Here is a 144179-nt window from a genome sequence, read left to right on the forward strand (position 1 = left end):
CTGCTGCCGGCGCCTCCCCGCCCCCCCGCGGGCTGGCAGGGAGATGAGGAGCGCGCTTTCGGGGAAGCGACGGTGCTTTGGGGAAGCGACGAGAAGCCATGGGCGCGAGGGGGCCGACTTTCAAAGCAACCTTTGCCGGCCTCCCGTGGGAGGGTGCCAATAGCGGTGGCGGTGGCGGGGGGGGCAATAGCGGGGGGGGGCGAACCCCCTCGCGGCACACCTGACCATGTCTCGCGGCACACTAGTGTGCCGCGGCACACCGGTTGAAAAACACTGGCCTAGATACACCAAGAGTAGAGCAAGTATTTAGACTTAAATAGAACAGAGGAATCGGTTGTTTAGTCAATATACTGTAATGACAAGATAGACTTTCCGTATTGTTGGCAATAATTGACAATAGCCTACACTTGCCACCATTAAGTTATTTACTGCAGTTGTTAAGTTAGAAACATGGTTGTTAGGTGAATGGGACTTCTTCCTTATTGACTTTGCTTGATTGCATATTTATGACATAAATATGAATTGGCTGCCAAGCATCTGAATTTTGGTTATGTGACTCTGGGGATGCTGTAATGATCCTACGTGTAAACAATGCTCATAAGTTATTTTTTTTTTAGTAACTGTCACTAAATGAAATATTGTAAGTCGAGGGTACCCATATGCAGGAGGTCCCTGTTTGGGATCTTCCATAATTTAGTATTGGGGGGGTGGGGAGAAGGAGAGTTCCTTGATGAAAATGATTTCATCCTTCAAGAAATTTCTATTTGCTGCATGCAATAAAATGTACCCATAGATAGACAAATGAATGCCCGTAGTCATTAATGTGCCACAGATATTATCTCCGGCTCTAACAAGCCTCACTTCCCAGATGATCGGCTTCTAGACAAATTCATTTTTAATGGGATGCTGCAGAGGAAAGCCCCAGCCTCAACAATTATTTTTATTTCATGTGGCACAACAGATAACAATTCACAGGAAGAACATACACAACGTCTATGGAGAGTCTCAGTCATCCAGGGTCATGGTTGTCCCAAAGGTGCTTTTCTCAAAAGCCAACTGGAGTTTATTTTTCGAAATGTCTTCAAGGAAAAACAAAGTCCATTTGCCTTTTGAAAAAAACACCTTTGGGACAACATGCAAAACGTGTCTCAAAATATAAAACACCAAAGCGGTGAATTGTTTTAAGAACACAACAGATGAATAAAATTATGCATAAAATTAAATTATTCATGAGCAAATACTAGAGCGACTATGGCTGGCTAGCTAGATGTAGATCTATCAATAACAATCATTTATAAGAAAGATGTTGAGTATCATAGACATAAAGTTAGTGAGTGGTTGTTGCCTGTGACTTTGGGGTGAAAAGCAGCTATTCCACACCCTCTTCACAGGACAAAAGAGAAACCACAGAGTTTAGCTGGAGGAGAAGAGAGAACTAGTTGGCCTCATGGTAAATCTGTGGTTATGCCTGGCTGCCCCATTGTGGTCACCATATTGTTAACATAGGATCTGAGAATCCAGCTCAAGCAGGCAATTATGTAAAACGCTCAGCAGCATTCTTCATTGTTCCGGAGCAAAATGTAGTCCAAAAGCCACCACCTTAATATTAATTGAACAGACAGTAAGCTCTCCCTTAGGATCTTTGGACAATGGACAAAATGTGTAAAACATGCTGTGAAGAATTACAAAATGAGGGGAGAATTTGGCAGCTGTAATGTGGCTGTTATGGAGGGCTTGAGCCAGGCACCAAATATTTATCAGAAAGCAAAATATTGAAGACTCTTCCTTATAACTACCAAGGTTGTAGGTCCTGGATGAGTGAGTCCCGATAAAGATGAGCCCAGCCATACACTGTTTCTTGATGGTCAAATAGCACACTGCCAAATGTTATAGATTTCTACCATCCTTGGCAGATGGACCACCCTTCCTAGTGAACCTTTAGCTGTGAGGTCTTGGAGGAACTTTTGGAAATAGTGAGAACGTTAAAGCTGGACATTTTTTCTTTGTACTTTTTGAACTCATCAGATCGAATTAAAATTGATAACAACTGGGAAAGGGGAAACCCCCCAAATGACTGGACTTCAATTCCCATCAACATCAGCTCTGCAACCGACGACAAAGCATTGCAGAAGTTCTACAGTCCAAAATGTCTTACGAGCTCCAAGTGGTCTCATGTGTAAGATACGAGGTGCAGTTCATGTGTAGATTAGCAACTGCAGAAACTAGGATCTTCAGGATTTAAGGATGAGGATGATCCCAACTCCACCCCCAGCTTTGCTTGTTAAAGCTCCGTGACGACGAACCTATGGCATGTGTGCCCCAGGTGGCATGTGGAGCTATAGTGGAGGGCATGTAAGATGTTGCCCTATATCAGCTCCAGGGCGCATGTGTGCACTGGTCAGCTGATTTTTGGTCTCTTTTTTGCCCATTTTTGCTCTCTCCAGGCTCCAGGGAAGCCTCCTGAAGCCTGGGGAGAGCAAAAACAGCTCAACGACCCAACTGGAAGTTCATTTCCGAACTTCTGTTTGGTCTGTTTGACTGTCTTTCACTATCCCCTCGTTTCAGGAGGCTTCCCTGGAGCCTGGGGAGAGCGAAAATGGCCCAATGAACTTCCGGTTGGGCTGTTGGACCATTTTTGCTCTCCCCAAGCTTCAGAGGTCCTTGGTGAGACCTGGGCACAGGCGTGGGGTGCAGCAGGGTGTGTGCATGAGGGTTGTTGCGCATATGAGTGGGGGAGAACATGGATGTGGGTATGCACGTACGGACTAGCGTGCATGTACACACCCTTTTGGCATGTGAACCAAGAAAGGTTTGTGTCACTATTATAGCCCTTTATGTGTGAAATGTTATAGAAACATAGAAACATAGAAGATTGATGGCAGAAAAAGACCTCATGGTCCATCTACTCTGCCCTTCTACTATACTATGAATTGATTCATTCTCCAAATATTGCCCCAAAGAGTCCTTGTTGTCATGGATATAGCCAACATGAAGATGTTTCTGTCAAGGGTTAAGACTTTTCCTACCATAGGTACAGTAATGGGCGGCCAAAATTTTTACTGCCACACCGTGGGTGTGGTTTACTTTGTGGGTGTGGCTTAATGGTCACGTGACTGGGTAGGAGTGGCTTGCTGGCCATTTGACCAGGTGGGAGTGGCTTGAACGATCATCATCATTCAAGTGCACTGTTAAATCCTCAACTTACAACATTACCAATGTTGATCGCTGGGGTGATAATTTGCTTCGCGTTTCCCACGCTCTCCTTCCTGGGTCACCTTCCCCCCCCCCCCCCGGCTAGGATAACGGGTGCTGCCAGAAGCATAAATGCTGCCACCGTCGCTTCCACCCACGCCTTCTGCTTGCACCTCAGGCGGGAGGTAGCTGTGTGAGGCTGGAGGGGAGCTGGGCAGGAGAGAGGGAAGCTTGTCTGAGGCCAGGAAGGAGGAAAGAGGAAAAAAGCAAGGAGCACAGACGCAGCAGCAGCGGGGGGGGGGGAAGAGAACTGAGCTAAGACCAGTAATCCAGGAAGTGACAGCTGCCAATAAGCTGGAGCTGCTCATGCAGCTTCATTTCCGCCAGTGGAACTGCGTTCCACCCCCGTCCTGGCTGCTGCCCACCCCTGCATAGGTATTACAGTAATATTCTATTGCTTGAGGAAAGTGATGAAGCAATTTTCTGACTCCTCCAAGTGTGAAAGCCTACACAGCTTGGCTCTGATGTCCTAAGAGCTGTTAATCTTGAGGTTTGGCAGGGACTATCAGAAGATCTGAAGACATGGGGTAAGGCAAGGGCTAACCCTGGAGTGCTCATTCAGTTAAAATGGTGGGTTTTCCAAAACAATTTCCTGTGTCATAGAGAGTCATAGCTATGCAGATAGCGCTGGTACCAGATGAATAGCTCTGGGATATACCTGGCAAGTGTCCTATCATGGTTTGCCCTTGGCAATCTCCACCTTTATTACTGCCACTCCTCAACGGATATGACTTTTACACATACCCCTGGGGGTGAACAGCAAGCCTCTACATGCATGGCAGGGAAAAATGCAGTTCAGGCAACATTCCCAAATTTGAAATGATTGGAATAATTTCCTCAGTCTATAAAGAAGCAACAGGATTATAGAAGATACTAGCAGGGACACAAGAAAGACTGATTTAAAAAGCTGTATGACTATTTATTGGCTATTAAATTGGAAGATGAACAAGTGAAGGAGACAATGATAGCATGGGCAAAAGACTTTGATGATGCAATAGAATCAGATGAATAGTTGAGCAGTACTTGTGGGATAGGAATGATAAATTAACAATGTCAACTGCATCCAAGGAAAAAATGTATAAGATGCTTTATAGATGGCACCTGGCACTGACGAGGCTGGCAAAGATGTGTTGCAGTTTAGCATGAATGTTAGAATAGGATTATATCATATTATATATATCTGGACCTCTAGCATAAAAATGCTCTGCTTACCCTGATTCTATTATAGCCAGGATAGGACGGTACTAACCTACCTAGTCTGTATTACTGGTGAATTACAACAGGGAAACCACTGACCATAAAAGGGCTCAATAAACATCTCACTGATAAACAAGTTTACATCACTCCAGACAGGACGTTATACGATCAAAGGGGGAGATTTACATTGCCTGAAGCAAACACAGGAAGAGAGGGTGATTAAGGAGATTGGTTGTGATAAGGAAGAAGGCTTCAGAGAAATTAGGTGTGAGAAACATTTGCTCAAAGGAAAAGTTTCTAGGAAATTGGTTTGTGGGAAAGGAAGGACTCAAAGATATGTCATGTTTGAAGTTATGTTATTGGATGTATATGTATCACTTGACATGTACGTGTAATTATCCCATTTTGCTCATGCTCCCAAATAAAAAGAAGTACACAACTCTATACTGTGTCACTTCACCCAGAGAGAATATGTGTCCAAGTCTTTCTAGGATTCACGTTCGTGAGTGTTCCCACATGGCTGGGTTGCTCTTAGTCCCTTTGAAGACATTGTCTTCATCAGGGACTTTGACAGCATCCACAAAGATGTTTAATGATAACTTAGCTAAATGTTGGAAATGTCACCAGATAACCAGATAACCATATGTGATGGACATGTATAGAAGCAAAAAAAAAAAAAATTGACAAAAATACAAATCTGGTTGTAAAAGATGACAAAGCAGCACATTGATTTAAAACCAGAAACATTTTTGTTGGAGATTGTAAAGGAAGTACATATTTAATTATACATTTATTAACTGCAGCTAGAATTGTATTTGCACAAAACTGCTGATGAGATTGTGATTAGGAAAATATTAGAATGTGAAGAAATCAACAGATTAAGGTTTGCTATAAAGGAGAAAGAACAAACTGAATATTACATGACATGCGAGCTATTTTATGGATGGTTGGAGGATAAAAATACAATGAGAAATAAATGGAGATCAGTGAAATAAAGAATATATATTAAGATAGAAGTAAACAATATGATGATTATTAACAATATGATTGTTAATATTATTATATTTATGGTAATATAATATTATATTTTCAGTAGAAGATATGTTAAGAGGGAGAAATGAATAGAGTTATAACATTGATTATTATTGTTGTAAGTTTAGAGATCATTATCTTTTTTTTTTTAAAAATGGTTTTTGCACAAACATAACACAATACAAACAACATACAACGGTGCTCTGTGCATGTGTTCCCATCACCCGACTAAACATACATTCCCCACCACCAATTGGGGGGGGTCAAATATTTACAAGTACAGTATATATTCTGTTATTTCCTCAGCTCTGATTTGCATTTATTTACAATTCAAAGAGTGATTGGAGTTTATTTTTCACCTTTTCATCGCAAATTTTACTTAACATATAATCTTTCACCTTGTCCCATCGTTCCATTAGTTTCTCCAGTTTGTTTTCATTAAAGTTGTTTAATCTTAGTTCCATAATTTCAAAGTGAATGTGATCCACCATGTACCAGTACCAATTCTGTAATGTCCATTTTGTAGCCTCTTTCCACCCAAATACCACTACTGCTTGAGCACTTTCCAGTGCTGCAGTTTTTATTTCTTTAAAATCTCTCAATTCTCTTTGTTTAACTAATACCGCTATTTCTTTTGTAATTATCCACTTAATGTTTAACATCTTATTTATTTCATTCTGCACTTCCTTCCATCTATTATCCATGTAACGAATATTGTAAATTTTGGCTGTAATAGCACAGAGATATTTGTACCCAAAAGACACACTGTTTAATGGAAGATGATATGTTCAAGTTTAAAAAAAACTTATTAAAAAAATAATAATTTCCTCAGGGCTTTACTTTTCTCCAACTCAAAAAAAATCCATCAGATTTATTGGAATGCAATGCTGAAGTTTCTGCAAATAGCAGAAGCTGCATAATATGTAGAGTGGTATCTTGGTATTCAACAGTTTTGAAACTCATCGCATTTGGCACTCAATTCATTTTGATGCAAAATAGTTGTCCCGGTACCCGTTGTTCGTTTGGTATTCAATGCACAAACCAGAACTTGTTGATGTTGGCTATTTTGTGACTCACTAATTCCATATCAGAAAAAAAGTTTGGTATCATCATTTTTGGTACTCATTGCGCTTCCAGGAACCAATTAACCATGAAAAGCAAGGTATCCCTGTCTATGCAACAATCATCATTAAAAATATTCTATATTTTAAGTGTCATTTGATTGCTTTATTGCTTGTGTTCCATCCTGAGATCTATTGACACAGGAGCAGTTATAAATATTTAATTATTAAGAATTGATAAACCTTACATTTAATGAAAACTATTCTTTTTAGTTTTTATTTTATTAGGCTATTTAAAGAGAGAGGAACATACACAGCACATATTAAATCTTCCAATATCATTCTTTTCATTTCAGGAATTGCAAAAAAGCATCCCCAAACTACATTATTTTTGTACGAGTTGATCTTTAAATGATCTTTTTCTCTTTATACAAGCAGTGCATTATGAAAGCGATAACTCCGGGTTTTGGCAGCCTCTGATTAATACCATTCACAGCCAAGAACATTTCCCATTTTCCAAAATGCTGCATTTCCAAAGCCGTTCTGGAATTGGATGGCCTAGAAATTTGATGAAATAAACAAACGGGGACAGAGTGACAGAAAGCTTGAGGCTTGCAGATGTTCTAAAAATGATGTCCAGCCAACACACTTTGGGTTAAAGCAAAGCCCCAAAGCCATTCTTCTGTTCCATCTCGGGCTCCAAAAAACTTGCTCCAACTTTCAGTATGCCACCCCTGAAGTAGATGCCTTCCATTCTGGTGCATGGCAATATTGTTCCCTATGTTTAATGTTTGTATAGTGTTGTAGTTGGCTCTGACCCAGCTCCTGCCCCAGGGAATGGGGAGGTGGATGCAGGGGAAAATTCAACATGTCACAGGCCTGTGTTATTACCGACAGAATCAGTTCAGAGTTTAGTTTCCTCGGATGAAGAAGAAGGTGGGAGTGACTCGGCAGAGGAGGGTTTGGCACACAGCCCAGGCAGTCACTCTCCCTTATCTTCCATTGATTCAGATGATGACATTTTGGACCCACGCAAGCGCAGAATTATACATAAAAGAGACCAAATAAGAATATATTACAGGAAATAAGGGTGGCCACCTGTGTTTGGGTGGGGCTCCAGTAATTAGGGCTGCTGCTATAAATAGCAGCATGTGGGTTTGGCCGTTGTGGAAGAATATCTCATCAGAGTTCGTCAGGAATCTTGTGTTGCCGGACTTTGTTGCTTTTTCACGCCTTTGAAACCAAAGCAGAGCAACGTGTGTGTGTGTGTATGTGTGTGTGTGTGTGTCTCACTTCCTTGGAAGAAGAAGGGGTGTGAAGTGTCCTCACAGCTGCTAGCTAAGTACTTAATGACTGCTTAAGGGAAATTGTACAGACTACCCGGTTGTTTTGGGAAGAGTGCTCTTTGCAATACAAAAAGAGTGCTTTGTTTCTTTTGAATTTTGTGATAAATGACATTGTTTTGAATTTTCAAACGTGTGTGTGTGTGTGTGTCTGAAATTTGTACCCTTGAATTTTCGGGAGGCTCCTATCAGAGAGCCCGGCAGAACATATAGCTTTTCACTTCAAAGCACAGTATTGTTTAGGTTGCACATAGCTAATTTCCCCCGCACTTATCAGCTGACATCTATTCCTCTGCTCATTAATTTTTAGTTTTGTGATAAGGAGCAAGAGACAATTTTTTTCTATGAGGAAACCCTGAGGAGACATTAGACATGACACATTGATGTGATACAGGCACTTACCTGTATCTTTGGCCCAGCAACTATTTCAAGGGACTGCAGTGGTAAGCTATACATTTTCTCAGCCAATTGACTTTATGCAAGCTTATTTATTGTTGTTGTTGTTGTTGTTGTTGTTGTTGTTATTATTATTATTATTATTATTATTATTATTATTATTATTATTATTATTATTATTGCAAGCTTTGGCTGAGCAGGACCAGATTGCTCTGATTTGGCTGCTGGCTCACAAACTGTTTTTTTTAAAATATATAATTTTTATTTAAAATAAATCTGAGGTAAAAGATAAACATGAAATAATATAAATGAGATTACAGAAAAGAAGGAAGAGTAGAGTGAAGCGAGAAAGTAAGAAATGTAGGAAATAAAAACAAATAAAAAAGAGAAAAGATCTATAAAGAAATGACTCCAGTGATGGATTGCTACTGGTTTGCACTGGTTTGGCGAACCGGCAGTGGTGGCAGCAGGAGGCTCCACCCACTCACCCAGACGTCATCAAAAACACTCTGCGTGTGCGCAGAAGCACACGTGCCCAAGTGCTCCCATTCCCAAACTGGTAGCAAAAATAAGTGGAACCCACTACTGAATGACTCCCAATGTCCTTTACAGCAGTTACAAACTGACTTATCTTCTTGTGTACCTCACTAAAGTTACGTCATGACTCTCTTCTTTCTATAATCAGCCCATTTTAATCAGCAAATCCATAAATCATCAGTTTGCTGTTTTCCATTTTCAGCAAAAGTCCATAAGAGGTTTCCGGTCTTTAATAAAATGGCTTATCTTATCCTTAATCAAACAGATCAATTTTGCCATTTCCACACATTCCATCATCTTTGCAATGTATTCATCCATTGTGGCTGTTTCAGTATTTTTTCCATCTTTGTGCCACAAACTTCATTGGTTAGAAACATAGAAGCATAGAAGTTTGACGGCAGAAAAAGACCTCTTGATCCATCTAGTCTGCCCTTATACTATTTCCTGTATTTTATCTTAGGATGGATCTATGTTTATCCCAGGCATGTTTAAATTCAGTTACTGTGAATTTACCAACCACGTCTGCTGGAAGTTTGTTCCAAGGATCTACTACTCTTTCAGTAAAATAATATTTTCTCATGTTGCTTTTGATCTTTCCCCCAACTAACTTCAGATTGTGTCCCCTTGTTCTTGTGTTCACTTTCCTATTAAAAACACTTCCCTCCTGAACCTTATTTAACCCTTTAACATATTTAAATGTTTCGATCATGTCCCCCCTTTTCCTTCTGTCCTCCAGACTATACAGATTGAGTTCATGAAGTCTTTCCTGATACGTTTTATGCTTAAGACCTTCCACCATTCTTGTAGCCCGTCTTTGGACCCATTCAATTTTGTCAATATCTTTTTGTAGGTGAGGTCTCCAGAACTGGACACAGTATTCCAAATGTGGTCTCACCAGCGCTCTATATAGCTGGATCACAATCTCCCTCTTCCTGCTTGTTATACCTCTAGCTATGCAGCCAGTTGTGAAGGTAATCTTGGAGTTCAGCTGGATATTTTTCTTAAGGCTTAAGCCTGTTTCCTCCAGTCCAATCCCAAAAAATTATTCTGGTCATTTCTCTTTCCTGACTGTTGCAGTTTAAGTAAAACTCACATACTTGTAACTTCTTGGAGACAGGCCTAACTGCAGCACTTTGAGTGATTTTTATGGGCATCTCCTTGTTAATTCTTAATCAGTCACTCACGCCCTTAGCACCTTGAGGTTCGATTACTGCAATGTTTTCTACATAGGGTTGCCTTTGAAGAGTGTCCGAAGACTACAAATTGTGCAAAATGCAGCCACACGAGCTATAGTGGGGCTACCAAGATCTGCCCACATTTCAACATCACTCTGTGAGCTGCATTGACTGCCAATTGGTCTCTGGGTGCAATTCAAAGTGCTGGTTATGACCTACAAAGCCCTACATGGATGAGATAACCTTCGGTACCGTCTTCTGCCTCGTGTGCCTCAGCGGCTGGTTAGATCCCGCAGAGTCGGCCTTCTCTGGGTCCTGTCGGCCAGACAATGTTGACTGGTGGGTCCTAGGGGAAGAGCCTTCTCTGTGGCGGCCCCGGCCCTCTAGAACAAACTCCCTCTGGAGATACATACCGTCCCCTCCCTCCTGGTCTTTCGTAAAGCTTTGAAGACTCACCTCTGCCAGTGGGCATGATGGCCGTGAGTGGTAAGATTGTCTCCGGCCGTTATTATGAATGATTTAATTCAGTTAATGTGTATGTCTGTATATGGAGGCTTTTTTCAACATTTTTAGTAATTTTGTGTAATTCTTTTAAAAATAATTTAGATTTTTTAATACATATTTTTGCGTATAATGTTGTACACTGGCCAGAGTTGTCTCGAGAAGGGTGGCATAGAAATCAAATAAATAGATAGATAGATAGATAGATAGATAGATAAAGATAGATAGATAGATAGATAGATAGATAGATAGATAGATAGATAGATTAGATAGATAGATAGATAGATAGATTAGATAGATAGATAGATAGATAGATAGATGATAGATAGAGATAGATAGATAGATAGATAAATAGATAGATAGATAAATAGATAGATAGATTAGATAGACAGATGGAGATAGATAGATAGATAGATAGAGATAGATAGATAGATAGATAGATAGATAGATAGATTAGATAGGTAGGTAGGTAGGTAGGTAGATATTTCTATGAAAACAGGGGCACTGCCTGGGAAGAATGGGTTTGCTAATTTAATTTGGAGCAGGTGATGGAAAGACCGTTCTCCTTGTTTTGATCTTCACTGCAGAATAAAAGCTTGGCTAAATGTCAGTCAGAAGGCAGTTACTGTATTCAGGCAGCAGAACAAGTTAAGGCCTTAAAGGTAAAAAAGCAAACAAACCTCAAGGAAGGCTTGTAGAATACAGGCAACCATTCAGAACTGCAGGGACTTTCCTAGGAATGAGAAAAATCTGGTTTCTGAATTTGCTTCACAGAGCAGAAGTTTGACCTAGATTAGGGGTATCAAACTCAAGGCCCATGGGCTGGATTCAGGCCATGAGGTGTTTCGATCTGATCTGTGGGGTTGCCCTGGAAACAGGGAAGGATCGGCCCATGGTGCTTCTGCCAGCTCGATGGCACTCATGCCAATTCAACGGTGCTCAGACCCCTCCCGAACTCTGGTTTTGGCCGCGACGGCATTCTGCAGCACTCTGCTAATGAAAATGGCTTGCCCTACTGAGCTCCATTTCACTGGCAGAGCATTGCAGGAGGCTACCACAGTCAAAAATGGAGCCTGGGAGAGGTGTCCCTGACACGAGTGATGTCATGTAGCCACGCCCACCCCAGCCACACCCACCCACTCCCTGAGGTCAAACAGGACCCTGATGAGGGCTCAATGAAATCGAGTTTGACACCCCCCCCCCTTGGCCTAGATGGTGAGAACTGACCCTGTTGACTCTATGGCAGTGTTTCCCAACCATGACAACTTGAAGATATTTGGATTTCAACTCCCAGAATTCCCCAGCCAGCGAATGCTGGCTGGAGAATTCTGGGACGAAGTCCAGATATCTTCAAGTTGCCAAGGTTGGGAAACACTGCTCTATGATACAAGTATTTGACCACTTGCATTGAAAGGATTTAAAAAAAAAAAGAACCTAAAAGAATAAAGAAAAATTGGAAGGTAGCAGGATAGTTTCCATTCATTCTGAAGGCCATTAAGCATTATTGGAAAACATCAAACATTTGTTCTTTCAAATTGCGATGAGCAGAACAAAAGCTAAATTTCTTATTTGGATGGAATTTGAAAGCAGGACACCTATTCTAGCAGTGGGATCAATCAACAGGAGAGATTTCTTTTAAATGAAATTACAAGCATTTAACAAATTCATCCTCCATTCAGAAAGAAACTCTAGCTCATTTGTTGCCATGCCTGAGGTAAAGTCTCTATGGAGCTTCTATCATGTTTTTATTGTTATGGCTCTTTAGTCAGGCTATTCCATTTTGTTTCATGCTTTTAACAATGTTGTAGGCTGTACAGAGTTTATTGGAGTGGTGGCTGTAATAAATGTAAGGCGTTTTTTTAAAAAAAATCTCGATTTTGATTGTGCTGTCACTATTTTCATCGTAGGAAAATAATGTCTCTTATTTCTTTCTCCTACCTCTGCAAAAAATAAATTATATGCTGTTGAGAGAAAGTTTGCTATGTGGCAAATATTTGATAGTGATGGACATTAATTCCATTTATATCACAAAAGTAAATGCCTATTGTTCTAATCACTGGATTTCTTATATTGCTTGTATTCTCAAGTATTCCTATTCTTGAGCAATTTAAATTTTTCATGGGATTCATTTTGCATCTTTTGTGACCTCCTGTGCATAGGTAGTCAGCCATAATTTCAGTGAATTTCTAGCATTTGTATTGCATTTTACATCATTTACATAGATGGTTAGATTAATTAACTTTAATTGTTTCCTGTGACAGCCCAATGGAAAATAAGGAGGAGGGAAGCGTTCTGTTTAAAACTGCACATGTCTCAGCAGGTGGCAGTAGCTGTCTGTCTGGGTTGGAAGCTAAGCATAGTCAGCCCTGGTTGATATTTATATGGGGAACACCAGGGAATCCCAGGACTCTAGGCTAAAGTGAAACATTCCTAGAAGAAACTAATGGCAAATCACTTCCACAATACAGTGATCCCCCGATTATCGCGAGGGTTCCGTTCCAAGACCCCTCGCGATAATTGATATTTCGGGATGTAGTGGTGCGGAAGTAAAAACTCCATCTGCGCATGCGTGCCCCTTTTTCCATGGCCGCACATGCGCAGATGGTGGAGTTTGCGTGTGGGCGGCGGGGAAGACCCTTCGGCCGCCCAACAGCTGATCTGCTCCACAGCGCGGCAGCAGCGAGGAGCCGAAGATGGGGTTTCCCCGTTGCCCAGGCAATGGGGAAACCCCATCTTCGGCTCCTCGCTGCTGCTGCGCTGCGGAGCAGATCAGCTGTTGGGCGGCCGAAGGAACCTTCCCTGGGTCTTCCCGCCGCCCAGGCAAAGGGGAAACCCCAAGATCGCTTGCCGCTTGCCCGTCACCCGCTCGCCCGGCCGCTCGCTTGCCGCTTGCCCGTTTGCCCGCCCGCCCGCCCGGCTGCTCGCTTGCCGCTTGCCCGTTCGCCCGCCTGGCCGCTCGCTTGCCGCTTGCCCGTCACCCGCTCGCCCGGCCGCTCGCTTGCCGCTTGCCCGTTCGCCCGCCCGCCCGCCCAGCTGCTCGCTTGCCACTTGCCCGTTCGCCCGCCCGCCCGGCTGCTCGCTTGCCACTTGCCCGTCACCCGCTCGCCCGGCCGCTCGCTTGCCGCTTGCCCGTCACCCGCTTGCCCGGCCGCTCGCTTGCCACTTGCCCGTTCGCCCGCCCGCCCGCCCGGCTGCTCGCTTGCCGCTTGCCCGTTCGCCCACCCGCCCAGCTGCTCGCTTGCCGCTTGCCGCTTGCCCGTTTGCCCGCCCGCCCGGCTGCTCGCTTGCCGCTCGAGAGCAAGAGGGGGAGAGATAGAGAAAGAGAGAGAAGGAAAGAAAGAGATGAGAGAGGGAGGAAGAGAGTGTGAGAGAGGAAGAAGCAAGATAGACAAAGAGAGAGAGAAAGAAAGATGAGAAAGGAAGGGAGTGACGTCATCGGGTGGAAAAATCACGATATAGCGATTCGCAATGATCGGGATCGCGAAACTCGGGGGATCACTGTAGTATAAAACTACGCGAGTAACAAATGTGGACCTATTCCTCAGTTTCCCAGGAACTGACCTCCGCTTGGAGATGGATTTACTCTTACCTGTCTTAACAAGGAAGATAGACAACAAACTTGCAATTCCTTTACAAAAAAGGGGAGGAAACAGTAGGGTATCAATTCACGAAGGGCATTCTATTCCAAGCATTGGAGCCGTTGGGCTGTTGTGTTGAAGCCTTCATTATGAGTTTCCTTGGCATTTTTCTGCTTTGCTGTTCCGAGTTTTTCAGATGAACGCGTTGCGTTGCAAAGCTCAGAAATCCTTTCTCCCCAAATATATGTACGTGTCCCTGATTGACCTGAGTGATATAACTTAGTAAGCCTTCCATTGTGATGGTTTTTATTCTTCAGGGGGAGCAGAAAGTAATTCAAAACTGGGAAGGAAAATGTTCAGGAAGGAGAGTTTGATTACGTTATTATTGGGGTTGGTGGTCACGTAGTCAGCTATCTAGATCGGTGTTGGCATTTTTTTTTATCTAGCCATTGAGTCATCCGCAAGGACCTGGGATAAGCAGATATTATTAAAGGTATAATTGCAGGATATGAACTGTTCCAAGTAAGGGCAGCTTTTGCAACTGAGAGCATTTTGCCAATGCTGATGACGTTAAAGCATCTTCTTTCCACTATGTACTCAAAATGGACAGTGAATAATCTCTCTCTCTCTTTCTCTCTCCCTCTCTCTCCCTCTCATCTCCTCCCACTTATGACTCATTGACCCTATCACCCATCTCCCCACACTTATGAATGTATGACCGTAACTTGTATCCTTACGATTTATATTAATATTTATTTATTTATTTATTTATTTTTATTTATTAGATTTGTATGCCGCCCCTCTCCGAAGACTCGGGGCGGCTAACAACAATATAAAAAGACAATGTAAACAAATCTAATATTAAAAACAATTTTAAAAAACCCAATTTAAAGAACCAATCATACATACAAGCATACCATGTATAAATTCTATAAGCCTAGGGGGAAGGGAAATTTCAATTCCCCCATGCCTGATGACAGAGGTGGGTTTTAAGGAGCTTGCGAAAGGCAAGGAGGGTGGGGGCAACTCTGATATCTGGGGGGGAGCTGGTTCCAGAGGGTCGGGGCCGCCACAGAGAAGGCTCTTCTCCTGGGTCCCGCCAAACGACATTGCTTAGTTGACGGGACCCAGAGAAGGCCAACTCTGTGGGACCTAACCGGTTGCTGGGATTCGTGTGGCAGAAGGCGGTCCCAGAGATATTCTGGTCCGATGCCATGAAGGGCTTTATAGGTCATAACCAACACTTTGAATTGTGACCGGAAATTGATCGGCAACCAAGGCAAACTGCGGAATGTTGGTGTAACATGGGCATATTTAGGGAAGCCCATGATTGCTCTCGCAGCTGCATTCTGCACGATCTGAAGTTTCCGAACATTTTTCAAAGGTAGCCCCATGTAGAGAGCATTACAGTAGTCGAACCTCGAGGTGATATTATTTCTTGATTGCTTATTTGTACCCTATGACAATCATTAAGTGTTTGTACATCATGATTCTTGACTAATGCATCTTTTCTTTTATGTACACTGAGAGCATATGCACCAAAGACAAATTCCTTGTGTGTCCAATCACACTTGGCCAATAAAGAATTCTATCTATGTTTATTTTTATTATTTACTAATTGTTTGTTATTTAATGGTGTTTGCTGAAAATTATAGTTTATCAGGTTTCTGTTTCATAAACAAGCCTTCAAGCTTGCACACTCTAGAATGATGTTCCTCTGATATTTCATTTTTTTTGGCACAATTCTTGAGTTCTGGGAAATGTAGAAAAGGGACTTTAGGGCCAGATATATCTGCGTGAGTTACCATCTGCTATTCCTAGAAAAAAGATTCTTGGCCACAGAACTACTTTTGCCAATGTTTATCCTTACTGCTGCAACTCACTTTATTATTCAGTATAGGTGATCTTCAACTTACAACAGTTCATTTAGTGACCATTCAAAGATACAACCTCACTTAAAAAGTGATTTAGGACTTTTTACACCCTTATGACCATTGTAGCATCCCCATGGTCACATGATCAAAATTTGGACACGCGGCAACCTGATTCATATTTATGACATTCACATTGTCTCTGGATCGTGTGCTCACCTTTATGACCTTCTAACAAGCAAAGTCAGTGGGGAAGCCAAATTCACCTAACAACTGCAGTGATTCCTGTTATGATGGGTGTAGACATCAAAGACTCGCAGTCTTGCAGGTAAGTAGGACATTTAATGGTAACTTATCACGTAATGCAATAATCCTAACAGAAGGTGAACTGAGGCAAATTGCCTGACGGCTGGCTTTTTATACCCAGCTGTCAAAACAAACAACCAATCATAAATGCCACTCTTCCTGTGTGAACACGGACCCCCTAGTGGCCATCTGACACACTACAATTCCCTGGCAGGAAAGGTCATAAAATGGGGCAAAATTCATTTAACAAATTTCTCACTTAGCAACAGAAATTTGGAGCTCAATTATGGTTGTAAATCAAGGACTATCTGTAGACTGTTTGAAGGAGGAAGGAGAAACAATTAGACTATACATTTCAAACTTTACGGAAAATGCACCCTTAGGGTTTGTGTGTGTATGTGTGTATTTGAGTGTGTGAACTTCTACTTTTAAAGTTAGTTTTGGCAGCTTCAGTTGACTTTAGAGTCTAGAGAAAAGCTCTTCATTTAATTTGAATCTACTCAACCTTCTGCCAACTTCTATGCCTATGTCAAATTGTGGACACAGATCAATGAAAAATTATTTTTTCACGTTGAATCTTTTCACTTCAAATAGCACGAATGGTAGCTTCCATCTCTTTACACACTCTCATCTCTACTATGAACGTGGATATTGAGAAAACCACTCTCTTTTGAACCAATGGGTGTAATTGACTTGAATGAGACATGCTGTCTGCCCCAACAGTATTTTTTCAAGAGACAACTGGACTTCCTTTGTTTTTGCTTGAAGACATTTCACTTCTCATCCAAGAAGGTTCTCCAATTCATGCAAACTCTTCACCATAACACCCAGGGGCGGGCTACTGGCCAGACCAGGGGGTGGGGGGACCCAGTGGGGTAGTGAAAATGGAGCCAATTTGCACTGAAAGATGTTGAAAGAAAATGCAGGGTGTCCTGCATAAGCTACGCCCACAGTGTGGTAGTAAAGATTTTGGTAGCCCTTCACTGATCACACCTCTTCTTGGGCGTTTATCAGCAACGGGGGTGAGTGAATTATAGCTACCCAATCTGATGTTTCATTAACGTCACGTTTTTGCCAGAAGTGATAAATACCATTTTCTTCATCTTATTTTCCTATCAGGACCTTTATCAGATGCCAATCCACACAGCAGGAATGGTGCTTTACTGCCAATCTCTTTAGTCTTTCTCTAAGTGAATGGCTGCTTCTCATTGTAAACACCAGCGGGTAATACGCATCGAGATAAATCTATTTCCCAAAAGAATTTTGTGTAAACGAAGTCCAACTAAATCACTGGAACATCTCGATTTGTTTGTGTATGGGTATTAATTACATGATGTCATTCCCCTTTTAAGAAACTGATATAAGTATGAGTCATGGAGTAAATTTGCCAAGATATGCTACTTGCCGGTATTAAAAGATGCTTTAAGATACACGCGTCAGAACATGTGCGATGTTTAGTCACGTAGCCAAAAAACAGATGTGGAAACAATGCAGTTGGAGTATTGTGAAATGTGCACCTCTGCTAATATATACACATGCACGGAGCCTTTGACTATTGTTGGAGAACATTGCATATTTTTCCTCATGATAGCAATGCCATTTAGACTTATATACTGCTTCACAGTGCTTTGACAGCCCTCTCTAAGTGATTTACAGAGAGTAAACATGTTGCCCCCAACAATCCGGGTCCTCATTTTACTGACCTTGGAAGGATGGAAGGCTGAGTCAACCTTGACCCTACTAAGATTCGATCTGCCAAATTGCTGGCAGACGGGAAACAGCAGAAGTTGTTTGCAGTACTGCACTCTAACCACTGCACCACTGAGGCTCTTATTGGGGAGGTAATTACTCATTGTTTGATGGGTCCCAGTGGAAGCTTTCTAATTACTGAATTTGTATTATATATTGTTTTCTGTTACTGTTGTGAGCCGCCCCGAGTCTGCGGAGAGGGGCGGCATACAAATTTAATAAATAAATAAATAAAATAAATAAGAGCCTTCTCTGTGGTGGCCCCGACCCTCTGGAACCAGCTCCCCTCTGAGATTAGAACTGCCCCCACCCTCCTTGCCTTTCGTAAACTCCTTAAAACCCACCTCTGTCGTCAGGCATGGGGGAATTGATATAACTTCCCCAGGCCTATGTTGTTTATGTATGGTATGTTGTGTGCATGTTTTTTTAAATTATGGGTTTTTAGTTTTAATTATTAGATTTGTATTCTACATTGTTTTTTCTATTACTGTTGTAAGCTGCCCCGAATCTACGGAGAGGGGTGGCATACACATTTAATGAATAAATAAAATAAATAAATAAATTTTTGTTTTCAAAGCAATTACTCATTTTTGTTTTCAATTATCAGCATATATGGGGGAGAGCAATGTCCCCTAAAATATAAATAGATAAATTGCATTTTGTTAAGTTTATCGATTAGATTTATAGAATAGAAACAATGTCATATTTCACATTAGTAGTCCTAAATGTACTTTCTGTGAAGTGAACTAACTTTCAAGCAAGTGCATTTAGGATTATGAAGGACTGTCCAGCAAATGATACTTACATCATTCTATCTACTGTATAATTTATACCACCAATTGGAAGTATGCATACACAGTAAGGTATCCAGGACCTGATCCATATCGTCTAGAAACCATTACACCTCTATGTCAAAATGCAACGCCTGCCCAGATATGTTCATAACTCTCCAACACTCCGCGGTATGCATTGGCTGCCAATTGGTTTCTGGACTCAATTCAAAATGTTGGTTATGATCTATAAAGCCCTACATGGCATCAGGCCAGAATACCTGCGGGACCGCCTTCTGCCGCATGAATCCCAACGACCGGTCAGGTCCCACAGAGTTGGCCTTCTCCAGGTCCCATCAACTAGACAATGTCATTTGGCGGGGTTTAGGGGAAGAGCCTTCTCTGTGGTGGCCCCGGCCCTCTGGAATCAGCTTCCCCTGGAGATTCATACTGCCCCTACCCTCCTCGCCTTCTGTAAGAGTCTTAAGACTCAGTTATGCCACCAGGCTTGGGACCACTAGATTCTTACCCCCTGGCCAATGAATGTGCTGAGAGAAAGTGGATTGAATGAAAGGACTGTTTTTATGATTTTGGGGTTTTAGATCTTAAATTTAATTAATTGGATTAAGATGTTTCATATTGTTTTATTATACGTTGTAAGCCACCCCAAGTCCTCAGAGAGAGGGGCGGCATAAAAGTCCAATAAGTAAGTAAGTAAGTAAGTAAGTAAGTAAGTAAGTAAGTAAGTAAGTAAGTAAGTAAGTAAAGTAGAAGACCAGAGGACTTAGAAAGGTGTAATGCTTCAAAGAAAGAAGCCACAACACATTTACACAGCTGGGTTGCATACTTTTGCGTCCACTGCTTTCAATACACTCCACTTTTCAGGTAGAAATTCCTCTGTTTATTGCAATTAATCTGTTCAGTAATTCCCAGGAATGCTAAAAATCATGAGGTGAATGGATTCAAAGAACAGCTGGCATCAATAGGAAAATTCCAGGATCAACTGCATGGAGGCTCTTATCTGAATGCAATTAATCACAATTGATACCTAGAAAACCCTGCACAATGCCAGCATTTAAAGCGTTAAAGCATTACAATCTGAACGATTAATGATGCATCTTTCCACTCAATTATCATACCCAGTGGGATAATCGTTCATGGAGAAATATTTGAATTTTGTTCAGAAGCTTGGCAGTCTCTCTTCCTATAAAATAAGCTGGAGTTTCAGCACCATGGACAGAGTCATAAATAATATACAAAAAAATTTTTTTTAACCAAACGTAAATAAATGTAGAAATCTCTCATATTTTTATATATACCCTGAATTCAATTTGTCATTTTTTATCAAGGGTTTAATGATAGTATCATTAAAAATTCATATTTGAGGCAGGGGGTATTGGGGGTATTTAAACTCACATTCTGGCCTTAGAAATTAAAAGGTGTGCAAAATGCCATAGTCCCATGAGACTATATATATAAAAAACCCCACTCAAAAATCCACATAACTTCCAGCATTGGGGGAAAACATGGATGTTTGCCTGAATCATAATAAGAGCTGGGGTGGCACAGCAGGTAGAGTGCTGTACTACAGGCCACTGAAGCTGACTGTAGATATGTAGGTCAGCGGTTTATATCTAATCACCGGCTCAAGGTTGACTCAGCCTTCCATCCTTCCAAGGTGGGTAAAATGAGGACCCAGATTGTGGGGGCAATAGCCTAGCTCTGTTAAAAAGTGCTATTGCTAACATGTTATAAGCCGTCCTGAGTCTAAGGAGAAGGGCAGCATAAAAATTGAATAAATAAATACATACATACATACATACATACATACATACATACATACATAAATTCATCTGAATGTTATGAAGTAGGCAAAATAATAGACAATTCAGGGAGCTATGCCCAACTACCTGTGCATAAAAGCGATATAATAATAATAATAATAATAATAATAATAATAATAATAGTAACAACAATAAAAATAGTAATAATAACAACAACAACAATAATAATAATAGCAACAATAATAACAGCAACAACAAACAACAACAACAAAATAATAATAATAATAATAATAATAATAATAATAATAATAATTTATTATTTGTATGCCGCCCCTCTCCGAGGACCCACTCATCTCTTAGAAGCAGTATCCTATGGCTTCTCCTTTCAAAATATTGAAAACCAATGAAGCTCAAATCAGGTAGCTGGTTTGTAGAGAAGAGAAAAGCCAGGTTGGGTCTTTCCTCCCCTTCTACTTGGACGTTCCTTTCCTTCGAACACTGTTTCCCCATTTCCAAGTTGTTGAATATTGACCCTTTGAATGGAGTGAAAGTTCTCATCCGCCTCTACTGCCTACCCCTCTTCTCTCCACCCAACCCTCCTTGGCATCTTTCAGTCATGCGCACAAGATGGGAGCCCTTTTGTCCAAGGATGTTCCTTCTAAAGCAGTGCTTCTCAACCTGGGGGCCGGGACACCTTTGGGGGTCGAACGACCGTTTCACAGGGGTTGCCTAAGACTATGGGGAAAAGACACATTTCCCATGGTGTTAGGAACTAAACCTTCTATTCTGGCACCTTGGGACATATTTTTACAATCTGACCAATCAGGCGTTTACATGGGGGTGTCCCTCTGACCTTCCTGCCAATCAGCTTAAAGCTCTGTTGGGCGAGTTGGAGCTAGACTTATTGTTGGGGGTCACCACAACATGAGGAATTGTATTAAGGGGTCGCGGCATTAGAAAGGTTGAGAACCACTGTTCTAAAGGAAAATATTTGTAACTCAGAGTTGAAATGAAGGGTGCTTGGTTGTTTTCTTGGATAATGAAACACCTGCAAGAAAACAACCAAACTCAGAGATCACCAACGATACTTCTTCACACAGTACTTGGTTGTTGTTTTTTAAATTTTCTCCAGCCCTTGTTACATCTTCTATCATGGCATTCGTTGTGCAAGAAGAGCAGCATCCAAACTGATCAGTTTCAAAGAAAGTTTTCCAATTATTGTAAATGAGGAGGAAGTTCAGGAACCCTTTAACAGAGATATAAAATGCCAGCAACAAGAAGGTCCTGCAGTGAAGTCACAGCTATAATGTTGTCTCATTGACCTGGTTTCTCAGGGCAGCAAGCTGAGGGTGACACACAGTGGAGGGAATAGAGATTATGGTTTTGAACTAGAACTGAGTATTTGAATTTTGCTCAGAAGCTTGGTACAGTAGTTTCTTTCTTCCTATAAAATAAGCTGGAGTTTCAGCACCATGGACAGAGTCATAAATATGGGGATGAGGAAACTGGGAAGAGAGGATGCTATTTTTAAGCTGTCTGGAAGAAAAGTGGAGGTACTGGTGCTTCTTTATGGTCTGGACTAGAAACCTAATCCAGGGAGTGTTTAACTAGCAGAAAATGGATGAAGATCAAACTATGATTGGACAATCATAGCCAGCAATGTATACTTAATTACAATTAATAGGGAAGTATAGAGAACGTTGGATGGTGTAGAAACACGAAGGTGGATTTGAGAAGACCCTATTGGGAGTTCTTCCACCATCCACCTTCCATGTTGCTGGGATCGTATCTCGCGGTCAAGTGGAGGTGATGCCTTCATTCCTCTACTGTAACAGAGCATGGTGACCTGGCAATAGCAGAGCTGCTTTCGTCTCAATATTGGAATTGGCACAGATTGGTTAGAGGGGTTTCCAGGAGTGGCATTAATAATAATCCCACTGGAGACTGAGCCCAAGGGAACACTTTTTAAAATCATTGTGCAATTTAAAATTGGTGTTGCTTTTGGGGCGGATTCCCATTCAAACTGCTCCTGGTGCACTATGCGCACAGTTTCACTTCTGCATGCACGCCTCCATGTGATTTTGCTTCTGCACATGCACAGGAAGCAAAATCCCATGACGGGATGCACACATGGGTGAGATTTCGGCAATTTTTTTGCTTCCGCGCATGCGCAGAAGCAAAAAATTGCCGAAATCTCTCTCTCTTGTGCGTGCGTCTCGTGCCATTTTGTTTCCTGTGCATGTGCAGAAGCAAAAACATGCTGGGATGAGCGCACACACATGCAGGACAACAGAACCTGCATGCACAGTGCAACCTTTGTTACCAGTGCACCATCTTTATCCATACTAGTAGCAACCCAATACTGGTTGCTATGTATCATAGTGTTGAATGTGAGGCTAGCTCTATATTTTTAATAAAGCATCCATTCTCTGGAAACGTCTGCCTGAGGCTATACAGCAGGGGTGTCAAACTCAAGGCCCATGGGGTTGCTGTGGAAACGGCAAAGGATTGGCCTGAAGTGCCTCTGCCAGGGAAACAGAGCTCGGGAGGGCCGTGTGAGGCCGCCCCAAGCTTTATTTTGGCACACAGAGTGCTCGGGTCACCATAGGTGCCCCTGACACAAATGACGTTTAGCTGGCCATGCCCACCTTCCCCCTGAGGTCAAACACAACCCTGATGTGTCCCTCAATGAAAGAGTTTGACACCCCTGCTCTATAGCTCTTCAACGAACAGCCATCTGCATTTGTCACCAAACAATGGAATACAATTCCAGAGCATCTTGTCGATTTTGTGAAAAAGTTGATTAATAAGCATTGGATGGCCAAGCATTAAGGTGAATGGTTACCCATGCTGCAATCGATAGTCATCTTTGGACAAGATGGGCGGCACATAAATTTAATAAATAAATACATATATTTGGCCTACATTGACTCATCCAGTTTAGACGATACAGTACAATCTTAGGAGGAAAAAAATTGCTAGTGAGAATAATAACCACTCATTTCCACTTTGCAGAGATTTGTATTGGTGGCAATGGTGTTGTGACTGTTATTTCTTTATTTCTGGCTCACCATTCATTTTGCTCACTTCCCCTGCTGTGGATCTTATCACTGTAAAACTTCATTTTCTTCTAATAGACACTGCTATGCAGATATTTATAAGGATTATATTAATTACTTGAACTGCTATATAATTAAGTGAAACTGAAAATTAAACATTCAAAATAGCTGCTAATTTTGCCAGGCATAACTATTTAAATGATTGTTGAAAAGTCCGCTAAGATTTAAATTGAGTTAATATATATTTTCAGAGGACTGGAAAAGAACTGATGTAGTTTCCATCTTCAAAAAGAAGGGGGGGAATAGATCTAGGAAACTACAGACCTATCATTCTGACCTCAATACCAAGGGAGATTCTGGAAAAGCATCAATCAATCAATCAATGAACACCTAGAAGCAAACGAAGGAATAACCAAAAGCCAACATGGGTTTGTTAAAAACAGATCAAGTCAGACTAATCTTATTGCATTCCTTGACAAAGTGACAAAATTAGTGGATGAAAGGAATGCTGTCAATATAATTTACTTGGACTTCAGTAAGGCATTTGATAAAGTAGGCCATAACCTACTACTAGATAAAAGTAGAAAAATGTGAATTAGACAGCAATACCACCAAATGGATTCAAAACTGGCTGACCAACTGCATTCAACATGTAGTGCTCAATGGAACTTCATCTACATGGAGGGAAGTATTTATTTTATTTTATTTTATTTATTTATTTATTTACTTTTTATTTATTTATTTATTTATTTATTATTAGATTTGTATGCCGCCCCTCTCCACAGTATGCAGTGGAATACTCCAAGGCTCTGTTTTAGACCCAGCACTCTTCAACATTGATGATGATCAATGACTTGGACAGGGGGATAGATGGGGAACATCAAATTTGCAGATGACACCAAACTGGCAGGAATAACTAACACTCCAGAAGATAGGTTCAAGATACAGCAGGATCTTGACAGACATGAACATTGGGCGCTATTTAACAAAATGAAATTCAATGGTGAAAAAGTAAGGTTCTACATTTAGGCAAGAAAAACAAAATGCACAGCTATAGTATATGTGGTACCTTGCTCAACAGTAGAAACTATGAGAGGGATCTTGGAATCCTAGTAGACAACCATTTAAATATGAGCCAGCAGTGTGCAGCATCTGCCAAAAAAGCCAACACAGTTCCAGGCTGCATTAACAGAGGGATACAATCAAAATCGCGTGAAGTGTTAATGCCACTTTATAATGCCTTGGTAAGGCCACATTTGGAATATTGCATTCAGTTTTGATTGCCATGATGTAAAAAACATGTTGAGACTCTAGAAAGAGTGCAGAGAAGAGTAACAGAGATCATTAGGGGACTGGAAGCTAAAATATATAAAGAACAGTTGCAGGAACTGGGTATGTCTAGTTTAATGAAAAGAAGGACTAGGGGAGACATGATAGCAGGGTTCCAATATTTCAGGGGCTGCTACAAAGAAGAGGGAGTCAAACTATTCTCCAAAGCACCTGAGGGTAGAGCAAGAAGCAATGGGTGGAAATTAAACAAGGAGATAAGTAACTTAGAACTAAGGAGAAAGTTAGAACAATTACTCAGTGGAACAGCTTGCCTCCAGAAATTGTGAATGCTCCAAGACTGGAAATTTTAAAGAAAATGTTGGATAACCATTTGTCTCAAGCAGTGTAGGGTTTCCTGCAGGAGTGACATCCAGCAGGTTCTGACAGGTTATGGAGCACCAATAGTGCTCCATAACCAGCTCACATTAGAAAAACCATCTCTCAGCTGTGGCGAGGGGGACGTTTGCCCAGGTTCGCCTGGTGCACCAGTTGCGGCCCTATCTGGACCGGGACTCATTGCTCACAGTCACTCATGCCCTCATCACCTCGAGGTTCGACTACTGTAATGCTCTCTACATGGGGCTACCTTTGAAAAGTGTTCGGAAACTTCAGATTGTGCAGAATGCAGCTGCGAGAGCAGTCATGGGCTTACCTAGGTATGCCCATGTTTCACCATCACTCCGCAGTCTGCATTGGCTGCCGATCAATTTCCGGTCACAATTCAAAGTGTTGGTTATGACCTTTAAAGCCCTTCATGGCATCGGACCAGAATATCTCCGAGACCGCCTCCTGCCGCACGAATCCCAGCGACCGATTAGGTCCCACAGAGTGGGCCTTCTCCGGGTCCCGTCAACTAAACAATGTCGGTTGGCGGGCCCCAGGGGAAGAGCCTTCTCTGTGGCGGCACCGACTCTCTGGAACCAACTCCCCCCAGAGATTAGAACTGCCCCTACTCTTCCTGCCTTCCGTAAACTCCTTAAAACCCACCTTTGCCGTCAGGCATGGGGGAATTGAAACATCTCCCCCTGGGCATGTTTAATTTATACATGGTATGCTTGTGTGTGTGTCTGTTAGTATATGGGTTTTTTTAAATCTTTAAATATTTTAAACTTATTCGGATTATTTATGATTTGTTTTACTCTGTTGTGAGCCGCCCCGAGTCTTCGGAGAGGGGCGGCATACAAATCTAAATAATAAATAATAAATAAATAAATAAATTTTGAGAAGCTCCGAGAACCAGCAAATACCACCTCTGGTTGCCCCCCTGAGTGGGGTGGTAATGGAGATTTTGCAATATCCGTCCCCTGGAGTAGGGAGGGAATGGAGATTTTGCAGTATTCTTCACCTGCCACGCCCACCAAGTCACACCCATGTCCACCAAGCCACACCCACAGAACCAGTAGTAAAAAAAATTGGCTTTCATCACTGGTTTCCTGCCCAAGCAGGGGGTTGGACTAGAAGACCTCCAAGGTCCCTTCCAACTGTAATTCTATTCTATTCTATACATTTATAACCATATCATCTGCATTAAACACTAATATAGTTTAGTGGTTAACCTGCTGTACTAGCAGCAAGGAGACCCAGATTCCAGTCCTTCCATAGGCTGATTCCGGGCCAGTTATTCCTCCTTAGCCTGGACTAGAAAGCTGAAAGGTATCTATTTATCAGTCCAAACCGAGGCAGGTAAGATTATGATCATGCTTCATTGCCTTCAATGAAGAGGCCTTTAGCAGTGAAGTGGATTGATTTGGGTTGATTGTGTATATATCTATAAATCCTACCTATATATCAACAAAATCTTGTGATTTCTATAAACCTTACTGTAGTTTTTCCTGTAGTTTTTCACATGACGCACCTTCCGTTATAATTCTCTTGCCTAAAATTCAACTATACAATTTGGTCTGATTTGCCTTCCAACATTTCTTACATCATATCTCTAGCTTTAGAAGATGAAAAGTATAAGTACTCCATTATGAATTTGATGATACCGTTTTAAAAGACAATGTGTTTGGGGAATGTCTCTTGGCCATCCAGATCCTGCCTTTTAGGCAACCAGGCCAATTACAAATCCTTGCTTTGAATATCCATGTTATATCCATCTATAAGCAGAGGACCAGGAAAGTCATCTTTAAAAAAAATCAAACTAAAGATGTCTAGATGGTCACTTTCAGGACTGAATCCTGAAACCATAAAACAGAAACGTCCTTTTGGGGAAGAATTTGGTGGGGAAAAACTTCCAACTATGGAAATACAGTGATACCTCTACCTAAGAATGCCTCTACTTATGAACTTTTCTAGATAAGAACCAGGTGTTCAAGATTTTTTTTTGCCTCTTCTCAAGAACCATTTTCCACTTACAAACCCGAGCCTCTGAAACTGTAACTGGAAAAGGCAGGGAGAAACCTCCATGGGGCCTCGCTAGGAATCTCCTGGGGGAAAACAGGGCCAGAAAAGGTGGGGAGAAGTCTCTGTGGGGCCTCTCTAGGAATCTCCTGGGAGGAAACAGGGCTGGAAAAGGCAGGGAGAAGCCTCCATGGGGCCTCTCTAGGAATCTCCTGGGAGGAAATAGGGCCTCCACCCTCCCCGTGGTTTCCCCAATCGCACGCATTATTTGCTTTTACATTGATTCCTATGGGAAAAATTGCTTCTTCTTACACATTTGTCTTCTTAACAACCTGGTCACGGAATGAATTAAGTTCATAAGTAGGAGTACCACTGAATGCCTGAAAGTCTCAAAATGTCGTAATGTTTCTTTTAAATTTAGAAAAACAACATAATTGTAATATGTTCAGCTAAGGCAAGGAGATACCAATGATGCTTAATGTCGCCATCCTCTGCTTATTTACCAGAGGAAATTGCCACTGAACTTAAAGTAACACTTATTTCCAAATCCACAAGCATAGGATCGAACTATAGTCGAGGTCAAGTTCTTAAATGCAAGAAATGATTGCGATAATTGTCACATTGAGCAATTCTATAAATATCCACTCAGAAACAAACCCCATTCAGTAGCTTAGTCCTAAACAAGACTTAAGCTCTCTCTTCTCAAAACAGACCCAAAGGCCGAACATGGTGAGGTTTCCACCAGGTGGGGGTTGCCAGTCCCACTGTTCCCGGTGCGTTGTGTGTGCACATTTGTGTTTCCGGCATGTGTGCGGGATGCGTGCGCAACAGATTTTGGCGATTTATTTTGCTTCCACGCATGCGCAGAACCAAAAAATTATTCGAAATCTCGCATGCACATACATTCCCTTGTGAGATTTTGCTTCCTATGCATGCGCAGAAGTAAAATGCTGCCCCGAGTCTACGGAGAGGGGTGGCATACAAATCTAATAAATAAAATAAATAAAATAAAATAAAATAAAAAAATAAATAAGTAAATTAAATAAGTAAATTAAATAAATAAATAAATAAATAAATAAATAAATAATCTCGCTTGGTGGATAAGCAACTAAATATGAGCCAGCAATATGCAGCAGCGGCTAAAAACGCCAACAGTCCTAAGCTGTATCAACAGGGGGATACACTCCAAGACCTGGGAGGTATTAATACCACTCTATAACGCCCTGGCAGACCACATCTGGAGGACTGCATTCAGTTCTGGTCACCACACTTCAAAAGAGACATAGAAACTCTGGAGAAGGTGCAGAAAAGAACCACCAAAATGATTAGGGGACTAGAAACCACGACTTATGAAGAGAGATTGCTGGAACTGGGCATGGATAGCCTAGAGCAGTGATTTCCAACCTTTTTTGAGCTGTGGCACATTTTTACATATACAAAATCATGGGGCACATTGAGCGGGGGGGGCGGGCTAAAAAAAGTTTGGACAAAAAAATTATCTCTCTCTTCCTCCCTTTCACTCTATTTCTCTCCCTCTTTCTCTCTTTCTTCCTTCCTCTCTCTCTCCATCCCTTTCTTTCTCTCTTCCTTCCTCCCTCTCTTTTTTGCTTTCTATCTCTCCCTCCTTCCCTGCCTTTCTTTCTCTCTCTCTTTTTTTCTCTCTCGTTTTCTTTCTCTCTCTCTCTCTCTTGCTTTCTTTCTCTCTCTCTTTCTCTCTCTTGCTGAGCTTCGCGGCACACCTGACCATGTCTCGCGGCACACTGGTTGAAAAACACTGGCCTAGAGAAAAGAAGGGCTGGGGGGGGACAGGATAGCAGTCTACAGGTACTTGAGGGGTTGCCACAGAGAGGAGGGGGTCACACTGTTTTCCAGGGCACCAGAGGGCCAGACGAGGAACAACGGTTGGAAACTGACCAAGGAGAGATTCAACCTAGAAATAAGGAAGAACTTCCTGACTGTCACAGCAATCAACCAGTAGAACGGCCTGCCAGTGGAGGTTATGAAGTCCCCAACTTTGGACATTTTCAAGAGGAGATTGGACAGTCATTTGGCTGGGGTGCTGTAGGATTTCCTGCTTAAGCAGGGGGTTGGATTTGATGACCTTCAAGGTCCCTTTCAGCTCTTATAAATAAATAATGTGCGCGCAGCTCAATTTTTTGCTACCAGTGTAGCATCCTTATCTGTACCGGTAACAACCCGCTATGGTTTCTACCCACCTTCTTGCCTGACTCCCCCCAAGTCAGTAATGGGCTGCTGCCCCCATGGGGGGGGGGGAGATGCAGTGGGGGTAGTAGGTTTATGCACTATTTATTGAATACTTAATAGTGTTTTTATTGTCCTTCCTTCTCTAGGACCTTAGTATCATCCTTAATTACTTTTAAAATAGGAAAAAATTAAATAGTATGTTTTTACCCATAAACACTTAAATCATTTTAATCATAGAATTGAACTTTTATAGTAATTAAAGAAAATTGAGCTACTTGCCTAATCTATTATCACTGAACCTTGTGGGTTTGGTGCAAAACCTTAAAATGTTACTGTGCTCCTCAACAATGTCTTACATTGTATTGCTATTGCTGTGAGCCGCCCCGAGTCTGCGGAGAGGGGCGGCATACAAATCTGATTAAAATAAATAAATAAATAAAATAAAATAAATAAAACAATGCTGTCTTTCATCTGTCCTTTTTTGTGGCTATTCAAATAATGTGATTTAATCAACTGAAAAAGAGTCCAAGCAACTACTGTATTTGAAAACTTATCTTGGTCGGTAAGCCACTCCCACCCAGTCACATGATCTTTAAGCCCCACCCTGTCACATGATTGTCAAGCCACTCCTACCCAGTCACATGACCACCAAGCCACACCCACAAAATAAGCCACGCCCACAGTGTGGCAGTAAAACCTTTGACAGCCCATCACCGCCCCATGTGTATATTTCCCCTTCTCCTTCCTACATGTCCCACCTCTCTGGAATAGAACTTTAAAAAGGAAAGTGCACAATGCAAATGGAAGACACCTATTTGTATATAACAATCCTTTATCCTTCCATAATTGGAGAGAAAGGGCAGGGAGGGAAGGGAGAACAGGAGAAACAGACTTTCATGCAGTAAATCAAAGATGAAACGTGCAGCAACCTTATTGCAAGATGCCATTTTGCTTTAAGAAACATGTTTATTGCACCATTTTTCAAATTTTTTTTTTTTCAGGAGGGGATGGTCAAAGTTCGGAGCCTCTCTGGTTGGCATCTCCTGGTCAGAGAGAAAGAGAGCAACAGGATGAGGGTGGCAAGGCGTGGTTCTTCTGGCAGGTTTTCCTTTGAGAGATGAGGTAAAAATGTTTCCAAATTTCTGGATGGGTTGGCGCCAAGACTTGTCCAGAAAGGGACCCAGCAAAGGGCCATTTAAAAAATAATAATAATAATTAATAATAATAATTAAATAAAATAAATTAAGAGCCCACCCAACTTCCAAAGAGTTTAATCATAACAAGAGAAGCCAGGGAGGTGGCGTCAGGAGGGCTGGGCCAGGGTGGGGACGGTTGAGTTGTCTCTCCTTTCATCACAGGCCTGGATGGAAAGGAAAATAATTCACATTGATGGGAGGTCAGGAAGAGGAAACCACATTGAGGCGCTCCTCCCTTACAAGGAAGGCTTGGGGGGGGGGGTCTGCGGCAACGCCACAGAGCCGGGTGCCTTCTCCGTCATCAGACAGCATTCAATGTGTGGCCAACCCCGTAGGGGCCCAGAACGGAGCCTGTGTGTGGAAGCAAGGGCCTCGGTGTCTTCCTTCCGTCGGATCTCTAGAGCCTCTCCCTCTTGACAAAAGCTCCCCTAAGTGGTTTTCATTATACGGTCGTCACCCTCATGACCACTTCGCGGCCGGAACCGGAGCCCCCGCGATGTTCATTAGGCCGCAGGTGGCTGAGAATGTGCAGAATTGTATAACCACAGTGATGGTTCAAAATAGTCCTAACCCGCTGGCCCCGCTGGGAGGTCCTCTCACTCCCTGAGGAGGGATTCGTCCGTGAATTCCGGCCCCCTGGCTTTGTGCTCCCACCGAGGGGTTCCCCCAGGTCCTTGGCTTTGTCGTAATTCAGCACCTTCCACTGCTGGTTCACTGCCTGCCAGCGCTTGAATATTCGATACACCGAGGAGCCTTCGTGAGTGATCAGGCCTGTGGAAAGAGACAAGGGACAACAGTGATTCTTGCACAGACAAAGGGGTGAAGGAAAGGTGGGCTTGAACCAATACACTTAGATTAGAGAGCATTGCCTTATTTGCAAAAAAACTCAGTAGCTAGCAAAAAAATAGTTACGGACTATTTCATCTAACAGCTTAAAAGGTTGGGCCAAGTACAGGAAGTGGGTGGCTTCGGCTACATCATTACTTCTCAGGCTATCTATTCCACAGAATTATTGTAAAGATTAAATCAAGGATGTGCATTGCCTTCCATCCTTGAGGAAAGGGAAGGTAAAAATGCATCAATCAATCAATCAATCAATCAATCAATCACCCATTTTGACATTCAGTCAGTTGCCATACAGAATAAATAATTTCCCTAAATACTTTAGCCCATCTTCTTAGTTCCTGCAGGTCACCTCACATCCTTTCTGGATTCACACACTGTACAAGCCATGATTGACTGGGTTCACACCACCTAGAAACTAACAACTTACTCTCTAACAAACAATTTGGTTTCAGAAAAAAAATATCCATTAACCTGCAACTCCTACACCGCAAAAACATATGGACTTCACAACTCAATCAAGGTAAATTAATAGATGTAATTTACATAGACTTTTGTAAAGCTTTTGATTCAGTAGTACATGACAAACTACTTCGAAAACTAAAATCTTATGGCATCTCTGGTCCCCTTCATGATTGGAGAACAGACAACAAATGGTTAAAATAGGGAGTGCCCTATCAAATCCTGCACTTGTCATCAGTGGTGTTCCTCAAGGCAGCATTCTAAGACCAACACTATTCATTCTTTACATAAACAATCTTTGTGATCATATTATAAGTAACTGCATTCTCTTTGCTGGTGATTTTAAACTATTCAAAATCACTGACAATACTTTTACCCTTCAAAAAGACCTAGACCATGTATCACAATGGTATGATAACTGGTAACTTCAAATCTCAACCAATAAATGCTCTGTCTTACACACTGGCAAAAAGAATCAGAACACAAAATACAAACTTGGAGGATACAACATAGTTCCCTCTAAGCTGAGCAGTGAGCAATCGCTCACTTAAAAATCATCATCAACTCAGAGTTTTCCAAACCTGCCCAGAAGCCGAGAGAGAAAGAGTGAGAAGGAAGGAGAGAGAGAGGAAGAGAGGAAGAGAGGAAGAGAGAGAAACAGATAGAAAAAAGAGAAGAAGAAAAAGAGAAAGAAAAAGAATGGGAGTAAGGAAGAGAGAAAGAAAATCAAAATCTAGTTTGAAACTAGGTCAACTATTTAAGTGGCATTTTGATATTGATAGAGTTGCCCTATTATGAGCTCACTGTTATAGACACACAGTACGGTATTTTATTTTGAAATTCTCTGAGGCAAAACAGGGTGGGTTTTTTATTTGTTTGTTTGTTTGTTTGTTTATTATTTCTGTGCTGCCCAGTCCCGAAGGGACTGCCACTCAGACACTATACTTTTCGGCCCACCCCCCCAAAAAATTAGAGGGAACACTGGGATACAACCTTGTAGATGACCCTCACTCTGTTAAGGACCTTGGTGTATTCATATCTAATGACCTAAGTGCCAGGGCTCATTGTAACAACATTGCCAAAAAGGCACTAAGAGTTGTTAACCTAATCTTGCATAGCTTCTTCTCTGGCAATATTAACCACAGCATACAAAACATTTGCCAGACCAATCCTCGAATACAGCTCGCCCATCTGGAACCTGCACTGCATATCAGACATTAATACAACTGAGAGAGTCCAGAAATATTTCACAAGAAGAGTCCTTCACTCTTCTGATTGCAACAAAATAATTCACAACAGAATATCAGACTTGAAATTTTGGGCCTAGAAAACCTAGAGCTATGTCGCCTTCGATCTGATCTAAATGTAGTTCATAAAATCATCTACCACAATGTCCTACCAGTCAATGAATACTTCAGTTTCAACCGCAACAACACATGCGCACACAATAGATTCAAACTCAATGTAAACTGCTTGAAACTTGACTGCAGAAAATACGACTTCAGCAACAGAGAGATCAATACATGGAATGAACTACCTGACTTTGTGGTTTCTTCCCCAAACCCCAAAAACTTTAACCTTAGACTGTCTACAGTTGACCTCACCCCATTCCTAAGAAGTCTGTAAGGGGCGTGTATAAGCCCACCATCGTGCTTACCATCCCTGTCCGACTGTCCAAATGTACCTATACCTACTTTGCTTTTGTTTATATTTATATCATACCTATTACCTTGTACACGTTTGGACAAACAAACAAACAGGAATATTTGCTAAGCTATCCTTCCCCCTTATTCCTTCGCTTTATTTCCAACTGAATCTGCACCAAAATGTAAAACATATTCCATCCCCACCCCCACTGCCATTGTTCCATTTTTCTGAACTTTACACTAAGCTCTTCAGTGTAGGAAATCACACACACACACACAATTCCTGTATAGTGCTGGGCACATTGTGACACTACCTAATTGGATGAAAGAATAAATGAAATAAAGCTCTGGGACAACAGGCTGATATGTTGAATGCACTTGGACAGTCTTTCTTTTTATTTCCACCTCCAACTTTACTGAAATTCATCACTCTGCCACAAAACACCCATATCTCTCTGATCATTTATCTTCTGCTATGTACTTGTGTACATTCAATTTTCACAGAGGAACAAAGCTCTGTTTCAGGATATGAGAGATCTAAAGATTTTCATACCTTCAGAAGCCAAGAAAAATGATACAGAATTTTTTTTTTTGGAAAAAAAAATTCAAGTATTTTCCTTCGGTATTCTCTGCAGATTTAAAATCCCCATGTTATTTTTTGAATATAAATTACATTATGCATGATTTGGTATGCCTTTAAATCCAAATCTCTGGCTAGTTTAAGAATATAAGGACCATTAATTTTAAAACGTGTATTATGTTTAACTTTCACCACAAAACATCTAATAAATAAGAATTCTTGTACTATTTACATAGGCCAGAAAAAATAATAACAAAAAGGTTTGAGGAACCTTAAAGATCAGATGCTGGATTGGAAGGTTGGGAAAAAATGCAGAAAGCAATTGAAAACTACTTCTGAAGTTTGCATGAATGATGTCTGTTTAAGTCACCTGATGTATTCAATTTTATTTTTTTTAACATATGAAAACATATTTATGATCACATATATGCTTTTCTGGATTACAATCCATCTAAAGAACTACAGGGAGAACTACAGGGAGTTCTTGCTTAGTGACTGCCTCACGCACTGACCTGTCAAAGTTACAACAGTGATGAAGAACTAACTTTGCAACTAATCCAAGCAAAGGAGAGCTGAAATAAAAGCTGTAAAATTGTGATGATTCATTTAGTGATCACTTTGAATAATGATCAAGTTGCTGTCTCCCAACTGTGGGCACTAAACAAGGACTACCTGAATATGGACAAGGCACCAGCATCGAAGGACTACAACAAGTGCTTCATTGTTGTTTTTGCAGAAGGCTAAGTTGGCTTCTCGTCTAAAATATATATTCTCGTAGCTACAATATGGTGTGTGGAATTCAGTATTCCAAACGTTCAGTAACAAAGTATGCAAAGTTTTCGATTTGCCATGAAAAGAAGAGGGGAGGGGAAGATGGAGGAAGGCTGTTTTCCTAACTGAAAATGAATTCCACAAAAAAATTTTTTACTGATTGTGTCTGAGGCTACCGGTGTCGGTGTGGGGTCACAACCCACCAACATGATTAATTGGAGGATATGATTTATGACATGGTCAATGAGAAGGGAGGAAACAGGGTTATGACAACGATATGCAGCCGGGGTGAACTTAGTTCTGGGTGCACCGGAGTATTGCTGAGATGTCGCTTTTAATATATCTCTGTATTTCTTTTGGACTTTGGCTCACGGCTCAGGAAATGGGGGGGTCGTGCGGGCACATGGGGGAACATTGAATTGTGGGTTTGGGCACATGCATTTGTGTGATAGCACTTGCTTACACACTTTGGGTACCCGAGGAAAAAAAAGGTTCGCCATCACTGTCCTAGGGTGTAAACTCTTCCAAGCAAAGCTGCCTTTTCCAACTGACTGATGATTTTTGCCAATGCTGGTGGTGTTTAAGTGGTGCTCCAGATGTTTTGGGATTGCACCTGAGGGTGCCTATCACTATTGGCACTATCTTTGCCACTTTTTGCCACAGCAGCTCTGCTTCTATTTGCTGGTCCTTGTATTTTGTGATGTTCTCGTTTTCTCTTCTATTTTGCCGTCTCCAGGTACTACCATGACCACTAGCCAGATTTTTTAAATCTTTCTTATGAACAGTTGTTCAGGCTGGGGATGTTACGTTGCAGTTGTTTGTCTGTTGGAAATCTAAAGTGCCAGAACATTTTAGCATCTTCGTTTTATATTACTTTATCTATTTTGTGATCCCACCAGTTCTTGCTTGCGGGTTATTATTAAGAGTGCCTATGAAATTCAATTAAAGCTTTGTTTAAGTTTGGTTTTATATTAAGGGTTTTTAGTTGTTTTATTATTGGATTGTCACATGCTGTTTTTATCATTGTTGTTAGCCGCCCCGAGTCTACGGAGAGGGGCGGCATACAAATCCAATAAATTATTATTATTATTATTATTATTATTATTATTATTATTATTAATTAGATTTGTATGCCGCCCCTCTCCGTAGACTCAGGGTGGCTCACAACAATAATAAAACAATGTATAACAAATCTAATAATTAAAAGTCACTAAAAAAACCCTTATTAAAAAACAAAACATACAAACAAACATACCATGCATAAAATGTATAGGCCCGGGGGAGGTGTCTCAGTTCCCCCATGCCTGGCAGCAGAGGTGGGTTTTAAGGAGTTTACGAAAGACAAGGAGGGTGGTGGCAATTCTAATCTCTGGAGGGAGCTGGTTCCAGAGGGTCGGGGCCGCCACAGAGAAGGCTCTTCCCCTGGGTCCCGCCAGACGACATTGTTTAGTCGATGGGACCTGGAGAAGGCCAACTCTGTGGGACCTAACCGGTCACTGGGATTTGTGCGGCAGAAGGCGGTCTCTGAGATATCCTGGCCCGATGCCATGAAGGGCTTTATAGGTCATAACCAATACTTAATTAAGGTTTCCCCCCCGGAAACTTCACAAAGTATATATATTTTCATTTCTTTTAGCAACTTGACCTTCTCTGCTATATTTTAGCAGGGACAAGAAGCAGAGTTCCTTCCACCTTTAAAATCTGCTCTTCTGTGGAGACAGGGCTGCTGCTTCTGGCTCCGCTCTGTCCCGCTGACCTCTACCACAGCGAATGCGCAGGCACTCAAGGGAAAAAATGATAGTGAATTCTTGCTTTTCTCTGGTGAAAACTGCAGCACAAGCTGAAGCATCCTGCAACGATTGCATGTCCTTACCATAAAATTTTAATGATTCTGGGTAAACAAAGTCTTCTGGTTGCCTAGTCTTAAACGTAACTTGTGGGCAGGAAAAGAGTGGGATATATATTTTATTCATCATTCTAAAAGAAAATATTCATAAGTGGTATGAGAACTGTTGTTCCATTCCCTCCCCCCCCCAGAAACAAATTCAAATTAACTTTCTCCCCGGTGGATCGTTTTTTAGAGGTATGGGGGGAGGTCTCCATTTTGGTAAAAAAAGATTTAAATCTCTTCCTCAACTTCAAAAATTGAGTTTGTCAGAAATAAGTTTCTCTTGAAGTAATATTATAATGCAAGAAAATGGTTCTGTAACCATAGGAAAGGCTGATGTAAGCCATAATCAGCATGTAATCATGGGTTTATTAACTGTGCTGCAACTTGATTGACTGTAATCTATTTAAAAGGAATAACACCTTTGCATGGGTGTGGTTAGTGGTTAATGGTTTGTGGTTAGTGATTAATGGTTAGCGATTAATGGTTAGTGTTTTGTGGGTGGTTGCAATGATTGATGTAATAGAAGTTGTATGATAGTATTGTGGGTGATTTGTTATAGTGGCAAAATGTAAAGGTGATAGTTTATTTAGAGAAAACTTTTGCTAAGAAGACAAGTAAAGTATATTTTTACAAGGAAGCCCACTGCAGTGTTAGAAACATAGAACCATAGAAGAATGATGGCAGAAAAAGACCTCATGGTCCATCTAGTCTACCCTTATACTATTTCCTGTATTTTATCTTACAATGGATATATGTTTATCCCAGGCATGTTTAAATTCAGTTACTGTGGATTTACCAGTGTTTTTCATTGAAGACTTCAATTAAGTATAGTTGTGAACTGTGGGTTACTCTCTCAACAGAGTTGGCCTTCAGCAAGTTACTACAGGTAGTCCTTGACGTACAACAGTTCATTTAGTGACCATTTAAATTTGCAACGGTACTGAAAAAATGTGACTGATGACCGTTTTTCATAGTTTCAACCTTTGCAGCACCCTCATAGTCACATGGCCAAAATTCAGAGGGTTGACAACTGACTCATATTTATGATGGTTGCAGTGTCATGTGATCTCCTTGTGCAACCTTCTGACAAGCAAACTCAATGGGGAAGCCAGATTCGCTTAACGTGTTCCTAACTTATCAACTGCTGTGATTCACTTAAAACTGTGGCAAGAAAAGTGGTAAAATGGTGAAAAAAAAATCACTGAACAAATGTCTCACTTAACAACATAAACTTTAGACTCAATTGTGGTTGTAAGTCAAGGACTACCTGTACTTTACACAGCCTTAGGAGGTTCAGTCTGGATATAAAAATAGAATTTTTGAAACAGTGCATACTTCTTAATAAAGAATAGGAAGAAACTGAGCATAAAAGCCTCATCCAAGTATTTTCTTCAGATAGATAAATCATGGGGCAAATTTACATGCAGAACCAGGCTGGCAAGGATTCTCTGCTTAAACTCAGGTTATATTTTAATGGTGGTGATTTCCAAAGTATCATTGAGCTTTTATTGTATCAGCCATATCTACATGGAATGGAAATTTAGTAGGCTGTCATCCTTTGTGGATCTCATTGGAAACGTTCTGATTTATTTCCATTAAGGCCTTGGCAATTACTTGGGTCAATGTATAGTAAAACGGACCTTTCAATTCGGAGACTGAAAAGAGCCGGAGATGTTTGGGCCCTGTTGGGTTGTAGACTGGATTGCTGACATTGAAGCTCATGAATATTTAATTTTATGGAAGAGATCATTGACTTGTATCGTATTTTATTTTGAGTTGGCATCTTTTTGGAACAATATGTTAATGTACGTCAGTCAATTTATGGGGAAATCATTTAATGTTAAAGACGATAATGTCAATATTGGATTATGTTTCAAAATGTGACTGACTTTGAGCAGCTTTGGCTACATTGGGCATGTGGAATTAAGAATATTATTTTAAGAAATTGGAAAATAATATTAACACTATTGCCAGTGTCTTTGTCATTGTTGTTGTTATTATTATTATTTCAGACATTACGGATAATTATCCATTATTTTTCCTACTAATTAAAAATGACATAATATCTTTTTCTTTGACACTGATGTCCTCATATTTATAATAATAGATTCCTATTTTCTTTTAAATTTGAAAACTAATACAGGTAATGGTTCATTTAGTGATTGCTCGAAGTTACAACAGAACTGAAAACAGTGACTTATTTATGTCCATTTTCACATTTACAGCTATTGCGGCCTCCCCATGATCACATGATCAAAATTAAGACACTCATCAACCGACTTATTATATTTATAACTATTGCAGTGCCCTGAGGTGATATAATCAGCTTTTGCAACCTTCTGATAAGCAAAGGCAATGGGAAAGCCAGACTCACTTAATAACCATGAGTGGGGAAATATACCGTAAGTTTATTGGATTTATATGCCGCCCCTCTCCAAGGACTCTGGGCAGCTTGCAACATATAATATAACCAAAAGAACATTCCTTTCTGTGAGAGTCAAGGTCATTTGCCCTGCACCTGGAAGGGTGTGACTGGGAGGCATCTTCAGTTGGCATGGTGCATTGTTTGGACCATGTGATGGACAAGTAGGTACTGGGACAGGGACTTAAACTTTCTTTTAGGTGTGGAAGACCTGGAAGCTTTCAGATTCAGGTTTTCCCAGATGTGTCAATATGACATCTCTAATAAAACGGAACTTTGAGGAAACTGAGGTATGCCCATGTTACAACAACACTCCGCAGTCTGCATTGGTTGCCGATTAGTTTCCGGTCACATTTCAAAGTGTTGGTTATGACCTATAAAGCCCTTCATGGCATCGGACCACAATATCTCCGGGACCGCCTTCTGCCGCATGAATCCCAGCGACCGGTTAGGTCCCACAGAGTTGGCCTTCTCTGGGTCCCGTCGACTAAACAATGTTGTTTGGCGGGACCCAGGGGAAGAGCCTTCTCTGTGGCAACCCCGACCCTCTGGAACCAGCTCCCCCCGGAGATCAGAACTGCCCCCACCCTCCTTGCTTTTTGTAAAGTTCTTAAGACCCATCTCTGCTGTCAGGCTTGGGAGAACTGAGACATCTCCCCCGGGCCTATACAGTTTATACATGATATGTTTGTGTGTATGTTTGCTTTTAATAATGGGGTTTTCAGTGTTTTTTAAATTATTAGATTTGTTCTTACATTGTCTTTGTTATTGTTGTGAGCCGCCCCGAGTCTACGGAGAGGGGCGGCATACAAATCTAATAAATAATAATAATAATAAACTCAAGCTGTGGAGTTTTCTTTCGTTGGGGGTATTACTTGGAACCCTGACAGTTACTTAGCTTAACAACTGCAGCAATTCACTTAGCAAATGGGGTAAAACTCACTTAGCAAATGTCTCACATCCACTTGTGCATATTCATTTCTGTGCATGCTAAGAAGGTGGTTTCAGCCCGAAACATAGCTGAGGAGCTGCTCAACTGTGCTTCGGACAAAGAAATAAAGGACGGTATTAACCCAGGGGCAGGCGGGAGGGCATTTTTCAAAGCAGAGGACGAGGGGAAGTCATCCAAGCACTGAAAAAAAAATCACCAAAAATTCAGGAAAAAAAAGAGATGGCGGTGCAACATGGACTGGCACAGACCGAACTGGATCCATGATGCGATCTTCACATCATCAGCAGATCACTATCAGTTTCAGAAATCTGGTCCAACCCGACATATACTTATGTAATACAATCCTTTTATTTGTTACTAGTCCTAATGATTGTGAAGAGATAACTATTCTGTTACAAAATCTTTGCTTTGCAAAACTGCCACCAAGTCTTAGATCAGGGGTTGGAATATATGGCCCTTTTGTGACTTGTGGACTTCAACTCCCTGACCTCCTGAGGTTAGCAAGGGAATTCTGGGAGTTGAAGTCCACAAGTCATAAAAAAGCCATTGTTCCCCACCCCTGCCTTAGATAAACCCACCCAGTCTATGGTTATTAGCACAAATTATTGGGGAAAAATAATGAACATTTACAGTTTTCAGTTAGAAATCTCTATTTTACATGCATAGGGAATTGACATAAAATTAATTCTTCAAGTTGAAATATTGATGGGAAACGCAAGTTTTGTGAACTTTTCTAATTTGTCATTAAGACAGCATAAAGATTTTGTTTCTGTAGACTATTTAAGAATAAACAAAACTATCACTCAACTCTCTCTATATAAATAAATGGGGTAATGAGAATGTTTAATCAGAATTTTTCCAAGAACCATTCACTAGATGAGATGTCAAAATAGGGTTTGTATCATTTCAACAAGTGAAATTGATTTATGTTTGTGTGATCAGAGTTATCTGTGTTTTTTTAATTAAAAAAAAAAGAATTTTGTGAAAGAAATTCTCCTCTCGGTCTATTCACAAACTCCTAGCACACCAATCGAATATAAGTATGTACCAAAGAGGCAACAACCAATAGCAATCACTTGAGCACCTTGCTGCCGTCTCCCAAGATGGATCATTGCCATGGAATACAGGTAATTCAGTCAAAATAAAAGGGAAACAGAAAAGTCATTCATTCATTTCTCTGTGACAGCAGCTGGCTCCTGCCCACAAGAGCCTGCCTGTTATCCTGCCCATCTCAACAGAGCTCATCCATCAGTGCCATAGACCTGGCTCTTTAGTGAATGTCACCAGCTTCCAATTTAAAACAGGTTTCTTTCCAATCGAGGGTGTGTGGTGCTAAAATCCAATCATCTGATGAGAAACCCACCAGCAACTACAGCACAGGGTACAACGAGGACAAATGACTAAGGCTGAATATGCTTCAAAAATGATTCAGACTTAAGGGCAAAAAAGGAAGCACCTTTTCTGGCACTCATTCAAGCACTAGGGTCATTAAAAAATATCCTTTTAAAGAATCTACCCTGCAAATTAATACAATTCTTAAAGCATTGTCAATTAATGCAATTAAATCATATTTGTAATCCACAATAAATACTTTTAGAAGTCACTGCTGTTTATGGAAATATCTCGGGAAGGTATTTTTTTTCAATAGAAATCAATGACTCTTGTGTGAAGGTATATATTGCAAATGTTATTCAATTGAATGATAATTTAAATAATTAAAAGATTTGGGCTGGATTATGACAATGTCATTTGGCGATGATAAAGAAGGTCCTCTATTTAATAGATCTCCGTTTAGAAAATTTTGGATGCAAAATACCAAATTTCTTTCATGTGGATCCACTTGTCTAAATTCTTATTTGGATGTAATGGACACTTTGCTTTAATAGATACTCCTTTTACCCTGTTAGGTTATTAAATTGAGGTTTACTGTAATAGTATAGTAATAATAATGTGGCAAGACTCATCAAGATTTTTTTTTAAAATCCTGATGTACCACGTTTATTTCTTTAGGTTTAGAGACCCAAAAGGGAGAAGTTATTCCATTTCATCTATGGAATAATAATGATAATGATTATTTAATCTTCAATTTAATTATTGTTACTATTACCTGCACAATTGATTTGGCATTTTTGTCTGCCTACTGAGTCTTCCCAAGGACCTGGAATGTGCAGATGTTGTTTTATACTGTTAAAGGTATTGTCGTAGGGCGGTGATAGTGAACCTATGGCAAGCATGCCCCAGAGGGCACGCAGAACCATATTTGAACTGTTGCCCTAGCTCAGCTCCAGTGTGGATGTGAGTACCAGCCAGCTGATTTTTGGCTTGTGCAGTGGCTCTGGGAGGGTGTTTTCACCTCTGGGCCTACTGGAAGTCAGGAAATAGGGGGGGGGGGGTGTCATGCAGCACATGGGGGAATATTGAATTGTGGGTTTGGGCACATGCATGTGTGTGATAGCACTTGCTTGCACTTTGGGTACCCGAGGAAAAAAAAGGTTCGCCATCACTGTCCTAGGGTGTAAACTCTTCCAAGCAAAGCTGCCTTTTCCAACTGACTGATGATTTTTGCCAATGCTGGTGGTGTTTAAGTGGTGTTCCAGATGTTTTGGGATTGCACCCGAGGGTGCCTATCACTATTGGCACTATCTTTGCCTCTTTTTTGCCACAGCAGCTCTGCTTCTATTGGCTGGTCCTAGTATTTTGTGATGTTCTCATTTTCTCTTCTATTTTGCTGTCTCCAGGTACTACCATGACCACTAGCCAGATTTTTTAAATCTTTCTTATTAACAATTGTTCAGGCTGGGGATGTTACATTGCAGGTGTTTGTCTGTTGGAAATCTAAAGTGCCAGAGCACTTTAGCGTCTTCGTTTTATATTACTTTATCTATTTTGTGATCCCACCAGTTCTTGCTTGCGGGTTACTATTAAGAGTTCCTATGAAATTCAATTAAATCTCTGTTTAATATGTAAGAAGCCCATTAAATATACTGCAGAACCATGTATTTGAAGAAATATGTCTTCTCTTCTCTATGACTATCTAGCATGACCCTGTGATATTGTATAGTCACATGACCATTCAGGAACCATAATTCCCAGTTCCTTCCCAGCCCATATAGTATTGGATAACATAGAAACATAGAAGTCTGATGGCAGAAAAAGACCTCATGGTCCATCTAGTCTGCCCTTATACTATTTTCTGTATTTTATCTTAGGATGGATATATGTTTATCCCAGGCATTTTTAAATTCAGTTACTGTGGATTTAGCTACCATGTCTGCTGGAGGTTTGTTCCAAGGATCTACTACTCTTTCAGTAAAATAATATTTTCTCATGTTGCTTTTGATCTTTCCTTAACACCTCTAACTGACCATTACATGGTGTCCAAGGGAATGTTGAGGTTGTTTTTTGCTATCATCCAATAGTGGTCTGGATTCCTACAGTCCTGAACTCTTCACCCAGTCCATGTGGTCTTGAAAATTTCAAGCTGCTACCCTCCAATATAATGCTATCCATTTTGTCTGCTGGAAAGTACCGGCATGGGAATTATAGCTTTTCAATCTGCTAGGGATTTCAAGGGAGGAATTGGATTACTTATGCTGCTTATGATGGGTTATTTGGCACATAAAGGTAAAGCAGAAGTGAGGGGGAAGATGGAACCAGAAGGTTGTCCCATGGATGAGAGTGGGTAGCAGAGAAGGGCGGGGTGATTTGTAAACTAAACAATGATGACATGCCAGCCTAGATGACAGGCGGTCCAGGGATGGGATGTGTGTTCAGCTCTGAAGGCCTCAACAGAAATATTTTGCAAATTTTAGGGCTGTGACTAAACGGCGTGATGGAGTGTCATGCAGTTAATATTAGGAAAATGCATGTGTCACCAGAAGAAATGCTTCTGATGCGCAACGTCACAATGCAAACCGGTGGGGAAGGTAGGTGGAACCCACCCCTGGTCTATACCCTTAAGACCATTCCTGAAAGACACTCAAGGAAACCTCAGGATTTCATTAATGACCACGATACACATCTGCTGAAATCTACCCTGGCACTTCTTTGCTTTAAGTTTCATAGGTGTTGTGATTCAGCCTGAGGCTCCTCAGGGACCGGCTGGATCTCTGCCGGATCCATGCCCAGAGGAGGAGGACAGTGAACAGGAGGGGGAGGACCAGGCAGACGGGGGAGAGGAACCTCAGGAAGAGGAGGAGGGAGAGCAGCCTGAGACCCCTGGGGGGGGGGCTCTCCCCAGCTAGTAGCCTGGATTCATTGGATGAAGACGCACAGGCTATAATAGACATGAGGCAGAGACGTGCAGCTCAAAGACGGGGCCAATTAGAAAGGTATTTCCATCCCTGAATTGGCAACAGCTGGGTTTGGGTGTGGTTCTCCTCAGCAGGGTTGAAAAGGCAGGCCCGCCCTTACAGTCTTGTGAAGAGTTATCAATTGGGAGTCCTGTGACCTTGCTTCGATTCTCGGCGTCTCTGATCTTGGCTTGTGGCCTAGAAGTCTGGAAGACTTGGGGGAGGCGTGGGTTTTATCATCTCCAGCGTTGTTTTTGCCAGCAAGAATCCTGTTTTATTGCCTGGCCTTCGTGAAACCTCTGTGAAGCTTCATAGTGTTCCTGTCTGTAAGAACAGTTTTTGTTACCTGTGTTTGCTTTCCAGTATATAAACTGCCTTTGCTTTTTACCAGTGTGTCTGGCTACTCTTTTTGGTTGGTGTTGGCGTCTGGGGGGACCCAGACAGAACCAGAGAAACATGAGAAATTGCCTCCTCTGTTTGTAAGAAGGGGAACATGGTCATTTTTCAAGCGACAGGAGATGGCTTGGGAAAAGGGAGTTCTCACCTATGCAGACGATATCCATGAAGCCGTACATCCCATAGCAGATCTGGAAGAGCAGGTCCTGCCGCTGCCACTTGGCCGAGGGACTGAGTGACGACCAAATCAGCCAGGAGATGCTGGCAATGAGGAAGAGGGAACCCAGGATGATGGCTGCAATTTGCACCTTTTCAATCACCGTCAGGGAAATTGCCTGCCACTGTAAAGGAGGAAACAAGCCAAAAGGGTTAGTCTTGGGTGGTGATTCTTGTGGAGTTGATGGGCATTCCTACCCAACAGGACCCATAGGTCCAAATGTGAAGATTGCCCCTTCATCACTGAAGTGGTGGAGATGATGATGATAGAAACATAGAAGACTGACGGCAGAAAAAGACCTCATGGTCCATCTAGTCTGCCCTTATACTATTTCCTGTATTTTATCTTACGATGGATCTATGTTTATCCCAGGCATGTTTAAATTCAGTTACTGTGGATTTATCTACCACGTCTGCTGGAAGTTTGTTCCAAGGATCTACTACTCTTTCAGTGAAATAATATTTTCTCATGTTGCTTTTGATCTTTCCCCCAACTAACTTCAGATTGTGTCCCCTTGTTCTTGTGTTCACTTTCCTATTGAAAACACTTCCCTCCTGGACCTTATTTAGCCCTTTAACATATTTAAATGTTTCGATCATGTCCCCCCTTTTCCTTCTGTCCTCCAGACTATACAGATTGAGTTCATTAAGTCTTTCCTGATACGTTTTATACTTAAGACCTTCCACCATTCTTGTAGCCCGTCTTTGGACCCGTTCAATTTTGTCAATATCTTTTTATAGGTGAGGTCTCCAGAACTGAACACAGTATTCCAAATGTGGTCTCACCAGCATTCTATATAGTGGGATCATAATCTCCCTCTTCCTGCTTGTTATACCTCTAGCTATGCAGCCAAGCATCCTACTTGCTTTCCCTACCGCCTGACTGCACTGTTCACCCATTTTGAGACTGTCAGAAATCATGATGATGATGATGATGATAATAATAATGATAACAATAACAACAACTACAACCGAATTCTGAAGCATAACACACCAGACATCTTGATTGTGGAGAAAAAGAAAGTATGGATCATCGACATCGCAATCCCAGGAGACAGCAGAATTGAGGAGAAGCAGCTAGAGAAATTAGTGAAATACGAAGATCTAAAAATCGAGCTGCAACGACTCTGGCATAAGCCAGTGAAAGTGGTCCCAGTGGTACTTGGCACACTGGGCACAGTGCCAAAGGATCTCAGCGGACATTTGAAAACCATCGGAATTGACAAAAATCTCCATCTGTCAATTGCAAAAGGCCGCTTTACTGGGATCGGCAAACATAATTCGCCGCTACATCACGCAGTCCTAGGTGCTTGGGAAGCGCCCGACTGGTGATGAAATATGAAATCCAACATAGTGATCTCGTTTGCTCTGTTGTACTGACATAATAATAATATACTTTATTGTCACCGTATGTATATACAAGGTATACCCATGCAACCTGTCACCAATTGGATTAGCTTAGTAAAACTAATGTTACTGTCTCTCCTATCCTAACTGCAAGTTCAATTCACGTTTCTTCTCTCTGTAGTAAGGTGGGAGAGCCAGAGATTGCTGAAGCCACCATTCCAGCATCCACCACTGGGACTAACAAAGACATTCGGCCACATCTTGAGAGTCACCAATTCTTTATCCTTCCCTGAAATAACCCAACCCCTCTCTGTCAAGTTAAAAAGCATTAATTCTAGTATTGGGGGGTGGCTTCTTTGCCTAAAAGGGAGTGCGTACAATTGATACAGAAGTCACACGAGTTTCATTCTTATCCATCCCTAAGGATAAGTTTGGATCATCCAATCACTTGGGAGGTTAGTCTGTGTCCGTGAGATGTTGTGGCTTTTGTCATTAGGGGTGGGGGGGAGGGGTATGACACAATTAGGTTGAAGTGTCGTGGATCTGGATTTGCACATATTGTTTGTTTACTTTTTCATGTTCCGGTAGGTGTTCAGAATCACTGTGGTGAGCTGGGCAGCCATACAAAATACCTACATAAATCAATACATCATATTTGCAAGGTAAGTTGTCGCTTGGTCTCCTCTAGTCTACTTTCGGTGCTAGAACCCACTGAAAACGCCTATATCCATGATGGCAAACCTCTGCGGGCATGTGCACCAGCCAGGTGGAAACAGAAATCGACCTGAAGACAGCCCCCAAAATAGGCAGGGAAACAGCCTGAAAAATGGCCAAAAACAGGGATACGCAGAATGGCCAGCTGGTCTTTGGGTTTTTGGTTCTCTGGCACAGGTGAAAACCAGCTGGCCATTGTTCATGCACATGCTGGAAACCCCAAAGACCAGCTGGCAAGATTCTTGGCGATCTATGAAATCTACAAAAACATATAATGTATGTATGTATGTATGTATGTATGTATGTATGTATGTATGTATGTATCTTTGTCCTCCTCCTCCTTTCACACATGCACACACACACACACACACAAATGCACATTTTATTTATTTTATTTTATTTATTTATTTATTTTGTCCAATACATAATACACATTGAAGAGAAAGATATGTAATAATATAAGTAAAGAAAATAATAGAAGAAACAATATAAAAGTATAGGTGAACATATTTGTTAGTACAGGGTACGATTGTTAGGGATTGCCATTGTAAACTGCATATTGTACACTGTACCAAACTTGTTCTTAAAGGGTTAATGTGCACTCAAAGAGTTAACTTGTACTTGAAGAGTTAATATTCAAGGCTCTTTCATCACTTCCTCATTGAAGCTATAAAAGCTCATTATTTTGCTCGGTCACTTCCTTTTACTTTACTTTTGCCTGAGACGGGGGAGTTGTATTAGCTTCGTGCTTTATCTATATTGTGTTTAAGCTTCGTGCTTGTATAAGCTTTGTGCTTTTATCTATATTGCATTTTGCTTTGTGCTCTAATCTTGTAATTGGTCAGTGCGTATTATTCTGTATTTGCTTTGTGCTTATTCTGGATTGTTTATATTTTGTTTATATGTAAATAATACTTATTTAACTAAGTCTGTGTCTTGGCTTTATCACACATCCACGCTCTGTTAAAATTCTCTGCTTGGTATTGTCGAAGGTTTCATAGCATAGCTAACCGAGACAAGCCAACAATATATAAACTTTTACAGTTCCTTCCATGAAGAAAGAGCAAGTTAGGGAGAGAGGAAGAGGCTTCCCTCTGAACAGCTTGTTCCCTGGAGTTAAGGACAAGGATTGACGTTGCCAAGCAAACTGCCCGCCTGTGCATGACTCAGGATCAATTCATTTCTTTTGTCATTGGCAGAGTCACCACAACGCAACTTTCTCACCCGTCGCTTGGTACAGTTTTCCCTCTCCGTTCACCCCTTACATGGAGCAGGAACTGACCAGGCGAGAGGCTACAAAGAGAAGAGAACCGAGCACTCAAAGTTGAAGGAGACGCTTACGCTCCATCATGAGAAAAAATATATAAAATGAAAAAAATAAAGAGGTTACGTATGAGACTTTTCCAGCCTAAATGTTGCCTGCCAAATTATGTTGCACTTGCGGAAGAGAACAAGGGAATGCGGGCAGATATATCTAGATCTGCCAAGATCTCTTCCAGTGTGACACTCCTGGTGGAGGTCACCCAACTGCCTCTGCTGATATATATGGAGTGAATGATAGGTTCAAAGCACAACCGGCTCCCTCTGGGCAGTTCCTTCAGCAGAATTTGGGGCTGCTAAGGCAAGCGTACGGGTGGAGGGACAAAAAAGACAAGAGGGGAGATGGGCATCCAAGAACAGAGACATTCCTGGGGAACCTCCTCACCTACCCCATATCTCAGAGGGGGATAGATGGCGCAATAACTGAATGCGATGGTAACACATGTCTCTCCTTATCTCATTTATCTTTTCTTCCTTTCAAATATGTTCACCTATACTTTTATATCGTTTCTTCTATTATTTTCTTTACTTATGTTATTACATATCTTTCTCTTCAATGTGTATTATGTATTGGACAAAATAAATAAATAAAATAAAATAAATAAAATGTGCATGTGTTTGTGTATGTGTGTGTGTGTGTGTGTGTGCATGTGTGAAAGGAGGAGGAGGACAAAGATTATGTAAACAACATGGGCCAGAGGCACCCTGTGTACCATCCTCTGCTCACGACTTCTCTGTTTCCCCTTAAGTCCACTGTTCCTAAAGCTCAGTCGCCAGGCAAGGCTTACCTGCAATGGATTCTTTGTGCTAATGGCTAAGACCTGGTACTTGAAGTAGCACAGCTCACAGCTCCAGGAGCCCCTCTCACTGATCCAGCGAATCAAGCAAGGCTGGTGGGTGCAGCGGACGGAACCATCACAGCGACAGGGGCTGAGCAGCTCCCCCTGCAAGAAAAGAGAGTTGGAAGAATCACATTAAAGCAGGGAATCCTTTACTGTTTACAGCAGAGGGACAGACTCTATGGTCCCTGGCTGGCCTCCTAAGTCCCAGCATCCCCAATAATGATCCAGGCTAGCTGGGGATGATCTGGTGATGCCCAATACCCATCTGCAAAATGATAGTTCCCTATTCCTAACCTATACCCTATCCTTCTATATCCTGGATATCACATCACATCATGGTTAAAGCCTTGTTGGTGCAATGGTTAGAGTACAGTACTGCAAGCTGCTTCTGCTGACTGTAGTTCACCAGTTCAAATCTCAACAGGCTCAAGGTTGACTCAGCCTTCCTTCCTTTGGAGGCGGGTAAAATGAGGACCCAGATTGTTGGGGGCAATAGGCTGACTCTGTAAACCTCTTAGAAAGTGCTGTGAAGCAGTATATAAGTCTAAGTGCTATTGCTATCATATTATTTATTTATTTATTTATTTATTTATTGGATTTGTATGCCGCCCCTCTCCGAGGACTTGGGCAGCTCACAACATATCAAAACAATAAACAATATACACATCTAAAAAATCCAATTAATATAGCTAAAAAACTTTAAAGACTCTAATAACATTTAAAATCATTCATTCCCATTCACATAGCAAGACATACTATACTATAATATTATATATGATAGAGTGTTCCCTCGATTTTCGCGGGGGATGCGTTCTGAGACCGCCCGCGAAAGTCGAATTTCCGCGAAGTAGAGATGCACAAGTAATTACACTATTTTTGGTTATGAACAGTATCACAAGCCTTCCCTTAACACTTTAAACCCCTAAATTGCAATTCCCCATTCCCTTAGCAACCATTTAGATTATTACTCACCATGTTTATTTATTAAAGTTTATTAAAAAAATATTTATTAAAGGCAGATGAAAGTTTGGCGATGACATATGACATCATCAGGTGGGAAAAACCACGGTATAGGGAAAAAACCTGTGAAGAATTTTTTAATTAATATTTTTGAAAAACCGTGGTATAGACTTTTCGCTGAGTTCAGACCCGCGAAAATTGAGGGAACACTGTATTTATTTATTTATTTATTTATTTATTATTTAGATCTGTATGCCGCCCCTCTCCGCAGACTCGGGGCGGCTCACAGCAAAATACAACAAATCATGACAAATCCAAATAAATTTAAAACATTGAAAAAGATTTAAAAAGAACCCCATTTACTAACATACACACACACACAAACATACCATGCATAAATTAGACATGCCCGGGGGAGGTGTTTCAATTCCCCCATGCCTGACGACAAAGGTGGGTTTTAAGGAGTTTACGGAAGGCGGGGAGAGTAGGGGCAGTTCTAATCTCTGGGGGGAGTTGGTTCCAGAGAGTCGGGGCCACCACAGAGAAGGCTCTTCCCCTGGGGCCCGCCAACCGACATTGTTTAGTTGACGGGACCCAGAGAAGGCCCACTCTGTGGGACCTAATCGGTCGCTAGGATTCGTGCGGCAGAAGGCGGTCTCGGAGATATTCTGGTCCAGTGCCATGAAGGGCTTTAAAGGTCATAACCAACACTTTGAATTGTGACCGGAAATTGATTGGCAGCCAATGCAGACTGCGGAGTGATGGTGAAACATGGGCATACCTAGGTAAGCCCATGACTGCTCTCGCAGCTGCATTCTGCACAATCTGAAGTTTCCGAACACTTTTCATATCATATTTGTGATACATTTTTAAATGTTCAATTGATTGTGTTTTATGTTTAATGAATAAAAGGGACAACAACAACAACAACAACCATGCCACAAAGAAGAGGAGGTCAACTTATTTCCATAAAAATTTCTAGGGTAACCAATAATGGATAGAAACTAATCAAGGATAGGAGCAACTTGTAATTAAGGAGAAATTTCCCAACGGTGAGAACAATTGACCAGTGGAACAAGCTTGCCTTTAGAAGTTGTGGGTGCTTCATCACTGGAGGCTTTTAAGAAGAGACTAGACAGCCACCTGTCTGAAATGTTATATGAGCAAGGGGTTTGACTAGAAGACTTCCAAGGTCGCTTCCAGCTCTATTCTGATTGATTGATCTCCCATCATGCCAAGAACACCCAGTCTGAGCAAACAATCCCCTCAAAGCCAACTCGGAGGATTCTGGGTAATAAGGCCCATCTCCAGGCTGGCTGTCCATTAGCCCTGTTTCATTATTTTTAAAAATGGCTTGTTAGTTCCACCTGCCTAATGTGCTGCTAGGCAAACCAGAAGAGCAATTAGCATCAATATTTCAGACCCGCTTGCAGGAAGTATTAATGATGTGTTATGGATAGGAGCCTCAGAAAGGAAATTGCTGCGGGTTCCTGTCAAATGGGGGACAGGCAGCGGAGGGGTCAGCAAGAGTTCTCTCACATCCTGTTTCAGATACGACTGAACATCTTATGAATCCCATTACCCTGAGCATAGCAACAAAGGGGAGAGCGGGTGCAAAAGACCAGAAGACACTACTGACTGGGGTCACCTGTTTCCAAAGCAAAAATCAGGCAAATGCACACTCCCACACCCACACCCTTATTTACTTAAGATGCTGGGCTTTTTTACTTTGAAATAAAGTACAAGTGCCCTAGAGTGCCTTCCGTCCCCTGTACTATTGCTCTCCTATATCTCCTATACCTTTCTTCTATTCCTATATCTCTTCTTCTATTCTTTCATTGATATGTTCTATTACTATACCTTCTTTTCTATTATTTCTTAGATATATTTTACTATGAGTATCTCCTCCATAACCTTCATCATATATTTTACTATGTGTATATAGATATACAGTGTTCCCTCGATTTTCGCGGAGGATGCGTTCTGAGACCGCCCGCAAAAGTCGAATTTCCGCGAAGTAGAGATGCGGAAGTAAATACACCATTTTTGGCTATGGACAGTATCACAAGCCTTTCCTTAACACTTTAAACCCCTAAATTACCATTTCCCTTTCCCTTAACAACAATTTACTCACGATTATTACTGGTATTCACCATTGAATAAGACACTTAGTAATCCTGATATTTATAAACATAATTATTTATTAACAATAATTTTTTTTGTTATTTATTTGCAAAAATTATTAGTTTGGTGATGATGTATGACATCATTGGGTGGGAAAAACCGTGGTATAGAAAAAAACCTGTGAAGTATTTTTTAATTAATATTTTTTGAAAAACCATGGTATAGGCGATTTGCGAAGTTTGAACCCGCGAAAATCGAGGGAACACTGTATACCCACTAAAACCCTCATTGTGTATTGGACAAAATAGATAGATAGATAGATAGATAGATAGATAGATAGATAGATAGATAGATAGATAGATAGATAGATAGATAGAAAGAAAGAACGAACGAAAGAAAGAAAGAAAGAAAGAAGGAAGGAAGGAAGGAAGGAACTAATGGACTGCATTCTGTGCCAGCATCCTGCTGAAAAAATCTCCCAATGTATGAATATAAAAAGAGAGACCACAGCAGTTAAAGGACTTCAGAATTTAAGGAGACCGATGCAGGAGTGACAGATTTTATTGGGGATGGCTTCACAGATAGGCCTTTGGGTGCCGCACCAATGATCACACGCATACGCACAGTTTATGGATGTTGTCCACCATAATAGCAGATAACAGAAATGAAGCGGAAGAATTATAATTTAAATTAGAATCACGTTTTATGGGACATACTATGAAGGGAGAAAAAGATCCCCTCACCCTTTCAGAGCTACAAACTATTGCCAAGAAAAGCATCAATGAATTACTACATCCCTCTATGGGATTGGTTTCTGGTTTCTGGTGTGCTTTAGATGAATAGAATAGAATGGGATGGGATGGGATGGGATGGAATAGAACAGAATAGAATAGAATTCTTTATTGGCTAAGTGTCATTGGACACATGAGGAATTTGTCTTGGTGCATATGTTCTCAGTGTACGTAAAAGAAAGGTTCATCAAGAATTATAAGGTACAACACTTAATGATAGCCCGGGTACAAAGCAATCAAATCCTATTAAGAACCAGTCAATATAAATTGGTAAAGTTACAAGCCACAAAGTTACACTCATAGTCATTGTTAGGGGGAGATCGGTGATGGGAATGATGAGAAGATTAATAGTAGTACAGCCTTAGTAAATAGTTTGACAGTATTGAGGAATTATTTGTTTAGCAGAGTGATAGCGTTCAAGAAAAAAATGTTCTTGTTGTTCTGATGTGCAGTGCTCTATAGCAGTAATGGCGAACCTATGGCATGGGTGCCACAGGTGGCACATGGAGCCATATTTGCTGGCACGTGAGCTGTTGTCCTAGCTCAGCTCCAATGTGCATTTGTGTGTCGGCCAGCTGATTTTTGGCTTGCACAGAGGCTCTGGGGAGTGTTTTTGGCTTCCAGAGAGCCTCCAGGGGATGGGGGAGGTTATTTTAACACACACACCCCAAGCTCCAGGAAAGCCTTTGGAGTCTGGGGAGGACGAAGCATGAGCCTACTGGGTCCACCAGAAGTTGGGAAACAGACCATTTCTGGCCTCAAGAGGGCCTCCGGGGCGTGGGGCAAGCTGTTTTCACCAACCCCAGACATTGAATTATGGGTGTGGCCACTCGCACATGTGCAATGGCACATGTGTGTGCTCTTTTAGCACCCAAGGTAAAAAAGATTCGGCATCACTGCTCTATAGAGTCGGTTTGAGGGTAGGAATTGAAGCAATTTGTGTCCATGGTTTGTGTCCATAGGAAGATGAAGGACAGGATAAAGGGTAAAGGGGAACAAGATATGGAAAGAGAAGTGGGGGGTGTATATTTCATTTGTCAACAGGGTGAGGAGTTAAAAGCTTCATGTCAAAAGAGCAATTTCTTTTTCAGGCACCCGGTACAAGTCATAGCACAGGTGAAGTCTAATTGGTTCCTAGGTAGAATAGGCGTTGATTGCTTACCTGAACGCCTCTTCTCGTACGGTGAGCGGGTACAGCAGTCACATGGGTTGCTCATGTCCAATCCGGTGGAACTGAGCCTAGTGTTAAAAAAGCTTGCTGGATCCGCCCCTTCCCCAGAATTCGCGAATCCATAGACTAGGCTCAGCTGTGAAGCTCTGTAGTGTTCAACTCTCATTGTTAGAGGAAGAAGGTTATAGGAAGGTAAAGAAGACACATACAAGGGCGGGAAGTGACTGCTGTACCCGCTCACCGTACGAGAAGAGGCGTTCAGGTAAGCAATCAACGCCTATTCTCCGTACTGAAGGAGCGGGTCCAGCAGTCACATGGGACATACCCAATAGATGGTCCCTAGGGTGGGGTTAGATTGCTATCGTGAGAGATAACAGATTGGAGTACCCTTCTGCCGAAGGCAGCGTCCGCTGAAGCGTAAGAGTCAATCTTGTAGTGCCTGATGAAGGAATTTGGCGAGGCCCAAGTGGCTGCTTTGCAGACCTCCTCCAACGGGGCTTGAGTCGCCCAAGCGGCCGAGGTGGCTGCGCTCCTGGTGGAATGCGCTGTGATGTTCCTTGGAACTGAAAGGGAGGCCGACTCGTAGGCCTTAGATATAGTCCCTCTGATCCAACGGCCTATTACTGTTGAAGACACTTTGGCACCCATGACTCTGGGGTGATAGGCTATAAAAAGTGCTTCTGACCTCCGAAAGGGTCCTGTGCGTTGGATATAGATTCTCAGCGCTCTAATGAGATCCAGGGTGTGCCATCTAATTGCCAAGGGATGGTCTCGTTGGAGGCAGAAGGAAGGTAGGACAATATCCTGAGTTCTGTGGAACATGGAACTGACCTTGGGTAAGAAGGTGGGGTCCAGTCGCAAGACTACCTTGTCCTGATAAAATTGACAGAGGTCCTGCCTGATTGAGAGGGCAGCCAGCTCCGAAATGCGTCGGGCAGAGGTAATAGCCACCAGGAATGCTACTTTAAAGGATAGGTACCTGAGGGACGCCGATTTTAGGGGTTCGTATGGTGCCTGCGTGAGGGAGTGGAGAACCCGTGGCAAATCCCAGGATGGATACCTGTGGACCTTGGAAGGTCTGAGGTTGGCTATGCCCTTGAGGAATTCCTGAACTTCTGGAAAGGAACGGAGAGGCTGTCTGCGGGGCCCCGCTAGGACAGAGGAAATGGCCGCCAGATGACGCCGGAGGGTGCTGGTGGAAAGTCCCTGATGGAAACCTTGCATAAGGAAGGAAATGATTCTGTGTATGGGAATGCACAGGGGAGAGAGGCCTTCCTGTAGACACCACTGGTGAAACTTGGACCACGTATGGTCGTAGATTCGATTGGTCGAACCCCTTCTGGCCTTTAAAATGACCTCCACTGTATCGGGGTCGTGGCCACGCAGTTCTAAGTCTCTCCTGATAACAGCCAGGCGGTGAGGTGGAACCACTCCGGGTCTGGATGGAATGAGGCCCCCTGCCGCAGCATATCCCCCGAAACGGGGAGTCGCCAAGGGTCCTGCACGGACAACTGTTGGAGATCCGCGAACCAGGGCCGGCGGGGCCAATGAGGGGCGATTAGGATTACTCGGGCCCTCTCGGTGAGGACCTTGTGAATCACGTCCGGGAGAATTGGAATTGGAGGGAATGCGTAAAGTAGGCCTGGAGGCCATGGGCTCCGGAGGGCATTGATTGCTTCCGCTCCCGGGGATGGAAATCTGGAAAAAAAGCGGGGGAGCTGGGCGTTCGCATTGGTCGCGAAGAGATCCAGAACTGGTAGGCCGAATCTGAGGCTGATTTGATGGAACAGGTCTTGATGGAGATTCCACTCTCCTGGGTCTATCGTAGCTCGAGATAGCCAATCCGCCTGGACGTTGAGGCTCCCCGAGATGTGATCGGCTAGGAGCGACCGAAGATGTTTTTCCGCCCAAAGGCCCAACTTGAGGGCCTCCCTCATGAGGGCCTTGGATCTCGTGCCCCCCTGTCTGCAGATATGGCTTTTTGTGGCAATGTTGTCGGTGAGAATGAGAACGTGCCGGTTGGGAATGCGAGGAAAGAAATGCTTCAGAGCCAGGGATACGGCTCTTAACTCTAGCCAATTGATTGGCTTGGAAGCTTCCTCCGGGGACCACGTGCCCTGGGCTATCATCCCCTGGGCGTGGGCGCCCCATCCCGATAGACTGGCATCTGTGGTGATGACAAATTGATCCGGGCACCTGAACGGGGATCCTTTGTCCATGGCCGGAGACTTCCACCACTTGAATGATCTGCGAACAATTGGTGGGATGACAATGCGACGCCTTGAGTTGCTGTGCCCCGATCTCTGAAAAGGTAATAGGAGCCACTGTAGTTCCCTAGCATGAAGGCGAGCCCAGGGAATGATGCCTATACATGACACCATCTTCCCCAAAAGGGAAGACAGGGTTACTATGGAAACTGAAGGTTGAGATAAAATGCCAGAAATTAACTCCCCTATACTGATTTTTCTCTCAGGAGAGAGAAAGACCTGGGAGGATTCTGAATTAATAACGGATCCCAGGTGTAAAATGGATGTGGAAGGTTGGAGATGACTTTTGTCAAAGTTGATGGAAAATCCATGGTCCTGAAGAACTGACATGGTGACAGAAAGGTCTGTTTTCACTTTCTCTAGGGAGTTCCCATGAACCAAAATATCATCAAGATAACATAAAATGTGAATGGGAGACGCCCGGATATAGGCCGCCAGGGACCCCAAGAGCTTTGTAAAGACCCGAGGGGCCGAGGAAAGGCCAAATGGCATCGCCCTATACTGGAAATGCCTGCCCTGAAAGGAGAAACGTAAAAATTTTCTGTGGCATTTGGCTATAGGAATATGGAGGTAGGCCTCGGTGAGGTCTAAAGAGACCATGAAATCTCCCGGGTGGATGGCGGCCAAAATGGATGATAAGGAGTGCATCTTAAACTTTCTATATTTGATGAATAGGTTCAGCTTCTTTAAATCCAAAATAGCTCTCCAACCTCCGGAGGATTTTGGAACCATAAATAGGATGGAATAAAAACCTAGACCCTTCTGACCGGGGGGGACCGGTTGAATGGCTCTGATGGACAATAAGTGGGAAATGGCCTCCTCCATACGGTTACAATCTGAGGAGGACCTGGGAGAAGGGCAGGAAATAAAACGTTTCGGGGGGGGAGAGGTAAATTCTAAAAGAAGGCCTGTTTGAACAGTGTCAATGACCCAGGGGTCCTTGGAGGTGAGACGCCAATTAGAGGCGAAATGGGCTAGGCGACCACCTATGGGAATCAAGGAAACACTACCATCTAGGTTTTTTTGAAGCCCTGTTAGAGGACGCTCCCCTTTGGAAGCGAAAACCTCTGCCCCTGGAGTTCCTACCTTGGGAACGAAAGCGGGGGGAATACTGACCTGGAGATCTCTGATAGGAAGCCGCTTGATCTTGCTGACGCCCTGGGCGACGAAAGGACTGCGTTTTGGTAGCCTTTTTGGTGGTTGGGCCCAATACTTTCTTCTTGTCCGTGGTTTCCGTGAGGAGTGGATCCAGAAGATCCCCGAAAAGCAGGTCGCGCTTTAAGGGTCCCAGAGATAACTGCCACTTCTGACGTACTCCTGCTTGCCAAGGGCGAAGCCATAGGAGTCTTCTTGCCGTTGTAGAAGCTGCAATAGACTTAGCAGAAAATCTAGTAGATTGTAAAGTGGCATCAGCCACGTACTGAGCAGCTGCAAAGACCTTGTTGAAGTCTTGTTGACCTCTCAAGTCATCGGGAGGAATATGCTGTTGAAGTTGGCGAAGCCACAGAAGCATGGCTCTGGAGAAAAAGGAAGCTGCTGCAGAACTTTTAATGGCCCAGGAATCTGCGGTGAATCCTCTTTTGAGCATCTGTTCAATCCGCTTGTCCTCTGGGCGGAGAACCTCCTCTGCTTCGCCTGGCACGGCAGCCGCCGAGTGAAGGATCTTGATAGGTTCATCCGGTTTAGGAAAAGATAGGAGCTCCTCATAGGAAGAGGAAAGTTTGTACAACTTTTTGTCCTTGGTTGTGGGATTAAGCCCAGAGGCTGGGAAATCCCACTGCTTAAGTAAGGCATCTTTAAACAATTTAGGCATAGGAATTACCTCGTTATCCTCCTGTTCCTCTGTGAAGTAAGGTAAGTTCTCCTCCGGGGGATCAGTGGATGTGGAGGCCTGTTTCTCCTGGGCCGCCAATCCCGTAGAAATTCTAGCTTTGAGGAGGAGAGATTTGAACAATTGAGAGGGAAAAATAGTAATTGGAGAAGGAACCTTTATTTGGGATTCCTCATCATCTGAGAGACCTTGAAAGGGATCCTCATCCTCTTCCATATCCTCATATTCGTCCTGAGAGGAATCTGATTCATCCTGAATAGGAGCTCTAACCATTGGGGAAGAACCCAAGGGGCGGGAGGAACGAGGAGGTGGAGGAGGTAAGGAGGGCACATTGATGGTAGAGAGTTTAGCATCAATGGCCTTGGATAACACAGAAAAAATAGATTGAAATTCAGGAGGTAAACTGGAAATATCAGCAGGAATGGCAGAGGAATCCCTGAAAGCCTGGGAGGATCCTGGCTGGGGGGAATCTTCAATAATATCTGGTTCCTCTGGACCTAATCCCCATAGGTTAGGTTGGGGTCTGTCTAGGTTTGGCTCATCCAGAGATAACACAGTGACCCCAGAAGAAGGCAAATTAGGAGCCTCTGGGGGGTCATGACTACTGAGTACTTGGGCCTGTACTTTCAAACGCTTTGCTGATTTGTCATGAAGTTTTTGTAGGGCTTGGTCCCTTCTCTTCTCAGCCCTGGTGACTTTGGTCAAGGGGCGGGCCCCTGAAGAAGAGGAGGTCGAGGCCTGGGGGATACTGGTAATCTCATCGCCTGTAGGCCTGGCCTCTCTGGGACCTTGCGTGGTGCCTCTCTTGGGAAAAGTAGCCATAGTCTGACAATTAACAGAAGACAAGGCTGAGCCAAATAAACTGGATAATTAGGGAGAAGAATTTCAAAGACTTCCCAAGAGGAAAGGATCCTGCTCCGAGGCCTCGGAGCTGCTGAGACTTGAGGACAATCTGGGCAAACCCAGAGTTCGTGTCCCCAAATACAGCGTGGCCAGCCTCCCTAAACTTTAATTAAAGTAACCAAGGCACTCTGGTTGGAGGCTTAGCCGGTGGAGAATTAAGCCTGAGCGTCCCAAAGCCCACTCCGGGATCCAAGCGGTGGACTGAGGCCTACGCGGCTGGCAGAAGGCCAACACGAGAGGCCTAAATTTAAAAAGGGCGCGAAGGCCTTCGCGCCGAAAAATCGCTCCGTAAAAGAATTCTTAAAGGGGAAGCGATCGACTAAGTCCAGGAGACTAGAAACAAGCGTCTCACTCCGCAGGAGGAATTTCTTAAGCCCTTTAACAACAATACTATAATAAATCAATGAAGCAATACTTGCACCAAGACCTCCAGGCCAAAGGATTAAAGGAATCCACAAGCGGCAGCGGGGATCGTAAACGGCAAAACAGCCGGGGGAAAACGAAACCGCAACTTCTCCCAAGGAAAAAAGCCGAGCCACACACGGCTGGCGCTATTAGTGCAAGTAAACAAATAAGGATAAACAATTCTTACTACTTTTGAAGTGAAAGATCGAAGGGAAGGTGTTAGAATGTTGAACGAGCTATCACAATACAACCGCAGGATATGCGAACTGAGCGAATTCTGGGGAAGGGGCGGATCCAGCAAGCTTTTTTAACACTAGGCTCAGTTCCACCGGATTGGACATGAGCAACCCATGTGACTGCTGGACCCGCTCCTTCAGTACGGAGAATATGAATTCCATATGCAATCATTACACTCCTAACGGTACAAGATTGTAGTTCTACAACTTGCCTACACTAAGAATTAACTCTGGCTTCTCATGAGGCACACAATGGCATGATGCTAAATCTATGAGAAGCCTCAGAGGTCTTGGCTTTGAATGGACCTTCAATGAAGCACCCCTTTCAATCATCTTTATTATGGTCACACATCAGCACAAAAGTTAAACATTAAAATAAATTCATTCTCTAAAAATTAGTGGAAATTAGTAGAAAATAACAAAGTGAAGTAGCAATGATCTTCGGTTCTTTAGTTGGCTTTTCCCCCTTATCTCATTGTCACAGCATTTCATTTTGCTACTGCACGAGTGGTGGCTGGATTTGAATTCTAAAGGAGTTGGTTCACGTAGAAATTGTCTGATCTCCCTAGAAATGTCTGTAATAGGAGGCAGAAGATATGTTGATCTGATGCCCCTGTAGTATTTGAAATATAGTCGGTTACGTGAGATATCTTCCTCACTGCCACATGTATATATTTGCTCAGTTATTGGGGGTTTTAAGCATCCCCCCTGAAGCCATTCTGCCATCAAAGTGGCACCCTTTGTACACTGAAACATCTGTTTGATTAACCAAGGTCTGGAGTTGGCAACTCTTGAAAGCAGTATGGCTGTACACAGTCTTAGTATGCCTATAGTCATGCATTAGATATTTTAAATATTAGATTTGTTGTACATTGTTTTTATTGTTGCTGTGAGCTGCCCCGAGTCTACGGAGAGGGGCAGCATACAAATCTAATAAATAAAATAAAATAAAATAAAATAAAATAAAATAATAAAATAAATAAATAAATAAAACTAAACAATGTCGTCTTGCGGGATCCAGGGGAAGAGCCTTCTCTGTGGCGGCCCCGACCCTCTGGAACCAGCTCCCCCCAGAGATCAGAGTTGCCCCCACCCTCCTTGCCTTTTGTAAGCTCCTTAAAACCCACCTCTGTCGTCAGGCTTGGGGGAACTGAACTACCCTTTTCCCCCTAGGCCTATACAATTTATGCATGGTATGTTTGTGTGTATGTTTGGTTTTAAATAAGGGTTTTTAAATTATTTTAAACATTAGATTTGTTATATGCTGTTTACCTCTCCCCGCCCCGAGTCTACGGAGAGGGGCGGCATACAAATCCAATAAATAAATAAATAAAATAAATAAATAAATAAATAAATAAATGAACGAACGAACAAACAAACAAATAAAAAATAAACAAAAACAAATAAACAAATAAACAAAAACAAATAAACAAAAAACAAACAAATAAATGCTTCTAGCCTAGGTTCTGGAGGCCTCAAGATCACTTCCTTTTGTTCACTTATGAAGGATGGTGGCCACTGGTGGCTATTAGAAAAATGGTTAAATATTATCTGCATTTTATTTTATCCTATTTTTTTAATTGGACTTATATGCCGCCCCTCTCCGTGGACTTGGGGCGGCTTACAACATTTTCAAAACTTCTCAGTACTAGTGGCTGCAAAACATGAGCAGCAGAATCCTGCTGTTGCAGTTTGTAGTGTCTGGTTAGGACAAGACTAGATTAGATGAGTCTCCAGTTTGGTTCACACACAACATTGTTTTTTTCTCTTTCTTATTTCTCCTTGTATATTAAAAACAATCAGGTGTGGTCCCATTTTCTGTATGCCTTGATTACTATCCCATTTTTTATCTGGCAGCTCAAAATGGGATCTACAGGCCTTTGTTCTCCAAGTTTATTCCCACAGCAATCACTCTGTGAAATGCGTTGATTGGAGAGAGAGAGAACCTGGCTCCAAGCTGCTACATCAGCTTCTACAGCTGACAGAATAGGCGTTGATTGCTTACCTGAACGCCTCTTCTCGTACGGTGAGCGGGTACAGCAGTCACATGGGGTTGCTCATGTCCAATCCGGTGGAACTGAGCCTAGTATTAAAAAAGCTTGCCGGATCCGCCCCTTCCCCAGAATTCGCGAATCCATAGACTAGGCTCAGTTGTGAAGCTCTGTAGTGTTCAACTCTCATTGTTAGAGGAAGAAAGAGATAGAAAGGTAAAGAAGACACATACAAGGGCGGGAAGTGACTGCTGTACCCGCTCACCGTACGAGAAGAGGCGTTCAGGTAAGCAATCAACGCCTATTCTCCGTACTGAAGGAGCGGGTCCAGCAGTCACATGGGACATACCCAATAGATGGTCCCTAGGGTGGGATTAGCTTGCTATCGTGTGAGATAACGGATTGGAGTACCCTTCTGCCGAAGGCAGCGTCCGCTGAAGCGTAAGAATCAATTTTGTAGTGCCTGATGAAGGAATTTGGCGAGGCCCAAGTGGCTGCTTTGCAGACCTCCTCCAACGGGGCTTGAGTCGCCCAAGCGGCCGAGGTGGCTGCGCTCCTGGTGGAATGCGCAGTGATGTTCCTTGGAACTGAGAGGGAGGCCGACTCATAGGCCTTAGATATAGTCCCTCTGATCCAACGGCCTATTACTGTTGAAGACACTTTGGCCCCCATGACTCTGGGATGATAGGCTACAAAAAGTGCTTCTGACCTCCGAAAGGGTCCTGTGCGTTGGATATATATTCTCAGCGCTCTGGTGAGATCCAGGGTGTGCCATCTAATTGCCAAGGGATGGTCTCGTTGGAGGCAGAAGGAAGGTAGGACAATATCCTGAGATCTGTGGAACATGGAACTGACCTTGGGTAAGAAGGTGGGGTCCAGTCGCAAGACTACCTTGTCCTGATGGAATTGGCAAAGGTCCTGCCTGATTGAGAGGGCAGCCAGCTCCGAAATGCGTCGGGCAGAGGTAATAGCCACCAGGAAAGCTACTTTAAAGGATAGGTACCTGAGGGACGCCGATTTTAGGGGTTCGTATGGTGCCTGCGTGAGGGAGTGGAGAACCCGTGGCAAATCCCAGGATGGATACCTGTGGACCTTGGAAGGTCTGAGGTTGGCTATGCCCTTGAGGAATTCCTGAACTTCAGGGAAGGATCGGAGAGGCTGTCTGCGGGGGCCCCCTAGGACAGATGAAATGGCTGCCAGATGACGCCGGAGGGTGCTGGTGGAGAGTCCTTTATGGAAACCTTGCATAAGGAAGGAAATAATTCTGTGTATGGGGATGCACAGAGGGGAGAGACCTTCCTGAAGACACCACTGGTGAAACTTGGACCACGTGTGGTCGTAGATTCGATTGGTCGAGCCCCTTCTGGCCTTTAGAATGACCTCCACTGAATCAGGGTCATGCCCACGCAGCTCTAAATCTCTCCTGATAACAGCCAGGCGGTGAGGTGGAACCACTCCGGGTCTGGATGGAAAGAGGCCCCCTGCCGCAGCATATCCCCCGAAACGGGGAGTCGCCAAGGGTCCTGGACGGACAGCTGTTGGAGATCTGCGAACCAGGGCCGGCGGGGCCAATGAGGGGCGATTAAGATTACTCGGGCCCTCTCGGTGAGGACCTTGTGAATCACGTCCGGGAGGATTGGAATTGGAGGAAATGCATAGAGTAGGCCTGGAGGCCATGGACTCCGGAGGGCATTGATCACTTCCGCTCCCGGGGATGGAAATCTGGAATAGAAGCGAGGGAGTTGGGCGTTCGCATTGGTCGCGAAGAGATCCAGGACTGGTCGGCCGAATCTGAGGGTGATTTGATGGAACAGGTCTTGATGGAGGTTCCACTCTCCTGGGTCTATCGTTGCTCGGGATAGCCAATCCGCCTGGATGTTGAGACTCCCCGAGATGTGATCGGCTAGGAGCGACTGGAGATGTTTTTCCGCCCAAAGGCCCAGCTTGAGGGCCTCCCTCATGAGAGCCTTGGATCTCGTGCCCCCTTGCCTGCAGATATGGCTTTTTGTGGCAATGTTGTCGGTGAGAATGAGAACGTGCCGGTTGGGGATGCGAGGAGAGAAATGCTTCAGAGCCAGGGAGACGGCTCTTAACTCTAGCCAATTTATTGGCCTGGAAGCTTCCTCCGGGGACCACGTGCCCTGGGCTATCATCCCCTGGGCGTGGGCGCCCCATCCCGATAGACTGGCATCTGTGGTGATGACAAATTGATCCGGGCACCTGAACGGGGATCCTCTGTCCATGGCCGGAGACTTCCACCACTTGAAGGATCTGCGAACACTCAGTGGGATGACAATGCGTCGATTTGAGTTGCTGTGCCCCGATCTCTGAAAAGGCAACAGAAGCCACTGGAGTTCCCTAGCATGAAGGCGAGCCCAGGGAATGATGCCTATGCATGACACCATCTTCCCCAAAAGAGAAGATAGAGTAACTATGGATACTGAAGGATTAGATAAAATGTTAGAAATTAACTCCACTATACTGAGTTTTCTCTCGGGAGAGAGAAAAACCTGGGAAGATTTTGAATCAATAATGGCTCCCAGGTGAGGAATGGAAGTGGAAGGTTGGAGGTGACTTTTTTCAAAGTTGATGGAAAACCCATGGTCCTGAAGGACTGACATGGTGACAGAAAGGTCTGATTTCACTCTCTCTAGGGAGTTCCCATGAATTAAAATATCATCAAGATAACATAAAATGTGGATGGGAGACGCCCGGATATAGGCCGCCAGGGACCCCAAGAGCTTTGTGAAGACCCGAGGGGCCGAGGAAAGGCCAAATGGCATCGCCCTATACTGGAAATGCCTGCCTTGAAAGGAAAAACGTAAAAATTTTCTGTGGCATTTGGCTATAGGAATGTGAAGGTAGGCCTCAGTGAGGTCTAAGGAGACCATGAAATCTCCCGAGTGAATGGCGGCCAAAATAGAAGACAAGGAGTGCATTTTAAACTTCCTATATTTGATGAATAGGTTTAGTTTCTTTAAATCCAAAATGGCTCTCCAACCTCCGGAGGACTTTGGAACCATAAATAGGATGGAGTAAAAACCTAGGCCCTTCTGACCGGAAGGGACCGGCTGAATGGCTCTAATGGACAATAGATGAGAAATGGCCTCCTCCATACGGTTACAATCTGAGGATGACCTGGGCGAAGGGCAGGAAATAAAACGTTTAGGGGGAGGAGAAATAAATTCTAAAAGAAGGCCTGATTGAACAGTGTCAATGACCCAAGGGTCCTTGGAGGTGAGACGCCAATTTGCAGCGAAATGAGCTAGGCGACCCCCTATGGGAATGGGGGAAAGGTTACCATCTAGGTTTTTTTGAAGCCCTGTTAGAGGCAGCTCCCCTTTGGAAACGAAAACCCCTACCCCTGGAGTTCCTACCTTGGGAACGAAAGCGGGGGGAATACTGACCTGGAGATCTCTGATAGGAAGCCGCTTGATCTTGCTGGCGCCCTGGGCGACGAAAGGACTGCGTTTTAGTAACCTTTTTTGTGGTTGGGCCCAAAACCTTCTTCTTGTCTGTGGTCTCCGTGAGGAGAGGATCCAGAAGATCACCGAAGAGAAGGTCGCGCTTTAAGGGGCCCTGGGATAACTGCCACTTTTGGCGAACTCCCGCTTGCCAAGGGCGAATCCATAGGAGTCTTCTTGCCGTTGTAGAGGCTGCAATAGACTTAGCAGAAAATCTAGTAGATTGTAAGGTGGCATCAGCCACGTACTGGGCAGCTGCAAAGACCTTGTTGAAGTCTTGTTGACCTCTCAAGTCATCTGGAGGAATGTGCTGTTGAAGTTGGCGAAGCCACAGCAGCATGGCTCTGGAGAAGAAGGAGGCTGCTGCAGAACTTTTAATGGCCCAGGAATCAGCGGAGAAACCTCTTTTGAGCATTTGCTCGATGCGCTTGTCCTCTGGACGGAGGACTTCCTCCGCCTCGCCTGGCACAGCCGCTGCCGAGTGAAGAATTTTGACAGGTTCATCTGGTTTGGGAAAAGATAGAAGCTCTTCATAGGAAGAGGAGAGTTTATACAACTTTCTGTCCTTGGTAGAGGGATTAAGGCCAGAGGCTGGAAATTCCCACTGTTTAAGTAAGGCATCTTTAAATAATTTAGGCATAGGGATTACCTCGTTATCCTCCTGTTCCTCTGTGAAGTAAGGTAAATTCTCCTCCGGGGGATCAGTGGAAGTGGAGGCTTGTTTCTCCTGGGCCGCTAATCCCGTAGAAATTCTAGCTTTGAGGAGGAGAGATTTGAATAGTTGAGAAGGGAAAATAGTAATAGGAGGAGGGACCTTTATTTGGGATTCCTCGTCCTCAGATAAGCCCTGGAAAGGGTCTTCATCCTCCTCTACATCCTCATATTCATCTTGGGAGGCCTCTGAGTCATCCTGAATAGGAGCTCTGACCGCTGGGGAAGCACCCAAGGGGCGGGAGGAACGAGAAGGAGGAAGAGGTAAAGGAAGCTCATTGATGGAGGAGAGTTTGGCATCAATGGCTTTGGACAACACAGCAAAAATAGATTGGAACTCAGGAGGTAAACTGGAAATATCAGCAGAAATGGCAGAAGAATCCCTAAAGGCCTGGGAGGATCCTGGCTGGGGGGAATCTTCCATAATATCTGGTTCCTCTGGACCTATGCCCCATAGGTTAGGTTGGGGTCTGTCTAGGTTTGGCTCATCCAGAGATAACACAGGGACCCCAGAAGGAGGCAGGCTAGAGGCCTCTGGTGGGTCTTGACTACTGATTACTTGGGCCTGCACTTTCAAACGTTTTGCTGATTTATCATGAATCTTTTGTAGGGCTAGGTCCCTTCTCTTCTCGGCCCTGGTGACCTTGGTCGAGGGGCGGGCCCCTGGAGAAGAGGAGGAAGAGGCCTGGGGGATACTAGTAATCTCATCGCCTGTAGGCCTGGCCTCTCTGGGACCTTTAGTTGTGCCTCTCTTGGGAAAGGTAGCCATAGTCTGACAATTAACAGAAGACAAGGCTGAGCCAATAATTAAATTATAAGGAGAAGATTTCAAGGACTTCCCAAGAGGAATGGATCCTGCTTCGAGGCCTCGAAGCTGCTGAAACGTGAGGACAATCTGGGCAAACCCAGAGTTCGTGCCCCCAAATCCAGCGGGGCCAGCCTCCCTAAACTTTGCAATTAAGTAAAACCAAGGCACTCTGGTTGGAGGCTAGGCCGGTGGAGAATTTAGCCTGGGACCCCCAAGGCCCGCTCCCGGATCCACGCGGTGGACTGAGGCCTACGCGGCTGGCAGAAGGCCAACACGAGAGGCCTAGATATTTTAAGAAAGGGCGCGAAGGCCTTCGCGCCAAAAAATCGCTTCGTAGAATTTCTTAAGGGGAAAAGCGATCGACTAAGTCCAGGAGACTAAAGGCGTCCCACTCCGCAGGAGGTATTTTATAAGCCCTTAAATATATTTTTATACAATAATTAAGCAATAATCCAATAATAAATACTTGCACCAGGACCTCCAGGCCAAGGGATTAGAAGAATCCACAAGCGGCCGCAGGAATCGTAACCGGCAAAACCGCCGGGGGAAAACGAAACCGCAACTTCTCCCAAGTAAAAAAGCCTAGCCGCTTTTTATTTTTTTTTTTTTTTCCTTTTAAAACGGCTGGCGCAAATAGTGCAAGTAATACAATAAAGACAATAAATCTTACTACTTTTTTGAAGGAAAGATCGAAGGGAAGGTGTTAGAATGTTGAACGAGCTATCACATACAACCGCAGGATATGCGAACTGAGCGAATTCTGGGGAAGGGGCGGATCCGGCAAGCTTTTTTAATACTAGGCTCAGTTCCACCGGATTGGACATGAGCAACCCCATGTGACTGCTGGACCCGCTCCTTCAGTACGGAGAATGGACTTGGACAGTGAATTTCCTTGGTCTCTTCCAATACACTAACCTTCACACTATACTGGCACTCAAAACTTCCTGCACAATTTCACTTTCCAAGTTGAATGCACCTGAATTTTAGCCCGTTCCTTACAATCTTTCAGGGCTTTCAAGAAGACCCAAAATATTACTGCTGGATTAACCGACACTAGTCTCTTTTTAGTAGATTTCATTGGCTTTTCTCAGTGGATATAATTCCATTGAATTTTATCAGGATCATCACGTTTTATCACGATTATTCCTTTATTTTAAAATAGTAGGTAGTTTCAAAAGTCTGCAAAAATACAGCAATGCACAGTACACATCAGTAGTGGGTTCTAAAACCTGTTGCTACCAGTAAGTGTGCGCACATGTGCACGCACGCAACATTTCTGCACATGTACGGAAGCATCCCAAGTGGGTGGGCGGAGCCTCCCGCAGCCACTCCTACTGGTTCATAGAACCAGGCCGAACCGGGAGCACCACTAGTACACATGAATACACTTTTTACCAACAAAATGTCATAATCAAGTGGTGACAAAGCAGAGAGATTTCATACTGTCTAAGAAGAAAGAAAATGTTGCAGAGAACCACTCTAAACCAGTGTTTCCCAACCTTGGCAACTTGAAGATATCTGGACTTCAACTCCCAGAATTCCCCAGCCAGCAAATGCTGGCTGGGGAATTCTGGGAGTTGAAGTCCAGATATCTTCAAGTTGCCAAGGTTGGGAAACACTGCTCTAAACGATCTCAGGAAAGTTTCAACTTGACTGTCTTGGGGGAGAAATACAAAGTACACATACAGTACATTTGTAAATATAAATTGGGATTCTTAGCCCCCTGTGAACATGGCTGCCTTTGTCTGAATCCATTCCATAATAAACCGGTACCTTGGTTCCTTCCCAACTGGATAACAGAGAATTATGGGATTGAACACATTTGGAAGGAACCAGCTTGAAAAACCAATCAACCTCAGTACAGCGATGCAATACGACTACTTCACGAGCTGCACTGGCTCCAGGTTAGTTTCCAGATGACTTTGAATATTGTCTATTGTAGAGGTGGTGCAGTGGTTAAGATGCAGTACTGCAGGCTACTTCTGCTGACTGCCAGCTGCTGGCAGTTCAATTCTCAACAGCTCAAAATTGACTCAGTCTGCCCTCCTTCCGAAGTTGGTAAAATGAAGACCCAGATTGCTGTTGGGGGAAATACGCTGACTCTGGGAAACCACGTAGGGAGGGCTGTAAAGCACTGTGAAGTGGTATATTAGGTCCCACAGAGTTGGTCTTCTCCGGGTCCCGTCAACAAAACAATGCCGTCTGGCGGGACCCAGGGGAAGAGCGGCTCCGACCCTCTGGAATCAACTCCCCCTGGAGATTAGGACTGCCCCCACCCTCCTTGCCTTTCGCAAACTCCTAAAAACCCACCTTTGCCACCAGGCATAGGGAAATTGATTCCCCTCGGCCACTCCGTTTTATGTACGGTTTGTTTGGGTTGTATGAGTGTTTTTAATTAAGGGTTTTTAACTGTTTTGCTTTTTTAATCATTGGATTTGTATTTTGTATTCCTGTTGTGAGCCGCTCCGAGTCTTCAGAGAGGGGCGGCATACAAATCCAATTAATAATAATAATAATAATAATAATAATAATAATAATAATGAATAATAATGAAACAGATGAAACAATCACATACTCAGCTACTGCAAAAAGATCGCACAGACTGACTACAAGCATAGACATGATGCTGTGGCACAGATGATCCACTGGAACTTGTGCCAGAACTACCATTTACCAGTGGCAAAGAACTGGTGGGATCATAAGCCCGAAAAAGAGGTCGAAAATGAGCAAGCAAAACTACTGTGGGACTTCCGACTTCAGACTGACCGAATTCTGAAGCATAATACACCAGACATTGTGATTGTGGAGAAAAAGAAAGTATGGATCATCGACATCGCAATCCCAGGAGACAGCAGAATTGAGGAGAAGCAGCTAGAGAAATTAGTGAAATATGAAGATCTAAAAATCGAGCTGCAACGACTCTGGCATAAGGCAGTGAAAGTGGTCCCAGTGGTACTTGGCACGCTGGGCGCAGTACCAAAAGATCTCAGCGGACATTTGAAAACCATCGGAATTGACAAAATCTCCATCTGTCAATTGCAAAAGGCGGCTTTACTGGGATTGGCAAACATAATTCACCGCTACATCACGCAGTCTTAGGTACTTGGGAAGCGCCCAACTGGTGATGAAATACGAAATCCAGCATAGTGATCTCGTTTGCTGTGTTGTACTGACATAATAATAATAATAATAATAATAATAATAATAATAATAATATACAGTAAGGCTTCCCACCTCCTCCCAGCGCTGTTTTGGGATGTGAGGCCAAAACAGGTAGGTGTGTGTGTCATGTGCACATGTGCTGGGGTCAGGGCGTGTGGGAGGGGCATTGCATTATGGGCGTGGACACTCATGAACGTACAACAGAGCGCACACACACACTTTTGGGACCAGAGGGGAAAAAGGTTCGCCATCACTAGTCTAGCATTAGTTGTGATATTTATTTCCTTAGTTATTTTGCCTTGGATTGCTGACCCCTACAAAACTGTGCATGGTACAGGACTGGATTATTTGTGGGACTGCCTTTCTCTGATTATCTGCTAACTCCTTATCCTTGGAATTACATCTCCCCACCCACCAAAATACAGGTGGTCTTGACCCTGCTCAGTTTTAAAATTATAAACTTGGTTCTTACAAACCTGGTTCTTCTCCCAATCCCCCATGACGAGGGGCCACGATGATAGGAGATCCTGCATCTCTTAACTATTGTTGTATTTTTAATTGTACAGTAATTGACTTTTTTTTTTCATTTTGAAAGATGTATGCTGGCCACGTTTAAGCGAGTTTGGCAGGTGTATAAAATAATTTTTGCTCTTTATTCCTGACCAATTTAATTGCTAGGTCACTACGAGAATATACTAAAGGATCACACCTTCCTATTTTACAATTGTCCAGAGTGAACTCAAAGAAAGCCATCAGTAGGTCACTCCTGCAGCCCAGCAACCATTAGCCCTGTTCCTACTATCTATGAAATAAGGAGGGCCAGGCTTTCAAGGATGCTACACAAATCCTGATACAGTATATGTTATGGGCCTGATCTGGAACTTGGAATAAGGAAGGCACTTGACTAGAACAGTGGTGGGACGCTGCTTGTTCAGACCAGTTCAGGAGAACTGGTGATTTTGATGATCAGCCGGCCCCACCCACCTGCCCCTGTCTTATCCTGTCCTATATTTCCTTCTTTCTGGCTCAGCTGATTTCTGCACCTCTGCTGTTCTACTTATACAGTGCTGCCTTAGAAAGTAAATAGCCGAGCTTCAAATTGCTGTATTTTGAACGCTGAGTGCAAGTGTCTTAGGCGCACGCAGGCGCAAAGCGCTCACAAAGTGGGCGATCACTGAACTGGTTGTTAAACTGGTTGCAGCCCACCACTGGCACTAGATCATATACAGTTGTACCTCTAACTAAGAACGCCTCTACTTACGAACTTTTCTAGATTAAAAACCAGGTGGTTTTTGCCTCTTCTTAAGAACCATTTTCTACTTAAGAACCCAAACCTCCAAAACTGTAATCAGAAAAGGTGGAGAGAAGCCTCTGTAGGGTCTCTCTAGGAATCTCCTGGGAGGAAACTGGGCCAGAAAAGGTGGGGGAAATAATAATAATTTATTAGATTTGTATGCCGCCCCTCTCCTAAGACTTGGGGCGGCTCACAACAGTAATAAAAACAGTATAACAATGGAACAAATCTAATAATAAAATATATTAAAAACCTCAACAATTAAAAACCATACAGTACATACACATCAAACATGAAATATAATAAGCCTGGGGGAGATGTCTTAGTTCCCCCATGCCTGGCGATATAGGTGGGTCTTAAGTAACTTGCGAAAGACAAGGAGGGTGGGGGCCGTTCTAATCTCCAGGGGAAGTTGATTCCAGAGGGCCAGGGCCACCAGAGAAGGCTCTTCTCCTGGGACCCGCCAAGCGACATTGTTTGGTCGATGGGACCCGGAGAAGGCCAACTCTGTGGGACCTTATCGGCCGCTGGGATTCGTGCGGTAGAAGGCGGTTCCAGAGGTATTCTGGTCCAATGCCATGTAGGGCTTTAAAGGTCATTACCAACACTTTGAATTGTGATCGGAAATTGATCGGCAACCAGTGCAGGCCACGGAGTGTTGTAGAAACGTGGGCAAATCTAGGAAGTCCCACGATAGCTCTCGCGGCCGCATTCTGCACGATCTGAAGTTTCCGAACACTTTTCAAAGGTAGCCCCATGTAGAGAGCGTTGCAGTAATCGAACCTCGAGGTGATAAGGGCATGAGCGACTGTGAGCAATGACCCCCTGTCCAAGTAGGGCCGCTACTGGTGCACCAAGCGAACCTGGGCAAATGCCCTCCTCATCACAGCTGAGAGGTGGGGATTCTCTAGGAAATTCCTGGGAGGAAACAAGGCTGGAAAAGGTGGGAAAAGACTCCGTGGGGCCTCTCTAGGAATCTCCTGGGGGGAAACAAGGCTGGAAAAGGCGGGGGAGAAGCCTCCGTGGGGCCTCTCTAGGAATCTCCTGGGAGGAAACAGGGCCTCCACCCTCCCTGTGGTTTCCCCAATTGCATGCATTATTTGCTTTTACATTGATTCCTACGGGGAAAATTGCTTCTTCTTACAAACTTTTCTACTTAAGAACCTGGTCACGGAACATATTTAGTTCATAAGTAGAGGGACCACTGTAGAAGTTGAATGCAAAATTCAAGTTGATTGGAATGTTGGAAGGATAAGGTAGCATTGCACTGATCCTCCAGAAGAGCTGAACCTCAGCATAGTAGCCTGAAGTTCAGAGTAACGTGGCCTATGCACAATCCTCCCTTCCAACAGGTTGTTCCCACTTGTTTCCAGCAACTATGGCTTCACTCTACCCAGCAATAGGCGTGCGAGGGGCATGAGGCTTTCTTCCCACAGCGCCTGCCACCATCACTGTACATAGCTGAGCATACGAGTGCCGCTATTGTCATCCAAATAAGTCTTAACTACTTCTCTTGAGGCTGAGGGCAATCTGCATCTAATAAAATCAAATTTAATTAAATGGGAAAGTCAAATGTTACAGTGCAATTTTCATAATTATTCGGCTCATGTCAGGGTTGGTTGCAGAATCCGACAGACAAAACCTCCCCACAACCTCTCGCCGTTCTCCTCCTGCTGCCTCTTAACACTCAACCCATTAAAGCCTCTGATACAAATCCTAGAGACACACAGGCTTTTCACACATTCCTAAGCAGCAAAACTCCAGTTTTGTTCCTAAAAATATACCTGACAAGCAGCTGCAGATATCTCTGTGGCTTCCTAATGAATGTATGTTTGCAAACAAGTTTGCCCTTATTTGTTTTTTTTTCACACTTTCGTTTCCCCAAGGAAACATCAAAGAGAGTCTTTTCCACCTGGCACCTTGTAGATGTGTCAGAACTGAAAACTCCCAAATTCATAGCCAGCCAGCCAGCCCAAGGCACAGACTGTTACTAAGATGATTAACTTGTGCCTTAGCTTCATACATTTCGGTTGCGCTGATGATGCCGGCAGTGTTCACGTAAAAGAGTGTCACTATGAGAAGTGTGTAGAGGGTTGTCCCCACCCCCTCCCAGCCACCCCCTTTCAAAGGATGGAAATCTGTTGTGAATCCCTTGGTTCCATCTCAGGTGTTGAACTTCTATCCATAGAAAATGCCTCCCTGCAGAAAACAGGAAAGCAGGGAGAATAAACGCCCCAAAGGTGCTTTTTTCAAGAGGCAACTGGGCTTCCTGGATTTTCTTTGAAGACGTTTCGCTTCTCATCCAAGATGCTTCTTCAGCTCTGGAGAAGCTTTTATTTATTATTTATTTTATTTTATTAATTAGATTTGTATGCCGCCCCTCTCCGTAGACTCGGGGCGGCTAACAACAGTAAAAAGACAATATGAACAAATCTAATATTAAAAGTAATGTAAAACCCCCCAATTTATCTCAATTCCCCCATGCCTGACGAAAGAGGTGGGCTTTAAGGAGCTTACGAAAGGCAAGGAGGGTGGGGGCAACTCTGATATCTGGGGGGAGTTGGTTCCAGAGGGTCGGGGCCGCCACAGAGAAGGCTCTTCCCCTGGGTCCTGCAAAATGACATTGTTTAGTCGACGGGACCCGGAGAAGGCCAACTCTGTGGGACCTAACTGGTCACTGGGATTCGTGCGGCAGAAGACGGTCCCAGAGATATTCTGGTCCGATGCCATGAAGGGCTTTATAGGTCATAACCAACACTTTGAATTGTGACCGGAAACCGATCGGCAACCAATGCGGAGTGTTGGTGTGACATGGGCATATTTTGGAAGGCCCATGATAGCTCTCGCAGCTGCATTCTGCACGATCTGAAGTTTCCGAACACTTTTCAAAGGCAGCCCCATGTAGGGAGCATTACAGTAGTCGAACCTCGAGGTGATGAGGGCATGAGTGACTGTGAGCAGTGAGTCCCGGTCCAAATAGGGCCGCAACTAGTGCACCAGGCGAACCTGGGCAAACGCCCCCCTCGCCACAGCTGAAAGATGTTTCTCTAATGTGAGCTGTGGATTGAGGAGGACGCCCAAGTTGCGGACCCTCTCGGAGGGGGTCAATAATTCCCCCCCCCCAGGGTGATGGATGGACAGATAGAATTGTCCTTGGGAGGCAAAACCCACAGCCACTCCGTCTTATCAGGGTTGAGTTTGAGTCTGTTGACACCCATCCAGACCCTAACAGCCTCCAGACACTGGTACATCACTTCCACTGCTTCACTGACTGGATTCTGGGATGCTTCTGGGATGAGAAGTGAAAAGTCTTCAAAGGAAAACCAGAAAGTCCAGTTGCCTCTTCAGAAAATGCCTTTGGGACAACCATGACCTGGGTGACTGAGAGATTCCATAGACATTCAGGGAGATTATACTTCTTCTATGACATTCTTTACAAGCACATAAATGTATGAAGAACAGCTGTGGGAACTGGGTATGTCTAGTTTAATGAAAAGAAGGACTCGGGGTGACATGATATAGCAGTGCTCCTTAGCCGCCCCAAGTCTATGGAGAGGGGCGGCATACAAATCTAATAAATAAATTAAATAAATAAATAAATATTCAAGGGGCTGCCACAAAGAAGGCCTACATTCTCCAAAGAACCTGAAATCAGGATAAGAATCAACAGATAGAAACTAATCAAGGAGAGAACAGGGGGAAAGCATTTTGAAATTTCCCTGACATTTCCTTGTAACTTGTGATCTAGTTAATGACGTCATACCAAACGGCTAAGCCGTAGAGAAATATCAGTAGCTGAGGAAGCAAGTTGTTGCCACAGTTATGCTCATTTTTGCTTGACTCTGCCAGGCAGCGCGCTCCGTTGTCGGGTTTTTTTGCATGATTTTTCCTGCGCCTTAACTGATTTTTAAACTTTAAACTTTTAAACTTTTTAATACAGTTTGTTTTTCCCCCATGATTTATTCTGCTTTTTTCTTGAATTCCCTGATATTTCCTGAACTGCTGATTTCCCTGATAATTCCCCGATTTCCTAGTTTTCCAGGTTTGCTGGACACCCTGAGAGAAGCAACCTAGAACCAAGGAGAAATTTCCTGACAGTGAGAACAATTAATCAGCGGAACAGCTTGCCTCTAGAAGTTGTGAATGTTCCAACACTGGTTTTAAGAAGAGATTGGGCAACCACTTGTCTGAAATGATACAGGGCAGTGATGGCGAACCTATGGCTTGGGTGCCAGAGGTGGCACGTGGAGCCATATTTGCTGGAGCACGAGCCGTTGCCCTAGCTCAGCTCCTGCACACATGTGGGTGCCAGCCAGCTGATTTTCGGTTCACACAGAGGCTTTGGGAGGGCATTTTCAGCTTCCGGAGGGCTTTTGGTGGGTGGGAAAGGGTATTTTTGACCTCCCCAGGCTCCAGGAAAGTTTCTGAAGCCTGGGGAGGGTGAAAAATGGGCCTACTGGGCCCACCAGAAGTTGGTATATGAGCTGTTTCGGGCCTCCAGAGGGCCTCTGGGAGGGCAGGGGGAGGCAATTTTCGCCCTCCCCAGGCATTGAATTATGGGTGGGGGCACTCATGTAGGTGCGATAGTGTGTGCACCCGAGGGGAAAAAGGTTTGCCCTCACTGGATATAGGGTTTCCTACCTATACCAGGGGATTGGACTAGAACAGGGGTAGACAAAGTTGGTTCTTCTATGACTTGTGAACTCAGGAATTCTGGGAGTTGAAGTTCACATGCCATAGAAGAGCCAACTTTGCCTACCCCTGGACTAGAAGATCTCCAAGTTCCCTCCCAACTTTGTTACTCTATATTTATGTAACCCAAATTCCAGATGGTCACTAAATGGCAGCAAAGAGAGAAATTAAATTCGGTTATGTAGAATTTGGCAACCCAAATCAAATTCTTATGACAGTGATAGGTCAGCATAAAGCAACCCAAATCTGATAATAGTGATTCAAAGTGACAATAAAGTTATTCTAACTCTAAACCTAAAATAGCCATATGGGAGCTGTTTTCAAGGAGTGAAGGTTTGTATGTGCTGCTGCTAAGGCATTGTACAGAGGCTACATTTGACTTCTAACCCTGCCTTTCATATATTCCGTTTTGGGGGTCGTTTTCTTTAATTGGGATAAAATTAAAACTCTCTCTTACCAGAGGTGAACATTTTTGTGCAAAAGAGCTCAGAACTATGTGGACATGGATTTATCTTTACGCACCTGATTATAAGAAACACTTAAATTTAGAAGAGGGAAAAAAAAGGTTTTGGCCTCCGAGTACACCATTTTCAGCCCTTTTCCAGCCTTTTTTCTGCCCCTTTCGAGGGTTTATTTCAGTCCATTTTAAAACTTTTTTCGGCCTGTTTTTTCAGCCTTCTTTTAAACCCATTTTCCCCTGAATATTTGGTCTATTAGGTGCACAGACATTTTCATCCCCTTTTGGTAAATCTCACTTAACAAATGTTTCACTTGGCAATATAAATGTTGGGCACCGTTGTGATCATAGGTTAAGGATTGCCTGCAATGTTTTGGGTTCTCACCAGATCTCCTAAGCCAATGATGGTGAACCTTTCGGTCGCATGTGTGTGAATGCCCACACCCATAATGAAATGCCCCTCCCATATGTCCCGCCCCCTGCATAGAAACATAGAAGATTGACAGCAGAAAAAGGCCTCATGGTCCATCTAGTCTGCCCTTATACTATTTCCTGTATTTTATCTTAGGATGGATATACGTTTATCCCAGGCATGTTTAAATTCAGTTACTGTGGATTTACCAACCACGTCTGCTGGAAGTTTGTTCCAAGGATCATCTACTACTCTTTCAGTAAAATATTTTCTCACGTTGTTTCTGATCTTTCCCCCAACTTAGCTCAGATTGTGCCCCCTTGTTCTTGTGTTCACTTTCCTATTAAAAACACTTCCTTCCTGAACCTTATTTAACCCTTTAACCTATTTAAATGTTTCGATCATGCCCCCCCCCCTTTCTCTTCTGTCCTCCAGGCTATACAGATTGAGTTCATTAAGTCTTTCCTGATACGTTTTATGCTTAAGACCTTCCACCATTTTTGTAGCCTGTCCTTGGACCCGTTCAATTCTGTCAATATCTTATTGTAGGTGAGGTCTCCAGAACTGAACACAATATTCCAAATGTGGTCTCACCAGCGCTCCATACAGCGGGATCACAATCTCCCTCTTCCTGCTTGTTATACCTCTAGCTATGCAGCCAAGCATTCTACAGCCAAACATATGTGTGTATGACCCCCCCCCTCTCCGTTTCAGCCTCAAATCCCAAAACAGCGTTGTGAAGGGGAAAAGCCTCCCCATTCCTTCCCCACTCCTAGAGGAAGGATATTGCCGAATCTCCATTCCCACCCCACTCCGGGGCCAGCCAGAGATAGTAATTGCCAGTTCTCTGAACTCCTCAAAAATGCCACTACTGCTTCTCTGGACTACTCAAAAATTCCGCTACCAGTTCTACAGAACGTGTCAGAACCTGTTGGATTTCACCCCTGTTGCAGTGCCTCTAGCAACCAAAACGGGGTGTGGGAGGCACCACATTTTTGGCCTGAAAGGCCTCCTGGAGCACTCTGCCAGGCAAAACAGGTCGTTGCAGGAGGCATCCGTCCTGTCTCCCCTACTCTGCCGGCTCACGGAAAGCTACAATGCTGATCCGGCCCTAAAAAAAAAATGCAGTTTGACACCCCTGATATAGGCTGAGAAACAGGTATTCTGCAAGGAGCAGCAGCTACTATGCGTCGCTAGCCCCATGAAAGATCAGGCTTGTCTGCCAAAGTTTTCTCCAGCTTACAGGCCAAAGTAGCACTTCCTTTTTTGTTGTTGTATCAATCTCGCTTCCCAACAGACTACAGTTTAAAACAGGACAGCCAAATTCAGTTGTCTGCAGTGGGTTTATTTTTCAGTTCCAAAGAATAGCCATGAGCCTCTCAAGACCACTGCTGTCCACTCATGACCAAGCCACACACCCAAATGGACAAACGCAGAGCGCCTTGACTCCCAGAAGCCTGCCCAGATCTTCACCGGGAAAGAAAGTGGCTTTCCCTAAAATGATTTTTGGTAACCCCTTTCGTGGAAATACGTCTGAAACATCATCGTCAGTAGCTGCTGATGAGTCGGTGGCAAAGGATGCCTTTTGTGCATTTATATCTGTATGACGATTCACATCAATTGTTCACAGAGCCCATTTTAAGCTGCGGAATCACTGTGTGGTGATAACCACTTTGCTTAGCTATTTATGACATACTCGTAGGCTCTGGTGGTATAATGGGATCCATTTTACGCTACAGGGAAAATTACTCCAATTGCTGTTACTATCAATTTCCACCAGTCTTCCACACTCCCCCTTAGATTCAGCTTCTCATCAGCCTTCTCTGTCTGCTAAATGCTAACTGGAATTTACCTGCCCCCAACAAGGCCTTACAAGAGAGGCAGAAGCTCAAAACCACTGCCACCCTCATAGGAAGCATGTATGCCAGGGGATGATACTTCTCACTTGCAACTTGTGCCCGGGATATATTGGCCAATTCATGCCAGGAGCGTTCTATAGGCATGGAGGGATATTGTAATCGGCAATTTCACAGATTACTAATTCCTTTTGCTGCTGCCTTGCTCGCCTTCATTCCGATGTGTGTGCTCTGCCTTTTCTGTCACAAATGCACACACATACATTTACTGGGGGGGGGGGATCACAGGGCTGCTGAAAATAGAAGAGATCTGGAAATATGTCAGAAGCTCACAGGATGTGAGTATTATTATTATTATTATTATTATTATTATTATTATTAATTAGATTTGTATGCCGTATGAGTATGAGCATCCTTGTTGCCCTGCTCAGATTCAGCTGTCCACCTTAGTGTCTCTTAAGAAGGGCCATGCTGAATCAGGCCAAAGCCCATCGAGTCCAGCATTCTGTGTCACAGAGTGGCCCACCAATTGTCCTTGGGGATCTTGAGCAGAAAGAGAAGGCAAGACCCTCCCTTTCCCCTGACCCCCAAACAAATGGTATCCAAGGGAATCCTGCCTGCCTCAACCAACATAGAGGCGGCACATGGACATCTGTTTCAATAACCACCGATACACTTGGCATCTATGAATCTGTCTCATCCTGCCTTGAAGCTATCAAGGCTGACAGCTGTCACGACCGCTTCCGGAAGTGAATCCCATAAACCAACGACCCTCTGGGTGAAGAAATATTTCCCTAGATTTGTCCTCACTTTCTTACCTATGAGCTTTAGGGAGTGCCCCCTTGTCCTAGCATTGTGTTTGTTTGTTTGTTTGTTTATTGATTGATTGGATTTGTATGCCGCCCCTCTCCGTAGACTCGGGGCGGCTAACAACAATGATAAAAACAACATGTAACAATCCAATACTAAGATAACTAAAAAAACCTTATTATAAAAACCAAACATACATACAGACATACCATGTGTAAATTGTAAAGGCCTAGGGGGGAAGAATATCTCAGTTCCCCCATGCCTGACAGCAGGGATGGGTTTTAAGTAGCTTACGAAAGGCGAGGAGGGTGTGGGCAATTCTAATCTCTGGGGGGAGTTGGTTCCAAAGGGCCGGGGCCACCACAGAGAAGGTTCTTCCCCTGGGTCCCGCCAAACGATATTGTTTAGTTGACGGGACCCGGAGAAGGCCCACTCTGTAGGACCTAACTGGTCGCTGGGATTCGTGCAGCAGAAGGCGGTCCCTATTGTGTGATAGAGAAAAGAATTTTTCTCTATCCACCTTTTCTATCCCATGCATGATTTTATACACTTCGATCAAGTCACCCCTTAAACGCCATCTTCCAAGGCTGAAGAGACCAAGATGTTTTCATAAGAGACCTGGTTTCATAAGGGAGGTGCTCCATTCCCTTGATCATTCTTGTTGCCCCTTTTTGCACCTTTTCCAGTTCCATTATATCCTTCTTGAGGTGCGGTGACCAGTTGCTAAGGGTATACAGGTACTAATCTATGGCATATCTGGAGACTTCTATGTTCAATCGAGAACCTTTAGCTTCTCAAATGTGGGAAGGCCACGCTGGGTAACAATAAAGCATGGACCATGTGCTGAGGTCAGTTTAATACCAAGACACCATCACAGATGCCATGTTGACTTGAAGGATGTAGTCAAATCCTCTTCGCAGTTGAAAAAAAATCACTTATTAGGCCAGAATTGCACGTATCAAAGGCAAGAAAAAACACTAGAAGATAATATTTGTAGCTCAGGGTCGAACTGTGGAGTCTTTGATGCCTTCTGAGCTTGGTTGTTTTCTTCCAGATGTTTCTAGGTAACATCTTCAGTGTGGAAACGCAGTGTGGTCTATTCTTAGAATACAACAGTCCCATCAACACTGGCAGGGCAAGCCGTTAAACACAGAGAGGAAGCCTTCTAGCACTGAAGGTGTTATCCAGTTGGGCAATGAAAAATCTCCCCTGGTGCTAAGGCAGGAGTTCACTCAAACCCTCCCTCCCTCTCATTATAATCTCCTTCCTTCCTTCCTTCATAGAAACATAGAAGTCTGACGGCAGAAAAAGACCTCATGGTCCATCTAGTCTGCCCTTATACTATTTTCTGTATTTTATCTTAGGATGGATATATGTTTATCCCAGGCGTGTTTAAATTCAGTTACTGTGGATTTATCTACCACGTCTGCTGGAAGTTTGTTCCAAGGATCTACTACTCTTTCAGTAAAATAATATTTTACTGAATATTATCCTTCCTTCCTTCCTTCCTTTCTTCCTTCCTTCCTTCCTTCGTTGTTTTTCCTTCCCTCTTCATTGCCTTTCTTCTTTCTTCAGACTTTCCCCTTTTCCTTATTTTTCCTTCCTTGCTCTCCTCCCATCTTCCCATCTTTTTTTCATCTTTCCTCTTTCCCTTTCTCCTTTCCTGTCCCTTCTTGGATACTCAAATACAAAAGGGGAAACATTTCTACTTTTGTTTGTTTGCTTGCATTTAGTTTGTTTTGCTGGCCCTCTGCCAGTGAAAAGAGAGCCAAGGGGGGCTGCTGGCAGAGGCACCACGGGCTGATCCTTTGCTGTTTGCAGGGTGGCCCCGCAGGTCGGAACTAAACACCCTATGGGCCAGGAGTTCTACACCTCTGATCTAGACGTGGTCTACACCTCTTCCCCAGCTGCTGCGGCCTAGAGGTGGAGCTCTTGCCTCACAATCAGGAGGTTGTGAGTTCGATCCTAGGTAGAGGTAGATGCAGGTTTTCCTGCTTGGGCAAGGGTTTGGACTAGATGACCTGCAAGGTCCCTTCCAACTCTGCTAATTTGTTAGGTGTCAACCATATGACTTCCTTAGTTCAGATCATGCTCTATAATCCATGTCAAGGCTCACAGCAGGCCCTAGTTTGGCTTAAAATAAAGCAAGACTTTGTCAGTTTCAACAATCCTTCCAAGTAATCTCCGAGTCTCCGGAGAGGGGCGGCATACAAATCTAATTAATTAATAAAAAATATAAATAAAAATAAATAAATAAATAAAAATAAATAAAAATAAAAATTATCTGGTGTTCTTCTCCCCTAAGTCTGAAAGTGAGATGAGATTGCAGAGGCTTTCCATGACCCCAAAGTGAGTTCAAGGTTTTGAACTGGTAATAACCCAGCAGCTCTTTAAGCAAAGCTCCAAAACCAGTGATCGTGGCTCTGACTCGCCCTTTGAAACTAATATGGGTGGTTTTCAGTCCAGGAAGTAGAAAGAGACTGAATCCTGAGTTGGGATGGTGGGAATTTTCAAGCTGGAGGCAAAACCTTGAATCCGAATCTTAGCCTGTGAGCCAAAGCTCTGACTTATTCACTGGCATAAGAAGAGGGAGAATCTGAGAGAGCATATTGGTTGATATAGAAAATCCCAACACTCTCCTCACCCTCACTGGAGGGAGAAAGCAGGCGAGTGAGCAGCAAGATTATTTACAAGGAAGCTGCCCAAGTCTGTTTGTCAGTGCCAGGGGTTGGGATTAATTGAAGAAGGAAAAGCAAGCAAATGAATTTGTTGTCATTTGCTTGCCTCTCTGCCAGTGAGAAGCGGCCGCAGGAGAATCCACCGCCCCCACAATTTGCAAGTTGCAGTTGCTGTGTACTGCCTGCCCATTTCCAGGCCGCTCAAGCTGACCACTCCTTTCACACCAAAAGGGAATGCAGCCTGTCAGACTGAATAATACATTAGGATGCCCAAACAACTACTTTGGCAAGACTTTTGCTACCATGCCCTCCTGTAATCAATGGCATACTCACACTCGGTGGATTGCAATTGAGGATCAGAGGTTGCTTACTGATCAATAGCAACAGCACTTAGACTTATACAGTGATACCTTGTCTTACGAACTTAATTGGTTCCGGGAGGAGGTTCGTAAGGTGAAAGGTTCGTAAGACGAAACATTGTTTCCCATAGGAATCAATGGAAAAGCAATTAGTGCGTGCAAGCCCAAAATTCAGAAACCCGGAAGCCGGGCCACCACCGCCGAAGGAGGCTTGAGCCTCCTGGCCCTCCCTGCCCCTTCGCCATACGTGTCATCCTGGGTGAAGCGCTGGAGGGAGGGAGTCAGGAAGGTCCTCCTGCCCCCCCCAGCCGAAAACACAACGGAGTCCGCCACAGCCGGTGGCTTGAGCCTCCCATTGCTCCACGCCACTTCGCCCTGCCTGTCATCCTGGCTCAAGCGGGCGGCGGCAAACCACCGTTGTGTTTTCGGCTGGGTGGGGGGCAGGAGGACCGCTGCCACTGCTGCCATTGAAAGGCCGGGTCCCGCTCATCCCCGGGGAAAGGGGAAAATAAGCCTGTCCCACGCAGCTGCCTTTCCATGGTGGCAGCAGCAGCGGCAGCACTAGGGAGACTGAACGAGCCCGTATCCCAAGTTCTACCACTCTCGCCATGGAAAAGCAGCCGAAGAGGAAGTCTGGCAAGTCCTTGAGAGTGGGCTCATTCAGTCTCCCGAGTGCCGCCACCACCGCTGCTGCCATGGAAAGGCAGCTTTCGAGGACAGGCTTATTTTCCTCTTTGGTGCCTTTCCATGGCAAGAGGAGCGGTGGTGGCGGCGCTCGGGAGACTGAATGAGGCCACCCTCCAGGACTTGCCAGACTTCCTCTTTGGCTGCCTTTCCATGGCGGGAGTGGCAGGACCTGGGATACGAGCTCATTCAGTCTCCCAAGCACTGCCGCCGCTGCTGTCACCATGGAAAGACAGCTGCGGGGGACAGGCTTATTTTCCCCTTTCCCCGGGGATGAGCGGGAGCCGGCCTTTCAATGGCAGCAACGGCAGCGATGCTCAGGAGACTGAACAAGCTCGTATTCAAGGTCCTGCCACTCCCGCCATGGAAAGGCAGCCGAAGAGGAAGTCTGGCAAGTCCTGGAGGGCGGGCTCATTCAGTCTTCCGAGTGCTGCCTCTGCCACTGCCGCCATGGAAAGGCAGCTTCGGGGGATAGGCTTATTTTCCCCTTTGCTGCCTTTCCATAGCAGGAGCAGTGGCAGCAGTGGCGTTTGGGAGCCTGAACGAGCCCACCCTCCAGGACCTGCCAGACTCCCCTTTGAAAGCTGCAGCTTCTCTTCCTTCTCCCCCTCCTGAGGCTGCCTTCTCCAAGGAGCCCCCCCGCTGTCCCCCGCACGCTTGCCTGCCCTATCCACCCCTGTCTCTGGCTTTCTCCTCCTCTTCCTCCTGCGGCCGCCTTCCCCAGGGAGCCTTCTGGCTGCACAGGAGGCAGGGAGAGCTTTGCGCCGGGCTCCGAAGTCAAGTGTGGCCACAGCAGTGGTAACAGCTATGGCTTCTCCTCCTCTTCCTCCTCCGGGCTCCAAAGCGGCGCAAAGCTCTCCCTGCTTCATCTGCAGATGGGAGGCTCCCTGGGGAAGCCAGAGAAAGAGGCGGATAGAGCGTGCGGGGGGGGGGGGGGTCAGCGACAGGGCTCCTTGGGAAAGGCGGCCGCAGGAGGAGGAGGAAGAGGTTGAGAAGCTGTAGCAGGCCCCGCCGCTGCGGCCCCCCTTTTCTTCGGAGCAGCGGCAGGCAGAAACAGGGATCATGACTCTACATGCAAATTTAGCCAAAATTATGAATCAAGTTCATCTTTCTTTCTTTTTTTAATGCCACTCCTAGCTTTTCCATAAACATTCTCTTTCCTCCCCAACATTCACTTTTAGGAAGAAAAATGGTTCTATATAGAGAATAAATTACCAAAACCTTAACCAATCCAGTGTCAATCATCTATAATCTACCAACAAACTCCAATCAGTCTCTTCCGTATTGTCGTTCTATGTTACATGATTTTGTTCTCATGTTATTGTAAGACACAGCTGCTCGGTTTTTTTTTTTTTAAAAAAGCAATGTGGTTGGCCTCAAACCACAGTTATATATTCTGTCAATAAATAGCCACATGAAAAAAAAATATATTCAATGTTACAGCTCCCAACAGTATACAGTGTTCCCTCGATTTTCGCGGGTTCAAACTTTGCGAAACGTCTATACCACGGTTTTTCAAAAATATTGATTAAAAAATACTTTGCGGTTTCCCCCCCTATACCATGGATTTTCCCACCCAATGATGTCATATGTCATCACCAAACTTTAGTCCGCCTTTAATAAATATTTTTTTTAATAAACTTTAATAAATAAACATGGTGAGTAATAATCTAAATGGTTGCTAAGGGAATGGGAAATTGCAATTTAGGGGTTTAAAGTGTTAAGGGAAGGTTTGTGATACTGTCCATAGCCAAAAATGGTGTATTTTCTTCCGCATCTCTACTTCACGGAAATTCAACTTTCGCGGGCGGTCTCGGAACGTATCCCCCACGAAAATCGAGGGAATCAAGATAGACAGCTGCACATAGACATGTTGTTACTAAATTTGGTCCTCCTTAGTATGTTGCCAAGTCACAGATCCTATGACTTCAAGCTAGCCTTCCACCATACAAATAATCCTTGGATTGTGATGGCAGCTGGGAGTAGGAACTCTATCGATAACTGACACAGTCATAAAGTAGAATGTCCCAGGACTGAGTTGTTTACTGATGGCAATGCCATAAGTTCTAGTTACCCTTGATAAATGAAACTGTTAACTGCTAATCTCATGTGATTGTTACTTGTGACTTCCTGCTGGCTTCCCCATTGACTTTGGTTGTGGGAAGCCGGCAGGGAACGTCGGAAAATCACAATCATGTGACTATACTTGCTATGATGTTTTAATGCATGGGGAAATTGATACCCCTGGGTTTATATTGTTTATGTATGGTATGACTGTGTTGCATGGTTTTAATAATGGGATTTTTAGATGTCTTTTAAATAGATTGGATTTGTTACACTGTTGTTATTGTTGTGAGCCGCTCCGAGTCTCCGGAGAGGGGCAGCATACAAATCTAATAAATAATAATAATAATAATAATAATAATAATAATAATAATAATAATAATTATTATTATTATTATTATTATTATTATTATTATTATGTCACTATAACACAGCAAACGAGATCACTATGCTGGATTTCGTATTTCATCACCGGTCGGGCGCTTCCCAAGCACCTAAGACTGCGTGATGTAGCGGCGAATTATGTTTGCCGATCCCAGTAAAGCGGCCTTTTGCAATTGACAGATGGAGATTTTGTCAATTCCGATGGTTTTCAAATGTCCACTGAGATCCTTTGGTACTGCGCCCAGCGTGCCAAGTACCACTGGGACCACTTTCATGGGCTTATGCCAGAGTCTTTGCAGCTCGATTTTTAGATCTTCGTATTTCACTAATTTCTCTAGCTGCTTCTCCTCAATTTTGCTGTCTCATTATTATTATTATTATTATTATTATTATTATTATTATTATTATTATTATTATTAATTGTGAGCTGGGTACAGGGTGTATGGATTAATCATGTGGCTGATGGGATGCTATGATGGCTGGAAATCTTAGAGCAGGACGGTCCTAGGGCCTCCTATTCGGCCTCATCATAAATCTGAACAATCGTTAACCTGAACAAATGGGGGTAATTGAAGGAGTACCTGTATTGACTAAAATATAGTGACCACTGCAGTAAAGCAATATTGAAGCCGTGCATTTCACGGTGGGAAGAAATTGCATGCAGGATGCAGGAATGAAATTTCATGCAGTCAACATAAAAATCAGCAATCTGATCATCAGCATCTTCTTCTACTATTACTGCAGTTTTGCAATTGTTGTTATCGTCTTCTTTACGTTATAATGATCTCGTTATAACATCGAGGTAGAATGGGTGGAAGATTAGCCTGACGCGGAATGCCTCTGATGCTTGAATATTTTTCCTCTTGTATATTTCTCGGCAACGACCACACAGCGACTGCTTTAGAATCAGGGAAATCAACAGAATGCAATGACAATTTCAGAATCAGGTCACCGTTTCAGACCATGCAACAGCAGGCCCTGATAGACCTCGCTGAGGATTTGAGAAGTGGTGCACATATAACTTCATGATAGTTAGCCCCTTAAGCAAAGAGCTGTCACTTCAAAGCTCAGTACAGTTCCTAGCAAGCTGTTTGGCATTAAATGCATGTTAAATGGTGGTAAAGCAAGCTGTCACTCACTGCCTGTAGTCATATTGTTTCCCTGCCCCTATAGTGTTGTTCCGTGGGACCAAATTCAAAGCCGGTTGGAATCATAAATCATACAATGGAAACAAAATACATGGACAAGATATGCCGTTTGCCTAAGTAAATGAAAACCCAAATGTCCTAGCTTCACTACAGATGGTCCTCAAACTACGACCACAATTTGGACCGGAACTTCTGTCACTAAGCAATGCAGTCATTAAATTAGCCTTTTTTCTTGCTAAGGCCATTAAGTGAATCTTCACAATTGTTAAGTGAATCACACGGGCATGAAGTGAAGCTGGCTTCTCCTGTTGACTTTGCTTGTCAGAAGACTGCTGGGAAGCTGGTCAGAGATGGTAACCGAATGACCCTGGGATGCTGCAATCCTAAGAGCCATGGTGGCTCAGAGGCTAGAATGCAGCATTGCAGGCTAATTCTGCCAACTGTCAGGAGTTTGATCCTGACCTGCTTAAGGATCACTCAGCCTTCCCTCCTTCCGAGGTGGGTAAAATGAGGACCCAGATTGTTGGGGGCGATATGCTGGCTCTGTAAACCACTTAGAGAGGGGTGTAAAAGCACTGTGAAGCGGTATAGAAGTCTAAGTGCTATTGCTATGAAAGCACGTAGGTTACCAAGTGCCCAAATTTTGATCATGTGATCATGAGGATACAATGATCATTAGCGCAAGTGTTGGTTTTCACCTTTAAAGCCCTACATGGCTTAGGACCGGATTACCTTCACGTATCCCAGTGGCCAGTCAGGGCCCACAGAGTTGGCCTTCTCCAGGTCCCGTCAGCCAAACAATGGTGGCCCCTAGGGGAAGGGCCTTCTCTGTGGTTGCCCCACCTTCTGGAGTCAACTCCCCCTCCCTGGAGATCCATATGGTTCCTACTCTCCCGGCCTTTTGAAAGAACTTGAAAACACTTTTTGTGCGAAGAGGCTGTTGAATTGGTCATCTTATTGATTGAATGATTGGTATGATAGATTGATGTAAGAGATGGGGTGGTTGAGGAAACTGTTTTTTAGTTTTTATTAGATTGGGTTGTTTTAGATTAATTCTGATTTCTGTGTTAAATGTGTAATTTATGTTGTAAGCCACCCTGAGTCTCAGGATAAGGGTGGCCTAGAAATCGAATGGATGGATGGATGGATGGATGGATGGATGGATGGATGGATGGATGGATAGATAGATAGATAGATAGATAGATAGATAGATAGATAGATAGATAGATAGATAGATAGATAGATAAAAATAGGCATCATGAGCATCTTTTTTTCAGTGGCGCTGTAACATTGAACAAGCGCTACGTGAATAGTTACATGTTGAGGACCACCTGTAGTTTATGGAGAAACCAAACTGGATTAGGCTTCTTGAAACCCCTTTTTTATTTTGCACTTTTTTTTACGAGAAGACAATAAAGAAATAATAACATATGTTATGATCTCCTTATATGATACATTTGATCCCAAAGTCACCCATAGGTGGCTCATGGAAAGTAATACCGAAGTGCCAAAGCTCGACTCAGCTATCTGAACAGATGTTGTAATTAATTTATAGCTTGGGAAAATGCTGCAAAGTTCACCCTGCATATCGTTCAAAACACAGTTACCTTGGAATGCAGAAAGGTTATACTGTTCACTCATTAATTCCACGGAGTGGCAGCGGAACCAGCAGCTGCAATTCAATATGTTTTGGAGCTGCTAATTGGTGTGGGTTTCAGAAAATTTCCATGTTCGATCTTTTACTGATTTCGGTCTTGTGAGGAAAGGGGGATATAACAATTAGCATAATTAGAAAACTCCAAATTTAGGAGAAATACTGTAGAAAGGTGAGAAATTAATATTGATGCTGACATATTGATGCTGACAATAATCGTGGCCAATGTAGCCTTGATGACAATAAGTTTCTAAGCAGCCTTAATGGTGCCCGAAAAACCCAAAAATTCCAGTTAAAAGCAGGATCACAAGAGCAGCAAAAAAAAAAGGAAGCCTTTCATAGTGCTTGACATGTAAATAAACTCATTAAAAGTCACAATGAAAACTGCATGTGGATGATAGGTGAAAAGAAGGATCTTACAACCCACAGCATCATTTGCAAAGGCCTAAAGCACTCATCACAGAGAAAGCCTGGAGAAAAAGGGGGAAAGCCAATAAAGGAGAGGAGACAAAGAGAAAGATCATGATGATAACAGAGGAGAGAAAGAAGTGGGAGGAAGAAAGGGAATCAATGAGTTATTTCCAATTCTGGCTTCATCCATGTTAGGCTTCAGATTCGCCCCTCACACTGATTTCCTGGTTTATATCCCCAGAGATTTCCGTCTCCCTAGAAATTTAGTTCTCGACCTACAAAAGATTTTCCATCTCTCTTTTTATTCCCCCCCCCCTTGCTCCTGCAGTTTTGCTGTAACCGTCCTCTTCTATTGTATTCTGATTCAGATCATGCTTCCTAACATTTCCCCACTTTTATTCTCTTTTTGTTCCGCCTTTTCACCGTGTCCCCGCGGTTTTTCAAGCCAATTTGCTACTCTCTTTGCTAGATCCACGCTTTTGTCCTACTTCTCCTTTCTGGCTTAGTTTGGCTGACCTGAACCTGCCCTGAGATCGAGGAAACCGACAGCAAACCGACATCCCCCTGGGAGTCAGCCAAGCAACTTACATGCTCAAATTCCTATTTAAGTCCTGTGATGTTAGCCAAGGAACTTACACATTCAGGTGTCAGGTTTAATGCCCAAGACATGAAAACGGGTGACACAGCTGGACCAAGAAAGGTGAAGATTTGGAACTATTTAAAGATGTCGAAGCGTTTGCCTGACAGGGAGCCATTGAGAGGGGCCTTTCCTCCCCCTACTCCCATGCCCATCATCCCCGCCTTTTCCTTTCCTCCTCCCAGTGCCACCACTCGTTTTCCCATGTCCTCAAACTGGGTTTTGGACTGTAACATAAATCTCTCAGCTGGGCCATGGTGTGTCTCCTTCACCCCTGCTGAAATAGGCTGGGTCTCCTTGTGGCCTCCATAGCTGTTTCAACTTGGTTGGTGCGGTCCCATCCTTTGCGCAATGAGTTGGGGCGAAGGACAATCCTGGGAAAACGGACTGAAGCTGTGAAGTGGGGGGCGGACAATCCACTTAGGCCATGGCGCGCTCAATCATAATCACTGGGCCAATCAGGCTCCCTTCACTTCATAGGCCTACTGTGTGAGGGAGGCCTAGTTTTTAAAGGCCCACTGTGTGAGGGAGCACGTTCAATCAAAGGCCTCTCTGTACTGGCCAATCCGATTCCACTTCACGAACAATCGCCACTCTAGGACCCTGCACTTGCTGTCCTTAAAGGCTCAGGCTTTCCAGAGTTATGCTAGAACACACAGACACACGCATACACACCAGGGGAGTCTTACCCACACAGTGTTTGTCTCCAGAGGGTAAGTCATACTCCAGAGGGCAGAGCCAGGGTGGCGCAGTGGTTAGAGTGCAGCACTGTAGGCTACTTCAGCTAACTGCTAGCTGTAGTTCAGCAGTTCAAATCTCACCGCCAGCTCAAAGTTGACTCAGCCTTCCATCCTTCCAAGGTGGGTAAAATGAGGACCCAGATTGTTGCGGGCGATATGCTGACTCTGTAAACCGCTTAGGGAGGGCTGTAAAAGCACTATAAAGCAGTATATAAGTCTAAATGCTATTGCTATCTGTATACCAGGTTTGATTGAATTTGCTCAAGGCTTTCCAGACTTATGCTGGAACATACATGCATCCATACATCCGTGTGTGTGTGTGTGGTTATAGGTACATATATGATACATATACAGTAGTACTCAATTTACAACAGCTCATTTAGTGACAGTTCAAAGCAGGGGTGGGTTCCACTCACCTTTGCCACTGGTTCACATTGCGATGTTTCACGCGATTTCACTACCGTGCATGCTCAGTGTCAGGATTTATCCCGAAACACAGCTGATCAGCTGTGCTTTGGGTGAAGAAATAAAGGTCAGTATTAACCCGGGGGTAGGCGGGAGGGCTCTTTTTTAAGCAGCAGAAGAGGAAAAGCCATCCAAACACAGAGAAATTCAGCAAGAATTCCTAAAAAAAGATGGACCACGGACCAGCACCGCAAAACCAGATCTGTGACGCCATCATCTTGTCACCAGTGGGTTGCTAACAGTTCTGGCAATCAGTTTTGAACCGGGAGGAACCCATGCTCGGTTCAAAGTTACAAAAGCACTGAAAAAAGTGACTTATGACTATTTTTCAGTTACAATTTTTCCAACCTCCCCATGATCATGTGCTCAAAATTCAGATGCTTGGCAATTGGTTCATACTTATGACCATTGCTGTGTCCCAAGATTATGTGATCAACTAAACAACTGTGGCAAGAAAGGTCACAAAATGAGGCAAAAGTCACTTAACATTTGTCTCACTTAGCAACAAAAATTTGGGGTTCAATTGTGGTCATAAGTCAAGGACTACACATACAGTGTTGCCTCGATTTTCGCGGGTTCAAACTTCGCGGAACATCTATACCACGGTTTTTCAAAAATATTAATTAAAAAATACTTTACGGTTTTTCCCCCCATACCACGGTTTTTCCCACCCGATGATGTCATATGTCATTGCCAAACTTTCATCTGCCTTTAAAAAACATTTTTTTAATAAACTTTAATAAGTAAACATGGTGAGTAATACAGTAATCTAAATAGTTGCTAAGGGAATGGGAAATTGTAAATTTAGGAGTTTAAAGTGTTAAGGGAAGACTTGGGATACTGTTCAGAGCCAAAAATAGTGTATTTACTTCCGCACCTCTACTTTGCGGAAATTCGACTTTCGCGGGCGGTCTCGGAACGCATCCCCTGCGAAAATCGAGGGAACACTGTACATAGTATCATATATATACAATATACTGGTACATATACATATTTCTTTGAGAGAATTTTATTTTTTAACGTGTGCCAGTATGTTCACAGAAAAAAGTGACAATAAAGGTTATATTATCTTCAATGTGGAAAAAGGAGTTGATTCAGTATGTTGCAGTAGAGACATTTGGATCTGAGTTTTTCAGAAAGGCCTGTCCGAAAGGACTACAAGGGAACCACTCCTCCTGTGAGTTAGTCAAGGAACCTGTATCATCTAATGAGCCACTTATCAGCCAGTTTAGCTCCACTGATCTGTCATTAGACAACCCATAATGCTAGAAAAGTGGATATGACGCATTATGCATCAGGTGGAATCCTGGCAAAAAGCATATAAATCTCGACTGATTTTAAGTCCTTCTTATCAATCGGTTAACCAAAGCTTCAACAAGGACATCTCTGCATCAGTTGGGAAATGTATCAACCATTGCCAGGAGCCAGTAGGATAAGTCAGCCCTACAATTAAAGTGACATTTCAGTGTGCACCCTGCCTCTCCAAATGACTCATTTCTTCGCTAGAGTCCTTTCCCTTGGAAGCCTCTGGTGCTAACAGCAAATTTGCTCAAGACCTCTCACTGGGCACATGGCTATGCCACCTGAAACAGGAGAGGGCAAATCACAGGGTCCAGAGGTGGCAAAGGAGGTATCTTGTTGGAACTAGGCCATCACATGCTAGAATACAGATAATCACGGACTTACAACAGTTCATTTAGCAAATGTTCGAAGTTACAATGATACTGAAAAAGTGACTTTATGACCATTTCTCACACTTACGATTGTTGCTAAGTGGTCACATGATCAAAATTCAGCTGCTAGACACTGGTTTATATTTATGGTGATTGCAATGTTCCAGGGTGATGTGATAACACGTTTTTCGTGTTACACGTTTTTCGTGTTACACGTTTTTCGCTGATAAAGTCGCTCGGATTCGGGCCGACCTCGACTCCAATTGTAAAACAGAGTCGACTGACAACGAGTCAGTCGAGGTGACTGGGGCACGTACTTGTCCACCTGTCTGGGAAGAGTTTGATCTGGTGACACCTGATGAAGTGGACAAGGCCATTGGAGCTGTGAGTTCCGCCACCTGTTTACTGGATCCGTGTCCCTCCTGGTTGGTTTCGGCCAGCAGGGAGGTGACACGGAGCTGGGCCCAGGAGATTACCAACGCTTCCTTGGGGAGGGGAGTTTTTCCATCACTCTATAAAGAAGCGCTTGTGCCCCCCCTCCTCAAGAAGCCCTCCCTGGACCCAGCTGTGCTTAATAACTACCGTCCAGTCTCCAACCTTCCCTTTATGGGGAAGGTTGTTGAGAAGGTGGTGGCACTCCAACTCCAGCGGTCCTTGGAAGAAGCCGATTATCTAGGTCCCCAGCAGTCGGGTTTCAGGCCCGGTTACAGCACGGAAACTGCTTTGGTCGCGTTGATGGATGATCTCTGGCGGGCCCGGGACAGGGGTTTATCCTCTGTCCTGGTGCTCCTTGACCTCTCAGCGGCTTTCGATACCATCGACCATGGTATCCTTCTGCACCGGCTGGAGGGGTTGGGAGTGGGAGGCACTGTTCTTCAGTGGTTCTCCTCCTACCTCTCTGGCCGGTCGCAGTCGGTGTTAGTGGGGGGTCAGAGGTCGACTCCTAGGTCTCTCCCTTGTGGGGTGCTTCAGGGGTCGGTGCTCTCCCCCCTGCTATTTAACATCTACATGAAACCGCTGGGCGAGATCATCCAAGGACATGGGGTGAGGTATCATCAATATGCGGATGATACCCAGCTTTACATCTCCACCCCATGCCCAGTCAACGAAGCGGTGGAAGTGATGTGCCGGTGCCTGGAGGCTGTTGGGGCCTGGATGGGTGTCAACAGACTCAAGCTCAACCCGGATAAGACGGAGTGGCTGTGGGTTTTGCCTCCCAAGGACAACTCCATCTGTCCGTCCATTACCCTGGGGGGGGAATTATTGACCCCCTCAGAGAGGGTCTGCAACTTGGGCGTCCTCCTCGATCCACAGCTCACATTAGAACAACATCTCTCAGCTGTGGCGAGGGGGGCGTTTGCCCAGGTTCGCCTGGTGCACCAGTTACGGCCCTATCTGGACCGGGACTCATTGCTCACAGTCACTCATGCCCTCATCACCTCGAGGTTCGACTACTGTAATGCTCTCTACATGGGGCTACCTTTGAAAAGTGTTCGGAAACTTCAGATCGTGCAAAATGCAGCTGCGAGAGCAGTCATGGGCTTACCTAGGTATGCCCATGTTTCTCCATCACTCCGCAGTCTGCATTGGCTGCCGATCAGTTTCCGGTCACAATTCAAAGTGTTGGTTATGACCTTTAAAGCCCTTCATGGCACTGGACCAGAATATCTCCGAGACCGCCTCCTGCCGCACGAATCCCAGCGACCAATTAGGTCCCACAGAGTGGGCCTTCTCCGGGTCCCGTCAACTAAGCAATGTCGGTTGGCGGGCCCCAGGGGAAGAGCCTTCTCTGTGGCGGCACCGGCCCTCTGGAACCAACTCCCCCCGGAGATTAGAACTGCCCCTACTCTTCCTGCCTTCCGTAAACTTCTTAAAACCCACCTTTGCCGTCAGGCATGGGGGAATTGAAACATCTCCCCCTGGGCACGTTTAATTTATATATGGTATGCTTGTGTGTGTGTCTGTTAGTAAATGGGGTTTTTTAAATCTTTAAAATTTTAAATTGTTTGATTACTTATGATTTGTTTCTACATGTTGTGAGCCGCCCCGAGTCTTCGGAGAGGGGCGGCATACAAATCCAAGTAATAAATAAATAAATAAATAAATAAATAAATAAGATAACCTTTTGCAACATGCAAAATCAATGGGGAAGCCAGATTCACTTAACAACAGGGTTATTAACAGAACAAACTGCAGGGATTCATTTAGCAACTGTGGCAAGCCAGGTTGTCAAAACTCAGTTAACAAATGTCTCTCACTTGGCAACAGAAATCTGGGGCTAACTTTTGGTCATAAGTCAAGGATTTACCTGTCACAATGACAACCACCATTCAGAAGCAGGAATGAAGATTCATCCATTAGGTGGAGGGAAAACACATGAAACTTATTTTTATATGTTCTTAAATAATAATAATAATAATAATAATAATAATAATAATAATAATAATAATAACACAATCTCACATTTATGTATCCAATAAACTGAGTTTCACTACCTGGCTGTGAGCACTATTACCTTTACTAGTCATTTCCATTTCAAATGCTTCAGGTGAATGTATTGAAATCATTCTGAGAAAAGGTTAACTAGCTAATCTAACAGGGAACCCCAAGATCAGTTTCTCCTGAAATTCATTAAAAAATTGTGCCATATGTTTAGTCCCAGTGGAGACACTCCCACTCACTCCTCCCAAGGACTTTTATGGAGAGGGAAATCAGCTGTGATCCATCTGCTTCATGTGCAAGACCCATGGCTTATTGTTAACAAACAGTCTTTTAAAAAAGACCTCTTTGGGGATCTGCTTTTGGTCAGCCATGGGGACTAGGGGAATGTCCAGAGCAGATTGGACAAAGGCTTACAACCCCTTAGTTAAAAATTAAAGAATTGCTTTCCTAAATCAGAGCCAGGTCAGCCATGCACTATTCCATACAATAGCAACCAGCTAGGGTTTTTCCAAAGGTGCAGATGGCCGAAGGCTTTATTTCACTGTTTCTAGTATACAAAGATATGATGCCTCTGTCTGAAAACTAAAAGGTGCAACATTGAAGAAGATGAAATAGGATACAAATTTACATGCAGACCCCCATTTATACTAATTTACATCTGCAGATGCCAATTTAGAAGGTATAATCTAAATCAATGTTTCCCAACCTTGGTAACTTTCAGATGCATGAGCTTCAATTCACAGAAGTCTCAGCAATGGCCCTGCTGATTGGGGAATGTTGGGATCGGAAGACCACAAATCTGGAAGGAAACCTATGTACAGTGGTACCTCTACTTACAAACTTAATTCATTCCGTGACCAGGTTTTTAAATAGAAAAGTTTGTAAGAAGAAGCAATTTTTCCCATAGGAATCAATGTAAAAGCAAATAATGTGTGCGATTAGGGAAACCACAGGGAAGGTGGAAGCCCTGTTTCCTCCCAGGAGATTCCTAGAGAGGCCCCATGGAGGCTTCTCTCTGCCTTTTCCGGCACTGTTTCCTCCCAGGAGATTCCTAGAGAGGCTTCACTGAGCCTTCTCCCTGCCTTTTCCGGTTACAGTTTCGGAGGCTCAGGTTTGTAAGTAGAAAATGGATCTTGAGAAGAGGCAAAAAAATCTTGAACACCCGGTTCTTATCTAGAAAAGTTTGTAAGTAGAGGCGTTCTTAGGTAGAGGTACCACTATACTAAGTTTAGGTCAGACTGTAGTTCTCTTCAACTAGAAGAGAAGAAGTTGCCACGATTGGCAAACTGATTTAAATCAAAACTGCATACAAGAGTGGACTCTGTGTAGGAGCTGTCCAGGTGCTGACGGTTGAAAGGCAACCCTAAGCTGCTCTACAATCCCTTCTATAGGCAGTCCTTGACTTACAACTATAAGTGAGACCACTACGTTTTACATCATGTGACCCCACCCAGTTTTACAACCTTTTTTTGCCACAGTCATTAAATGAATCACCATATTCATTAAAATTTGCAATCAACCCTGCTGACTTTCCCATTGACTTTGCTAGTCAGACGCCAGCTGGGAAGGTTGCAAATGGTGGCCATGTGACCATGGGAGACCATTGCCAATGCAAGCTGGCTGCTGAGTACTTGGATCATGATCATGTATGTAAATGTGAGCATGCCATGAATGGTCATAATTGCGAAATCGGTCATGAGTCACTTTTTTCCCAGTGCCGTTATAATGTTGAACATCACTAAATGAAGTGCCATAAAGCTGTAATGGTCCTTATTCTTACATCGGATTTGAATCCAACTCTGCAAGAGAGGGCTGCCCTTTGCAAGCTGGAATATATGCAAACCTCCCGCATAAGCAAGGTAAGTTTAATTACGGGGTCATTAATCATGGTGCAATGTACGCGTATGGAATGTGCCTCATCCCTACCAAGCCAAACAAAAAGATCATCTAAGTTAATTGACCTCATTGCTGCATCTTAGGGAAGTTGATTGCATTTTCTAATTACCACAAGATGGGCTTTGAGTTTGATTTTAGCAATGAAAAAGTAGGGTAGACATTTTATAAATCAAGCCATCAAGTAGATCAGTCTTTTCCCAATTCAAAGGGTAAGGGACTGTAGCTCCTACAATTCGCCATCCAGACAATGCTACTAGGCATATCTGTTGACGGCAAACCTCAGTCGTTTGGTGCCACTTAGAAATGTTGATCCTCTCTGTCACCATCACAACCTACCCAAAAGGGATGGCTCTGCTAAGTCCTGAAAATGTATTTCTGAAAACCAAGAAGACGAAGGAGCTTTTTCTCCCAGCTTTCATTCTACGGAGACATTTGGCCTGTTTACATGACATAGGAAACTACCCAAGGTGTCCTTTAATGGGAAATCTTGCTGTCTTGCTCAGCTAGAGTTGCTGTTGGGCCAAGTTTCCCCAGAAATAAGACCTTTTCTTATATGTGTTTGAACCCTGAAATAAGCCCTTGACCTTATTTCCATGCACTCAAAAGGCTGATTGGGCTTATTATCAGGGGATGTCTTATTTTGGGAAAAACAGGGTATGTAGATCTGATGAGTCAAGAAGCAAAACTGGATAGTCCTCTTGCTTGGTTACCACACATTAGGAAGGCACCAGGTTGGGCAAAGTTGATTGATTCCTGTTACGTGATTTCAGATGGTTTACACCTGTAATCCCATTAACCTTCTTGCGAATGGACTTCCAGAAATCCGGTTCAGTAGTGCCATCCTAGATTACAAATCTCCCTCCTTAGGAAAGCTCTGTTGATCATCCTTTGCTGCTTTTATGCTTCTGAACATGCCTGAATGTTTGACTCACACAGATGGGCTTCACACGTTGCCCTAAGTCATAATGGGGTTTGTTTGATTTTTGGCTTGGTATTATTGTACAATTCTAACTATTGTGGTTCGCAAATCATGACTTATGGATTAACATTCTGTGCTGTTGTTTTTATTATTTGAAATTTGGCTGGTTTTATCTCATTCTGTTGGCTATTGTACTTTCCTTCAAGTTGCTGTTTTATAGTCATCTCTGTTAATCATGTACTAATGTTGGGGTGAGGGAGGCTCGTGGCCAAAAAAGAGATAAAAACATTTTAAATAAGCAATAAATAAATAAGGAGGTCAGCCTGGTGTATACAGATCTGCTCCTACCCTTTCCACCTCAGTAACAAACTAAAATATACTGCTCAAAAAAATCCTAGATCTGAATGAATGAAATATTCTCATTGAATACTTTGTTCTGTACAAATGTTGAATGTGCACAACAGCGTGTGAAATTGATTGTCAATCAGTGTCGCTTCCTAAGTGGAGAGTTTGATTTCATAGAAGTTTGATTTACTTGGAGTTATATTGTGTTGTTTAAGGGTTCCCTTTATTTTTTCCAGCAGTGTATATTAAGCTAAGGATCAAAGACTGTAATCTGCATGTATAACCTACCAACATCCCTTCAGCAGATCCATTGCTCTTCAAAGGGAGTAAAAGGACCGCCTTCTGCTGCACGAATCCCAGCGACCAGTTAGGTCCAACAGAGTGGGCCTTCTCTGGGTCCCGTCAACTAAACAGTGTTGCTTGGCGGGACCCAGGGGAAGAGCCTTCTCTGTGGCAGCCCCAGCCCTCTGTAACCAACTCCCCCCAGAGATTAGAATTGCTCCCACCCTCCTTGCCTTTCGTAAGCTACTTAAAACCCACCTCTGCCACCAGGCATGGGGGAACTGAGACACTCTTTCCCCCTAGGCCTTTACAATTTTATGCATGATATGTCTGTCTGTATGTATGTTTGGTTTTACAATAAGGGTTTTTAATTGTTTTAATATTGGATTGTCATATGCTGTTTTACTACTGTTGTTAGCCGCCCCGAGTCTACGGAGAGGGACGGCATACAAATCCAATCCAATCCAATCAAAGCAAAGCCAAAAATGTCTTTCTATAAATATTTTAGTGGGCATTGGGGTGTACACACTAAAAGGCAATACAGGTGGTCCTCAACTTATGACCACAATTGAGCCCAAAATTTACGTTAAGTGAGAAATTTATTAAGTGAGTTGTGTCCCACATTATCACTTTTCTTGCTACGTTTGTTAAATGAATCACCAAATGAAGCTGTTCAACTAGTAACATGGTTGCTAAGTGAATCTGGTTTCCCCACTGACTTCGCATGGCAGAAAGTCACAAAAGGGGATGACCTGACTCCAGGACACTTCAAACCGTCATAAATGTGAGTCGGTGATCAAGCACCTCGTGACCATGGGGGTGCTGCAATGGTCATAAGCATGAAAAATGGTCATAAATCACTTTTTAAAGTGCTGTTGTGACTTCAAACGGTCATTAAACAAACTGTTCTTAAGTCAAAGACTTCATAAGCTTCACAGAAGCTGAGAGCAACTGTGTCCCCCTGAAAATTGATATTTTCATATTGTGTCCCACAGTGTCCAAGCTCTTGAGCTGACTGAAGATCCACTCACCTGACTAAAAAATAGCCACTGGCTTATGGTCTTCTAATGAGCTTGATGGCCAAGTCAAGATTTGCACATGAGTTTTCTGACCAGGGAACAATGTTTCCCTGGAGGTATTGGCTGGTTATTATACATTTGGCCAGTTGTAACCTACTAGCATCTCTTCAGCCACCTCCAAGCTCTCCAAAATGAGTCAAACCAAGAACATTTGTCTTTTCTTTAATTTAAATGGGTGCTGGGGTGCACATTAAAAAGCAATATGCTCTTTACAAGCTTAGTTAGGACACCCCATTACCCTTAAAACAATGAAAATGGGTATTTTTCAGAGTGTATCCCACAGTGTGTGCAATGTAAAGGGGATGCAGCTCTTGAACCAACTAAAGATGCACTCAGCTGACTCATAGCCACTGGCTTAAGGTCATCTAATGATGGCCAAATCAAAGATGTGTACTTGAGTTTCTGACCTGGAAACAATGTTTCCTTGGGGATATTGGTTGGTGATTACACATTTGGGTAAAGGATCTGCTCCTTGTGGCCTCAGCAGGACCCAGTTAAAGCACTAGAATAAAAATAATTGGATTTCAGTCCCATAAATGTATAAATTTATGTCCTGTTTTCCAAGAGCCATCTAATAAGCATGTAAAAAGGTAAGCAGCTTTTCCCATCGTGTATGAATTACTTTTTGTAGAGGCACAGAACAGCACAAATAAATAATGCGGTAAGATTCTGTATTCCTATAATTCATTACCAGGACCCCAAATTTGTATTTTTAATCTACAGCCATAATTCAGAACACTCACATGTTTATATGCATGGCAGCACTGAGTGGCAATACTGAAAGCAGACTAACAATGAAAAGTAGAATGCGGGAGGGGGGGATTCCACCCATTTGTAATTGTGGGGTGGGTTTTGTGAAGATTTTCAAATTGTAAGTTTTTCCTATGGTGACTACAGTAGGTTAGTTTGCATGAGGCAGTTTAGACCAGAAAGCATCCAATTTGCATTGGAAAAGTTTCTGAAGGATGACATTTGTGTTGATCTCACATATTTAAGAAAACTAATCACTTGACAAAAACATAATTAGATTTAGAAATGACTAATCTGGCTCAGCACTGTAATAGTAGAAACAGTTGTTGTTGTTAAACTGATGAAATGGGAGTATTTTCTTCAGGGGAAAAAAGAATCAAGCATTTGAAGAAAAAAAAACCCCAGACCTGTCAGATCTTTGGGTATTTAGATTCTAATGATTAGATTTGTCATTATGTATTGTTTTTATCACTGTTGTGCGCCACCCCGAGTCTACGGAGAGGGGCGGCATACAAATCTAATTAATAATAATAATAATAATAATAATAATAATAATAATAATAATAATAATAATAGTAATAATAATAATTTTGGAACATGCATAGCCCCCTACCTCTAACTTTGGGTAAGCCTAGCACCTTTTGCAGTACATTCCCTCAGGTATGAGTGAACCTCTGGATTGAATCAGGTTTACCACAAATTTACCAAACATGGATTAGAGTTTCCGCCTCTGGCAGAGGACAGAAGAGCAGACATCCAGCATTTCTGTTATCGCTAACTTATATTTAGATAAAAAATTATGAAAATGAAAAGATTGGGAGAAATGGTACAGATGGCTATCTAATCTTAGAAACAATAAAACAGAAACCAACGAAAACTCCTTATCTTACACCAAAAGAAATATATATACAACAAAAATACCGACTAAAATCAAAACACACACTCTGAGTTTAATCCAACTGATATCTATCGACAACCTACTAACAACATAACTCACAAGTATCTTTAATACACAAACTTAATAAATATAACCAAAACTAAGTTGTCAAAATATATACGCCTGCTATCTCGCAGGTACTACCTCCCCTCCCTTACCCCACCTAAAACTTCTACTATATCATCTATCTCTTAACATATATATCAAAGCACTACTTTATCCTTAAATTAACATATTTCATAGATATGAGATTATGTAATTACGAATATTGAATACAATGTAAATATCTATAGATAAATGCTTGAAATGAATATACATACAACAATTTATATATGTTATTATGTAAAAAGGTTTCTTGTTTTGCACCCCTCTTATTCTTTTTGTATTCTCATTCCCCTTCCCCATTCTTAATGAATTAATAAAGTATATTAGAAAACAAAAAAGATTGGGAGTCATTCATATCAGGGTAGCAGAGAGGGACAATAGGTTTTGTGGCTTGAAGTGGGTGTGGCAGGGGTTTTCTGGCAGAAACAGCTGCTATCATCACTGCTTAATCCAGTATTGCTCCCGTTGACGGAATGAACTTTTCCAGGATCTCAGCTGGAAGGCAGCTTTTACCATCATCTGCTGCTTGATCCTTTTAATTAGACATGCCAGGGGCTGAAATTGGCACGAGCTGAACTACAATAGTTTCTTCCCTTAACTGTTCCAAATGCTAGATAATGATAATAATAAAAATGCCCCAAGAACTTTAAACTGTGTTTTTTGTTTTTGTTTTTCGAAGCGGTTCTCAACTTCCACATGACTTTTTAATAATTCCAGGAATATTTTCTACTTTCAGATCACCTCCCATGAAGCCAAAAAAATTTTAGGCAACTCTCCTGAATCAATGGCAGGCATCGCTATTGCTCCTAGCAGGACTTTCAAGCTTTAATTTATCTTTTTCTGCTAAGCAGAGGGATACTTCATATATTATGCAGAAGCAAACTCAGGTCTGCCATTGGACGCGCGCCAACGCAGAGAGAGCTTGTAGCTAATCGTGGTTCCCTGTCCAGGTGCATGTACAGGCAAGATGAATGTATGCGTTTTATAAACAGGTGAATGTAATATTTGTTGCCCGCACTATTTCATATTTGGGAACAATATCATAAGGGAATCAAGACAGATATTGCAAGGCACCAGAAGTCATTTTATGTGCTCCAAATACATGTACGACAGAAGCACAATTGAATCCAGGAGTGTTTTCAAGAGTCAAGGCACTTAGGCCATGTAAACAGGTGTGTGTGTGTGTGTGTGTGTGTGTGTGTGTGTGTGTGTGTGTAAAAGGAACTGAATTGATTTGATCTATGCAGCATAACCCCTCAGGGAGGTGCTCTGGCCAAGCCTTCTTGGAATCAAAGGAAGCTACACAAGGATGCTCTTCTTTCCCCATGTGAAGCCACTTCAGCTGGGACTCTAACTCTTTATTAACAAGCATTTTTGGTAGTGGTAGGGGGAGACAGAAGTGCCACTCCATGCCTATTATCTTTTAGCATCTAATACGCTTGCCAGGTCTCGTTATTTTGTATGCTGCACAGTTGAAGCTTGGTGGAATTTTTTTTTAAAAGTCTGGAGCTAATTCTGATTCAAATTAAGAGTTTATTAAAGCAGACTATGAGTTATAGCAGTGTTTCCCAACCTTGGCAACTTGAAGATATTTGGACTTCAACTCCCAGGATCCTCCAATGTGGGAGCATCCACTTGTGTTGAAGTGCGACACTCCCTATCTCCTAGGCCAGTGATGGCGAACTTTTTTCCCCTTGGGTGCTGAAAGTGCGTGCGTACACTATCGTGCCTGCATGAGTGCCCACACCCATAATTCAATGCCTGTTGAGAGCAAAACTTGCCTCCCCTGCCCCCTGGGTGACCCTCTGGAGGCCAGAAACAGCCCATTTCCCAACTTCTGGTGGACCTGGTAGGCCTGTTTTTCACCCTCCCCAGGCTGTATAGGCTTCCCTGGAGCCTGGGGAGGGCAAAAACACTCTCCCCCATCTCCCCGGAAGCCCTCCTGAAGCCAAAAATGCCCTCCCAAAGCCTCCGTGTGAGCCGAAAATCAATTGGGCAGTGCACATGCGTGCTGGAGCTGAGCTGAGGTTCATGCGCTGGTAGATATGGCTCCATGTACCACCTGTGGTACCCATGCTATAGGTTCGCCATCACGGTCCTAGGCACTCCCTGTTTTCTAGGCATCACAAACTTTGTCCTGCTGTGTATGTGATGGGAGTTACAGTTAGTACATCTGGAAAGCTCCAGCTTGCAAGAGATTAAGTTTACGTTCATATGAATGGCCACATGGAAATAAGACCACGCACATGGTACAATATACACATATACTCATCAGAATGCAAAAGATTCATATGCTTCTCCTCTTGACTCCAGGTTGGGTCTCGGGAAAATATGTGACTACTTACAAATGAGAAGCTTCCTCATTTGAGGCAACACACAACACACCAAGTGGAGGAAACACCCTTACAATATTTGTATATCCTGCGCTTGCAACCTTGTGCACCTTATATAAACATGGTGTGCATCCAGGTGAGCCCGAAGACAGATGTGAAAATGCTCAAAGACTCAGGAAGGGAGACACCAAGGAACACGCACGCCTCACTGTGCGAAACCAGTTTTACCCACATTCTTCGAAACACATCAAAACAAGGTCCTGGTTTTCCCGGGCTCATCAAAAGCTTTTTATCTGAGCCACAGGCACACAAAAATGCATGGACACATTCTTTTATTTCCCTCTCTCCAATTTGTGAAAAGGAAATCAGAGTGGGGTGGGGGTGGGGGGGTTTCACACCGACATGTGCAGTCAGTCAAAGAAACACACACACACACAAAAATCAGCCACACCCTACAATCGTGCCAGCTCAGTCGCCTGGCTTTTTCATAGAGCTTTCATAGCTTTCCATTCATTCGATACGCGAAAGGATGCAAGCAGCCTTCCAATCAATGCTGCCTCCTTCCACACAATAGCTTCCCTTCCTCAGACTGAATCCTGGCGTAATGCAAGCATGCACACACAGGCATGCTCTGAAAAGAGCTTTTTTCTTGCATGCCTGACTGACACCCAGCATCCCAGCTAAAAACACACACCACCAGACTGGTTGAACTGCCACCTTGCAGAACGGATCATCAAATGGTCCCCTGCTTGACTTCAGCACTTTCTCCCCTGGCACACCCAACTCTTTTAACACTTGGGCTGACCTTTCTGAGAGGGCCCTTTTCTCAGTAGTAAAGCACATGTTCTGCAGGAGGGAGGAACCAATTCCTGGCCTCCCTAGTTAAAATGACCAGATGGACAACTCTTGCTTGCTGAAGAACCTGAAGAGCAAATAGTAGAATAGGCAATGCTCAGTAAGACTAGCCTTTAAAATGACTTCAGATTAACCAATCAAAGTGGGGGGGGGGGACCCACAGTGCAGGTACGGTCCAACTTTTTAACTGGGTATATAGGGTTGTTTTTTTTTAAAAAAAATTGTAAATTAATTAACTGGGTATAATCTGCATGGTTACTACTGCTTTTGCATTTCTCAGAGCTGCTTCACCTAAATGATGTCCTTCCGACTCATATGGTGATCTTGCTGTATGGCAACTTTCACCAGTCTAATAACCTTTTGTTGTGTTGGGTTTCAACTTTCATAGTGCCCAACCCATGTGACTTTAAACCCACACTGTCTGAGAATTAGGGGAACTGCTGAAGTCCAATGCATCCCGAGGGAATCAGGCTGGGACATACTGTATTAAATAAAGGACATAAAACCATTTTCCTTGCCCTTTCCCCTTTTCCCAAAAATGCAAACTCCACGGACCAATGCTCTCCCTATGCCAAATGGGAACAGTAACAAGGAATTCTCACTAGAACATTTTTTGTCCAGGACCATACAGATGGAGAATTAGCTGGTATTCACAATTGTGGCTACCTGAACTCTAATAAAATGATTAATTATGAATTCCAATGTACTGTACACTGTTAATATCTACTCCACCATCTATTTTTAAATGAGTCCCCCATAAGGGAAAGCTGAAGCAGCCCAACCTATATATTGTAAAGGTAAGCAATGCCCATCTTCAGTTTATCCTCTCTACAATTGGTATCGATTTCATAGATCCTCACTTCTCTAGAGTGGGACACTTAAGATACTTTTGAATGATCTTCCCATTGTCTCTCCCACGAGTATCTCTGAGGCAAGGAAGCTGGAGGCACCCAGTGTCTTTTTTTTTTTTTTTGCAAATGGTTGTCTTTTCTGGTCATTTCGGAGCTTTAAGCCGTAGGTGACCATCACTGGCATGCTTGGAATAGCCTGCTTCTTGCAGGGAAACACAGCTTTGCTGCAAGAGGTGGCGACAGGGATCAATAGGTGGCATTTCTCTGAGCCAACCAGACAACTCCTGGAGGTGTGGTCTTCTTCCCATTGACACAGAACTCAGAGGCCTTTTGCCAGGTTCAGCGTTTATGCCTCCTGCTGCTTTTTACCCACTGGAACCCCCCAAACTCTCCACCCAGCCTCCTTTCAGCAGCTAATTACTGCCCAGTCTTTTTAGAATAGCCTTTCCCATCCCCACAGGGAGCCACTACAACCGATGTTGCTGCACAGGCACTCTTCAAAGAGGAAGTCTCCTTCTTTGTCTTAGTGCATAAAGCCCATCACTCTGCACTCTTACAGGCAGTTAGCTAAGGGAGGAGAAATCCTAAAGGTATCCTGTCAGCATATGCAAACATAAAAGGCTCTACAGCAGGCAAGGAAAAAGAATTCACAGGGAGCATCACATTGATTTCAGGTCCCAGTGGATGGCTTTCTAGTCCTGGCAGCTCAGGAATGTTGCATTTCCAAGCATCTTAAATAGCACAATACACCTTTAGTAAACCCAGGGTCGTCTTTATAATCTCAGAGCAGCTTCCACTTCCTGAAATGTTAATGAAAGCCATCTTAAGAGATAGCATGCTTCTCCTGTGGTTCTCTTAAGTCACCTGGGTCTATACCCAGACTGTCCCCATATCCATAATTAGGTAATCTAATACAGCTTTCCCCCCCCCCAAAAAAAAGGTTGTTGAGTTCCTTGGGAATAAATGGCAAGCAAACCCACATGTGGGATTGGAGAGCTGGCAGGAACAGAGGGAAGCCACGTTAATTTCCCAGGGATTAAGAGCTGTTATCACTTTTCCATGCACTGCCATTAGTTTAATCCCATGGCACCATGGGAGCTTCTCCAGAAACAAAAATAAAACAAATCCTGAAACTAGTTTCGGAAGCTATCACTCAGCTCGCCTCCCCAAACACATCTCAGATATCTTGGCATCCTGGAAACTGGGTTCCAAGAGATGTATATGTGGTCTCCACCTTGACACTAGGTGACACTAGGTTCTATCTTGGCATTTTTTAAAAAGTGACTAACTTCATTGACATCTCGATAACTTTATGGCTCTTGCTGCATCGATGTCTTGACACACTCCTGCCACTCTCTTGGCCTCTGTGTTTCTACCCTCAGGACATTTGAAACCCTGGACTGAAAGGAGTCCCCAACAGGATGCAGGCACTAGGGAAGATTGGGGAGGAAGTTGTCCAATGGTCCAGCCCATCCTCCTGGCTGATCCTCCCCTAGCATCCATCTGGGCTGGCATCCTGCCATCAGGCTCCAACTTGACCCAAGCATGAGCCCCTTTGGGGCTCAGCCACACCTAAAAATCCAAGACAACCTCCACCCTCCCACCATTCTTTCATTTTTCATCCCACTGACCTGTTCTGGTCCCTGGAAGCAGATCCGGCACTGCGGGGTCCTCATCCCACTATCCAAGCTGCTGCTGAGCGACACTGAGTCCAAAGCTCCTCCGGCCCCACCCGCGGTGGGTTGATGGCCCGTCTGGTGGCCCGGCGGCTGAAGGCGAGGGTCCTTCTCTTCCAAAGCCAGGCTCCGGGGCCGGGTGTCGGCGCCTCCCCCGCCGCCGTAATACTCCGCTTCATCGTCCTGCCGGACCGAGCAATCGGCGAAAGGCGGCCATCCGCAGCCGCTGCCGCCGAGCGCTCCCCGGCTTCCCACAGCTCCAGGCTCGGGCTCCGGGCGGCCCCGCCGCATCAACACCAGCAGCTTCAGCTCGTTGAAAAACATGCGGATCCGGTACTTGAACATCATTTACCTTTTTATGTCTTCCGACGGCGGCGGCGGCAGCAGCGTGTACCTTTCGGGATGGGAGAGGTGGGGTGTGCGGGACGCCGCCGTCTAGCTGCGCCCCTCCTGCCTACTAGCATCGGGGCACGGCGAGGATCGGAAAAGCGCCCGGCAGGTGGAGGACGGGGGGGACGGCAGGAGCGAGCCTGGCAGCCCACATCGCGGAGGAGGGGGGAGAAGGCAAGCCGCGCGTTTACAGGTGTCGGGCAGGGAGGGAGGGACGGGGGGGGGCAAAGAGGGATGAAGGGCAGGAGGAAACGGGGGGGGGGGAGATCGCAGCCTGCTCTGACGGAGAGAAAAGGGCTTTTGGGGCGCGGGCGGCGCGAGGGTTCAACTGAGCGGTCGGAATTCGACAAGTCCGGGGCGATCGGGGTCGCGCAGTGGTCCCGGCGCGAGATCCAGGTGTTGCGGGAGGATCGCAAAGGCTGGGACGGAAGCCGCGCTGTCCCTTTTTTTCAGAAGGGGGGGCGGTATGGGGAGGGGGATTTGCTCTCCGCTAGGATTCGGCGCGCTGCAAAAGTCCCCGCAGGAGCCTCGGCGGGAGGCCGGCGTCGTCCAGATTTCCCGGGGCCATTGTGAAAAGCGAGGCGAGCCAAGGGAGAGCTTTCCGGCGGCCGGGGCCTGCAATAGGCTACGCGGAGGAGCCGGGGAGGGAGGGAGACAGGGAGGTGGGGGGAGAGAGGAGGAGGAGGAGGATTCAGGAGACGCGCTGCAACAACGGCGGGCTGCGCCTCTTCGCCAGCTTCCCTTCACCGCCGTCCGCCAGAGTGGCGGGGAGGCGGCTCCTCCGCTTCAGGACCCGCAGCCCCAGCGACAGGGCCCTCGCTGCTGCTGCTGCTTCTCCTCCTTTTCCTCCTCCCCTCGGGCAGCAGGCGCAGGCGGTTCTTTTGTCTGCGGCGCTCCCGGTACTGCAGCCGCGCCGCCGGGCTGGAGGAGCCGCATCCCTGAGCGCCGCTCGAACCGGTGTTTGCCCTCCCGCCCTGCGCCGGCAGGAAGGCCGCTTCCCAACCTCTCGGGGCTCTGCGCGTGTGCCAGGGGAAGGGAGGCTCCGGCAAGCGTCGTGAGATGCGGAGCCCTCTTTATGTAGCCGGCCCCGGCGGGCACCAGGCTTCCGTCCCAGGGCGCCCCCGGCCCTCCGGGGTTGGCAGCCGATCTCCCACGCCTCTCCTCCCGCCGCCCCCGAGACCCGGGGGCTGAGGCGCACGACAGCCCGAATAGCAGTAGCAACGGCGGCGGCAGCGGCGGCTCAGGGCTGAGGCGAGGGAAGATGGCTTCTCCTTCCGGTACAGCATGTTAAATAAAACATTTCGGGAGGAGAGCGCGAGCGCCGAGCGGGTGGATGCGGGGCCTTGCGTGGAGGGCCTCGGAGGCGCGCCGGCGTCGGACGAAAACCAAGGGGGGCTGATGCGTAACCGCTGCGCCACTCGGCTGTCGGCCGACCTCGACCACGTGGGTGAGGGGAAGAATCCCCGGGAAATGCGAAAAGTGCCCTGAGAAACATCCCCCTTTCTCCAGGCGCCTAGGTTGGGAAAGCAGGTGAGGGGGTGGGGAGGGAGAACCTAATTTTTTTTCAGTTGCCTCAGGCATGTTCTATTTCATTGCAATAATTTGACAGTGGCCCTCGCTGAACGACCATGGAAGCTGCCCCCCCCCCCTTTCTCCAAAAACCATTGGCTTCACTCTGCAGTCTCTCCCTTAGGAAAAACATCCCTGTCCTGACCCAGAATTTTGGTGACCTCACTTTGTTTGGAGTGCTATTGTTCCCACGTTTGAGGTTCTGGGTTAGGTAGGATGTTATCTTACTTATCAGGAAAGACTTAAGGGACTCAGTCTGTATAGTCTGGAGCAGTGTTTCCCAACCTTGGCAACTTGAAGATATTTGGACTTCAACTCCCAGAATTCCCCAGCCAGTGAATGCTGGCTGGGGAATTCTGGGAGTTGATGTCCAGATATCTTCAAGTTGCCAAGGTTGGGAAACACTGGTCTGGAGGACAGAAGGGAAAGGGGGGACATGATCGAAAAATTTAAATATGTTAAAGGGTTAAATAAGGTTCAGAAGGCAAGTGTTTTCAATAGGAAAGTGAACACAAGAACAAGGGGGCACAATCTGAGGTTAGTTGGGGGAAAGATCAGAAGCAACGTGAGAAAATATTATTTTACTGAAAGATTAGTAGATGCTTGGAACAAACTTACCGCAGCCCTGGTTGGTAAATCCACAGTAACTGAATTTAAACGCGCCTGGGATAAACATATATCCATCCTAAGATAAAATACAGGAAATAGTATAAGGTGTCTGTGTATATATATAATGGTATACATATATATATATATATACACTGAAGATATATGTATATATGAGGTCTTTTTTTGCCGTCAATCTTCTATGTTGAAGAACATGGCAGGAACATGGGCAGATAAGCAGTGTTCTTTTCCTAGCTTGTGTTTATGGTTAATTTGCCTTCTTAAGTAGAAATGTTACCGTGATACATGGATGGATGGATAGACAACAATCTTCTCTAAATAGTTAAATAGCATTTAAGTCCAGCCAGCTTCCATTATTTAGAATAAGAGGTGTACGGCAGGCAGGGGTTGCAACTTACCTGCTCTACCGGTGTGGAAGCCAAATCTCGCTCCAACATGCGCACCTGCCCACCGGTCACCCAGAGCTGCGCGCGCAGCTCCATTTTCGCTACCGAAATGTCATTATGGTGGATGGGGTGTTCAGGGAGGGTTTGCACCTCTGGTGTAGAGCATGTCGTGTCCTTTTATGGCAGCTCATTTTAGGGCAGCTTTTAGGACAGCTCTGGTCCTCACCTGTCACTCAGCTCACACCTGTGGCTCCTAGTAGCTGTAGCATGAGCTAAAACTACTAAATAATAAAAATTATCCCTGCCCAAGCAAGATAAAACAGGGACAGGGAAAGAGGTTCAGCAAAGAAACTGAGAAAGGATCAGGGAAGGAATAGATTGTATTTGGTGCTCTCCCAATGTTTTGGACTTTATCTCCTGTAACCCCCTAAACACAACTTTAATAGAAGTTGAAAGGAGGCAGGTTATCTCTAAGTCTGGGGTAAAAAGAGAGGTTTAAAGAGCAGTTGGATAAAGTAGGCTGGTAATGAAATTTGGGGGAGGTTGTTTTTAACATAGTCACCAACCTGGCAGAAGGCACAGAGGTGGGGGTGGATGAGGGGGGAAAAGGGGGGTTGATTGCTGATGAACTTATTTCACACTACAATTAAGTAACAAGAAGGGTGAACAAAAGAGAAAGCGAAGTATTGCTTTATTGCTAGCGCCAAAGTGCTATTAATGTTAATACGTAAGCAGAAGGCAAGAGAAGAATGGAGTAAAAATAATTTCCCTTCCCTGAAGAATCTTACGACCAAAATTTTGACAAAAGAAAGGCTGCAGGCAGAAAAAACGAATATGAGCACATACTATTGAATATATCTGAGTCTGGAAATGAGGATTATAATGAATAAAACCAACCAACCAATCAGAATAGAGCTGGAAGGGGTGTAGTCCAACCGTCTGCTCGTGCAGGAGACCCCATACCTAAAAATCTTTTTGGTAAAGCTGCAAAGGGATTTGAAGGAAAGGGACAAGGAGGCCCTAAACAGAATCGCAAGTAGGAAAGATGGAAAGGAAGCCAGAGAGTTTGACTATGGACAATGGTTATAGAGTTGGAGGAGCAATGACATAAGATGAGGTCATTAAAAAATAGCAGAAGCTTGGAACCGTTAGGAAGAATGTAAAAATAAGGATAATTTTCACCCGAAGTAAATGCAATGGGAAATCACTGGTAAATTGTAAGCAGTTTATAAAGCACACACAATTTTCTGTCATTGTATTCTTAAAATAACAATCACGTGAAGTAATCGCCAGAGAGAGGTTGTCCCAAAGTCACTCAGTAGAAGTCTGGAGAAAGCTCTGATAGATGTCAGGGCCTTCCAACATTTCCCAGCCATCGGAGAGGCAGCTGCCGTTGGAGGCTGATATGAGTGAGGAGAAAGAACAGCTGTTCCAGATGCACATATGTGCAGAGCAGTTAGGAGAGGGGAACAACGGAGGACAAGGAGTAGACTCTGGAAGCAAAGCACACATGGACACCGAAAGGCCCCTCCCTGGCTGGGGAATAAATAGAAGGAAAGGGAAATGGTTATCGTAGGAGACAACAGTTCGTATTTCTGAAGATTTTGGTCATGGTGTTTCACGCCACAAAGACTGTTTGCCAGAAATTAATTTGCAGCCATTGAGTTGCAATTATCGCAAGGAACTGATAGGGTCTGTTACTGTCATTAACTCCTTGAAGGACTATTGCCTGGACTTTTCGGTGGGTGAATGCCATTAATTCACAAGAGGTAAATAAAGAGGGTTTTTTTGTGACAAGGACCCTGTTTCTTACTTCTGCTAAGGCTGGGTCAGAACAACTACACCCTTTGGATAATAAGGAATTTAGCTAAGATCTTCTGGAGTTCCTTCTTTACAATTGCATTGGCTTAATAATAGCCATGTATGCCTAAATCTCAGCATATGAGAAATAGTAAGTACTCTTCCCTTACCCAAATTGAGCTGGCATGAGATGTCTCCCAAGAGCAGGTCCCCACATCTCTCATGGGGTAACAGGGATGAGCAACCCTTAAATTCTATGCCTCTTCCTGCAGTGCACCAGTTTGGAGCCTATACTCATGTGAACTGGTCCTTGTATTGCTTTTAGAGTACAGGTTGTCCTCAACTTACAACAGTCCGTTTAATGACCGAACTTGCAGCAATACTGAAAAAAGTGACTTATGGTGGGTTTTTCACACTTAAAACCATTAATTAATTAATTAAATAAATAAATACTTTATTGTCATTGTGTGTATATACACAGTATATCCATGCAACGCAATTCATATGACGTCAAAGACCAATCTCAAGATTCATAACAATCCGAAAGAACATGCTCAACCCACCAAAATTTCCCACCTGAATCATCCAACATCCACATGACAGACCAAGCAATATTGTCCAGCAGTTCACTGATGGTGACCCCTAATACAGGGGTAGGCAAAGTTGGCTCTTCTATAACATGTGGACTTCAACTCCCAGAATTCCTGAGCTAGCATGATTGGCTCAGGAATTCTGGGAATTGAAGTCCAAAAATCATAGAAGAGCCAACTTTGCTTGCCCCTGCCCTAAGACATTGTTAACTGCAATTATAGCTCTGGGATAAAAAAAAAACTGTTCAGAAAATGTGTGGTTCGAGTTTTAATTGTTCTGTATCTTCTGCCACAAGGCAGCAGTCCAAAAAGATTGTAAGCAGGTTACAATTACGTGGTCATGTGATCAAAATTCAGATGCTTCACAACTGACTCATATTTATGACAGTTGCAGTGTCTAGGAATCGTGTGGTCTCCCTTTGTGACCTGGCAAGCAAAGTCAACAGGTACTCTGGATTCACTTAACAACTGTGGCAAAAAAGATACCGTATTTTTGGAGTATAAGATGCAGCTGAGTATAAGACGCACCTAAAAAGTATTTTAATAGATACTATATAGATTTTAGAGATGGAAAACAAGGGAAAAAGTATTCTGAACCAAATGGTATAGTAATATATTATTTAATAAAATACCAGTGTAACAGAATACTTTTTACAACCAGGTATACTTTTTTATAAACTTCAAATTTGACAGATTTAAGATTTGTGGACTTCAGCTCCCAGAATTCCTCCTCCAGTCATGCTAGATTGGGTAATTAGAAGGCAAAAACACCCTCATTTTGGGGGAAGAATGGGTGAAAAACAGCCCGTTTTTCACAAAAATTGGGGCATTTTTGCCATTCCCCAACAACCAAGGGCTTCGGGACAGCAAAAATGGCTCCATTCTGTGCATGGTCCTTTCAGTATTAATGAAGGACTGTAGAACGCAGCATGGAATACAGGTAGTCTTCAACTTGCAAGCACAATTGAGCCCGAAATTTCTGATACTAAGGCAGACGTTTGTGAAGTTTTGCCCCATTTTAACTATCATTTTTTTGGAGTATAAGATGCACCTTCTCTCCCCAAAAGCGATGGAAATGTTGGTGCATCTTATACGCAAAATGCAGCCATTTTGCATTCTGCAGACTACCTGTTTTCCATGCTGCGTTCTACAGTCCTTCATTAATAATACTGAAGGGCTTTTTACATCCTTCAGAAGGGGAGGACCGCTTTTGATATTGAACTGCTATGTTTTGGCAAACCCTGCTCCTGGAATATTTTTTTTTTGTCTCTCACTGAAAACTCTTGGTGGCTTTTGTTTGGTCTACCTTGCTTGGCCTCTGAAATTTACATTCTTTCCTATAGGCAGAAGGTCACCCAGGGCACGATTTGCATTAAAATCCAATCAACTAATTTGGCAGAGAAAACACGAGATCGGTTTCTTGAACTCGGAGTTGCATCTGGAATTTTTATATAATTGCAGCAAAGAAATGACAGAAAAGGTGAAAGGAAGACCTAGGTAAAACTTTGTGTTGAATACCACTTCTGCACTGTTTATTGCTATAAGGTACTCCACAATACAAGTACCCTTAAGTTGTGCAAAGCTACAGCAAAGCAAAGTAATGATTTCAATTTATTATTTTCTTCTCCTTTGTTTTATTACATTCAAGATAGCATATATGATATTTTAAAGCAATTCCTTCCTAGGTACTAGGGATGCAACTAAGACTTTCTTAGCAGCAAGGAGGTTACTACACTGGATGCCATCAGACCTGGGTCTTTGTCAAACATCAGATTTGCTTTGTTTCCTTTTGTCAGTAAAGATTGAATGGCTGCTCATATCAGCAGAGATACACCGCTGAGTGTTGAAGGTCACTTAAATGTGATTTTCAGCATTAACTAGATGATGCTCCACTGCTAGAGAAATGGATTCTGTAGAAAGAACTGAATTTCCACATTTGCCATGAATAGATTTATCCTCAAATGAATTGGGGGCAGCAATATTTGAGGCAAACCAAATCCATGTCAAAATGATACATTTGTGCAATGATAAAAGAAATGCAAATGCAATATCACCATTATGTATTGTGACCAGTGTCATGCACAAGATCTTGTTGCTTTCAGCAGAATTGTAGTGTCACACCGCTACGCCCCAATTGCAGTCACATCACAAGCTCTGACTCTTGGACAGACAAGTAACATTACAACTCAGGTCTTATATCACAATCTCACAACAGATTTACTTAATATAGACCTTTTTGGATTCATGTGCAAAACGGGTGCACACAGGTGTGTGTGCCCATACGCATGCCCTCCCTCCACACATGTGCACAACCCCCACACTCCCTATACACACATGCACACAGGCCTCACTGAAGCCTCCAGACTCAAGCCTGAGGATGGTGAAAAACGGCTCAACAGACCAACAGGAAGTTTGTTAATGAACTTTCAGTTAGCCCATCGAGCCATTTTTTTGCCATTCCCAGGCTTCAGGAGGCTTCCCCGAGAGCAAAAATGGTTGAAAAGAAGACTAAAAATCAGCTGACCAGTGCGTCAACTGACCATGCATGCTGGAGCTGACATAGGTCAACTCCTCACATGCCCTCAGATATAGCTCCGTGTGCCACCTTTGGCACACGTGCCATAGATTCACCGTCACTCATCTAGACCCTTTCACATTCTGCTAATGTCACTACTTGCATCCTAATTACTAATGTACCGTAAGTGTGTAAATCTTAGGGAGTGGATTATATGTATGAGGATGAGTAAAAAGGTAATGCCATTTTCTTTATTTCAGGTGAGGTTTTTCATAAAAATTCCTGAAATTTCTCCCGGTTATAAATCCCAGTCATTTACGTTATGAAATAGGTTGTTTCTTACTTTTCAGGTTTGTAGACTCGCAAGGAAAATTCAAAATGGCTGCCCCCTTAGAGTTGCATTAAAAACAAAGTGCAGTGATTGAATTCCTTGTTGCTCGGGGGGGGGGGGGGAGAAACCCCTGGGAACATTCACATTACAAAATGTGTTTGAGGACAATACTTAGATTATAGCAATGTATGCAGGTGGGTCCATCGTCTGAATGAAAAATAGAATAGAATTAATAGAATAGAATTTTATTGGCCAACTGTGATTGCACACACAAGGATTTTGTCTTTGGTGCGTATGCGCACAGTATACATAAAATATTCCATTTGTCAAGAATCATGAGGTACAACACAATGATTGTCATAGGGGTCAAATAAGCAACCAGGAAACAATATTAATAAAAATCTTAAGGATACAAGCAACAAGTTACAGTCATACAATCATAAGTGGGAGAAGATGGGTGACCTGTGAGAAGGTGGGTACTGTGAATGTAGCCCAAAACTGCAGTGAAGAAGTGGTTCAAAGAACAGTCAACAAAATTTTACGAGGCAGGGACACATGCTCTCATTTGAAGGTGGAACATTGCTATTGAGAGAAAATGTGACTATGTTGAGAAGTAAGGATGTGATCCACAGAGGACCAGCTTCACTTTGATGTATGCTACAAGTCCCTGTGTTGGTAATTATAACTGTCCTAAATAAAATGGCATTACTTTTTGACTCACCCTCGTTTATGTCTGTGTCCATACTTGTGTATTTCTGTGTCACAATGGTTTGTGCATATGAAGGAAAATGATTGGAATATGAGGATAGGGTGCCTCATTTTACAATCAATTAATTTGAATTGGTAATTATTAATTCAGTGTTAATTTTGATAAATCATACTATGCCTCTGTAGAGTGTATGTATATATATACTCTATCTATGCTGTGTGTATGTATGTGTAGGAACAAATAATAATAATAATAATATAATAATAATAATAATAATAATAATAATTTATTGGATTTGTATGCCGCCCCTCTCCGCAGACTCAGGGCGGCTAACAATAATAAACACAACATGTACAATCCAATAATAAAAAACAACTAAAAACCCTATTATAAAACCAAACATACATACAAACATACCATGCATAACTTGTAATGGCCTTGGGGGAAGAGCTATCTCAACTCCCCCATGCCTGGCGGTATAAATGAGTCTTGAGTAGTTTACGAAAGACAGGGAGGGTGGGGGCAGTTCTAATCTCCGGGGGGAGTTGGTTCCAGAGGGCCGGGGCCGCCACAGAGAAGGCTCTTCCCCTGGGGCCCGCCAAACGACATTGTTTAGTCTACGGGACCCAGAGAAGGCTAACTCTGTGGGACCTTATCGGTCGGTGGGATTCGTGCGGTATCAGGCGGTTCCGGAGGTAATCTGGTCCATGCATGCATTCAGATATGCGTAGGTCTAACATGCTCATGTATTGGGCATGGGGAAAAGTCTCCAAGATTAATTTCTTCTAAGGTGAATAATCATATCTGAACTCTGTTGCTAAAGTATAATTTATAACTCTGTTGCTAAAGTATGATAATCTTCAAAGTTAGCAGAGTTTCTCTTTTCCCTCTCTCCTGAACAAAAGAAAATCAAGGCAGGTAAATCTTGAGTTTCTTCTTCTCTCAGAAGGCTACGCTGATGTTTAGGTAACTGTCCTTGCATACTTTTTCACTAGTATGCTTATACTCCTCTACATTGATTACACTGTCCTCATGCCTCAATCACAACAAATTGGACTATTGCAAGGCACTCCATGTGGATCTGCCTTTGAAGGCTATTTTCAAGCTGCCATTAGTCGAGAATGTGGCAGCTTGAATACTTAACGAGAATATTGACTTCAGCAGTCACATCACAAGCTCCGACTCTTGGGTGGACAGCATGTCTACTTCAGAGTCTACATTGGTTATATAGGAGGTTTGTCCAGTCAGAGCTGAAGAAGCTTCTTAGATGAGAAGTGAAACGTCTTCAAAGAAAAACAAGAAAGTCCAGTTGCTTCCTGAAAACGCATCTTTAGTATGTGGCTTAGAATGATGACTGAGAATCTCTATGAACGTGCCCAGTTTCCTGTCTTACCTGAAGTAGAAATTATGATAGGTAGTCCTCCATTTACAACAGTTCATTTAGTAGCCATTCAAAGTTACAATGGCACTGCAAAAGTGACTTAAGACTGTTTTTCATACTTAAAACCACTGCAGCATTCCCCCTGGCCACGTGATCACCTTCTGACGAGCAAAATCAATGGGGAAGCCGGATTCACTTAACAGCCATGTTGCTAACAACTGCAGTGATTCACTTAACAGCTGTGGCATGAAAGTCTTCAGAGAGGGGCGGCATACAAATCTAATAAATTATTATTATTTATTATTATTATTATTATTATTATTATTATTATTATTATTATTATGAAAGGCCATAAAAATGGGGCAAAACTCACTTAACCAATGTCTCACTTAGCAATGGAAATTTTGGGCTCAGTTGTGGTCATAAGTCAAGGACTGCCTGTAGTTGGCTCTGGCTGTAACTTGAAGGTATTAGTTGTTACATTATGTTAACTGACTGGATTTGAATATCTTCAGAGTCACCTCCCAATTATTTGTGCTTGATGAATAAAATAAAAAACGAACAGATAATGCCTCCCGCAAGAACTAGGAAGGGAAGTTTTTTCAACTGTTTCTGTCCCATCTAACCCACCTCCCTTTGGATCCTCAGCCTCCCCTTGTACAATTGGATCCAACCCTGATGAGATTCAGGACTGATGCATCTTGTCATTGGCTGCATCTCTAACGATCCATCTGTTAAACTACTGAAGTTCGCAGATGACACAACAGTGATCAGATTCATTCAAGACAATGATGAATCCGTATACAGATGGGAGGCTGAACAACTAGCCTTGTGGTACAAGCAGAACAATCTGGAATTGAATACATCCAAAGCCGTAGAAATGGTGGTAGACTTTAAGAGAAGCCCACCCACCTCTTACAATACTAGACAATACAATATCAACAGTAGAGACCTTCTAATTTCTAGGTTCAACCATATCTCAAGACCCGAAATGGTCACCTAACATTAAAAACATCATCAAAAAAGCACCACAAAGAATGTTCTTTCTGCGTCAACTCAGGAAGCTCAAACTGCCCAAGGAGCTGCTGATATAGTTCTACAGAGGAATCATTGAGTCTGTCATCTGCACCTCTGTAACTGTTTGGTTTGGCTCTGCAACCCAACAGGATCAATACAGACTTCAGAGGATAATTAGAACTGTAGAAAAAACAATTGCTACCAATCTGCCTTCTACTGAAGACCTGTATACTGTACAGGTTAAAACAAGGGCGGTGAAAATATTTACTGACCCCCCCACATCCTGGACACAAACTGCTTCAACTCCTTCCCTCAAAATGACACTGTAGAGCAGCGTTTCCCAACCGGTGTGCCGCGGCACACTGGTGTGCCGCGAGACATGGCCAGGTGTGCCGCCAAGCTTCAGCTGGGCGCGGCGCTGCCGGTACTTCAGTCCTGGGGCTCCCGCTCGCAGCTGTCCCCCGCCTCCTGCTCGATGCCGCGGTTTTCGCCGCTCTCCTGCTGGGCGCCAAAGAAGGAAGGCAGGAAGAAGGAGAGCTCCGTTCTTCGCACCTTTTTCCCGTCTTCTTTCTTTGGGGCCCAGCAGGAGAGCGCCGAAAACCGCGGCATCGAGCAGGAGGCGGGGGACAGCTGCGAGCGGGAGCCCCAGGACGGAAGTACCGGCAGCGCCCCGCCCAGCTGGAGCTCCTCTGGCTTCGACGGCAAGTGTCCGATGGGAGCGCGGGGGGGGGGGCCGCAGCGGCCGCAGGCAGTCGGGGGAGATGGCGGCGGCGAGAGGGATCGCTCGCTCGCTCGCTCGCTCTCTCGATGGCAAGTGTCCGATGGGAGCGGGGGGGGGGGTGGCCGCAGCGGCCGCAGGCAGTCGGGGGAGATGGCGGCGGCGAGAGGGATCGCTCGCTCGCTCTCTCTCAGCTGACTGCAAGTGGGAGCCCTGACGGTGGCGGTTGGACGTGCTGCTGGACGTCGTACATGCTGGCGCTGCGTGCCTGGCATATACGGTGTCCAGCACCACGTCCAGCTGCCGCCGTCAGGGCTCTCGCTTGCAGTCAGCTGAGAGAGAGAGAGAAAGAGAGACATATAAGAGGCAGAGAGAGAGAGAAAGAGAGACATAGCAAGTGAGGCAGAGAAAGAGAGATAGAGAAAGAGAGAGAGAAAGAGAGACATAGCAAGAGAGGCAGAGAGAGAGAAAAAGAAAGAGACATAGCAAGAGAAAAGGAGAGACTTAGCAAGAGAGGCACAGAGAGAGAGAGAAAGAGAAAGAAAGAGAGACATAGCAAGAGAGACAGAGAAAGAGAGATAGGAAGAGAGGCAAAGAGAAAGAAAGAGACATATAGCAAGACAGTGAAAGAGAGAGAGAGAGCAAGAGAGAGAGAAAAAAGCAAGAAAGAGATAGCAAGAGAGACAGAGAGAGAGAGCAAGGGAGAGAGAAAGACATAGAGGAAGGGAAGGAGGGAGAGAGAAAGAGCAAAAAAGAGAGGAAGAAAGAAAGAAAGGGATGGAGAGAGAGAATGAAGGGAAGGAAGGAAAAGAGAGAAAGAGGGAGAAATAGAGCGAAAGGGAGGAAGAGAGAGGGTTTTTTTTGTCCAAACTTTTCTTTAGCCCGCCCCCCCCCCCCTTTTCAGTGTTCCCCAGGATTTTGAAAATACGAATAATGTGCCGCGGCTCAAAAAAGGTTGGGAAACACTGCTGTAGAGCACTGCACATCAAAGCAACTTGACACAACAGTTTTTTCCTGAACGCCATCACTCTGCTAAACAATTCTCTCAACACTGTCAACCTATTTACTAAGTTTGCACTAATATTAATCTTCTCATTGTTCCCATCACCCATCTCCTCCCACAAATGACTGTATAACTGTAACTTTGTTGTTTGTTTCCTTACAATTTATATTGACTGATTCCTAATATGGTTTGATGGTTTATTTGTACCTGGATTATCATTAAGTGTTGTACCTTATGATTCTTGACAAACTTTTCCTTTACGTACACTGAGAACATATGCACCAAGACAAATTCCTTGTGTGTCTAATCTCACTTGGCCAATAAAATTCTGTTCTGTTCTTTTCTACTCTATTCTGGAAAACCAACAGAATATGTCTATATCAGGAAGCTTTGGAAATAGGTATTATCTGATACGGCTGTTTTTTTCTTCTACTGAAATGTTTATGGTGATAAGAGTTCTCTGGCACATTTTGGATAGTCTTATTTGTTGGTTTCTAATTTATTATTTTTAATTTTACTTTTATTTATTCAACTTCTATAGCCACCCATCTCAGTCAATGACTTGGAAAGGCTTACAATTCCAAAATTATAAAAATAATTAAAAAAAACTTATAAAACAATAAAAAATATCCAAAATAAATATACACAGCAGCCAAGGTAGTTAACTAGTAAAACTAAGAAACTAGGACCTTAACACACACAGCATCACAGGCTTGGGAACACTGCCATGTTCTTAAAGCCTTATGAAAGGTCAACAGAGTTAGTGCCATTCTAATATCTGAGGGCTTAACAAATATTGTGTAAATAAACCACGTAACAGTTCTGTATTTAGCATGTAATCCTGGATGTTCATAGTTCCTCCTGTGTCTTCTTACCTTTTTCTCATACCTCAGATAACCATGACATCCTAATCTTAAACCATATGCTTCCAGTTTGAATAACTTCCTTTTTCTGGGTGAGATCATCCAAGGGCGTGGGGTGAGGTATCATAAGTACGCTGATGATACCCAGCTTTACATCTCCACCCCATGTCCGGTCAGCGAAGCAGTGGAAGTGATGTGCCGGTGCTTGGAGGCTGTTGGAGCCTGGATGGGTGCCAACAGACCCAAACTCAACTCTGATAAGACGGAGTGGCTGTGGGTTTTGCCTCACAAGGACAATCCCATCTGTCTGTCCATTACCCTGGGGGGGAAATTATTGACCCCCTCAGAGAGGGTTCGCAACTTGGGTGTCCTCCTCGATCCACAGCTAACATTAGAAAACCATCTTTCAGCTGTGGCAAGGGGGACGTTTGCCCAGGTTCGCCTGGTGCACCAGTTGTGGCCCTATTTGGACCGGGAGTCACTGCTCACAGTCACTCATGCCCTCATCACCTCGAGGTTCGACTACTGTAACGCTCTCTACATGGGGCTACCTTTGAAAAGTGTTCGGAAACTTCAGGTCGTGCAAAATGCAGCTGCGAGAGCAATCATGGGCTTCCCTAGGTATGCCCATGTCACACCAACACTCCGCAGTCTTCATTGGCTGCTGATCAGTTTCCGGTCACAATTCAAAGTGTTGGTTATGACCTATAAATCCCTTCATGGCATCAGGCCAGAATATCTCTGAGACCGCCTTCTGCTGCACGAATCCCAGCAACCGATTAGGTCCCACAGAGTTGGCCTTCTCTGGGTCCCGTCGACTAAACAATGTCATCTGGCAGGACCCAGGGGAAGAGCCTTCTCTGTGGCAGCCCCGACCCTCTGGAACCAGCTCCCCCTGGAGATTAGAACTGCCCCCACTCTCCTTGTCTTTCGTAAACTTCTTAAAACCCACCTCTGCCGCCAGGCATGGGAGAACAGAGACATCTCCCCCGGGCCTATACAGTTTATGTATGATATGTTTGAGTGTATGTTTTCTTTTTAATAAGGGGTTTTTAATGACTTTTAATTATTAGATTTGTTATATATTGTGTTGCTTTTGTTGTGAGCCGCCCCGAGTCTACGGAGAGGGGTGGCATACAAATATAATGAATTGAATTGAATTGAATTCTTAAGTTCACTCACTCTTTCATCCAAAGTAAACAACAAACTGAAATACAATTTTAGATTTGCTACTCCTAACCTCTATTGTCCAGGGGAAAAATAACATTCTAAGTAAAGAATGTGCATTTTAATCTGTATGCCGCCCCGAGTCTACGGAGAGGGGCAGCATACAAATCTAATATATTATTATTATTATTATTGTTGTTGTTGTTGTTGTTATTGTTGTTATTGTTATTATTATTTCATTTGTTTTAATCACAGAAATTCTTCCCAACAATGATAGTTATTAGGCTTTCCTACAACTAACTAACTAACCCTAACCCTCATCATATCTTTTATTAAGTTCATTCCATCACTCCTAACATAGTTATTCAAAACAACATACAATTCATGTTGCTAAATAACCCCCAAACATTGAATGTTTTTCTCAATTTTAAAACCAGATTGCTTCATCGGAACATCGTGATCTTGTGTAATCATACTTTAAACTAACATCTTTGTTGCAAAACAAAGTTTCTATGTAAAATTTCAAGAACCGAAATAAACAACCAAGGAAACAGACAACTAGTTTAGTCAGTTCAACATTAAGTATACAGTGATCCCTCTATTATCGCGAGGGTTCCGTTCCAAGACCCCTCGCGATAATCGATTTTTCAGGATGTAGTGGTGCGGAAGTAAAAACACCATCTGCGCATGCGCGCCCCTTTTTCCATGGCCGCGCATGCGCAGATGGTGTTTTTACTTCCGCACCTGGGAAGACCCAGCAGCTGAGGAGCCGCCTGCCTGCCCGCTTGTCCGCCGCTTTTCAGCTTGTCCTCCGCTTGTCCGCCCGCTGCTTTTCCGCTTGTCCGCCGCTTGTCCGCTTGTCCGGCCGCCGCTTTTCCGGCCGCCGCTTGTACGCCGCTTGTCCGCTTGTCCGGCCGCCGCTTTTCCGCCGCTTGTCCGGCCGCCGCTTGTCCGCCGCTTTTCCGCTTGTCCGGCCGCCGCTTTTCTTGTCCGCCCGCCGCTTTTCCGCCGCTTGTCCGGCCGCCGCTTGTCCGCCACTTTTCCGCTTGTCCGGCCGCCGCTTTTCTTGTCCACCCGCCGCTTGTCCGCCGCTTGTCCGTCCGCCGCTTGTCCGCCGCTCTGGGAGTTGAAGACCCAGGGAAGGTTCCTTCGGCCGCCCAGCAGCTGATCTGCTCGGCAGCATAGTAGCAGCGAGGAGCCGAAGATGGGGTTTCCCCGTTGCCCACGCAAAGGGGAAACCCCATCTTCGGCTCCTCGCTGCTACTGCGCTGCCGAGCAGATCAGCTGCTGGGCGGCCGAAGGAACCTTCCCTGGGTGCCGCCCGCCGCTCGAGAGCAAGAGGGGGAGAGATAGAGAAAGAGAGAGAAGGAAAGAAAGAGATGAGAGAGGGAGGAAGAGAGTGTGAGAGAGGAAGACGCAAGATAGAGAAAGAGAGAGAGAAAGAAAGATGAGAAAGGAAGGGAGTGACGTCATCGGGTGAAAAAATCGCGATATAGCGTTTCGCAAAGATCGAGATCGCGAAACTCGGGGGATCACTGTAATTCAAACTTTTGGGGCTGTATATCAACTTGATTCCATGAAAAATATTCTTACCAAAATCTGTATCTTCCAGAACTTTGAATAAAAAGGATGAGTTCCAATTGTCAAAAGCTTTCTCGGCTTCACAGCAAAAGTTGATGCAGTTGTTTTTCATTATGTTGTTGTACATATTCTGTTACATCCAGCACACTTCTCACATATTATAATTATCTTTTAGGTAAAAGTCTAAGTAACCTTCATGAATAAGCTCTAGTAAAAAGCCTGTCTGCCACAATTGATGGCAACACTTTATAGTAATCGTTCAATAAAAAAATTGTCTTTAATTTTTAGTAGAAGTTAAATATTACCCTTCCTTTGTTAACCATGCTAGATTGGCCTCTTTCCAAGATTCTGACATTGCACCTCCATGTAAAATAGAATACCGTACATCATTTTCTGAAGTTCTTGTACAAGATGGTCTTCAAAATATTTATTATAAAAACCAGGTAGTCTGTGTCCCGTCCTGGTGCCTTTTTGATAGCTTCTGATCTCTCTGAAACAGATGTACATTTTTCATTATTTGTTTCCTCAATTTTCCCCAAGAAAATACAATTTTTTCGGTATATAAGACGCACCTTTTTCCTCCCTAAAAGTGGCTGATAATTATGTCTTATACTCTGAATGTAGCTTTTTTTTCTCCCTCCCCCCTCCCATCCCAGAAATAAATAGCTGCTAACAATCTTCCCAGTTCTTACCTTGCAGGCTCTTTCATTGTTTCTCTCTGTGAAGAATGTTTTCCAAGCCCAGGGTTTTTTTCATTGCTCTAACTTGCTTGGTGTATAAGACACACATTTTTCCTCCCTAAAAGAGGCTGATAATTAGGGTGTGTCTTATACTCTGAATGTAGCTTTTTTTCTCCACCAGCACCCCCAGCTCTAACCAGGTGCTAACAATGCTCCCAACCCTTACAGCTTGCAAGCTCTTGCATTGTTACTCTCTGAGAAGAATGTATATATACAATCTGAACCAAATTGTCTTCCAACTAAAGGTCTCTAATTTCCTTGTCCATATAGGTTTGGTCGATAATAGCAACCTGGAGCTTCAGTAAGTGAAAACTAATTGTAAGCAGTTTTCTTGCCTGTTTATTTCATGTCCTTCATCTTCACCGAGGATGAGTGAAGTTGCATTTTGGCTTTTCCTAAGTGAGCAATTATGAGTAAAGTAAGTGCAGGTAATTGGCTCTCAAGAAAGTTAGGTCTTTAAAACACAAGGCCAACATTTTGAACTTGGTCCCTCTTGTTGTGTAGAGATGAGTTACTCCTTAATTGTTGAGTGACCATACACATTCTTCTTGCATTTTAAATGGATGTGAATGATGGAGGCAGGAAGCTGAAATCACATACATTTGATATTTAGTTTTCTAACTTCTTTACTTAAATGCTTTAGGGTTGTTAAGTGCTGCAAAAAGGCTTATTGAACCATTTTCCTCCCATTTTTTTTTTAAATTCATGAAACCTGGCTGTAGTATATAATTCATCTTAAATCACAGCAATGCAGGTGATAATTTACTTTTTGAACTCAAAGTGACATTTCTACAAGGAACCGGACCTTTTGAAACAAGAAGCCAACTTGGTGCAACTCCCTCCAATATTGCTTAGTTGTTTGACCTTCGTTGCCTCTGTCTTCTCACAGAGGTTTATGAAGGCGGCTCTTCCTTTTTCTGTTGTTGCAGTTGGTATACCCTTTCCTATTGGTTGTTACTTTGATTCTTAATTCTATCAGTGCTTTGGCTGCTTCTTTGCTTCCTTTCTTATTTGCAATTATTGTTATCCTTATATATTGCCTTTACAGTTGAGCCCAAAATTTATGTTGCCAAGTGAGAAATCTAAGAGAGGTTTTATGACTTTTCTCGCCACTTTTGTTAAGACAATCACTGCAGTCATTAACTTAGTAACACGGTTGTTAAGTGAACCTGGCTTTCCTATTGACTTTGTTGGTCAGAAACATAGAAACATAGAAGATTGACGGCAGAAAAAGACCTCATGGTCCATCTAGTCTGCCCTTATACTATTTTCTGTATTTTATCTTAGGATGGATCTATGTTTATCCCCGGCATGTTTAAATTCAGCTACTGTGGATTTACCAACCACATCTGCTGGAAGTTTGTTCCAAGCATCTACTACTCTTTCAGTAAAATAATATTTTCTCACGTTGCTTCTGATCTTTTCCCCAACTAATCTTGAGTTCATTAAGTCTTTCCTGGTAAGTTTTATGCTTAAGACCTTCCACCATTTTTGTGGCTCGTCTTTGGACCCGTTCAATTTTATCAATACAGTGTTCCCTTGATTTTCACGGGTTCAAACTTCGCGAATAGCCTATACAGTGGAACCCCGACATAAGAGCTGCTCTACTTAAGAGCAACTCGAGATAAGAGCTGGGAGGGGAGAGATATTTTTGTTCTACTTACAAGCCCAAATTCGAGATACAAGCGCCAAGGAGCTGTCTCCTGAAGCCAAACGCTAACTTCCGCGTTCGGCTTCAGGAGACAGCTGCGAAGCGGCGCGCGTGTTTTAAAAGGTTGCAGCCGGCCTGGGGGGCTCGGGGGGGTGCTTGCAGCTTTCTTTCTTGCTCTTTTTCTTTCTCTCTTTTACCTTCCCTTCCTCTATTTCTTCTTTTCTTTCTCCTTCCCACCTTCTTCCCTCCCTCCCTCCCTTCACTCATTCGTCTCTTACTCTCCCCTTTCATAAGTTTCCTTGCTTCCTTCCTCTGTTCCTGTCCCTTCCCCCTTTCTTTTCTTTCTTTCTTTCTTTCTTTCTTTCTTTCTTTCTTTCTTTCTTGCTCTTTTTCTTTCTCTCTTTTACCTTCCCTTCCTCTATTTCTTCTTTTCTTTCTCCTTCCCACCTTCTTCCCTCCCTCCCTCCCTTCACTCATTCCTCTCTTACTCTCCCCTTTCATAAGTTTCCTTGCTTCCTTCCTCTGTTCCTGTCCCTTCCCTCTTTCCTTCCTTCCTTCCCACCCTCCGTCCATTCATTCACCCATTCCTCTCTTGATCGCTTAAAGCCGGTCCCTGGTGCAAAAAGGGTTGGGGACCTCTGTCCTACAGGATTGGGTGGCAGAGAAGTTGAACATATGTAAATTTAAAAGTTTAAGAAAGTTTACAAGTTAAGTGAAAGAAACTTCATTATTCATTTATATGTACATGTACATTTCTTCATTAAAAACATGTCTTTCTGCATAATTTAGACTAACTTTGTGAGTTTTTTGAGGGCTGGAACCAATTAAAATTATTTACATTAATTCCTATGGGGAAAAGTCGTTCGAGATAAGAGCTGCTCGACTTAAGAGCCCAGGTCCGGAACGAATTAAACTCGTATCTCGAGGTACCACTGTACCACGGTTTTTCAAAAAATATTAATTAAAAAATACTTCGCGATTTTTTTTCTATACCACGGTTTTTCCCGCCCGATGATGTCATACGTTATCGCCAAACTAATAATTTTTGCAAGTAAATAACAAAAAAATAATTATTATTGTTAATAAATAATTATGTTTATAAATATCAGGATCACTAAGTGTTTTATTCAATGGTGAGTACCAGTAATAATGGTGAGTGGTTGTTAAGGGAATGGGAAATGGTAATTTGGGGTTTAAAGTGTTAAGGGAAGGCTTGTGATACTGTCCATAGCCAAAAATGGTGTATTTACTTCCGCATCTCTACTTCACAGAAATTCAACTTTCGCGGGTGGTCTTGGAACGCATCCCCCGCAAAAATCGAGGGAACACTGTATCTTTTTGTAGGTGAGGTCTCCAGAACTGAACACAGTATTCCAAATGTGGTCTCACCTGCGCTCTATACAGCAGGATCACAATCTCCCTCTTCCTGCTTATTATATCTCTAGCTATGCAGCCAAACATTCTACTTGCTTTTCCTACCACCTGACCGCACTGTTCACCCATTTTGAAGGTAGCAAAAGGGGATCACATGATCCTGCAGTAAATATGAACCAGCTGTCAAGCATCCAAATGTCAATTGCATGGCTGTGGAGATGCTGCAATGGTTGTAAGTGTGGAGAAATAGTCATAAGTCACTTTTTCCTAGTCAGGTTGTAACTTTGAATGGTCGCTTATATGAACTGTTGTAAGTCGAGGACTAGCTTCATTTTGTGTGAAACCAAGTTTGCTGCTTCCGAGGAAGAGCAGTTGGGAGCATTTGCTAAAATGGCATGAGAAACCAAGGGTGGGATGAAGAGGAGAAGGCGCAAGGCCCAGAGTTTTAGGCATTATGACTTTAACCAGTGCTTGATTTTTGATCAAATTGGATTGGGGAATAATAAAGGAAATCCGGGGAGTCTTTGATACGCCACAAATCGTAGCTGCCATATAATGTTAGGATAGGATTTGATATCTGGACTTCTAACAACAAATGCCTTATACACTCCGATTCCATTAGCCAGGAACAAGACTGCACGTAGGTCACAAAGTGAGTCTGCATTTCTGGTGAACTCTGCTTGAGGAAGTGACTGGCCATAAAGCGGTTCATGGCAGCCCCCCTTGAATAACAAGAATGTGTCAGCAGGATGAGAACTGTGTGATAAAAGGGGCGCATATTTACATTTCCTGGGATAAACAGGACGAAGGCAGCAATAAAAGACCTTGCTTTGAGGTAAACAGGAGATAGCCATTCTAACAACAAAGGTTCCAGGAAATTGGCCATGAGAGACATTTGTTCAGTAGAAACTAGTTACGTGCCATATGTAGATAGGAAAGGTTCGGAAGTTGTGTCATATCTTAGAGTTATGTTATTGGATGTTTGTATACCACTTGACATATAAGTATAACCTTACCCGATTTGCATATTCCCCCCAATAAAAGGAAGTGCACGGCCCAAAACTGTGTCATTTCATCCGGAGAGAAATGTGTCCAAGTTTTCTTTCTAGGATTTGCGTTCGTGAGTGACCCCACGCGTCTGGGTCGCCCTAAGTCCCTCTGAAGACCTCGATCCCCTCAGGTACTTTGCAGCGTCGCAACAGATATAGTTCAGACAAAAAACGGATGGAAGTGTTTCCCCTCCCCAAAAAATCTAGCTGTCTCACGTGGGAATCCATTTGGAATCACATAACCCTTTTTGAAGTAACCTGTCTAGTCCAATTCAATGCTTGTCTCTTGGCGTAGCTGTTCAAGTGGAAAAGCATCAACCTAGTAAACCTGGGAGCTTTAACTAATGCCATGGAGTCAGAGATGCAAGGAAAGGCACAGGCTGGAAGGAGACAGCTCACAGCCTTTATTGCCTGTCTTTCCAGACAACAGCTTTGATTAGATCTACCAGGTGCTTGATACTCCTATTAGCACATTCCAAAGCAATCAAGGTAACAGACAAGGCAAAAGTATGGCCAGAACTGCAGCTGAAGGAATTGCCCCTGAGTTTTAGAGAAAATCCTTACATTTTTTTACCCTTTGGAGGAATGGCAGGGAAAACCCCTGTGCAGGTGATTTTTAATTAGCTTCTAATTAATCGATCAATTATAATTAATTAGTCCTGCAAGCTTTTTAAAATATTTGTTTGTTTGTTTATTTATTTGTTTATTTGTTTGATTTGTATGCCGCCCCTCTCCATAGACTCGGGGCGGCTCATAGCAATAATAAAGACAATGTAAAAACAAATCTAATAATTTAAAAAACACTAAAAACCCCATTATTAAAAGCAAACATACACACAAACATACCATGAATAAACTGTATAGGCCCAGGGGAGATGTCTCAGTTCCCCCATGCTTGACGGCAGAGATGGGTTTTCAGAGGTTTACAATAGGCAAGGAGGGTGGGGGCAGTTCTAATTTCCGGGGGAGGGAGCTGGTTCCAAAGGGTCGGTGCTGCCACAGAGAAGGCTCTTCCCCTGGGTCCCGCCAAACGACATTGTTTAGTCGACGGGACCCGGAGAAGGCCAACTCTGTGGGACCTAACCGGTCGCTGGGATTCGTGCGGCAGATTATTAACATACCCCAAAATCTGTGGGCAGATAGAGCAGAACATTAAACATAATGTTTTTAAATTTAGTTTGAATCTCCCAGGTGGGGACAAAATTTACAAAATTAAGTGGCTTGCAAGAGATGCCACAAATGACATCAATGACACTATAGACCAGTCCTGTGTACTAATGATATAGATTTATCCAACCTCAGAATATACTAAAGCCAGAAGTTACCAGGCCTTTTTGTGCAGGTACTACATTGATAGAGGAAAATCCTAACTCAGCCATGAAGATGATTTGTGCCCAGTTAGAGTCACAGGGACATGGGGGCTAAGTGGCTAAGATTGTCGATCAGAAGATCGGCAATTCAGTGGTTCGAATCCCCAGTGATTCATAATGGAGTGAACTCCCGTTACTTATCCCAGCTTCTGCCAACTTAGAGGTTCGAAAGCACATAAAAAATGCAAGTAAAAAAGTAGGGACCACATTGGTGGGAAGGTAACAGCGCTCCATGTGCCTTCGGCATTGTGTCATGCCAGCTATATGGCCATGGCGATGTGTTTAGACAGCGCTGGCTCCTTGGCTTAGAAACGGAGATGAGCACTGTTAAGTCCGAAAGAATAGCGAGATACGTTGTAGCCTGATTCTTGTTTATTAGGAATCGGTTGGAATGGAAACAGACTTGCAACAAGGTATAACAAGGTATAGTGAAGAAAAGTGAAGTCAGCGTGGCTGCGCTGCCCTTTTTAAAAGTTCTTTCTGTAGAGGCGCAGCTTTGACAGCTGCTTGAATTTCCTGGCCACAGCTTAGCCAATCCGCAGCCGGTATGTATATTCACTGTATTTGCATAAGTGTATTTACATATCCAACGTTTGCATATACAATATTTAGATACATAACAAGCACCACTCCTAGAGCCGGAAAAAACTAGCATGCACATGCGGCGGAACCTTTACCTTTGCAGTGATACCTTGTCTTACGAACTTAATTGGTTCCTAGACGAGGTTTGTAAGGTGAAAAGTTTGTAAGACAAAACAATGTTTCCCATAGGAATCAATGGAAAAGAGATCAATGCATGCAAGCCCAAAACTCACCCCTTTTGCCAGCCGAAGTGCCCGTTTTTGCACTGCTGGGATTCCCCTGAGGCTTCCCTCCCTGGGAAACCCCACCTCCGGACTTCCGTGTTTTTGTGATGCTGCAGGGGAATTCCAGCAGCGCAAAAAAGGGTGCTTCGTTGGCAACGGAAGTCCAGAGGTGGGGTTTCCCAGCGAGGGGAGCCTCAGCGAAATTGCAGCGTCGCAAAAACACGGAAGTCCTCGAAACCCCACCTCCAGACGTGTTTTTGTGATGCTGCAATTTCGCTGAGGCTCCCCTCGCTGGGAAACCCCACCTCCAGACTTCCATTGCCAGCGAAGCACCCATTTTTGCGCTGCTGGGATTCCCTTGCAGCATCGCAGAAACACGGAAGTCCAGAGGTGGTGTTTCCCATGGAGGGGAGCCTTGGGGGAATCCCAGCAGTGCAAAAATGGGCACTTTGCTGGCAACAGAAGTCCGGAGGCGGGGCATCCCAGTGGCGGCGGCTTGGGTTTGTAAGGTGAAAATAGTTTGGAAGAAGAGGCAAAAAAAATCTTAAACCCTGGGTTTGTATCTCGAAAAGTTTGTATGACAAGGGGTTTGTAAGATGAGGTATCACTGTATTTTAAAGTCACATAAGGCTAAGGCAAGGATAAAATGAGATAGAAACTAGAGCTACAAACTATCATTTTGAATTCCTCAGAAGGTGACTGTAATAAAATCACTTAATACATAAAACAAAAATGCAGTGACAAGTCTCAATAGGAGAGAAGGTCTCTCCACAAATCTCATTCAGATTTGTTAATCGTGAAAATGAACTAAAATGGAAATTATCAACTGTGGAAACATACATTGAGGCTTCTTTCCTATAATGTTATCTTCCTGTGTCCTCCAAGTGTAAGTGGGAAGTCTGGACGAATCTGAAATAAAAAGAAAAATGCCTTGGAAGAGAATATGAAGAAAGTCATTGCTGCAAAGAAACTTGAAAGTCGTAACTTTTCACCAAATTGTGCTCTGGAACTGAAATTTCAACTACTGTCGTAAGCTCAAGACTACCTATAATGTGATAAAAAGGCAACTTTGCATTTTAACCTTCCTTAAACTTTATTTATGGGACAAGCTCACAAAGTGCTTGCTAAGCCAGGAGCACCTGCAGGTGGAAAGCAGAGTTTTGGAAGACTGAAAGATTAATCTGGCTCTGGAAACAGGAGGCACTGTTGGTGCCCACAGAGTTGAAGCTCAGCTGGATGGATGAGAAGGGCAGTCAAAGAAAAACTGACAGGGAAAGGCAGCAGCTAATAGAACTTTCATAGGGGATTCTTCATTGAGCTTTGCCATTTCAGACCTAAGTTTTATCTTGCTTTTCCAAAAGGGAAAAGAGATTGTCTTAAAGATTGATGGATTGTCAATAAAATTCAGGCTTATGTGGCTTTAAAAGGAATTTAGATACATTTGTAGAGGTCTGTGAAATCTGTCTCAGAATGATCTATCCATGTTCCAAATGCCACCTGACTTTTGCAAATTTGTTGGCAAATAAGTTTTATATATGTGTTTGTTATTTATTTATTTTATTTTATTTATTAGATTTGTATGCCGTCCCTCTCTGAAGACTCGGGGCGACTCACAACAGTAATAAAAACAATATAGTAGTAGAACAAATCTAATATTAAAAAACATATAAAACCCTATCATTATTTTAAAAACCAAACAGCACATTCATACCAAACATACAACAAAGTATAAAAAAGCTATACATAAATATAAATAAATATAATATAAAAGCTATATCTAAAAAAGTTATGGTTCCGAGTTATGCTCCCAATCAATTCAACACTCTTTTTTTATTTATGTTTATTTTTTATTTAAAACGTACACACATAAGAGCTTTGGTGGCACAGTGGTTAGAGTGCAGTACTGCAGGCTACTTCTGCTGATCGCCGGCTGCCAGCAGTTTGGCAGATCGAATCTCACTAGGCTCATGGTTGACTCAACCTTCCATCCTTCCAAGGTCGGTAAAATGAGAACCCAGGTTGTTGGGGTCAATATGCTTACTCTCTGTAAACCGCTTAGAGAGGGCTGTAAAGCACTGTGAAGTGGTGTATAAGTCTAAATATCATTACCATGGAAGACAAACACAGAAACACACATTTGGGATACTTACATCCCCATTTCTATCAGAAGCTGTAATGAAGATAGGTACGTTTTTGCATTATTTATTTATTTATTTATTTATTCATTCATTTATTTATTTATTTATTTATTTATTTATTTATTTATTGGATTTGTATGCCGCCCCTCTCCGTAGACTCAGGACATTTATGCTTGCACATTTTTGTTTAAATTTCAAATAAAAATACTTTTATCTATTATTAATCTTTTAGGCTTCTTTTTAATTTCACTTCCTTTGTCGTTTCTTTCTTTTAATCAATTGTAAAATCTATTCCATATCCTATAATAATCTGAATCCTCTTTCCCTTCTAATTTCATTGTCAGCTTGTCCATTTCTGCACATTTCATTATTTTTTTTGATTATCATTCCTTCTGTTGGTATGTCTTCATTCTTCCTTAACCAAGCATAGGCTATCCTCGCCACTGTTAAAATATGGATGATCAAATATTTAATTTCTTTTTTATACGTTTTATTGAAAATCCCTAGTAAAAATAATTCTGGTTATTTCTAAATTTCCTTTCCAATTCAAGACTCTGAGGTCTTGGCTTCCTCAAAAATGTGGTTTATTGGGTACATCATTGTTGTGGTTAGCTCTGGCCCAGCTCCTGCCCCAAGGACTGTGGATGTGGGGGAGACATCCACATGCTGCAGGCCTGTTTTGCCACCGGTGGAATCCGCTGATGAAGGCTCCTCTGACCAAGAAGACATGAGTGACCGGGAGGAGGAGAGTGTGGCAGACAGCTCAGAAGGAGATCAATTCTCTAGCTCCTCCTTGGATTCGGAACAAGAGTTAATGATACAGCCACGCATGCGGAGAGCGATGCATAGGCAACAACAACTGATTATTATCAAAGAAAATGAGGCCACCTGTGGTTGGGTGGGGCAGTGGTAATTAATGAGGCTGCTATAAATAGCAGCCTGTGGGTTTGGCCATTGTGGAGGATTATCTGATCGTTGTGTTTCGTGACTGCTTTACTGATTTTGACCTTTTGTGTGCTGATTTTTCCCCGCTTTGAAACTAAACCAGGGCAAAGTGTATTTCACTTGTGAAAGAAGAAGGACTGTGAATTGCCTCACAGCTGCAAGCTAAGTATCTCAGAACTGATACCAGTTTGATACCAGTTTGTTTGGAGACCAGTGCTCTTTGCTATACCAAAAGAGGGCTTGGTTTAAGTGAATTTTCATTATAAAGAACATTGTTTTGAATTTTCAAACGTGTGTGTGTCTGAAATTTGTACCTGTGAATTTTTGGGAGGATTCTACCAGAGAGCCCGACAGAACGCATCATATTGGCACCGTCAAAGGTGAAACCAACACTGAATAATTCCCACATGTTTTGATATAATTAAAGAATAGTTACTGTCCACCCCTCTCATGTCACAGGTCATGTTAGCCAACCAAGCAGGTGATGAACTTCTCAGCACTCCGTCCTGCCATTGCTAGGGCACGTTGATCTGGCCTTGGTTCCCAGGAGTCTTATCATTGTTATGTCTGGCACATTAGAGAAAAAACCTTCTACATTCCATAAGTCCTACTCCCCCATAAGTATGGCAACTAAGAAATGAAGCAGGAAATACTGTATATGGCTTCAGCTAGAGCCACAGTTGTCTTGAGAGTTGACAATATACTTACTTTTGCTCGTTATATATTAGAAACTGGACTTCCTACTGAAATGAGTAGGCTTGTAATGTATGGAGAAATGATGGCAGGGTTCCAGAATGGTTTAAATGTAAACTTCAATCAGAATTCTGATTTTTTTTTTTTAGGGAGGGGGGAATCTATTCTGATTTGAGCCCACCAGCATTCAATTATTTCTCCAAACCATAAGATTTAGCATTTTTCCCTCTCAACATCACGTTTATGGCCCTAATTCTTTCATGAAGAGTTCAAGAACTCAATTTTTGCCTTTTGTGGCAGCAGAACAGGAGATCAACGATCAATGGAGAAGTGTTCTAGTTAATGGAGCATTTTGCTTGGAACAAGGGGCTAAGTGCTTTTAAGCTAACTGCCCAAACAGGTGAGAGGAAACTTGTTAGATATAAAAATGCAGAGAAATATTGATGGCATTTATTAAAAATCTTGAGAGCACACAGCTTTTACAAATGAAAACTGAGCTGAGGAGAAGGAGGGTGAACCAGCTACAGTGTTCCCTTGATTTTCGCGGGTTCAAACTTCGCGGATAGCCTATACCACGGTTTTTTAAAAAATATTAATTAAAAAATACTTCGCAGTTTTTTTTCCTATACCACGGTTTTTTCCATCCGATGACGTCATACATCATCACCAAACTAATAATTTTTGCAAATAAATAACAAAAAAAATAATTATTGTTAATAAATAATTATGTTTATAAATATCAGGATCACTATTCAATGGTGAGTACCAGTAATAATGGTGAGTAAATGGTTGTTAAGGGAATGGGAAATGGTAATTTAGGAGTTTAAAGTGTTAAGGGATAGCTTGTGATGCGGTCCATAGCCAAAAATGGTGTATTTACTTCCGCATCTCTACTTCGCGGAAATTCGACTTTCGCGGGTGGTCTCGGAACGCATCCCCCACGGAAATCGAGGGAACACTGTACATGTATTGGCTGACTAATACCTGTATTCAGTTTGGGACTAAACTTTGGGACTAGAAATATTGGTAAGATCCATAGAACCATTTCTCATCATTTCTTCTTGCAACCTATTTTACCCATGGAAAATTGATCTGCCTGATTTTAGAAGAATTGACAGCTAGGTAATGTGATCAGTGCTGTTATTTGGTTGCATTATGAGATATTTAGACTGGATTTGGCATTTTTAACCACTTTTAACTGAGTCCTTCCCAAGAACCAAGGACAGACCGATGTTGTTAGATGGTATTAAAAGTATTGTCACAGAATGTAAACCGTTCCAAGTAAAGTTGTCTTTTGCATTTACTGGTGATTCTGTCAATGCTGATAATGTTACTGTGGTGCTCCAGATGTTTTGAGAATATGCCCAAGTTGTCTATCACTATTGGTAATTATCTTTGTTTTCTTTTGCCACCATCATTCTATTTCTATTTGCAAGTCTTTGTATTTTGTTATTTTCTCTGGTTCTTTCTCTTCTACTCTTTTGGCTCCAGGTGCTGCAACATCCACTAACCAGGCTTTTTTGTATGTTTTATCGGCTATTGTTAATCTGGGGTGCTATGTGGCATCTGTTTGCCTGTTGGAATTCTAAAATCCCAGACCCAGACTACTGTTGCTTCTTCATTTTCTATGACTCTGTTTTGTAGTCCTACCAGTTCTTGTTTTTTAGACAAATGGCATTACATACCGCTTGTAGTTTGTGAAAGTTTGCTGCAGCCATGGATCAAATGGTCAATTGCTCCATCCTTTTCACTACAAAGGCAACATTTGCTGTTGATTGTTATACATTGAATGTTTGCCTTCATGAAATTAGTTGACAAAGCTTGTTCTTGAGCTGCTACAATAAGTCTTCAAATTTCTTTCTTTGACACTCCTGATCTTAACCAATTCCATGTGTTGGCTTGTTTGTTCAAGTAACAAACTCTTTCTCTCTCTCTCTCTGAGTATGTATTTAACTTTCATCTTTGTTGCTTTTCAAGAGCTTTATTTGATTGAGTTATTTCAGCAAAAGTTCTTGGCTTTTCTTAATATAGTCATTCAGGCCATTGCTTCACTTGTACAAATCCTCCATCCCAGTAGTCAGTGGTAGGTCCCTACTGGTGCGCTCCGTAGCTCCATTCCGGCAGAGCCCCGCAGATTGCGCAATTTGCATGCGACGACTATCTTCACCGGTCCATCATGCGGCTCCATCTCTTTGTTTGAAATTTTTTGCTTTATTTTGCTTCCTGCACATGCACAGAAGCATAATCTCATGAGGAGGACAATGCTGTTCTGCCCCCATTAGCTCTTGGCAAATATAGTTGAACAATAGCACATTTTGGGTGCAAAGCATAGCACATTTTCATTAGTTTTTTCTAACTTCTGATCCAGATGATCAAGTTCTATCAGGAAGCAGTCAACTATACCTAATGGTATACTAAATAACAGGGATTGTTTTAATTGCTTTAATGAGGTGTCCATCATTTAGCCTTGATTTCTGAAATATTTGTAATCTCCTTCAAGTGCACGGCTGTCAAACTCACAGTCAGCGGGTCAGATGTGTCACACACTGGCAATGCCCGGTTTAACTAAGGGGCGGGGGAGTCATGATACATCGCGTGGCAATACCGTGATGTGAGTTTGACAACCCTGTTCTAGTCTACTGCCTTTATCAAATCTTCATTGTTGAGCTGTACTCCAGCATCTTCATCAATTTGTCCAGCCTTAATTGCTATGGTTGAACAAATCGCATTCCAATATTTTCATTAAATTCTTTTGTGCTGTGCATTGCTCAACATTTGTTTTTCCAAATGAGTGTAAATCATAGAGTAGAAGTGATTATTTTTACTCCTTTTTTGGGGCAAATTCATATCTTCAAAACTGTTGTCCGTGGGCCATTGACAGTATGAAGAGTAAAGGTGATAATGAGTCACCCTGGAAAAGTCCGTATTTGATTTCAACTGCAAATTTTTCTCCATTAGCCATCAGCTTTGTTTGCTAAAATTTCATTGAAGTATTCATACATTGCAAAATGTCTCTGACGATTCCGTGCATTTTGAGACATTTCTCAACCAAACTACGTGAAACAGAAGTGAATGCATTTTTTTATAATCTATTCAAGCCATAAACAATTCCCCCCCAAAAAATTCTTTAAAACCAATTTATCAGTTAAAACCTGCTCCTTCGTTCCTCTCAAAGTGTTCCAACAACTTTTAACAACTTTATTAAGTGAGTTTTGCCCTGATTTAAGACCTTTTCTTACCACAGTTGTTAAGTGGATCACTACAGTTGTTAAATTAGCCACACAGTTGTTAAGTGAATCTGGCTTCCCCATTGACTTTGCTTATCAGAAGGTCACAAAAGGGGATCACATGATCCTGGGACACTTGGCAACCGTCATAAATTTGAGTCAGTTGCCAAGTGTCTAAATTTTGATCATCCAACCATGGTGATGCTGCAATGTGAAAAGGATCATAGGTCACTTTTTTGTAACTTTGAATGGTCACTAAACAAATTGTTGTAAGTCACAGAGTATCTGCAGTGGTCTGTTCAACCTATAAAATTGAGGGAAGAGCCCAACCTATAGGGGTTAATTCACACTAGTATAACAGTCTTCTCCAGAATGATATTCTTAAACTAGCACCACCGATTGGGAAATCTATAGATACCCAATTGAAAAGGCTGTGCTAAATGATATGTGACACAAAGCTATTATTATAGCACAGGGCAGTAACATCCACACTTGTTACTTGTTAGGGTTGTAGAAAATATCCTGCAACAAAATAAAACTCCAAGGCTGGAAGTTCCTCAAAGATCCAATTTGTTAGAGATGTCATGTGAACACATCTGGGGAAACCTGAATCTGAAAGCTTCCAGGGTTTCTCCACTGTTCTGTCTGTGTCACTCCGGAAGCTATGACCAACCCAAAAAGATAAGCCAGACACACCGGTGCAATGCAAATGCAGTTTATAAAGTTCAAGAGAAACAAAACTAACAGAAAATGTTCTTACAAAGCAGGAAAACACTGGAACTCCAAATATATCCACGAAGGCAATAGTCCATGCAGCAATACAGGATTCTTGCTGCCAAGACGAGGCTGTAGATAGCAGATATACACCTCCCACGGGTCTTCCAAACTGCTGGGCCACAAGCCAGGAACAGAGATGCCAAGAAACAAGACAGGGTACCGCAAACTGATAACACTCCACATGGCTTCAAGGGCTGGCCTGCCTTATATACACTTTCCCTGCTAATGAGGACCACACCCAAGCCCAGCTATTCCTAATTCACTGCTGATAGTATTTCTTCAATTGCTCCTTTCTTTGATCTGAACGTCTCTGTCGCATGTCAATGACAGCTTGAGCTTCGTCCCCTAGTGACTCCAAGCTACTGGCTGGGGAGAGCCCCTCCCCGGGGCTCTCATGCTGTTCTTCCTCGTCACCTTCCTGACTATACTCTCCCCGTCCGACTGCTCAGCCCCCTCCTCTTCGCTTTCATCCTCCTCCAGGCATGGTGCCAGCAAAGACGCAGCTGGACCCTGATCGGCCTCAGGCCGAACCATAACATCCACCCAGTTGACAATTCACAATAGCAATAGCATTTAGACTTATATACTGCTTCACCGTGCTTTACAACCCTCTCTAAGCAGTTTGCAGAGAGTTAGCATATATTGGCCCCAATAATCTGGGTCCTCATTTTACCCACCTCGGAAGATTGGAAGGCTGAGTCAACCTTGAGCCTGGTGAGATTCGATCTGCCAACCTGCTGGCAGCTGGTGATCAGCAGAAGTAGCCTGCAGTACTGCACTCTAACCACTGTGCCACCGTGACTCACAACCCTGCTCCACACCCACAAGTTCATCACGTGGTCCAAATTTCACATTCAACTGGATACAATCTCCAGGCAGTCCCGAGCAGGTGCAGGCAACTGTCCTTGAGTAAGGAATGTTGCTGTGACTTATGTTTCTAAGGTTCTAACAACAGCAAAAAAGCCCTCCCAATTTCCCAGGCTAAAATCTGTGGCAGTCGGGAAACAAAAGGAAAAATAGCTTCCAAAGCCTGACATCATAGTTATAAAGTACACATGCAGACAATTGTTGACCTGTCTAGCCAAGTAAAACTCACGAGCCTGTGGGTGCCAAATACACAATTCAACAGGTTTCCTCCCTTTGATTTTTATCTAATTAAAAAAACAGAGTTCTAAAGCAGCTAAAAGATTGGAATTTTTAATGGGTAGACTGTATTTGGGGAGGTGTGTGTGTGTAGCTGGTTAAAAGGCTCTTAAAGTTTAACACCAACTTCTATATCAGTAAGAAATGGATGCAGCTATTTGGGCTGTGAATAGTCAGATTCTCTAATAGACATCAAAGAGCAGCAATGATAATGAAATCTTTCTCCCAGAAAGAGATAAATTACTATGGTTGTTTCAAAAGAATAGATAAAGTTCCATCCTGTGTTTAAGTATTGGCCCTGAAGTTTGATATTATATTAATAATAGGTCTGGTCGACACTTGGGATCAAATTATTTTATATTATACGAGGATGAATAATGGATTGTCCGGATTTTTTCCCCATTTTTTAATAAAATGAAGCAGAGGCAACTTGCCAATTGGATCAGAGTTGAATAAAGAAGAAAGGAGCCCCCCCCCTTATAGTTTCTCAGAACAAAACCCTCTGCACAGGAAGAAAACATTCCTAATCTCATTAACCTATAGGGAAGTACTTTTCTCCCCTTCCAGGTGGGAGAAGCAAATACTTTGTAGAAAAATGGCTTTGTAGAAAAATGGTCAGGCTTCCCCAACCCTGCTGTTGATTTAATACAATTGACGGTCCCTTGTAGCTATCAATTTAAAAAGAAAGAATATTGAGCGTTCCAATCATATGGGTAGCTTGGCCTTTATAAGCTACTTCACCCATAGAAATGAATCAGTGAAGATTGTTCTTTCAGGGGAGCAGAGGGAAAGGGGAAAAACTCAGCCCGTTGGTTTTTGACCAAGAAAGCAAAGCAGCGAAGTCGGTGGCCAACATAAACAATTGAAAGGAAAGTTTGAGTTCAGATGTGGGACCTGGTGTAGATTTTCTCACACCAAGATAGTCTAATGGGGACTGGTGTAGAACTCCGATGCAAAGTCCCAATTTTCATTTTATTTATTTTATTTTTATTTTTTGTCCAACACACAATGAGAGTTTTAGTGGGTATATATTTATATACCCATGGTAAAATACATGATGAAGGTTATAGAGGAGATACTCATAGTAAAATATATCTATGAAAGAATAGAAATAGAAGGTATAGTAATAGAACATATCAATGAAGGAATAGAAGAAGAGATATAGCAATAGAAGAAAGGTATAGGAGATATAGGGGAGCAATAGGACAGGGGACGGAAGGCACTCTAGTGCACTTGTACTCGCCCCTTACTGACCTCTTAGGAATCTGGAGAGGTCAACCATAGATAATCTAAGGGTAAAGTGTTGGGGGTTTGGGGATGACACTATGGAGTCCGGTAATGAGTTCCACGCTTCGACAACTCGGTTACTGAAGTCATATTTTTTACAGTCAAGTTTGGAGCGGTTAATATTAAGTTTAAATCTGTTGTGTGCTCTTGTGTTGTTGTGGTTGAAGCTGAAGTAGTCACTGACAGGCAGGACGTTGCAGCATATGATCTTGTGGGCAATACTTAGATCTTGTTTAAGGCGTCTTAGTTCTAAATTTTCTAGGCCCAGGATTGAAAGTCTAGTCTCGTAGGGTATTCTATTTTGAGTGGAGGAGTGAAGGGCTCTTCTGGTGAAGTATCTTTGGACATTTTCAAGGGTGTTAATGTCTGAGATGCGATATGGGTTCCAAACAGATGAGCTGTATTCGAGGATGGTCTGGCAAAGGTTTTGTAAGCTCTGGTAAGTAGTAAGTAGAGATTGCCAAAGCAGAAGCTACGTAGGATTACCGTATTTTTCGCTCTATAAGACGCACCTGCTGATAAGACGCACCTAGATTTTAGAGGAGGAAAATAGAAAAAAAATATTTTGAGCCAAAAAGGGGAGAGGAAGAGAGGAAGGAGTGAAAGAAGGGAGTGAGGGAGGGAAGAAGGGAGGAAGGGAGGAAGGAAAAGGAAAGCAAGAAATGGAGGGAGGAAAGGAAGGAAGGAAGGAAAGAAAGAAAGAAAGGGGGAAGGGACAGGAACAGAGGAAGGAAGCAAGGAAACTTATGAAAGGGGAGAGTAAGAGAGGAAGGACTGAAGGGAGGGAGGGAAGAAGGTAGGAAGGAGAAAGAAAAGAAGAAATAGAGGAAGGGAAGGTAAAAGAGAGAAAGAAAAAGAGCAAGAAAGAAAGCAAGAGAGAAAGAAAGAAAATGAAAGAGAAATAAAAATAGAGAGGGGGAATGAAAGAAATGGAATGAGGGAAGGAAGGAGAGAAAGAAAGCAAGAGAAAGAAAAAAGAATGAAAGAGCAAGAGAGCAAGAGAGAAAAAGAAAGAAGGAAAGAAAGAAAGAAAGAAAGGCAACTTCAAAGAAAGGCTCACTGAGCATCTCTCACTCTCTCTCTCTTTCTATCCCTCTTTCTTTCTTTCTCTTCCTTTCTCTCTCTCCTCTTTCTTTATCTCCTCTCTCTCCCTCCCTCTCTCTTTCTCTCCCCCCCTCTCTCCCCCTTTCCCTCTCTCTTTCTCTCTCTCTCTTGCTATCTCTCCCCCCTCTCCCTCTCTCTCCCCCCCTCTCCCTCTCTCTTTCTCTCTCTCCCTCTCTTGCTATCTCTCCCCCCTCTCCCACTCTCTTTCTCCCTCTCCCTCTCTTTCTCTCTCTTCCCCTCTCTCTTTCTCTCTCTCCCCCCCCTCTTTCTCTCTCTTCTTCTCACTTTCTCTCTCTTGTTTCCTTTCTGTCTGGGCAGATGGCTGCCTTCTGCCTTGGGGCGCGATTCGCCCCCTCTCCTCCGCCGCCGCCGCCTTCTGCCTTGGGGCGCGATCCGCCCCCTCTCCTCCTCCGCCGCTTCCTGCCTTGGGCGAGCAATCCCGGAGTCCGGGACTGTGTGGCTTTGCGCCATGAAGAGGAAACGGCTCCAGCAGCAGGGAAAAGTCGGCCGTTTTCTCTTCGTGGCGTAAAGCCACCCTGTCCCGGACTCCCGGATTGCTCACCCAAGGCAGGGGGCGGCGGAGGAGGAGAGGGGGCGAATCGCGCCCCAAGGCAGAAGGCGGCGGCGGAGGAGGAGAGGGGGCGAATCGCGCCCCAAGGCAGAAGGCGGCGGCGGAGGAGGAGAGGGGGCGAATCGCGCCCCAAGGCAGAAGGCAGCGACGTTGGAGAGGGGGCAGATTGCGCCCCAAGGCAGGAGGAGGCAGCAGAGGAGAGGAGGCAGATCGCGCCCAAACGCAGGAGGTGGCAGAGGAGGCGGTTCGGGCGGGCAATAGGGCAGCGTGGAGAAGCCAGGGGCGCATTTGGCCGGAGGCACCGTGGGGAGGCAGGGGCGGCCGCGGCTCCCTTTACTCCTATTGCCACACCTCCCCGCCCCCGCCCACCTCCCCGCGGGCTGGCAGGGGGATGGGGAGCACGCGCCCGTGGAAAAGGGCGCTCGGGTGTATTTGGGGGTGCACGCCTGCTCACGGGCGTAGCTTACGGGGAACGGTGGGCCAGGCAGCAGCTAGCCAGCCAGCCGGCGGGATGGCGCTTCCGAATTCGCAGCCTCCCCCCCCCCTCCCTGCCTGCATCTTCGCTCCATAAGACGAGGCTGATTTTTCATCCTACTTTGGGAGGAAAAAAACTGCGTCTTATGGAGCGAAAAATACGGTAGGTTTACAACTCTTGAAGCCTTCTTGGCTATATGGTTGCAGTGGGCTTTGGCACTTAAATCTTTTGTTATTAGTATACCAAGGTCTTTAACAGAGTGGGGATTATCTGTGATAATTAGATTATTCAGTTCGTATTTGGAGTTCAGATTCTTCTTCCCAATGTGTAGGACAGAGCATTTGCTAGTTGAGATTTGAAGTTGCCATGTGTTAGACCACTCAGAAACAGTGTCAAGGTCTTTTTGGAGAGTAGTTGTGTTATTGGTGGTGTTGAAGAGTTTTACATCGTCGGCGAAGAGGACACAGTTGCTTGTGATGTAATCGCAAAGGTCATTGATGTAGAGAATGAAGAGCGGAGTTCACAGGGAGACTTTGAGCCAATGGCTGTCCCTCAGTCCATCCGCAGCTTGGAGGATCATTGCTGTGGGAAATCGCCGTGGGAAAGATTCTCATGTGTATAGGATCTTGAGCTGTCTGAGAAAAGACAGGAAATGAAAGAAACAAAGTAAATAAATAACTTCACTTAATGGGCAAATTAGAAATCAATCAGTAGCAACGGGGATTACCAGCGGACAGGCAATTGTTCAGAAGAAAATTGTGCAATAAAACCACAATTATTGCTGGTGCGTGCCCTTTGGCTTTATAGTAGACATTATTAACTTTGGAGAAATGAATATCTCGTGGTTCTGTTTTTTAAAAATTGCAACTCCGTACTCCACCTAATAACATAACTCTGCACCACATCATAAGCAAGGATTGTTCTATGACATCCATTTTGGTGGCCTGGGAAAGCTGTTCTTTGCCTCCAGCTTGAATACTTCAACCTGCTTTGTAACATAGGGCTTCAGTTGGAATAGTTAACCCCCTCTGACTTCACTGCCAGCCTGCCTTGAATAATTCTGAATTTTCTGCTGCCAGAACATGCATCTGA

The 144179-nt window shown here is 43.5% G+C and overlaps 1 protein-coding gene across 1 annotated transcript; it reads right to left on the bottom strand.

Annotated features, from left to right (window-relative positions):
• Positions 1 to 30352: 30352 nt before the first annotated feature.
• MARCHF9 (membrane associated ring-CH-type finger 9) lies at positions 30353 to 108841 on the bottom strand. The gene is made up of 4 exons (XM_070736035.1): positions 107046 to 108841; positions 49325 to 49480; positions 45088 to 45280; positions 30353 to 31455 (listed from the first exon to the last, which is right to left on the bottom strand). The coding sequence occupies exons 1-4, from the start codon at positions 107436 to 107438 to the stop codon at positions 31127 to 31129; spliced, it is 1071 nt and encodes a 356-aa protein (XP_070592136.1). The 5' UTR covers positions 107439 to 108841; the 3' UTR covers positions 30353 to 31126.
• Positions 108842 to 144179: the final 35338 nt, after the last annotated feature.

Source organism: Erythrolamprus reginae, chromosome 2 (genome assembly GCF_031021105.1).
Source record: "Erythrolamprus reginae isolate rEryReg1 chromosome 2, rEryReg1.hap1, whole genome shotgun sequence".
Lineage (NCBI taxonomy): Eukaryota > Metazoa > Chordata > Lepidosauria > Squamata > Dipsadidae > Erythrolamprus > Erythrolamprus reginae.

What these genes read in the sequence shown, in the direction of transcription:
- MARCHF9 (XM_070736035.1), bottom strand. Translation starts at nt 107,438, where the DNA reads ATGATGTTCAAGTACCGGATCCGCATGTTTTTCAACGAGCTGAAGCTG. An exon ending in GCACAAAGAATCCATTGCAG is followed by an intron (nt 45,281 to 49,324) that starts GTAAGCCTTGCC and finishes CCTCCTTTACAG; the next exon opens with TGGCAGGCAATTTCCCTGAC. An exon ending in CATGGATATCGTCTGCATAG is followed by an intron (nt 31,456 to 45,087) that starts GTGAGAACTCCC and finishes CTCTTTCCACAG; the next exon opens with GCCTGATCACTCACGAAGGC.